Source organism: Trachypithecus francoisi, unplaced genomic scaffold (assembly GCF_009764315.1).
Source record: "Trachypithecus francoisi isolate TF-2019V2 unplaced genomic scaffold, Tfra_2.0 Lachesis_group3, whole genome shotgun sequence".
NCBI classification, from domain to species: domain Eukaryota; kingdom Metazoa; phylum Chordata; class Mammalia; order Primates; family Cercopithecidae; genus Trachypithecus; species Trachypithecus francoisi.
In genome coordinates, this window is record NW_022681468.1 from 88,839,579 (window position 1) to 88,964,037 (window position 124,459).

The following is a 124,459-nucleotide window of genomic DNA, read 5'->3' on the forward strand; positions in this document are numbered from 1 at the left end:
AAGTAAAGGAAAGGAAATATTCCTAATGCTCATTTGGAGAAACATGTAACCAAGGCACTTAATTCCATGTTCTGAAGACATTCAGGAGCCAGACAGATACTTTAGCTACATGATGTTTGACTAACTGCATCCTTCGAAGAGACTGTAAAATTGCATTTAAGTCTGACATCCTGCCAGCTAAAGTGTTGAGTTTATCAAGTAAACAAAAATAAATCAATTACATTTCCACAAAATTACTGAGTGCTTCTGGGTGGCAAGAATCAGGCTTTTTCTCCTTTTCATAGAAAATCTAAGATAATGTCAAATAAAAACTATGGACTGCAATTTTTCCAAATAATGCCTAGGAAACAAACTAGATCACATTTTTAGTGTAGGCATCCATTTTATTCATTGACATTTTTGCATGCAAGCTTACTTTGGGGTCAAAAGAAGACAGAGAAAAGAGAAAAAATAGGAACCAAAACTTAATAGGATAAATGACTCTATCTTTATGTTAGCCCTTCTCTATCCCTAAAATACTTTTCACTATGGTATCTGGCATTCATTCATTCATTCATTCATTCATTCATTCATTCTGTTGGTCACTTATTTTCTTGCAGAATTAACACTTCAGTAGTGCTGAATATAGCTCTATTGCTGCCTTCCCTTAAGAGCTTCCATCTGAAATGAATGAATATCAAGGCCAAATTTGGAACTACAGGGACAGTTTTCAGTTACTCACTTTATATATTGACTGAACCCTGAATCAAGGTTCTTAGGTCATTCCATCTAAATTTAGCTTACTTGGATGTATTTGAACTAGATGAGTTGTCATTTCTTCTGAAGACACAAGACCTTTAGTGACGCATGATATTTTATGAAAATAAAATGTTTCAAAAGTAAAGATTCAAACTGTGAAATCCTCAGTAGCCTCAAGGAGCTGTGTTTATAATTATTTTTAATTAAATTTCACAGTCAAGGTATGGAATATAAAATGCATATGAATGCAAATTGTTGCTAGGGAGGTTGGACTGTAGCAGAATGTGTTTTGTTGCTTTAATTTTTAATTTTCTCTCAGTAATTTTTCACGTGTTTGGAATGTCAGATCAAATTTTTTTTTTTACGTTGTCTCTGACTCTGATATCCTTATGTGTTGCTTTTCTTTCCTTAAAATCTTTTCAACTTGTTTTTCATGGGAACTTTATCTTCTAGATTATGAAGATTTTTGTTGCTCTGATCCCCTCTTATTTAACCCTTTTTGTTCTATGTTAGGTAACTATGAAATAATAAAAAATAAAGGCAAGTTTAACATGAATTTAGTGTTTGTTTTTAACATCTCATGTAGAACGAGTTTAAAGAAAATTTTTGATAGTAAATTTCAAAATAAATTTACACTGAACAAATTGTCATGTTAAGGGGAAACAATTTTGAATTTATCCTCTTTCTACCTGATGATTAATACCAGGAAAGACTTTAAATGCCTGTAATCCCAGCACTTTGGGAGGCTGAGACCGGTGGATCCCTGAGGTCAGGAGTTCGAGACCAACCTGACCAACATGGTGAAACCTCGTCTCTACTAAGAATACAAAAATTAGCTGGGCTTGGTGGTGGGCACCTGTAATCCCAGCTACTTTGTGTGAGACTCTGTCTCAAGCAAACAAACAAACAACAACAACAGAAAACCTTTAACCTCAAATGTAGACTATTCCAGAGTTGTGACACTGTATCTATTTAGTACTATCTAGTAATAGACACAATTATTATCATCCAAGAGATTTTCTTGTATCGGTGTTTACAAAACAATAAACATTTTCATTGTAAGTTGTTGACAATTATTTAGTGTAGTTGTAGACTCAGATGTTAAATGTTTGATACAACAGACATGTTTCTTGACCTTACCGCTTATAATATAATGATATATACAGACTTATAGGCAGATGATTATAATACTGTGCGGTGAGTGCAATTATTAGGTAAATATGCACCTGAACTATATTTAGGGAACCAGGAAAGGCTTTTGCAGGAAGGGATGCCTATGCTAAAATTTGAAGACTTGGCAGGGGTTAGCTAAAGAAATGGGAAAAGTCAGCTTGAAGATAGAAGAGGGGGAAGGGAAAGGGTATTCTAAATAGAAGGAAGAGCCTGACAAAGGCCTTGATTTTAAAGAAAGCATGTGTTTGAGGAGCTGAACACAGTTCAAGGCAAGATGTCAAGCAGGATACACTAAAGGATGAGTGTGCAGAGATTTGTAGGGTGTGGAAAATGAAGGGGCTGATAATGAAGCCGTATTAATGAGTTTGGAGTTTATCCTGCTGACAGAGTAGAACTACTGATGGTGGTCGGGGACCCTTACTAAACAGGATAATGGCATAAGGATGACTCTGGCTTCCTTGCTGATAAGGGGTTGAAGGACAAAATAGGGAGAGCAAGAAGACCAGTTAGGAAGTAATAAGTTGTCCATGAAAGGAGCATTCACTAACGGAGAATTTTCCTCGATTAAGAGAGAGGGTTAAATTAAGACTTTTTTTTTTGTAAAAAAATTTATTCTGGTAAAATATACACAACAGAAAACTTGCCTTATTAAGGGTACAATTCAGTGTCATTGATTACATTTGTAATGTACAATAATTGCCACTATTTCCAAAAGGTTTTAATCATCCCAAACAAGAAACATTTAAGAGATATTTAACATAGGACTTGGTGACTTACAGGAGATAGAGTGGCAGAAGCAGTAAAAAGTGATGTTGAAGGCTACTTGTTATAACTGTTGCTATCATAGCTTTCAATTCTTTTATTTAATATTTTCTTGAACCTTCTGTGCTGTCACTGTCAACATTTCAAATTCATGCATTTTTCAAGTGTCTTTGTAAATCTCCTGTAGATGGATTTGCTTTTTTTCTCCAACAATACAACCGTAGCATGTAGTCCATTCATATTTAGGGAAGTATGGGTATATTTGAATATATTTCATCATCTTGTATGTGCTTTGATCTTATTTTTGGTTTCTGGATATTTTGTAGGTTTTTTTTAACTTTCTTACTGGCACAGCAATTTATTGGAAGTTTTTTCTCCCATTTTATGTCTTATTTCTGGAGCCTTTTAAAGAGAATATTATTTAGCATATATCTAGCAAGATTCTGCCAGTAAAGAAAGTATTCCCATATGTGGGGTTTTTTTCAGTTTGTTTGTTTATTTACTTACTTATTTATTCTTTGAGACAGAATTTCGCTCTTGTTGCCCAGGCGACTTTATTTATTTGAAAATAAAGTAATATGAAAAGAAATGTAAAGCTCTCCTTCCCATTTTACCCTACTCTTCCCCAAGACCAACTTAATTACTTTTAATGATTGTGGTCTGGAGAAGAGCAACATATTCAGGCTCGTTAGTGGCACCTACAATTCTGATTACAATGGCTTGCATTAGAGAAACAATAATTTTTATTTAGGAAAAGACTTTTGTTTAACATATTGCCTATATTCTCATCTCCCTAAGAGAATGGAAAAGGACAGAAAAAAAAAATTAAAATATCAGACATAAAAATAAGAACAGACATTTTTTCTCCTTCTCTTTCTAATAGAAGAGATTGATAATAAGGCAGGAGATTTTCAATTCCAGTCCACCATGGTAGAGCCTCAAATTGTCTGTAAGATTGTGTACAGTTATTTAAATTAATTAAAGTAGTTATCCATTTTAATTGACAAAATTATATATATTGTGTACATTATGTTTTCAAAAATGTATACATTGTGGAATGGCTAAATTGAGCTGATTTAACATATGCATGACATCACATACTTACTATTTTTTGTGGTGACAACACTTACAATGTACTTTTTTAGCAATTTTCAAGAATGTAGTTGACCCTTGAACAACATGGGTTTGAATTGTGCAGGTGCTTTACACACAGATTCTCTTCCACCTCTGCCTGCCCTGAGACATCAAGACCAACACCTCTTCTTCCTCTTCTCTTCAGCCTAATCAACATGAAGATAATGAAGATGAAGACCTTTATGATGATCTACTTCCACTTAATAAATAGTAAACATATTTTGTTTTCCTTATGATTTTCTTAATATTTTCTTTTTCTCTAGCTTACTTTATTGTAAGAATACTGTACATAATACATACAACATTCAAAATATGTGTTCATTGACCACTTATGGTATTGGAAAGGCTTCTTGTCAACAGTAGGCAATTAGTAGTTAAGTTTGGAGAGAGTCAAAAATTATATTTGGATTTTCAGCTGCGTGGATGGCTAGCACCTCCAACTCTTACATTGTTTGAATGCCAACTGTACAGTAATTGTGCACAGTCCTTTCCAAGAGCTGTGAAACTTTACTTATCTAAAAACACTTAGCCATGTATTTGACCAACTGAGCTTAGAATATGCTACTTCTTCCCCCACCCATTGCTCTTATCTAGGAGTACTTTATTGTCTATAAAACAGTATCTGATAATGGAGGGCAATTCTCAGACATAGTTCTAGCCATATTGGTTTAAAATCTTAAATTGTCTCCCTTTGTCTAGAGAAAATTTTTAAATTTAAATGCATACAAAGGGAAAACTTGTAATATAAATGGATTATTTTGGACCAGATATAATAGGGAGTGGAAGAACTGTACAATATAAAGAAAGAATGATCCAATTAATATTCAAATTCATATTAAAGTAGAAAAGCACTCACGTATCCCTGTGCATGTACATGTTTGCATGTGCTGAAACTGAGCTTAGTAACTCCGCATGACTCCATTTGTGAAGATGATGTATAAAAACAAACAAATCACTCATTTGTTTGTTATACACAATCGTCATGATCTTCTTGACTTAGCTCTGTGCACTCTGCCTAGACTATTTTTTTCCATTCTTTTCTGTGCTCCAACCACAATGTATAGGGGACAATTGTGCTATTCTAAATAATTTATGCCTCTGTGAATTTGCTTCTGAATTCTCTTCGTCATGAATATCCTTTCTTGCCTTGTCTTTTTTTCCTGTCTTGAAAAACTGTTATTATTTTACTTATATGGCAAAGTCTCCTATATGCAGTTTTCCCCAATTCTTCCACCCCAACCCTCAAAATGTTACCTATTTGCTCCTCTTTGCAGGGATTCAGTGCATGAATCTGTGTTATCATACTACATTCTAGCTTATGGTTTGTATTTGAATATTGGTATCTTCCAGCAACTTGAGTACGAAGGAATGTGCCAAATCTTTGAAACCCTAGGAACAATAAAAATGCTTAGCATATAGTAGGTATTTAATAAGTGTATCAGGATGAGGGAATAAAGGAAAAAAGAAGAGAGAGTGAGTGAGAGGGGGTTGGTTGGGGAATACATAGGTGATGACACTTACTACCTTAGATAAGTTATTACCTCCTTTCTTTTCAGTTTTTTGGAGGAAAAATAATACCTGTCTGGCAGATTTTTTCTAAGATTTGAAAGAAAATAAAAGGAAAACACTGGAAATGGCCAGATAGTTTACTTCACTAGATAAAACTTTATGTAACCTTCATTTACTATTCAATGTGTAAGCAAAAACATAGAGTGCTTTGTGATGAGGCCAGTTAATGTAATGGACCTGAACCAGTGCCAGTGATGAGTCTTATGCTCCTGCTGTGTTGACCAGCTTTCATGCATGAAAACCTTATGAGGCACAAGCAGCTAATCTTAAAATGCATTTTACTGATGCTTTTAAGTAAGAAAAACATAAGATTCATGCTAATTATATACCAAGACCCAAGTGGTATTAAAATTGAAGTTCAGGCCAGCATGTTGGTTCACGCCTGTAATCCCAGCACTTTGGGAGGCCGAGGTGGGCGGATCACAAGGTCAGGAGTTTGAGATCAGCCTGGCCAATATAGTGAAATCCCGTCTCTACTAAAAATACAAAAATTAGCCAGGCATGGTGGCATGTGCCTGTAATCCCACCTCCTCTGGAGGCTGAGGCAGGCTGGAACTCGGGAGGTGGAGGTTGTGGTGAGCTGAGAGCATGCCACTGCACTCCAGTCTGGGCAACAGAGTGAGACTGAATATCAAAAAAAAAAAAAAAATGAAGTTCAATGTACACAGTTTTAACATTTCCTTAAAGTTGAATTTTGTGTTCAAAGATTTTTTTTTGAAAAGAGAGATTTCTACTGAACTTTGAATTGACTATAATAAATAGCAGGTAAAGTAAACACTTTCTGGGTTCATCATTATTATGGATATTTGATTATCTAGAGAACAACTATTTTGTGAATGGAAATAAATAAGAATATTTTATTTTATCCTAGTAGAGTTAATCTAGAGAGTTCATTCATTGCTTCGGAACAGTTTCATAAACTTAATTTATCATATATCTCACAATTTTCCTAATGACATATTGATAATGTTTATAAATGTTCTAATTTCAGCTAGGAGGAGCATCAAAGAAATGTACTCCAGTCAGCTTTTAAAACATCTTGATGACACTTCCAAGGTACCATATAGTACCTCAGTTTCTTTAGTCTCGCGGAAGGAAAGCAGTGCACTGAGGCAGCTTATGCACACTTCACTTTCACAAATCTAGAAACAGCATTCAGCATTTCTGAAAGGAAAAATTAAGATTAATCTCTTTATTAGTCTGTTTTCATACTGCTATAAAGAACCGCCTGAGAATAGGCAATTTAGAAAGGAAAGATGTTTCATTGACTCATGGCTCAGCATGGCTGGGGAAGTCTCAGGAAACTTACAATCATAGTGGAAGGTGAAGGGGAAGCAGGCACTTTCCTCACAGGGTGGCAGAAAGCAGAATTGCCAAGTGAAGGAGGAAGAGCACCTTATAAAACCATCAGATATCATGGGAACTCACTCACTATCACCTCCATGATTCGGTTGCCTCCACCTAGTCTCTCCCTTGACACATGGGGAAAAATATGGGGATTACAATTCCAGATGATATCTGAGTAGGGACAAAAAAGCTAACCATATCAATCTCAATGCATTTTTTTGCTTAATCTAGGTAGATTTCTCTGCTAAGTTATCATCTACAATAAGTCCTATGTAGTATATTATGATCATGAAAGTTCCTGGGCAGTTCAGATATATAAGAGGTATGAGAATATCTAAAATAATTTTATGACCATAATAAAATCACATTTGACTTCTGAAGCAATAACTGTGATATGGCAAATAGGTTTAATTCTTGTAAACCAGGTATATTTAAAATATAACCAGTGAATAGAATGTAACTAATATAATCAATTGCAGCAGACTTATCTCAGTAAGAGGTACAAAGAAAAAGAGGACTTTTACTTCCATGGACGTAGGCGGTAATCCCAAAACTGGATGATTCTGAGAATCAGGCATCTTCCATACTTGTTTTCTCTTTCTCTGAAAATGACTGCTGAGATTCCACTTGGAAACCAACATCTTTCCCATCACCATCTCAGAAAATGGATCCCCAAGACTAAAAGATAATCCAGGCTTAAATTCCAGTAACATAATGTATTCAAAGTATTTTCTTTGATGAAAATTCACCTTCAAAAATCTATAGTTTTGTTCTCAAATGTCTATAAAATAGAATCTGCTAGTAGTCCTCAAGATTTTTTTTTCATATTTATCAGTCCACTTGCCTTTCCCTTTGCAAACGACTGTTTAAGGCTCAGGACTATGTCCTAGTTACAGGATGTATTCCAAACACTTATTTAATGAATTTTGAAGTGAACATTTTAATTGTTATTAAAATACTAAAATTATTCCCACTTTTCTTTTAAAAAGATTTCTCTTTCTCTCAGGCAATTGAACTAAGAAAATATTTCTAGTACAGAAAGACATGGTTTTGGTGAATATTTTATAGCAGTGTATAAAACAGGATGTTCCTACTATTTTTACTGCTGTATGATTCCAAATATTTTAGAGCTTAAGTTTTACAAAAGTTTCAAAGAATCAACCATGAAAATTGCATGGTAGGCTTATTTGCATTGCTGTACCAGGGAGAATATTTTTAGCTTAGAGCTATTTTAGACATGACTGGGTAAAAATGAGCTCTCTTACTACCCCAAGAGTATGCATACATTTCTACAATAAATAATGAAGAATGAAAAGGTATGAAAAATATTACTGCATTTGGAATTAGGTCTTTTCTCCAAGTTCTTTGAAGGAAGGTTAATGTGTAAAAGGGCATACCTATTCATGGCAATCTGAATGCTGATAAATAATACATAATGTGATTGTCACCTAATTTCAATATTTATTGAAAACTGCCATTTCAGAGCAATCAAAGCACATCATGAATTGTGCTGTTATCTACATTTGTGTAAATTTTCCATACATATTGAGTTTCAGTCATTATCATTAGTATAATTTATTATTAACTTATTGGAGACTTGAATCCATATGGAAAATGATTCGAATCTTACACTATTTTCTTTTGTCTCTATTATATTCTTTATACATATGATACAAATAAAGGAATAAGTTATTCAATGAGGCCAGTAAAATGTATTTTATGGAGAGGGCTATTTCTTAGAAAAACTATAAAGTCACGAAACTTGTTTTTGACACCAACACATTTCCATAGTTAGTGTTGTTTCTTGGCAACTTTTGCATCAAAGACAAACACAACTTCCTTTGGAATTTCAGGACTCTTATGTTGTTCTCATAGTGCTCACATTGCACTATAGAGACCTGGTAGACAAAAGGTGCATTCATTCTCCCAACAGAATTCACCTTTCTAATCAGTGAAAAAACAATATTGCCTGCTCTGTGTCAGACAGTATGATAGGAACAGAGTTATATTACACAAATGATAATCACTTAAATAAGATGTTTGTAACATTCTTTGCCCTATAATAGTTCATAGTCTCATGGAAAAGATGGACATGTAATTAAAGCATACTGTAACAAAAATAACAAATAACGTTTATTTTTCAGGAACCCTTTTAAACACTTCACATGTATTAATCCTTATAACACTCCTAGTAGGCACTGTCAATATCCCCGTTTTGTAAATGAAGAAACTACGATGCAAAGCAATTAAGTGCAAATGGATTATTGCCAAGGAAGAGGACATCTAACTTTACCTAAATGATTCAGACATTGATTAAGGAAGGCTTTATAGAAGCAATAAGCCGGAATTAAATTTCCAAAATGATTATATTTGCAATTATAAGGAAAAAATAATCAAACAGGAACTGTGTTCACAATATATGAAGTATGGAAAAATAGCAAGATATCATCTCTACATTTTATATATATATATAGAAGCAGGTTATGGTGGTACCTGCCTATAGAACCAGCTACTCAGAAGGCTGAAGCAGGACGATCACTTGAGCACAGGAGGTCAAGGCTGCAGTGAGCTAGGATGGTGCCACTGCACTCCCACCTGGGTAAAAGAGTGAGACCCTGTCTCTAAAAAATTCTTTTAAAATAAAAAATAAATAATAAACGAAAACAAAAACCAAAACCAAAAAGTGAAAAAGTCACACAGATGTGAGACTATATGCCAGATTTGGAAAGCACCAAGTCAGTATTCAGTTTGCCTAGAATTTAAGACTGAATGGGAAGGAAAGGAATGAAGCCGGAGAATTATCAGCTTACGAAGGGTTCTGTGTGCTCTGCTAAGAAGCTTGATTTTATGCAGGAATTTTAAAGATATTCAGCAAAAGAATGAATCTCCACCCTATCAACTCTCACTCATCAAATATAATTTATTATTATCCCTTTTTTGTTTTTTGCTATGGCTCTCCTTGCCTGTCTAATACCATTAAAAATAATTGGATGTAAATGATTATATCTTAATGAAGTTGAACTATCTTTGAAAAATAATACTTCAGTATATTTGAAGATAACAAAGCCTTTAAGTTTCTAAGACAGATGTTTCTAGACTTACAATGTGGTTATGTCCCAATAAATCCACTGGAAATCAAAAATACCCTAAGTTGAAAATGCATTTAATACCCTGAAAAACCCATTGTAAAACTGAAAACTTGTAAGTTGAACCATTTTAAGTCCAGATGCTCCTCCACTGAGGATGGAATTATGTCCTGATAAATCCATCATATAAGTAAAGAAATCCTAATTCAAACCAGGGTAAGTTGGATATCATCTGTATTGACATTTCAGGTCACTTGACAGAGTTGTGAGTTGCTTTTGGGCAGAGAAGCCATCCTCTTACTACAGTGAATAATTCAAATGGTTGGTTACAAGAAAGTTAGGAGAGTAGCAAATTGAGGGCCTCTGGATTCAATATCCATGTCTGTCACTCACTTGTTGCAAGTAATTTAGCTTCTCTTAGCTTCTCTAGTCAACCATTTTCTCAACAATGAAATGGGTAGGAAGAGAGATACTGAGAAGCAAGGTTATTTCAAATTCCTTTTCACATTCTTACATCTTCATTCTATGATACTAATCTTGACCTATTCAAAAAGCAAGTTCTAATTGCAGATCTAGATTTCTCCAGAAACATCTTTTCCAAAATAGTGTTAACTCTCCAGAAGGACAGCATATTGAAGTGAGCAGTTAAAACTTCTGTATAACCTCCAAACATTTAACAGGAGATATGTTGTTAAATACAGAAAGCAAAATGGCAAAACAGTAATGCTTTTCTCCTGAAAAGGGCCATATAATTAAATCTGTAAGAATAGTCTTATGCATATGATTACCTCCATTTCACATTTAAGGAAGCAGAGCCACATAATTGAAATGACTTTTCAAACATCACGTATTTCAGCAGTGGTGGAGCCAGACGCTAAGTCTCTGTTTTCTGATTTGAAGTCCACTGCTTCCTTTATCAGAACAGTTGTTCTTATGTTGACAATTAAGGCTTAGCGTTATAGACAATTTCAGAAGCAATGGTAATATTGTTTTTCAAATAGTGCTAGAAAGATAATAGACATAAAATCAAATGTGTTAATCACTTGAACCACAAAAAGAGAAGCTTGCATTTCCAGCAGTGTGTGAAGTATAAGGTGGAAAATGCAAACCTGTCAATGTGCCCCCATTTCTATAGAACATGTGGTTTAGCAGAATCACTGGGAGGGAACACATACAGCGACCACAGAAGGAGCTTGACCTTGGAATATTCCTGTTTATTTGAATTTACAACAAAAGTTGATCTCTCATTGGCATTAAGAAGTTATATAGCCTTCCTGAACCTGCTTTTTAAAATAAATACATCTAGAGTAAAATGACCAAATTGTATTCTTTAGATGTTAAAAAATATTGCAAAGCCAGTAAAATAGACTTCCTATGGTCTTAAATATGCCAATTAATATTTAGTTTAAGTCTCCAAGACGGGGTATAAAGGCTATGAGCAATGCAACATTTCCCAAACTTTTTTGACCAATAAAGCTTCCCCTACCAACATCATCTACACCCAAAAAGCATGTAAAGCAAATGAAAAGGCTGATAAAAATAAGAATTCATATTTTTTCCCCAGTAAAATAGGATAATCTAGAGGGATAGTGAGATAAAATTTACGTTTTCTAAAGAAGACTTAATATGTTGATACCTCTAGGGCATTTTAATATCAAAATTTATGTTTGTGCTTCCACTATAGAAATACATAGAGAGTTTTCAATATTTTAGTCTTTTGCCAATGTATAGTAATCAGAAGTGGCATCTTGAAATCAAATATGCTTATTTAATAAGACTATAGCATACCTTGGAGGTATGTAATAAAGTGTAGAAAAGTCTGGACGTGTAGAGAAGTTATGGAGGACATAACTGGTAAATGTGAAACAAATTGTACAGCGATTTATGAACACTACAAAATATTTCTGGTATCCAAATACTGAATAAAATTAGCAAGGAAGTGTTATATAACATTGTTCTTCCTACATTACTACAATATATTTTAGGAACCGTGTTGTTACACTACCACAATCTGGATACATCCAATTGCTGATAATATTGGACATATTTATACAAAGGATTACAATATTTTATTGCCCAAATGTCCAACTTTAATGATGGGCATTTTATGAGAAACACAACGTAAAAGGAAAAAAGTATAACATAGGATTATCTCTTGTGAAACTTCGTGTGTGAAATAATACATCTTCAAAATGAGTAAAGCAAGAACTGCATTAACTGTAGAAACGACAAACAGGAAAGGATAGACCCAAAATGATGCTAAAGACTTTCTTAAACCCTCTCTAAGGCCATGAAAGATAAAATGCACAAAATATTCATAAAGATAAGGAAAAAATTAAAAAATTGAATATAATACATACATATAAACATATACACTGATATGTTTCATTATATTAAAGAGACCATTACTTCAAATGTTGAGATATTTAAATAAATCAGACAATAAATCCGAAAATAGAAAAAGAACACTGTAGTGCTGTTGGGCTTAGAAAATGATACCCAATGCATGGTGATTTGGCTTGCTGAGTACTTTGCCCTGAAGGACTTTGGAACATTTCTGAAGCAGCCTCAGAACCAAGTTACTCCTTCCTCAAAGATTCTATCAGAGGTCATCTGCTGTAACTTCTTCTACCTGATCCCCTCACACCAAGTATTGCCACCTAGAAATCATGCTCCGCATAGAAGTCAGTGGTATCATCATAAACAGCAATCAACAATCCAGCAATCAGTTCCTTTAGCTCTTCTTTTCATTCTAAATCTCCTTTTATTCATCAAAACACCCACATTTTACTATAGATTTCTGCTCTACTAGCTATCAGTTTAATCTTTCTCCCTTCTGCTATTTTCCAGGGTTTTTATTCCTCACATTTGCTTACTTCTTTTTTCACCAAGAAGCTCCTAGTTCCATTTGTAACTAAATTTCTTACCTGAGTCTCTTAGCTGCCACTCTATTTCCCACCGTGTGTAACTCTCACAAAAGATTCACTTCACTTGATATGTATTTATGATTTTTTTCTCTTTCTAGGTGTCAGACATATGGTATTCACTATTGCACTAATATTAATGATAATGCAACATTTTTACTCTGTTATTTCAGGGAACTTTTTATACATTGCAATGACTGGTAGTAACATAACAATGAATATAATTACTACACTTTTCAAGGATTTACAAAATTTATACTCATACTGTAGGCGTTACGTACTTACAGTGTTTTCAATGGAAAAGACACCACCATCATTTTTGGCAAGAGCTGAAAGATAGCTAAAAGGAAATAGCAACTAATGCCTCCGTTATGTGCAGCTCTTAAGTACTCTTCCCATCGTAATTGCCATTGTGAAATTAATAAAAACTTGTCATGCGAATGGTGCACCAGTGAAACTAAGAACAGTAGCTAGACTGCATCCTTTTGTTCTGCTGTTGATTTTTACTAAGTAACCTGTAAAAAAAAATAAGTGAAATTTTCTTGAATGTCTTACGTACATACTTATTTACACAGATGAGTCTGTAAGATTTTATTGACACGTCTTTCAGGCCAAACTAACGTAGTATTCTTCTGCTACAATTGGTTGTCATAAACAATCTGATCACTGACAATCTGATATATTATTACAGGGAAAAGTAGAAAAAAAAATTATTTAGGTTAATTTGACTTCTGTCCCCCAAATGTTTAACTTTAGTCACTCTTTATGATCTAAGAATCTATAGAATATTAAAAAGTAAATATCTAACTGCTCTTAATACTAATGATGGGGAAAAGATAAGTAGATACACCAGTGATTAAAAACAGAGTAAGGTACACTATGGGTAAGGAGATATACCAGTGATTAAAAACAGGGTATTTTAATTCTTTCCTCACTTTTATTCTAAAGATTTTCACAAGAAATGTTTGCTGATTTCAACTTACATATTAATAGAGATGTTGCTGACAAGATGAATAACTCCAAATTAGGTTGTAAGAAAATGTTTAAAAAATGTAAAAAAGAAAAAAAAAAGCACTGTGACTAAATGAAGTTTAATATTCATGCTCTACTGATTAAATTGACCACTAACATGACATAACCATAGAGTGTCATGTGAAATAAAGATGGATGATATTAGGCAATGTGTACATTTTTAAAAATATTAATCTTTTATCACAATACGAGTCTCACTATCTATTAATGGTATTAAGACATTGAAGTAAAACAATTGAAGATTTATTAAAGTTAACTTTCTATATTGACTCACATGTTTAGTAACCAAAAATAAATTTAGTCACATCTATATTAAAAAGTAGTTTGCTAAATCACAACTGTCACTTTATAATAGCAAATGCAAAACTAATTGCAGAATAATGATCATTAATTCTCTCAAAACTAAATTACTCACTTTGTGTTTAAAATAATAAAGAAAATACTTAAGGGGCTTCTTTTCAAACAATTGTGTTTTAACATATCCATAAACACATTATCATTTATGCATGCAGATAATTTTCTGAGAACTAAGAGTCAAGATTAGTTCTAACAAATTAGTAATCACTACTAATGTGTTTATTTAAAAAATGGCATATTTAATTTTTATATCATATTGCATTTCTTCATAGCCTGGATAACTTCATTTTTATTATGAATGGCTTCATATTGCATACACTAAAATGCATTTATTATTTAACATAGAACAGCAAGTTTTAAAGTAACATTTGTTGTATAAGCAATTTTATGAAGTAACTCACCAATTATTTGTAGGTAAACACACTCTGCAAATATAGCATATACTTCTTTAAAATCAACTAATTTAATCAAATTCATTTAAATTCACCTAACATGCATTTTCTAAACACTGAAGAGTACAAAGATGATAAGATTCTTCTCTTCAATAATTTCAGTTTGATAGTACAGATTAACCATACTTACAAAATTCTAAAATGAAAGATAAAATATTTGCTATTAATGATAAAAGATGATTGTGAGACATCCAGATGAGATGTAGGAGAGATTCTAGACAAATAGCTGATTGATCTATCATTTGAAGTATGACCAGTTGGTAATCAGAAAAGTATGTTTAAAACAAAGAAAAACAAAAAGAAGTTTTTTTTATTTCTAGGAAAAGCAAAAGTTGTACCAAAGTGAAAAGGAAATAATATACTAACTGAAACAAACAATATTTGCTAGTTAAGATTATGCTAAAACTGATTTATTGAATCACTTGAATATTGTTTAACCATATCACGAATTTACAATCAGAGGGCAGTATGTAATGCTAAAATAAATAAGTCAAGATGTCACACCAATCAATTTTCTTTAGAAAGATGGTAATAAAGACCAGAACAATAGCTATCAGAGTTAGTATTATTATCCTTGGGAGCATAATGGTTTCGAGGATGAACAATGATCACTTTTTATTATTTATCTTTCATACCACTTGATTTTTTTATTTTTAAAATGCATGTATAATTTTATTAAAATTTTATATAACAAAGAGAACAATGGAAGAAACAAAATGATTACAGAACTAGAAACTCAAGAAGAAACTTTCAGAAAAATATCTAATACAAAGATAAGAATAAAGAAAATTAAAGAGGCAAAAAACAAAATATTTACAGGATCAATCCAGGTTGTTCATCATTTGATAAGGGGAGTTCCACAGTTATCAAATAAGTAATGCAACTGGCCTAAAAAGAAGCATCTTAGGTAACACACATCAAAGTTCTCCAGGAAGGAGACCTTCAGGAATCCCACCAGGTTTTTTGTTTCTTGTTTTACATTTTGTAATATAAAGTCACTGGTGATGCTCATACACAAGTAATTCCAAAAGTGACTTAAAGATTAAAATATTAAAACAATTAAATCAAAATAGTTTCAAAAGATAAAACTAGAAATACTACCAAAAGCTACTATTTCAAGTATTTGACAAAGCAAAGAAGCTGAAAATAATGGCTAAATGAATTACCAGTGTCAGTAGTTGGGAAGATTTTTAGAATGTGGGTAACTTAACCATGAGTGTAGACAGAGTGTGGGAAGTCAGGGAAGGGAGAATACAAATTTACAATATATTGGTGTAAATGTTACACTTTATTGAAGGAATGGGACTTGTTATAGAGGAAGTTACAAGATGGCTTTCTCTTCCCAGATCATTATCTTTAAAAAAGGTCTGTGGACTTATTCTATACCAATTCTAGATAAAATCTCAGGTAGATAGTATAGTCGTCTTTGTTGTGCTCAGGCATGAATTTATAGTGTCATTTTGAAAGACTAAATATTCCAATCCAGTCTTGTAAATCAAAACACAGTCAATGTAAAATTCTCATTTCACCATTTTGTTTTTATTGAGTCTGGGAAACCTATAGTGGGAAGCTGGGGTGAGGTCAACATCCCTTCCTCTTGCCTCTTCTTACGTCACACTCACTGGCTACTGCTTGGGCTCAGGGAGTGAAGTTGTAAGAACGAGAAAAGATAATGTTCTATGTAAGCAGAGTTGTCATCAGACAATGTTATCCTCTGGCTGAGGCAACTGTCCAAAAGCAACTCTGCCATTGGCCACGTGGGTTCCTGGGAAACCCACCCCTGATGGTACCCACCACAGCCTCCACTCCCACCCTCAGCCCCCATATCTGGCAAGATGCTTATGAATCGGCCTCAAGCTTTAGCTGCCAGAGGTCATCCCTCTGTTACAGTTATCTCCAGTCATCTCCCTGGGTAAAATTCCTTTTAGTAAAGATAAATTCAACCATATTTCTTCTGTGAGGCCAACATCTAACCCACAGAAAGTGTAACTGAACTTTTGCCCAGACTTCTGGAGATACTGAAGCATTTCACTCCTAAGGAAATATTTCTTGGCCAGGCATGGCGGCTCACACCTGTAATCCCAGCACTTTGGGAGGACAAAGTGTGGGGGATCACCTGAGGTCAAGAGTTCAAGACCAGCCTGGCCAACATGGTGGAACCCCTGTCTCTACTAAAATTCCAAAATTAGCTGGGTGTGGTGGTGGTCGCTTGTAATCCCAGCTACGCGAAGGCTGAGGCATGGGAATTGCTTGAACCCAGGATGTCGAGGTTGCAGTGAGCTGAGATCATACCATTACACTGCAGCCTGGGCAACAGAGCAAGACCCTGTCTCTAAATAAATAAATATTTCTGCACTCTCCAGCTCAAGCCAGTCTCTAGCCTTTAAGCTTTGAAAGCATGAATCAGGTCCAAGTCCCTACATATTACCCAGCAACAACAACAATAGTAGAACATACACCAAGCTCTCTGTGTATCTTCTTGAAAGCTCCCCTCAGCTGATGCTTCCAGTACCTTCTCTTTACCCCTCCATGTCCATTCTCTATCTGGCTCCAACCCTTCCTGTTTGCCCCTGGGATGGTTTGTCACAGCTTCCAGTCCTCTGGCTCTGGTTCTGTCTAGCACCATCAGGAGAAGAAAGTGTGGAGGAAATAGGAGCTGAGGCATTGGTTGTTCTGACCCTGTCCCTGCCAAGCTTTGGGTTGGTAGTGGCGCTGTTCCTGTCTTAAAGACCCAGCTCCTCCTGGAGGCCTGTCCTCAGCTATGTTGCCACAGGTCTGGGTTCTGAAACCTCCATTTCTGTTTCCCTCTTTAGGTTCAGGATGGTTACGGTTGCTCTGCTGCTCACACCAGACGCTCCATTTTTGTTTTCCCTCAACCTTCCTACAACTTTATAGTTTCTCTATTAAAATGTTGTTATTGAAACTCTGAGTATGTTATGTGTTCTCTACTAGGACCTCAAATGTTGTGCCTGGATTAACATGAGATGAGGCACCCTACTCTCTCTATGCTGCTCTCTAACATTTTGTACTATTTCATTGATTGATTTTTTGTTTTGTTTTGTTTTGTTTTTTTGAGACAGATTCTCTCTGTGTCACTCAGGCTGGAGTGCAGAGGTGCAATCCCGGCTCCACTACAGTCTTGAACTCGTGGGATCAAGCAATCCTCCTTCCTTAGTCGTCCGAGTAGCTGGGATTATAGGCATGAGTCACCATGCCTGGCCCTTACTAATTCATATTAATATGCCAACTACTCTCTTTCAAAAAAATCATCATCAGAGTCTTACCAAAATTTAATGATAAATTATAGTCTTATCTAACCTGAAAGTACATGATGGCCTAATGCTGGAAGAACCAGTTTTATAACCCTAAAAACACTTGGCAGAAGTGAGTTAGCACCTCAGTGAGAATGTGACAAAAAAGAGAAAATAATGAGGTCTGAGTGAAGAAGAAAGGAATGAAATGTTCAGGCAGGAAAATGAGCAGAAATATTTTTTCCTCTGAGATAACAGAAAAGTAAAAAGTTATATAGTTCCAACTTTTAGGGAGGCTGAGGTGAGAGGATGACTTGAGCCTGGGAGGTGGGGGTTACAGTGAGCTGAGATTTCACCAATGCACTCCAACTTGGGTGACACAGTGAGACTCTGTCTCAAAAAGAAAGAAAGAAAAAGAAAAGTTACTTGAACAGCAACAGAAAAAATGCTTAGGTAAAGAGCAAGACTGCAGAAAGACTCAATGTTGTCAGTAAAGTAGTGAAGTGGTTGCAGGGCTCAATTGCTCCACGTGACAAGGGATTGTAATGAAGACTTGGGAGAGTTAAATATTTTTGGAACATATGCTGCAAAGAACTAGGTAGGAAGTCAACTAGAGGTGAAGGAAGAAATTGCTCAACAGCTGTGAGGGCTGTAGAAGTCTCTTGCCCTACAATATCACCACTTCCAAACACCTGCACATGCTTCACAGCCTTCTCTCATACATTGCGTTTTAAAATCAAAAGTAACTTTTAGATAACAAGGAATTCTTACATTGTTAAAGTGAGAGAAAAAAGCTAGTTTATTATTAACAATTCTTGAATCAAAGTCTCCTTTGTCTGCAAGTTATGTTAGTGGATTGTTATGGCAAATCTTGAAGTTGTTTTTCTTTAGTAAGGATCAAGCTGTATTTCCAGATGTCAGATAAAACTATTGCTGAAATGAACATTGTAGGAAATGTTGTAAAACTAAACATCTAAAAATAGTTTCCAAATTAAAAGGAAAACAGTGAAATAGGAGCTTCTGAGCACTGTGAATTTTTCAGGAATGCAATAATTCTTAGTCATTTCCCTTAGAAAATCTATTGATAGTGTTTGTTTGTTTGTTTGTTTGTTTGTTTTGAGACAGAGTTTTGCTCTTATTGCCCGGGCTGAAGTGCAGTGGCATGATCTTGGCTCACTGCAACCTCTGCCTCCCGGGTTCAAGTGATTCTCCTGTCTCAGCCTCCCAAGTAGCTGGAATCACAGGTGCCTGCCACCATGATCGGCTAATTTTTTTGTATTTTTAGTAGAGACAGGGTTTCCCCATGTTGGCCAGGCTGGCAATTTTTTTTTAGATGGAGTCTTGCTCTGTTGCCCAGGGTGGAGTGCAGTGGTGCAATCTTGCCTCACTGCAACCTCCGTGTCCCGTGTTTAAGCGATCCTTCTGCCTCAGCCCCCCTAGTAGCTGAGATTACAGGTACATGCCACCATGCCCCGCTAATTTTTGTATTTTTAGTAGAGACGGTGTTTTGCCATGTTGGCCAGGCTGGTCTCAAACTCCTGATCTCAGATGATCCACCCGCCTCGGCCTCCCAAAATGCTGGTATCACAGGCTTGAGCCACTGCGCCCAGCCGGTTCAAATTTAAATTTTGTGATAAAAGTCCTTGAATCTAGGCAAACCCTTTAATGGAAACTTTTCCAAATGTTTATTTCTGCCACGTCCATTCACACATTTTTCAGTATGATGCACATATAAAAATGTGAATATTCTGAGATTTTACCCTTCTTGCAAGTTATCCAACCACAGATTTAGGAATGATGGCAGAAGATGATATGGTTCTCTCACAACAATAACAGCAGCCAGAATACCAGCATGTTTTGCATCAGTTCTCCAAGCCCACTTTATACAAGTCAGTATGAAGATGGTCAGATGGCACATGCTGACACAATGAGTTTGATTACAGGAAAGAAACCCTGAGCTTAGGGAACCCACAGCTTTTATAACAGGAGGTACACCTGCTTCTTCTCGGCAGGGTGACACTATCGCAATCTCTAAGGCTCCAAGCCAACTTGGTCTTTGTGCCAGAGAAACACACTCCACTTTCCAGGGCTTACTACACAAATATCCATGATGAAGTAGTCCAAAGGGCCGTCAGCGTCCCTACTTGTAAGATATGCAGAATTGCAAGGAACACATGAATAACTGTCTTACAATAGCATGTACTTATATTTAACATAAATTTAGATTTGCAATCCCCAGGATTTAAATCCCTGGATTTCTATCTAATCCAGAGCTTGCTTTTTATTATTGCTGTATTATATCCAGAAAATATTAACCTTCTGTTAGGAAGCTTCTATTTCTGAGATTCTGTGACAGTGTGATTTTGACAATATAATGTTGTCCTCTGTGCATTTACATTAATTTGGGTATATAATCTGTGATATTATCTTGAATACAAGGTATTTAAAATGTTCAATGATAGAAATTCACATATTAAATTAGTTTCTTTGATTTTTGTAACTCAGATTATATAGTTATATGTCCAGAAAAAGAATGCATAACACTGTAAATTTTACATTAGTTGGGATCTATGACCATTTCGGTCATTTAAAAAAATGTTGCAAAGGACCACCAGGAAACTGTTATTGACAATATAATATCTGAGTTGAAAACGGATTAATGATGAAATACTTTTAGGAAATAGCTATAACAATAAGTTGTACATTTTAACGTATAGTGTGAACTCAATAGAAGAAAGATGATACAAGTCAAAGACAGAAACTTTGGGCTATCAATGTGGAGTTCAGTGGAAAAGAACAAGTAAATTTATCCTGGTGCACTTTAACACTGAGCCTTCTGCCAACTTCCCCCTACTCAACTAACCAAGACCTTACAGGATTTGGGAGGATATTCTTAGTGAACACAATTCAGCTGCTCCTAACTTTAAGAAGCAAAACTCTACTTCCTTCCACAGTCTTTTCCTTGAAGTAATTGCTACTTGCCTGTTTTCATCCTAGGAGTAGTTAAAACCCAAAAGTCAAAATTAAGTGTAGGCATAGGACACAGTATCTAAGCTTCTGGCCCAAGGGACAGAGGCATCCTTGAGACTCAAAGGTGATGTCACCAAGTATGCCAGAGTGATGTGGCCACATGGGTCAAAGCCTTAATTATAAAAAGTGTCTCCTTGTTCATTGTGTCCTCACTATGTAACTTTTTCAGGAGCCTGTGACAGCCATAGAAACCAGATCAAGGATTCTCAAGACCCAGGACCCTGCTAATACTTTTCCATCTCATTGCAGTGAAAATGTCTTCTGCTTTAATCATAACCAACACCACTCACTTTTGTCTGTGTTTAGTACAAAGAGCAAGGGGCAGAGTACTCGTCAACTTAGGGCAAGGAGGAATCAGTAGAGAAAGCATTCATGAAAAAAGGTTTACATCTCAGCAATTTCTAGGCACAAAAGACTTATGAAATTCTAACATTCTGACACAGTTCTTTTTTAGCATTTTGTTAGATACAAATACAGATTTTGAAAAATCATTTTATAGTAATTACAATATTTGCCAACCTGTTTATACCATGTAAATTCTATCTATAAATAGGTGGAGAGGTAGTCATAATATTGGGGGGGCATGTTGCATAGTATCTTGCACCATGCTCACTATCTTTTATATGCTTTAGTATGTTCAGTAAAACATTTTTAGTAAAGGGCTCAGAAATTATGATAGAGTAATACCAGTCACAGAATCAAGAAAGGCATCTAGTCTTATCTACAAAAGATTTTAGAAATAATCTTGTAACATATCCACTAAATTGAATGAACATTAGACTACTTTTTATTCCATTATAATCTTATTTTCTCTCATAATGCTATCCATTAAAGAATAGATTCTATTGTAAAAGCTCCTAAAAAAGTATCAAATCTTCCTTTGTTCCATTCCAACTAAGCTGTATTTCCCACCTGTTCAGTGCTTGCTTAAAATATAATGAGAAAATAGAATGACTATCTAAAGTGGTTTTTAAAAAGACTGTATCATAGATCCTGTGAAATTCTTCCTGATTTAAATCCTTTGAGTGGCTGGATATCTCAAAATGGCAAATGAATTGGCCACAGAACAGTGCACACTATTCAAGGTTTGTTCATGGAGTCTTATTTATCACAGTGATCTGTGGGCATGATAACATAATCTATACAGTGTTCATTTTTCTCTTAGGTGGTCTGGTCATTCTTAAGACATTTATTCAAACATTATCTTTTCAATTCTACCTTATAATTTTTATTTCTAAAGCTAAGTGTATAGGTACAGACCAGGTACCTGTACCTGAGTAGTGGTTTTCTAGGATATAGTAAAATGCAGGAGAAATTGAAAAGCAAATGGGTACAGATGAATTGAAAACTCTTCCCTCCCCACATTGAAGCCCAGTTGAAGGTTAGCATTTGAACAGAAAACATCTTCATAGACATGAATGGGAAAAGTTAATGCTCAGAATCCAGAAGTAAAATGCAACCACTCCTACTCACTGCTTCTAGAAATTACTTTATAAGTGATCCTGAGGAATTATTTCTTTGTCTCTCTCTCTCACTCTCCCTCCTCCCTCATATCTTTCCTCTCCTAATTCTGGCTGAAATTGGCACCTAAGTCAAATGTAGCTAAGCAAACAGACTAGAGTCTCAGTATAAGACAGATATATATGTATGCACAATACACATATATATTTACATGTATATATATGTATTATTTTTCTCCTAATTCTACCCACAAAAGAAGCACTAATTCCTTAAGTGCCATAAGTGAATTTTGTGTGCAGATGGTTTTTAATACCTGTCCCTACTGAAAGGAACAAGAGCCTCTTGGAGAAACGTCTGGTTCCAGGGCTGGGACAAAGAAGGTACATGATGAAACTGGAACACCTTTTTGTGCCAGAAAGAGAGGCAGTGCTCAAGAAAACAATGGGGACATGTCAAAAAGAAATAGGCAATACCTTGAAGGGGTTCTTGCTGATCAAATCTAGGGACAATTTGAGTATCAAAATAAATGAGGATTGCAATAGATTGTAATGATTAAATAAAACAAGATGATTAAATAAAGCAGGAAATTATTCATCTACTATAATAAGCAAACAAACAGATACATGCATACATAAATGGATAAATAAGCAGAGGAGAAAAGAGAACATTTCTTTAAATTAGTGTGCCAGCTGATACCTGTGAAAGGAAGCGTCATGGAGTGGCGGTGTGGAGGGAGGTGGGGTAGGGAATATCATTTGCAACGATGGTGGTAAAGAATAATTCAGGCAAGAAATATCAGAATACTTATCTTTGGGAAGAGGTAGATGAGAAGCAGCCTGCTTGCATGTTCTCAAAGTGTCTCCTCACAGACTGCTATTCATACAAGGAGAAAAGTACTAACATTTTTACTTAGCATAAGGCATTTAAAGTAAGTCTTGTCTTTATATGTATTAGTACTTCATTACTTTTTTTTTTTTTTTTTTGGTTAAGTAGCGTTTCATTGTATGGATATGCCCCAATGAGTTTACTTATTTACCAGTTAATGGACACTATAGTTGTTTTCAGCTTGGGGTTGTCCCATATAAAATTGCTATAAATTCATGTACAGATACTGTACAGACATACATTTTCATTTTCCTTGGTCAAAACCTGGAAACAGAATTTCTCAGCCATACAATAAGTGCATGTATGAATTTATAACATAAAGTGCTAACCTGTTTTCCAAAGTGGCTATAGTAATTTACATTCTCAACAAAAACATATGAGCGTTTTGTTGTTCATCCTTACCAGAACATAGTTTTGTTACCTTATCTGTATTTTAAATGTTCCAATAAATAGTGACATTTTCTTATGGTTTAAATTTGCATTCTCCTAATGATTAATAACGTTGGTCATCTTTTTATTTGTCATCGCTATCATTGTTTTTTGGTGAAGTGTCTTTTCAAATATTTTACCTAATTTTTTTAACCCAATTATTTGACTTCTTAATATTGAGTTGTAAGAATTCTTTGTATATTCTGGATACAAATTCCTTATCTGATATATGATTTGCAAATATTTTCTCCCATTCCATGGATTATCTTTTAATTTTCTTAATGGTGATTTTTTAAGAGCAGGAGTTCTTAATTTTTATAAAGTCTAATTTTTCTATTTTTATTTTTATTATGTATCCCATTTTCTCACCTTATCTAATAAATCTTTTCCTAACCATATTCATAAAGATTTTCTCAGATATTTTCTTCTAGAAGTTCTAGAGTTTTACATGTTACATTCAGGTTTCTGATCTACTTCAACTTAATATTTTTTATAACTAGAAAGGTGAAGATCAAGACTCATCTTTTTTCATATGATCACCAAGTTAATCAAGCATCGTTTGTAAAAAGTCTCTTCTTTCACCATTGAAAATCAATCATTGTAGAATACTAGCTGGCTATATATATGTGGATGTATGTTTAGACACTATATTCTGTTCCAAATTATTCTGTAAATTTCTACACTACCTCAATGCAACCTTATATTACTATAGCTTTATAGTGTGACTTTAAATCAAACCATATGAATCCTCCACATTTGTTGTTTTAAAATATTGTTTTAGTTATTCTCAAGGTTTGCATTTTCACATAAGTTTTAGAATCAGCTTGTCAATTCAACAAAAATACCTGATGGGATTTTCATAGGGATTGAATTGAATTTATAAATCAATTTTAGGTAGAATTGAAATATAAATAATATTTAGTCTTTTATTCCATAAACATAGTGTATCTCTCCCTTGCTTTATGTTGATTTTTTTATCAATGATTTTTAATTTCCAGCACACAAACCTTGCTTATATTTTACTAGATCTATTCTGAATAATTTCATGTTTTTGATATATTGCAAATGGTATTAGGCTTTTTAATTTCAATTTTCAGTTATTTTTAGCTCATATACAAGGGTGTGATTACATAAAAACATATATTATATATGTGTATGTATATATACATACATATAATATATATATAGTATATATACATACACATATATATACACACATAATATATATATGTTGACCTGGCATTCTATGACCTTGGAAATTTCACATTTAAATCAATTTAGCATTTTTGTAGCCTTTCTGAGATTTTCTAAACAGCTAATTATAACACATCTTAATAAAGACAGTTTTGTTTTTCCCAGTCTGCATGCCTCTATCTCTTTTTCTTCCCTTATTATTTTCACTAAGACCTCAGCCTAATGTTGAATAGAAATGGTGAGAACAGATATCCTTACCTTGTTCTCAACCTTAGAGGGTATTCGTCAGTCTTTTACAATTTAGTATTATATTCACGGTAGGTTTTGTCAACTTGAAAATGTTCCTTATCTTTCTGATTTGCTAAGATCTTTATAACTACAACTAACAAATGTTGACTTTTATCAAGTGCATTTTGCATGTATTGAGATCCTCCAGGAGTTTGGATGTCAGTGCTCCTGTTGCAGAGCCAGACAATAAGATTTGTATGTGTTTTCAAGCAAAAAGCTGAATCTAAGCTGCCTACATAGGCCCAGGAATAAATGCTGTACCCTCAGTTGACAGGGACTAGAAAATTCCTCCTCTCCAGTCAGAGACATGACAAGGAATCTTGGTTCTGCTCTGATTCTGGACACTAAGCAGATAATCAAACCTCAAGTAGATTTTGAACACCAATCTGAAATACAATTATAATAATAGAGTTCTTGATTTCAGACATTAACATAAAAGTTGTTTTTGAGTTCATTATAGAATCAAAGGCTAAATATTCTGAAGAGATATTTCTGCCATACAGGCCACATGGTATCTTTAATTGAGAATAATGGAAGCTAACTCTTCTAAACTCTTCTTACTGTATTGAAATTTAAGGAGAATATATGATAGAGTACATATTGTTTTCATTCATTCAACAAATATTCATTGAATGTGTCTGTTAGGGGTCCAGGCATTTTTCAGGCTCTGATATGATGAAAGGAATATATGAAAAACCATGTCTTGTTCCAAGGGGAGACTATTATTATTATTTACATGGTACTGCAGTCAAATGTGTTCAGCTGATTAGAGTACATATTGATTGAGTATAACATGATAGCCTCTCTTAAAGTACTTTTATACCCTAAAATGTTTGTGAGACCTTTCCTAAATAATCACTAATAATCTAAAATATATACATATATGATTATATGTATATATATATCTTCATTATTATTTTCAATAAGAATATAAAAACTGGCTTTGTTCTAGAAGTTACTTTGCTTTGTGATATTTCTGCATTTATTTATCATCTATACACCTCTTATTAGATAGAATTATACTGAGTTGCTACAAACAAAATAAGCCAATTTCTATACATTATTTGTTTTGTCAAATAATGCCATGTTCAGTCTTTGAAATGTATCTATTCTTCTGCAGTTATTTTAAGATACACGCTTCAGTTTATATTGACAGCACCATACTAATCATTTTATAAAAAATATATGAAATTTAATGGCTGATATTCAATATTAGGCATATTTTTTGCTCCTATTTTATCCACCAAAGTAAAGCCTCCTCCTAGTGCAGATTTAATTATTTGAGTAACCACCATTCACCTCTGCTATCAAATATTTCCAAATTAATTACAGGTATTTCCATGTTTTTGCCCTATTTTGATTTGTCCAACTATTTAATTTCTAATTAAACTCATTTTACTTAAGTTACAAACTAAGCAGATGTCTAGATTTGTTGTTGTTTCCAGATTTATTTCAGACATTAACAAAGCAATATTCAGTCTTTAATATATTTAATAGAATAAAACTCAATTTGTTGTTTTGCTAATTATTCTCCATATAGATTAAAACATCAATCCCTGTTAAAGCATGCTATTTAGTACTAAGTTTTGTTGGATGAAGGGAGGATCAAACTAGGGCATGTCATTTTTCAACAACAGAGTTAACTGAGTGGCTCTGAATTGCTCATTAGGCATAACTTTCCTCTAACACCGTTACATGTGAGCTTCCAGTAGGAGGGCCTTCTCATGGAGGGTGGTTATTCATCAGTCAGGAGGATTTAAGTGTGTATAATCACCAGATAGAACCTTCAGTATGCAACAGGCTTCCTTCTGCCTTCGTGTGTAATAGTGGTCTTTAAAGCTGGAGCTTTTGCTGAATGTTGTTGATATACTACCACAATATGGAGAAAATGCACTCTATTTCCTCGCTAATCCAAAGCAGACAATGGCATATTTCTAAATTAATAAGAAAACTGAAAACCACAAACATTTATTTCCATAACCTTGTTGCTGACATTAGGATACATGTAAAAATTTAATCCAAGTTCAACTTAAATTCTTCCATCAGTTTTTGTTTAGTTGCTGTGGAGTTTTATAGGAAATTCAGATAGCTATAGGCTTCCCCTATAAGCTCTCTTCAATAATTTGATTCTTGCCAATAATAAATCTGTCCATCACGGTAAGTGATGCTTTTGTTATTCAAATTGCCTTATGTTTATTTAACACAAAACTCTATTTGTATATCTCCACTGAAATCCTTGGTAATTTTTGATTGTCTATTAAATTGTGTTTTAAAATTGGCACTGAGTTTCAAATCACACTGTATAAACTGCCAATGGTGTGACACTCATTGTTTATTTTAAAGCCATGATAAGTATAATTCACTTTTCTTCTAAATGGACGCAGTTCCAAGTAGAATTACAAGGGATAACAAAATGTCTTTGAAATAAATTTTGTCGTAAAGGAAAAAGCAAACAGTTCTTGATATGAATCAAGAAATTTAGATTATCCTCCTGGCCAAGCAACCACCTGCCTGCAATTTTGTAAAACAAACTTGGCTTCATTGACGTCTCTCTCCTTGTCGTAAAGTAAGACAGAAATAATTGAATTCATTATTCTCCCTATCAGTAAACCATTTATTACTTTTAAAAACTAATTTCCTTAAACTTTGAAACTATGACTTTAGTTTATGATTATTGTCTTTAATTATTGGCAATACTTTGAATAATTTAAAAATGCTAGGCTAGGCATGTTCACTGTACTCACTTTATGCCTCAAAAAAAATCACAATTGATGGATTAGTCTTATTTAGAAAAACACATAGAGCTTTAAGTATAAAAATGCAATGTTGAGACCGGGCACAGTGGCTCATGCCTGTAATCCCAGCACTTTGGGAGCCCAAGGCGGACAGATCACGAGGTCAGAAGATCGAGACCATCCTGGTGATGGTGAACACAGTGAAACCCCATCTCTACTAAAAATACAAAAAAAAAATTTGCCAGGTGTGGTGGCGGGCACCTGTAGTCCCAGCTACTTGGGAGGCTGAGGCAGGAGAATGGCATGAATCTGGGAGACACAGCTTGCAGTGAGTGGAGATTGTGCTACTGCACTCCAGTCTGGGCAACAGAGCGAGACTCTGTCTCCAAAAAAAAAAAAATTGCAATGTTGATTTGAGGGTTTTTTGTTGCCATTTCTCATTAAGTTCACCTGAAAGATTTTACTTTCAATGTAGCATAGTATCATTGATTTTACTTACGTGTGTTATTTTTCATTTTTTTTTACTGAGTATACAATATATCTGATTCTTCAGTGTTATTATTGTTTATATGTCAGGTAGAAATGCTGATCATTTAGGGTTTGGAAGTTTTCAAAGCCTATAGCATTTGAAGTCAATGCCATAGGCTTTCAGGATAACAAATGAAACACAAAAGGACTCATTTTCCATTTGATATCTTACAAATACAATTATATAAGGAAATTCCCTTCACCCACTATAGGATTCTGCTCTCAGAAATGTCTGTTTCCAGTGATTTTTGGAGCAAATGGCCTGCAAATGAAAATCTCACTTAATACAAACATGCTTTCAAATGTTTTAGACATGTTACCAATTTTAGCTCAAATTTAATAATTGTGTTATGAATACTAGTACTAAAGCATCAATTGTAAATCAGCATTAGGTTCTATGCTGAAAATACAGTGCATATACAGGCCACATATTCTTGAAAAACCACATAATAGTAGAGCTCATGCTTGAATAGTTTAAGACCTTCTGGGAAAAATAAATCTGATAAATTAAAATTTGCATACATTTATGAAAGTCCCTATGGAGGTTTTGCCCATTAATGGGCTTAAAAAAAAAGACAGTATATCTCTTGTAAGAATAATAATTGGTGGTGTACAGTGAAATTTTCCTTTTAGGGTTTCTTTTTTTAAATTTTTAAAAAAATTTTACTTTAAGCTCTGGGATACATGTGCAGAACGTGGAAGTTTGTTACATAGGTATACGTGTGCCATGGTGGTTTGCTGCATCTATTAACCCAACCTCTAAGTTTCCTCCCCTCACCTTGGTGTGTGTTGTTTCCCTCCATGTGTTCATGTGTTATTATTGTTCAACTCTCACTTATGAGTGAAAACATGCAGTGTCTGGTTTTCTGTTCCTGTGTTAGTTTGCTGAGGATGATGGCTTCCAGCTTCATCCATGTCCCTGCAAAGGACATGATCTCATTCCTTTTTATGGCTTCATAGTATTCCGTGGTGTAAATGTATCACATTTTCTTTATCTAGTCTATCATTGATGGGCATTTGGGTTGGTTCCATGACTTTGCTATTGTAAATAGTGCTATAATAAACATACGTGTGCATGTGTCTTTATAGTAGAATGATTTATATTCCTTTGGGTATATACCCAGTAATGGGATTGCTAGGTCAAATGGTATTTCTGGTTCTAGATTCCTGAGGAATCACCATACTGTCTTCCACAATAGTTGAACTAATTTACATTCCCCACCAACAGTTTAAAAGCATTCCTATTTCTCCACAACCTCGCCAGCATCTATTGTTTCTTGACTTTTTAATAACTGCAATTCTGACTGGTGTGAGATAGTATCTCACTGTGGTTTTGATTTGCATTTCTCTAATAATCAGTGATGTTGAGCTTTTTATCATGTGTTTGTTGGTCATGTAAGTATCTTCTTTTGAGAATTGTCTTACAGTGAATTTTTATTTACCTTCCTTTAATTTCCAGAAACTTTCCAAGATTACTTCCCTGTTTTGTTGATATCTTGCTTTACTGAGAGTAATATATATGTTTAGAGATATTTTTGTATGCATGTAATATTTCTTTTGATACTTAGAACATCTCTAATTTTAGGATTTACTGATATTGACTCCCTCGAGTTCAACTGTGGTTATAGCAAATTAGAGTAATTCCAATATCTTCCCATCAACATTCATCAGCTAGCTAAGGGTTATCTCATCTTAGCCTCCTTCACTTTTCCCGATGATTATTTTTCAAAGTTGATACCACCAGTTTGTTACTTTTATGTTTTTCAACCTCCAGTTCCCAGTTCCCTGGTTGTTTTGTTTGTTTTCTCTAATATTTCCACATATAAGTAAATCAAGGTCTATTTTTACTAAAACCATAACTTCTAAATTGAGGTAAATAATAACAGGAATTATTTCAGAATAATTAACTGGAATTAATATCTATAAATAATATCCCTCATCTGAATTCATAGCTTCTTAGGCGTTATGTCATCTTAAAAAGTAACTGATTCAGTAGACAACATCTACAAAAAATCCTGCATTATACTTAATGGTGAGGAACTGGAAGTATTTTTGCTAGGTTTAGAAACAAAGCCAGGATGCCCTCTCTTACAACTCCTGTTCAACATTTTACTGGAAGAAATAATTGACGTAATATCTGAAAAAGAAGGAAAATGTTAATAGATTGGAAAGGAAGGAAATAAAATGTCTTCATTTGTAGATGACATGGTTGACAATGGAGAAAATTCCAACGAAATGTTAAAAAATAAAAATACCACCAAGATCAATAAGGTCAATACGATACAAGGTTAATATATGAAATAAATTTCTTTCCTATATTCCATGAACAAACATTTCAGAATTTTAAAAAAGAATGACACAATCATAATAGCAACAAAAAACTTTTTCATTAGTACCAAAAAATGAATTACATATGTATAAATATATACAGAGTCTATATGTAGAAATCTACAAAACATGACAAAAGACTAAAAGAAGATCTAAATAAATGGAGAAATATTCCATAGTCATGGATTGGAAGATTCAATATTGTTTGATGTCAACTGAATATATAGATTCAAAATAAAAGCAATAAAAATAAAAATTATATTTAATAGCTCTTAGCAAATTGATTCTAAAGTCTATGTTGAAAAGAAAAAGACCTAAAATAGGCAAGATAATACTGAAGAGAAAATAAGTCTGAAGACTCATGCTACCTGGTTTTAATATTTAGTATAAAGCTACTATAATCAAAACAGCATGGTGTTGGTTAAAATAAGATATATAGATCAGCAGAAGAGAAGAAAGAGTCTAGAAGTAGCAAACGCAAATATAGTCAGCTATCTTTAAAAAGGGGGGAAAGACAACTCAATGGAGAAAGAATAATATTTTCAACAAATGATGCTGAAGCAGTTATACATCTGTATGCAATAAAAGAACCTAACAACAAACCTTATACATGTCACAATAATCAACTCAGAACAGATCACAGATCTAACTGTAAAATATAAAGCTATAAAAATTCTAGAATAAAAGACATGAGAAAATTCTATGTGAACTTGAGTTTGGTTATGCTTTTAGCTTTAATACCAGAAGCACACTTTGTGGAAGAAAAGTTTGATGTTGGGCTTTATTAAAACTAAAGTGCCTGTTCTGCGAAAGACAAGTTAAGAAAATGGAAACACAAGCCACAAACTGGGAAAAAATGTTTGCATAGCAAAAGTCTGATAAAGGACTAGTATTCAGGATATACAAACACTTCTTAAAAGTCAACACTAAAAAACCAAACACCCTAATTTAAAAGTGGGCAAAAGATCTGAACAGACATCTTACCCAAGATGATATACAGATGACAAGCACATGAAATACACTCTAATAATTTGTCATTAAGGAATTGCAAATTAAAACAACAACCCGATATGCACTTATTAGGATGGCTAATATCCAAAAAACCAAAAATACAAATTGCTGATGATATGGAACAACAGGAAATCTCATTCATTGCTGATAGTAATGTAAAATGATACAGTCACTTTGGAAGACCCAGCTTGGCAGTTTCTAACAAAGGTAAACATAGCATTATGATTTGACCCAGCAGTCATGCTTCTGGGTATTTACTGAACGTTTTTTAAACAATTGACCACACAAAAACCTGCAGGTAAATGTTTATAGTGGCTATATTCATAATAGCAAAATTTGGAATCAATTAAAATGTTCTTCATTAGGCAAATAAACACACTATTACACTTTGATGCAATGGAATATTATTCAACAATAAAAAGTAAGGAATTATCAAACCACGTAAGCACATAGCTAAGTCTTAAAGTACATATTGTTAAGTGAAATAAACCAGGCTGGGGCCAGGCACTCACGCCTGTAATCCCAGCACTTTGGGAGGTCAAGGTGGGCAAATCACAAGGTCAGGAGTTCGAGACCAGCCTGGCCAACATGGTGAAACCCCATCTCTACTAAAGACACAAAAAATTAGCTGGGCATGGTGGCTTGTGCCTGTAATCCCAGCTATTTAGGAGGCTAAGACAGGAGAATCGCTTGAACCTGGGAGGCAGAGGTTGCAGTGAGCCAAGATTGCGCCATTGCACTTCAGCCTGGGCAACAGGGTGAGACTCTGTCTCAAAATAAAATAAAGCAGGCTGAAAAGGCCATGGCTTCATACCGCATTATTTAGTTTACATGACATTTTGAAAAAGGCAAAATTATAGAGATTGTTAACAGATCAATAGTGTCCAGAGTTTCAAGGTGGGGTGAGAGTGGTAAAGCACAGAGCGTTGCTTAACGTACAGAAAATGTTCTATATGATACTGTAATTTTTGAAACATATTACTATGTACTTATCAAAATCAATTGAACTATAAAACATAAAAAGTGTTCCTTAGTATATGCAAATTTTTTGTAAAAGCAATTATATAGAGGTCAAGGGCATCCCTGGATAGAATGCAGAATGTGACAAAAGGATCTAACTATATTACAAGCTCTCCCGGAGGGTGGGGAAGGTGGGGGCACTGAAGTAAGGAAGTGCTAAAAGCAAAGAAAAACAAAACAAACAAAAATACCCCCAAACACTCAGTGATGGGGATATGTTCAGAGACAAAGAACCCAACTGAAGGAGCTCTCAACAAAAGCTATAGCAATTTGAGCAACAGAAAAAAACACAGTCGTATTGGATTGTAACTCAAAGTATAAATACCTATGAATTCATACTAACAATAAATGATGTGTAAAGACATAAATGGGAAAAATAGATAAATATTCTGGTCAGAAGAAGTCCCAATAGCTTATGTGGATACTCTGCCCTCAGTGAGATGGGGCATAGCTCCTTGTTTTTTAAGTGTGGGCTATGCACAGGGCCCTCTTTCCAAAGACTGCCATATGTGACAGTAGTACTGAGTGTCAACTTGATTGAATTGAAGGATGCGGGATGTTGACGCTGGGTGTGTGTATGGGGTGTTACCAAAGGAGATTAGCATTTGAGTCAGTGGGCTGGGGAGGGCAGACCCACCCTTAATCTGGTGGGCACAATCTAATCAGCTGCCAGTGACTATAAAGCAGGCAGGGAAATATGAAAGGAGAGACAGTCCTAGCATTCCAGCCTACATCTTTCTCTTGTGCTGTATGCTTCCTGGCCTCGAGCACTGGACTTCAAGTTCTTTAGTTTTGGGACTCGGACTGGCTCTCCTTGCTCCACAGCTCGCAGAGAGCCTATTGTGGGACCTTGTGATCATGTGAGCTAATACTTAATAAACTCCCCTTTACATATATGTATATCTATCCTATTAGTTCTATCCCTCTAAGAGAGACCTGACCAATACACCATATGAAAATTGAAAAAAAAGGAAAAAATAGAGTAACTTTGCAGTGGAGAAATTTGACAAACACTACCCCAGCCAGTAATCAAAGTGAAAATCAACAGCGATATGCCTTGTTGATAATATGTCATTGAAATGGTGTGATGAAAATGGCACTTTTCCACTGTGGTCTTCTCCAGAAGACATAACTTCGGTCTAATCATGAGAGAAACATCCATCAAATCCCAACTGAGGGTCATTCTACAAACTAACTAACAAGTGCTTCTCAGAACAATTACGGTCATCAATAACATGAAGACCAGCAGAACTGTCACAGCCAAGAGGAGCCTATAGAGACATGACAACCACATGTAATATATTATTGTGGTTGGGATCCTGGAACAGAAAGTGGATACTAGAGAAAAACTAAGGAAATCTGAATTAAGTGTGGGCTTTAGTTAATAATAGATCAATATTGATTCATTAATTGTAAAAAAGTACCATACTAATGAAAAATGTTAATAATAGGAGAAATTTGATGTGGGCTGTACAGAAGTCTCTGTACTATCTTAGGAATTTTTTGGTAAATCTAAAACTATTTAAAAATTAAAAGCTTATTAAACATAAATTTAAAATGTGATTGATAATTAAAGTAGTATAATTATGCAGCTGATGCTATAGTTAAACTAATAAGAATATAATTAGATTCACGGGTACTGATATGGAAGAAAGTCAAGGATACATTATGTAAAAAAACGCAAATTAGAAAAACACTGCATTGTTGTGACCCACTTTATGCAAAAATGTGAACACATATGCATAGACCCAAATATTTGAAGAGGTACACATTAAAGTGTGGTTACTTTAAAGATAGCAATAACATTGAGGGTTGTAGAAAATGGGGTGAATGTGGGCATAGACATTTTTGTCTATACATTTCTCTTATTTGAATATTACACAATAAACATGTATTTGCAGATACTTATGTTATTTATGATTTAAAATACTTTTAGATATATTTTAACTTATTTTTGCTACCAAGCCTGCCTTAATCCATTATTCCCTTTCATTAATGTAACATCAAGTGTCTTCTCCAATGCTTCTTTTTGCTAGGCATGTAAACAAGAATAAGTTTCTCCCAGATTAAAGAGGAAAATAAGAAAACAAAATAAAACAAAAAAGCTACCTCACGCCTTTGAGTTACCCCATATTTTTTCTGCCAAATTTCCTAAAGGTGGGTGTCTATCATCATTATTTCTACTTCCCTATGTAGTTTTCTCTGTCAGTTCACTGCAGGCTGTCTTCCGCCTTTACCTCTCTACTCAGTCTAGTGTATGGCAACCTTCCTGACAGTGTGGTGCAGAGGGTAAATCTCTGGGCAGATTTGGGCTCTGTGTCTGAGAATTTGCATATTTTACTTTACTTTCCTAATCTCAATTTCCTTACGTCTAAAATGAGGACAGTATCCTTCTTGCTAACTTCTAGTATAGAAACTGATACATAATATATTTTAATAAATATTGATCAGATGATCTAAAAAGCAATCTTATCATAGCATCATGGCAAAGATGTAATCCCTCATCATCTTTTCTCTGGATTCTTGCAGTGGTCTACTAGTGTCATAGATGAACTAACCTCCCTAAAGAGTCTCAGTGTGTCTGCCCTCACAACCCTTCAAATCTCTGTCAACACAATATCCAGAGTGGGCCCACTGAAGCCTAAAAAGTGTGCATGTCTCCTCTCTTTAGAACTTTCCAGAGCTTACTATTGCACAAGAATGTGAGTTTGTGTAGTGTTTGTATGGCATGTGTATGTGTGTGTGTGAGAGAGAATCTGTATTTGTGGGGGTAATCCTAGGAATCAGCAACACTGGAGTGGAAAAATACGGCAGGGAAGACAGGAAGCCAATAAAGTTTTGTTATCAAGCAGCGTACTGCTGTGGGCACCAGGTGCCTAGGCTCAGTAGGAAACTCAGAAGGTCAAGCCTGTAATCCCAGCACTTTGGGAGGCCGAGATGGGTGGATTACGAGGTCAGGAGATCGAGACCATCCTGGCTAACACAGTGAAACCTCGTCTCTACTAAAAAATACAAAAAACTAGCCGGGCGAGGTGGTGGGCGCCTGTAGTCTCAGCTATTCGGGAGGCTGAGGCAGGAGAACGGCGTAAACCCGGGAGGCGGAGCTTGCAGTGAGCTGAGATCTGGCCACTACACTCCAGCCCAGGTGACAGAGCGAGACTCCGTCTCAAAAAAAAAAAAAAGAAAAAAAAGAAACTCAGAAGGATAGGGTGAATATGACCCAGAGTCGATCCAACCAAGGTTCCAAGAAGGTGAAAATTTGGTCCACACCATTTGCCAGTTATTGGTTGATGGCTGCTTTGGGGAAGGAAATGGAATGAATGCATTCGTTTCTAGTATGCCCAATCTACTTTATCTTTAAGCCTGGCAAACTGTAGCACCCAAAGAGAGTGCTCAGTTGAAGAGCTGTCAATAGGGAGCATACCCCAAAATGGTGAAAGCCAAGGAGATATGGATGGTTTGCTGACAGCATCTGCTAAAATGTCTTTTTTCAAATATCTCATGTATTTGTATTTCCTTTCTAACCCCATGCATCATTTAAAGTTCTTTAGGAAATAGAAGGCATATTCAAAGGGGATAATTAAAGAGAATTTAACAAAACGGCTATTTACAAATATGTAAGCAGTTTTCAAGAATTTCACAAGTTAGTAAAAAGCTAGATGGACTAAAGCTATTTCCATTGTCTGAAGGAGCAAGGGTAAGGAATAGACACTTGAACCTATTAGATGTGGCCTTAAGTAACAGAAATCAGGCACTACCAATCTATGCCTCAGCAGGGAAGGATCCTGAGAAATCACACTCAGATTTCTCTCTCCTCCAACCTCTGATCTGCTCTTTGTCTTTTGTTGGTCAAACCAACACCAAGCCAGATTATAGAAAGTGAAGCAGTACTTAGGAGTCAGTGGCCAGAGCTCAAAGCTCACTGAAGTATGAGAAGTGGAGCCAGAGGAGCAGGTGGAGAATATTCAGCATGACTAGGGCAATATAAGTTGCAAGAGAACCTGATTTTTGTCCCTCTGTTTCCTGCACTATCCCCGACAAACAGAACAGTGCCTCATACATAGTCAGTACTAAATAGATATTTGTTGAAAGTTTCAGTCCATTCACAATACTTCTGCTATTCATTGTAAATTATTCCAGGATTGCACTTCGTTTAACTTTTGCCTTCCAAAAAGTGCAAATTGATATCTCAATATTGTGAATGAATACTCTTAAAATGTTTAAGTGCTTCATCATAGGGGAGTGTCACAGCTTCTAATAATCATGATGTAAAGATTGGTTTTTAAAAAAAGTCATCTTCTCTTGTAACTCAATATTTCCATTTCCTCTTCTAAATGAAGAAATAAAAATGGTTTTCCTGAGTTGCCAGATAAAGTCCTTATTCAAAAATTGTTTGAATTCCATGAGCACAAAATAATTCCATTTGATAAGGCATATTTTATTAGTATTTACCATCACTTTTAAGGAAAGGCACATGTAGGAGATTGCCTAGTGCTGATATTGGATGACCATATATCAGAAAAATATATATTAAATTACACTTGATCATTTCTGTATTTCTAATTTGAGAGAATATTTCTGTCAGTCAGTGATTCAGGATCCTGTATTTAATTAGCTGTTAAACATTTATTACAAATTTTGATTTTGTCATTTTTTATTAAAATAGTTTAGCAAACATGATTCATTGAAAATAATATTCTCATCCCATGTTAAAGATAGTTTTCTACTTTTATTTTTTATACTCAATTCTTTTTACCTTATAGTCACCAAAAAAAAGTAGAAGTGAATGTATCCCCCCAAAATTCATTTCTACCTGGGCTCTGTGAATGTGATTTTATTTGAAAATAGAACATTTTCAAATATAATAAACTTAAGATGAATTTACACTGCATTGCTAAAGATCTGAAATCCAGTATGACTGACATTCTTATAAGAGGGAAATTTGGAGATAGACACAGGCACACAGGAGAGATGCGTGTATAGATGGAGACAGAGGTTGGAGTTAGGTTGCCACTGGCAAGAGTACCAAAGATGGCTGGCAACCACTAAAAACTAGGGAAGAAGCATGAGTTAGATTTTCCCTCAGAGCCCTCAGAAGGAGTCAATCCTATTCACACCTTCATTTCAAATGTTCAAACTCCAGAACTGCAAGAGAATGAGCATCTGTTCTTTGAAGTCACCAGGTTTGTGGTCATTTGTTACAGCAGTCCAACGAAATATATACAGAATAAAATACAGTACCAGATCTGTTCTCATCCACTGGCAAACATTTTTTGGAATATTAATTCTGGAAATGAAGAGTTGATTGTCACTTTTTTTTTTTTTTGAGATGGAGTCTCGCTCTTGTCACCTAGGCTGGAGTGCAATGGCACAATCTCAGCTCACTGCAACCTCTGCCTCCTGGGTTCAAGTGATTCTCTTGCCTCAGCCTCCCGAGTAGCTGGGATTACAGGCATGCACCACCATGCCTGGCTAATTTTTGTATTTTTAGTAAAGACAGGGTTTCACCATGTTGGCCAGGATGGTCTCGAACTCCTGACCTCCGGTGATCCACCCCGCTTCGGCCTCCTAAAGTGCTGGGATTACAGGTGTGAGCCACCGCACCCAGCCGATTGCCACTTTTGGAGTATCAAGAGTCGGTCTTTATTAGCAAGTATCTCTATCTGCCAGTTTGGGTTAGAACTGACAATGGACCAGATGCTTCTATTACCAGTATTTCAACCTCCAGAGGATCTGGATAATAGTTTTCAAGTAACTCTCATAGTAGCCTAAGCTTACTTAAACTCTAAAATGCAAGAATAGAAATAGACTCAGGATGCCAAAAAGTCATATATTTATCTGATTTAAACTCATCAAACTGAAATTTAAAATAAAAATTATCTTGAAAACCTGCTACATAGCAAACACTGTGTTAGGTTCTGGGAATACAACATTGAATAAGACAATTTCCCTGACTTCAAGGAATTCGAAGTATGACTGTAATGTACAATGAAATATACAATGAAAAGGGAAACATGAGGCTACAGAAATAAACTGAGACATATCATGTTCAGCTATATGCTGAAGGCATTTGCAAGTCATTGAGGAGTTTGAAGTTGGGAAGCAACAGAATAAAATCTGTTGTTTAGAAAACAGCACGGGGTAGAGTGGAGGATAGTTCGGGCAGATACAAGCCTGGAATGACTGGGAGATCAGTCAGGCCATAATAGCTGACATTCTGAGAAAAAGGTGAGGTGGCTTCACATAGAGAGTTAGCAATGAAGAAATGAAAGTGAAAAAATGGACGGATTAAAAGGATGTTTAAATGGTTAATCAGCAAAGTTTAGGGATTTAATTGGGGGTAGAGATGCGAAGGAAAGAGAGTGGGAAGGGAGAGGCAGATTCCAGTTAGTGGAAGTTAGTGGCATTATGGTGCAGTTTTCTCCAGGCAGGAGGCCCAAGATGAAGGGCAGGGTCCAGGTACACAATGGAGAGGCGGGTGCAATGGGCTACCTTCAAGAAAACAGATTTTCTGTTATTTACATTCAAATTATTTATATACCCACCCACTCATAAACACGCTTTTTTATTCTTTCAAATGAATTAGCCTATTTCTCTCTATTTATGAATAGCATTTGGTTGATTTGGCTCATTATTTAACTAAACTAAGTTCAGTCAACTTTCAAAAATAGCAAAAACAGGCCAAAGTGGGAGGATCACTTGAGGCTAGGAGTTTGAGACCAGCCTAGGCAATATAGTGAGACCCCTGTTTCTACAAAAACAAAACAACAACAACAACAAAAAGTATCCATGTGTGGTGGCATGCATCTGTAATCCCAGCTACTCTTAAGAGGCTGAGGACAGAGGATGGCTTGAGCCCAAGTGTTCAAGGCTGCAGTGAGCTATGCTCTCGCCACTGCATTCCAGACTGGGTGACAGAGAGAGACCCCATCTCAAAAAAAAAGCAAAAGTTTTTTTGATATTACACAGCTAGATATTTTCAAAACATAATTTAAAAAAAGAAAAGAAATAATTTGAGGTGATTATAAAGGACGTAATTTTAAGTAAATTTTGAAAATCTACATGAATAGTCCTTGCTCTCGTTAGATGGTGCATATTTAACTGAACTTTGCAGTTGATGGCAGAGACACACGTTAATAATAAACATGATGACTTGAAGTAGTAACTCAATTTATTATTTTAAGATGTATTAAAGTATGATAAATTCATTTAAATGAAAAGAGAAAGTCATATTTAATTTCATGGAAATATTAAGTAAATAAAAAGTACAAACATTGTTCCAGCAATAAAACTGAAACCCTTTAGCCGGGCGAGGTGGCGGGCGCCTGTAGTCCCAGTTACTTGGGAGGCTGAGGCAGGAAAATGGCGTGAACCTGGGAGGCGGAGCTTGCAGTGAGCTGAAATCTGGCCACTGCACTCCAGCCTGGGCGACAGAGCGAGACTCCGTTTCAAAAAAAAGAAAAAAAAAACAAAAAAACTGAAACCCTTTAATGATCTGACCCAAGGCCTCAGCCTGGCTTTCAGTTCTAAAGTCTTTTCGTTCTAAGTGCTTGTTCTAACACTGGATCCCTGTGTGTTTTACTCCAAATCTGGATCCCAGGTTGCAAATTGCATATAATCAAAAGGGAAAATACCAATAACTATTACTAAATTAGAGAAACAACTGGCACGGAAGAGTGTGAGTCAGAACTACTAGTTTTTTAGAAGGCATTTTTTTTAATTCAAAAATTAAAGTACAGACAGGTGTATTCCATGAAGTAGTGGGGCAATAGTAACCTCAATGTAACCACATGCTCTGCACAATGAATAGTTCAAATTTTCCAAGATAAGTCTGCCGAAAATAGGAAATGGATTCTTCACCCTGCAATTTTTTATTTCTAAGGTTACATTCTTTTAACTTTTCAGACTGTTACTACAGTCTATATCGCATACTGTTTCCTACAAAACTAATAAAGTTGAAATCATCTAAATTGTTTTTCTATTTTTCTATTTCTTTGCACACTGGTATGAATCATACTTCTCTAAGCAAGTATGTTCCTTAATGTATTACTTTTCTTACTTTGAAAACTCTAAAACTACATACTCTAACTTATAATATCATAGAACTTTACTTTGTGTTTATTATACATATACCCCAATTCTGTTATTTTTATTCTACATTCAACCCTCATGAGGTTTTCACTGTCTTTCTTATCATCTGTGTAGGCATTAGTCACTAGAATAGAAACTTCTTGGGGTAAAAAAAATCCCAATATTCCTAATTATATCAGCGAGCTTCCAGCATCATACATGAGATAGGTATTTTACCTGTTGTTTGAAATTGACAGAGCCTTATAAAACCATATAATCACTCACTGGTTTGGCATTCTACATGGCAATATTTGTCAATCATTATGAAACGCAAGACACAATACAAAGTGTATATTCAATCTTATACAGAGCATTTGGGGACATGTATGTTGCAAAATTCAGAGTTCTATTTATTTGGATTTGAGAATGATAATGTGAAGTGTACGCCATTTTAAAGTCACACCTATTCCAGCACTGGACAGCACCACGTTTTGCCTCCTGTGTTTCCAGATCAGGTTTTGCCACCAAACGAGTTCAAGTTGTGTCAAGTTTTATTGCACAATACAATATTTAAAAATCTTCTAGTTTTAAGAGCTGGTATTCTGGTTTTATTGTTGTTGTTACTGTTGTTTCAGAATTTTAAACTGTGGAACACATTGTCAGACAAACAGTGATCCAAAGAAGGAAGAGATAGGCATTTCAGGAAAATGACATAAAGCATAAGAAAATAAAGATGAGAAAAAAAAAAAAAGAAGAAGAAGAAAAGAAATACTTCAGAAAAGACATGTAACCCAGAGAACTGGGAGTGTAGATCTTGAAAAGGGGTCAAATGCATTACAGCTGGAGCAAGGCATCAAGGTTGAATTATAAGAGATGTATGTTTTGCTCCTATTTTTTTCTGGCTTTACTGAGAAATAATCGACAAATTAAAGTTGTGTATGTTTAAGGTATACAACATAATGAGTTAATATGTTTATGTATTGTGAACTCATTACCACAATAAAACTAATTAAAACACCTATCACCTCATATAGTTACTGGATTTTTGTGTGTGGTGAGAACACTTGAGATCTACTCTTGGCAAATTTCAACTATACAACACAGTGTCATTAACTATAGTCACCACGCTGTACCTTACATCACTCGAACCTATTAATCTTATAAATGGAAGTTTATACCCTTTCACCAATTTCTCCCCATTTTCCCAACTTCCTAGCCCCTGGCAAACACCATTCTACTCTCTGCCTCTGTGAATTCGACTTCTTTACATTCCAAATATAAGTGAGACCATATAGTATTTGTCTTTCTGTGTCTACCTTATTTCACCTAGCATAATATTCTCCAGGTTCATCCACGTTGTCACAAGTGGCAAGATTTCCTTTTTTCCATAGCCAATATTGTGCTGTATATATACCACATTTTTTTCATCCATTCATCTGTTGGCATATACTTTAGTCTGTTTCCAGATCTTGGCTATTATGAATTAGACTGTGGTGAACATGGGAGTGCAGATATCTCTTCAAGATACTGGTATGTTTTCCTTGCATATATACCAAGAAGTGAGATTGCTGGATCATATGGTAGTTAACTTTTTATTTACTTATTTGTTTTTAAGGACCCTCCGTGTGGTTTTCCATGATGACCATACTGAATTAAATTCTCACCAAGAGTGTACAAAGATTCCTCTTTCTCCACGCCCTTGCCAATGCTTGTTATCTCTTGTCTCTTTTTAAATAATAGGCATCCTAACATGTGAAATGACATCTCATTATGGTTTTGATTTGAATTTCCATGGTTTGTGATGTTAAGCATTTTTTCATGTACCTATTGGCCATTTTTATGTTTTCTTTAGAAAAATGTCATTCCAGTCCTTTGCCCATTTTTAATCAGGTTTTTCTTTTGCTATTGAGTTGTAGTTTCATAGATAATTTGGATATTAACCCCTTAATAGACATCTGGTTTGCAAATATTTTCTTTCACTCCCTGGGTTGCCTTTTCATTTGGTTGACTTTTTTTGCCTCTTCCAGAGCAATTAAATACACTATTAGCTATGCTAGCCCTTATTTATTCATGACTCCCTATCTCTAGATAGAAAACTTGGAGGAACAACTAGTCCCTATATCCTGCCACTTACTAGATGTGCATGTTCTAGACACAAAATTCAAGCTGTCTAACCATATTCATCCATTAATTTAACAAGCCATTATTAGCCAATGTATAAGACATTGGAGGTTCAATGGTGAAACTTATACCAATTGCATTTTTGGTACAATTACTTCAATAATGTCAGACATTACAAAATTACAAACTGAAGCATAGTCTGATGGAAGGAATGAATGTCCTTCTCAGAAAGTAAGAAGGAAACTTTTCCACATCTGGTGGGGCTGATGTTCCCTGAGGAAGTGATAGCTGATCTGGGATATGAGAGTGAAAAGGAAAGGAAGGAAGGCTATCAGAATGGGAACAAACATGTGCAAAACCCCTGTGGCAAGGCAGAGTGGGAGGCATCAGAGAAAGTGAAAGAAACCCGTGTGGAAAGAAAGCCAAGGAACCACTGCCTGTATATGAAACCATCACTGTTAGCCCTCTAGAAGCCTTCTGTCTGCTCTTCCAGTCACAGCCCCCTTTCTTCCACTAAAGGAATAGTTACTACACTGTTCAAATATTTATGGCAATAATTCCTTATTATATTTAGTTAACACTCTTAAGAATTTCCTTTTAAGTGTATATAAATGGAACCATAAAGCATATAGTCTTCGTGTATGATTTTACCTACAGTACATTTTGTTTTTCCAATTTGTTTATGTTCTTGAGTCACATATTTCATTCATTTTGGATGCTCGATAGGATTCTTTGTATGAATATACAATAATTCATGAACCTAATGCTTTGATGATGAACATTTTTGATGTTTCTGTGTTTCTACTGATCACAAATCGTATATGATTAAACACCCAGGCACACATACGCACGTCATTTCTCTAGCATAAACAGCAAGAAATACATATATATGAATATGAACATACGCAAACACAAGTTCATGCATAAATATAAAATTATGGATTACTCTATCTCTTTTCACATATTTTCTGTTTTTGTCTCTCTTTTCATCATTATTGATGGTTTCTTCTTTCTTCTCTTCCATTGAATGATCTCTCTGCATCTGATCCATTGAATTCTTAATTTAGGCTATTTCACATATTACATTGCTTTAGTTTTAGAATTTCTATTACTTTCTTTTCTGAAAAATCTGCCTGACAGACCTCTCAGTCTATATAAACACAATCTAACACAATTTTCTATTATGATGGAAATATTCTACAAATCAGTACTGCACAATACAGTATTAACCAACCACATGTAGTTATTCAGCTCTTGAAACATGGCTAAAGAATTGAATTTTTATTTTTATGTATTTATTTATTTATTTATTTATTTATTTTTGACGGAGTCTCGCTCAGTCGCCCAGGCTGGAGTGCAGTGGCGCGATCTGGGCTCACTGCAAGCTCCGCCTCCCGAGTTTACGCCATTCTCCTGCCTCAGACTCCCGAGTAGCTGGGACTACAGGCACCTGCCACCTCGCCCGGCTAGTTTTTTGTATTTTCTAGTAGAGACGGGGTTTCACCGTGTTAGCCAGGATGGTCTCGATCTCCTGACCTCGTGATCCGCCCATCTCGGCCTCCCAAAGTGCTGGGATTACAGGCTTGAGCCACCGCGCCTGGCCTCAATATATTTTTAAGAGTGTAAAGGAGTCTTGATTCCAAAACTTTGAGAACCGCTGCCTTCTCCTCCACTTCCCTTCCTTTTCTAGAATTTCTTCATTGAAAGAAATATCCCTTTGCCATTCCATATTAACTTACAGAGTTCCATTGAGGCCAGTTTTCCTACCTCCCTCCCATCTTTCCACCTCCCTCTCTTGACACAAAACCTGACCACAGGACTCAACCAGCCCACTCATTTCCAGTGATTAGCTGCCAGGTGGGCTAAACTAAGAAAATGTGGGTTTTCCCTGAGACTAGACCTCTCCTTCTGGGAGATCTGGAATCACAGGGACAAGGTTGGCCACCTTGGGGTAGTCAGAATTTATCTTGCCTAAACGAGGAGAGGTTAGGCAAGTTTCTACAAAGACAAACTGCTTTCTAGAAAGTCAAAGATAATTATACTTTGTGCCATGACTGTGAGAATGCCCATTTTACTGCACACTTTGTAACATTTTTACCAAACTGGTAAATACAAGCTGGTACCTAGAAGAAAAAATGGCTGGGCATGGTGGCTCACGCCTGTAATCCCAGCACTTTGAAAGGCTGAGGCAGGTGGACCATCTGTGGTCAGAAGTTCGAGACCAGCCTGGCCAACATGGTGAAACCCAATCCCTACTAAAACGACAAAAATTAGCCAGCGTGGTGGCACGCACCTGTAATCCCAGCTACTTGGGAGGCTGACGCAGAAGAATCACTTGAACCCGGGAGGCGGAGATTGCCGTGAGCCAAGATCATGCCATTGCACTCCAGCCTGGGTGACAAGAGCAAGACTTCGTCTCAAAAAAACAAACAAACAAACAAACTTACCATACAAATAATTTGTTCCATCTCTAGAAACCAATTCAGCAATGAGAACTGAAAGCCACCACTTGGAAGGTTTCAAGCATTTAGCTCTACCTATTGATGTCTAAAGCATTAGTTAAGGTAGAAGCACACACACACACACACACACACCCCATGTATTCAGTACCAGGAAACATGACTGACTAGATGGTACAGTCATCCAACAGAAAGTGCACAATAACTGAAGCCACTGTAGAGGAGTAAGTTATGACACGGATCTACAATATTGTTGAGTGAATAAGCAGATTACAAAAAAAAAATCTGATTTTTCAAGGGAGAGGGAACATATACAAGCATAGGAGAAAAGAGATGAGCAGATGACTGGAAAAATACAAAATTCTGATAGTGGTACCTTCTGAGTGGTAGAATTATCGGTAATATTTTCTAGTTTTGCCTTAAGAGTTTCTAAATTTCTTCAAATAAGAAGGTCCTGTTATCCATATTATAAAATATCCACCACCCCAGGAAACTTAACCTTCAGCATAAACTCTACAACATGTTAAAAGTTTGTTCAGTTTTATACATATATATATATTTTTTTATTATACTTTAAGTTCTAGGGTACATGTGCATAACGTTTATATCATGTATAACTCCCCAATGCAATCCCTCCCTCCTCCCCCCTCCCCCTGATAGGCCCCAGTGTGTGATGTTCCCCTTCCCGAGTCCAAGTGATCTCATTGTTCAGTTCCCACCTATGAGTGAGAACATGCGGTGTTTGGTTTTCTCTTCTTGTGATAGTTTGCTAAGAATGATGGTTTCCAGCTGCATCCATGTCCCTACAAAGGACGCAAACTCATCCTTTTTGATGGCTGCATAGTATTCCATGGTGTATATGTGCCACATTTTCTTAATCCAGTCTGTCACTAATGGACATTTGGGTTGATTCCAAGTCTTTGCTATTGTAAATAGTGCCGCAATAAACATACGTGTGCATGTGTCTTTGTAGTAGAGTAATTTATAATCCTTTGGGTATATACCCAGTAGTGGGATGGCTGGGTCATATGGTACATCTAATTCTAGATCCTAGAGGAATCGCCATACTGTTTTCCATAATGGTTGAACTAGTTTACAATCCCACCAACAGTGTAAAAGTGTTCCTATTTCTCCACATCCTCTCCAACATCTATTGTTTCCTGACTTCTTAATGATTGCCATTCTAACTGGTGTGAGATGGTATCTCATTGTGGTTTTGATTTGCATTTCTCTGATGGCGAGTGATGACGAGCATTTTTTCATGTGTCTGTTGGCTGTATGGATGTCTTCTTTTGAGAAATGTCCGTTCATATCCTTTGCCCACTTTTTGATGGGGTTGTTTGTTTTATTCTTGTATATTTGTTTGAGTTCTTTGTAGATTCTGGATATTAGCCCTTTGTCAGATGAGTAGGTTGCAAAAATTTTCTCCCATTCTGTGGGTTGCCTGTTCACTCTGATGGTAGTTTCTTTTGCTGTGCAAAAGCTCTTTAGTTTAATTAGATCCCATGTGTCAATTTTGGCTTTTGCTGCCGTTGCTTTTGGTGTTTTAGACATGAAGTCCTTGCCCATGCCTATGTCCTGAATGGTACTACCTAGATTTTCTTCTAGGGTTTTTATGGTATTAGGTCTAACATTTAAGAAAACCCCATGGTCTCAGCCCAAAATCTCCTTAAGCTGATAAGCAACTTCAGCCAAGTCTCAGGATACAAAATTAATGTGCAAAAATCCCAAGCATTCTTATACACCAGTACAGACAAGCAGAGCCCAAATCAGGAATCAACTTCCATTCACAATTGCTTCAAGAGAATAAAATACCTAGGAATCCAGCTTACAAGGGATGTAAAGGACCTCTTCAAGGAGAACTACAAACCACTGCTCAGTGAAATCAAAGAGGACACAAACAAATGGAAGAACATACCATGCTCATGGATAGAAGAATCAATATCGTGAAAATGGCCATACTGCCCAAGGTGATTTATAGATTCAATGCCATCCCCATCAAGCTACCAATGACTTTCTTCACAGAATTGGAAAAAACGGCTTTAAAGTTCATATGGAACCAAAAAGAGCCCGCATTGCCAAGACAATCCTAGGTCAAAAGGACAAAGCTGGAGGCGTCACGCTACCTGACTTCAAACTATACTACAAGCTACAGTAACCAAAACAGCATGGTACTGGTACCACAACAGAGAAATAGACCAATGGAACAGAACAGAGTCCTCAGAAATAATACCACACATCTACAGCCATCTGATCTTTGACAAACCTGACAAAAACAAGAAATGGGAAAGGATTCCCTATTAATAAATGGTGCTGGGAAAATTGGCTAGCCATAAGTAGAAAGCTGAAACTGGATCCTTTCCTTACCCCTTATACGAAAATTAATTCAAGATGGATCAGTTTTATATTTAAGAGACAATCTATTTTGAAAGACATCTAAAATGATGACCAATATTTAAACCTATGCATTAATATTTTTCAATCATATGCTTCAAATTTTGTAATTTTGATAAGGTTAAGCTCCATATCAATCTTGAAAAGGTAAGTTTTCTATTTGTCTTTAAAATATGATCTGCAATATGCCAGTTTTTAAACAGTGAATGGTGCTCAAAAATCACAATATAAATTCAAGCAGTGTTCCTTACATAGAATGTTTAAGTACTTCTAACACTGCTCTTTTTCACCGGTTATGAAAACACATTACAATTATCTAAGCATCTAATCATTCAGGTCCTTTGTTTCTCCTTCATTCTATTATTTTTACAGTAATTTTAAGGCCTGTGAGGATGAAGTCATCTGTGACAGCTACCACAAAGGTTACTATAAGGGGACACATTTCAAAAAAGTTTATCACCACTACCATCCCCACCATAAAACTGTCTTAATCAAGGGTAACACATTTCAAGGTTAACCAAGACAACCTCTTTACCTGTCACTGCTTAAGAAAAGGATTTTTTGGTCTTCTTTAGAAATAACTTTCTCTATCTATTTTTCTCCAGAAATCCACTGAGCCCAATGTGTGGCTCTATCTCAAGCACCAGTCAGCAAAACTGCCTGCCAGAATGTTCAGTTTTTGTTATCTTTCCAAATGTAGGACACAGCTATCTTTTGATATCATAACTTTTTAAAAATTGATGCACGAACTTCTTGAAAGTTCAGCCAGGCATGGTGGCTCACGCCTGTAATCCTAGCACTTTAGGAGGCTGAGGCAGGTAGATCATGAGGTCGGGAGTTCAAGACCAGCCTGGCTAAGATGGTGAAACCCATTTCTACTAAAACTGCAAAAATTAGCCGGGTCGGGTGGCAGGTGCCTGTAATCCCCAGCTACTCAGGAGACTGAGGCAGGAGAATTGCTTGAACCTGGGTGGCATAGGTTGCAGTGTGACGAGATCACACCACTGCACTCCAGCCTGGGTGACAGAGTGAGACTCCATCGCAAAAAAAAAAAAAGAAAAAAAGGAAAAGAAAAGAAAGTTCAGATATACAGCAGTTGTAATTCTTCTGAAGGCTGGTTATGGGACACATTCATACTTTGCTGTTCAATAAATGTGGGGTAGAGAATAAAGTAAACCGACAGAATTATCATATAAAATAAAATTCTAAGTGCTCTGACAACAAAAGAAACCTCACACACACACACACACACACACACACACACAGTTTTCCCTGCTAATCATTTTACAACGAAAACAACCAAGTAGCTAACACAGAGCCCACAAAAACAGAGTAAAAATTCGAACACTTGGTAAAATAAAAATGCACATAAACCCCTGTGATCTAAAAAAAATGCTTAAGTATTCAACGCCAGACAGCAACTACAGCTACTGAGAACATCATTGTAAGCAAACTGAGGCAGAGAAAACAAAGGTGCCGATGAGGATTTGAACACCTAACCTGCAGAAACCCACTGGATGGTTTCCTAGGTTCCGAGCTGGCACTGTCTTTCAGAATGATCTTCTAGAAGAGGTCACATAACACTGTTACAAAGGATCTGGAGAAAGGGACCCTTGCTTTATCACTCCGGCTCTCCAGTCATGCTTCACATTTTCGCTTCTTACAGTCTTTCACATGAAGTCAATTTACAGACTTCCACCAAGCCCTTCCAGACCTTTTTGTACTATCCATGACAAGTTCTTCATGTTATCTCTGCACTTTTGACAAATTCTTAGCAGTTAACTTACAAGGCAGTTAAGATTTTTGTTCAAGCACAATATAGCTAGAATAGGGTCATATACTCAATAAAACAAATATTTACCAAGCATTTATTGAGTGAAAGATAAAAAGCACAAAGCATAATTACAAAATATTCTGCCCTGCCACCATAAAAAAAAAAATGTAAAAGGCTTACAGAATATAGCATAACATGACCAAAGCAAAAATAATAAGGACTAAGGAGGGGAAGAAGGGAAAATATCAGCATGAACTGAATATGATCCAGAAGAGCCTTGATGGTCAGACCTGTAAAGACGAATTGGGTAGGGTTAAGGGGTGGAGGTCAGGGGCACATTCTACAGGGGAAAAACAGCTGATACAGAAGCCTGAAAGGAAAAGGTCAGAGCACCTGTACAGGACTCTTACCTGCCGCATCTGTGGTACAATGCGCCTTTCCAGAACACAGCAGCGCGCAGCCAGGCCCCGGAGAGAGGGATCGCTCAAACAGCACCAGAGGCTGCATTCCAGCTTTTCTTCCATCATCGAGTCCATTTTCATTGTTAGTTTCTCCTTAAACACAAACTCAAAACCAATTGGCTGAGCACGCAGGAACAAGGAAAACCTGACTGAAGAATGAGGCCTTAAAACTTAAGGGCCTTGGGTCCTAGCGCGGTGGCTCATACCTGGAATCCCAGCACTTTGGGAGACTAGAGGTGGGTCATTTGAGATCAGGAGTTCGAGACCAGCCTGGCCAACACGGTGAAACCCCGTCTCTACTAAAAACACAAGTTAGCCAGGCGTGGTAGCGGGCGCCTGTAATCACAGCTACTCAGAAGGCTGAGGCAAGAGAATCCCTTTAACCCGCGGACTGTCAAGAGACAGGCTGCAATGAGCCGAGGTCGCGCCACTGCACTCCAGCCTCGGTGACAGAGTGAGACCCTGCCGCAAAACAAACAAAAACAAAACAACACAACTTTTTCTGTTTGAGAGAAGTCTCGCTCTTATCCCCCAAGTTTAAGCACAATGGCTCGATCTCGGCTCACTGAAACCTCTGCCTCCCGGGTTCAAATGATTCTCCTGCCTCTGCCTCCCGGGATTAAGTCTCCTGCCAACAGGCCTGGCTACTTTTTGTACATTTTAGTACAGACGGGGTTTCACCATGTTGGCCAGGCTGGTCTCCAACTCCTGACCTCAGGTGATCCGCCGCCTCGGCCTCGCAAAGTGCTGAGATTACAGGCGTGAACCACTGCGCCAGGCCAAAACACCAAACATTTTAAAAGCCTTTCCCCTTACCCGCCTGGGCTCAAAAAACGCCGGAGCCGCCCCGCACCGCCCTGTAGCGGTCTTGGGAGCAGGCCGGCTGACTGAGGGCGACCCTGGGACCCGAGAGGGCTCCGGCAGCCGCAGGCTCCCACCTCGGGGCGCAGCGACGGGGGCCGAGAGGAGCCAGCAGCCCCCAAGCCTGCCCCGCGCGAGGAGCCGGAGAGACGCGCCCTCCGCCTCCTCCCACCCAAGCCTCGCACAGTCCCGGGCGCAAGGGCCAGGCCAGTTGCGGGAGAAAGGGGCGGGGAACTGGGGCGTCTCCGGGGCAGGCACCCCTGCGTCCTGGGACTCCTGGCGCCCCCTCTCTGCCCTCGCCCTGCCCCTTCATGTTGCAGTGGAGCGTGAGCGGCCGCTGCAGCTCCTAGTTCTTGTGGAAGATAGATGCCAGCAACTTCAGTTTGGCGTTGAGCCCTGACACTCAACTCGGGCGGGCGGGGCGCGGAAGGGGAGCCTGTCCGGAACCGCTGGCATGGCGGCGACCATCGGCGGGGCCTCCTGGCAGAGCTCTTGCGGCTCTGCTTCTCCCCGCCGCCTCGACCCTCGTGGGAGCCCGGCTGGAAAATAGCAAGGGGCACGGAGGAGGCCTTGGCTGGAGCTGTGTGGCGGCCTGTGGAGCTGCTCCCATAGTAACCGACTCCACCGAAGGGAGGCGCGGCTCCTGTCAAGCCGCAACTTAAAAGGGCAACAGCACCACCGCCTGGGAAAGGGCTGCCCCCCCCCGCCCCTCACCCTTCAACCCGGCGTGTCCAGCTCGCACCGGTTTCGGCGGGTGCACGAGTCCAGAGCGTGCGCGCGCCCGCGGCTTCCCCCTCCTCCCTTGACCCAGCACATTTCTGCCTGACACATCTGGTCCCTTCCTCATACTCGCTGACTGGAGGCTCAGGGCGGCACAACCACCAACTCTGTGTGTGTGTGTGTGTGTGTGTGTGTGTGTGTGTGTGTCCCTGTCCCAAGGGAACAGAGCACTGCTGAGTTCAGGCTGCTTATTAGCTCGTGGACTGTCAGCAAAATACAGTCACAAGAAGGCTGTGTGCTGATTTGTCTTTTGCGATGACATCATGTTGCTCATGTTTTATGTTTTTCAGAGTTCATTAGTTTCTTTCTGTTCTCAGTTAATGTCCAGCTCAATAGATTGTGTAAGTAGATACCCCCAAACTGAAAGTCACCTAGGTAAAATATAGGAAAAATATGTCACCCATTTATAGTTGAAAACGTGTACACTTTAGTTTTGTGTAACCAACACTGGATAATGGGTAAGGGCATAGGATCCCAGGGCTAGACTGCCTGGGTTCAAGTTCCAACTTAGCCACTTGCTGGCTGTGAAATACTTGACAGCTTTAAGCCTCAGTTTCTTTCTTCGTATTTTTTTTTAACTTAATCCCAAATGTGACAGTAAGCCTAAGTTACTTGATCTGAAAAATAGAAATTATTCAATGAGAGTCTGTGTGAAAACTTTAAAGTTTTTAAAGCCACTGCCTGACTCAGGAAAGTCCTCAGCTTTAGCAGTTATTAGCTATGATTATTATTGTGTTGGCTACACGTGCATTAATGAGGCAGGAGAATGCTCAAGGATAACAATCAAGCATCCAAATTACCTCATCAGACCTAGAGGGGGGCATTTGTGTGCATGCTCATGTTTCAGCTCAGAGCCCTTTGTCTAGCAGGGTTTTGAACTCAGAGGCCCAGGCACTATCAAGTTGACTTTGCCATGGAGCCAGCACTTTTGTTGATCAATGAAATTGACATAATGCTTTTTTTTTTTTTTCCTACCACCAACCATGTGCCTAGAGTTAACTGTATCAAGAGGAGCATGCTTCAGATGGCTGGAGTGAGCAATTCAACTTGTGGAGGAATGAGAAATGTTAGTGCTGAGACAAGAAGCATAAACCCCCAGGGTAAGGTAGGAGTCACTGAAAGTCAGGCAAAGGAACCGGCATCCAGTAATGAGTTAGGCTTTGCCGGCCTCTGGTCCTACAGATGGCTCTTTGGAGAGGAAAAAATTAAGCCAGGCCCGAGGGCACAGATCCTAAGGGAATGTGGCAGCTCTAGGCTGTCTATGGAAGAGAAGCAGAGGGTGGCACCTGGTTGAAAGAGGGGGCTGGGGGACATAGCTTGAGCCTGTGTTTACAGATGGAGTCTCCTGATTCCTGCGACTGGGGAAGGAGATCGTGCCTGGATCAGGGGACCTCAAATCAGAACTCTTCCCACCCACACCCCTTCTTTTAAGGGCATCTTTCACTGCAAACAACAGATAAACTAGTTGAAAAGCTCAACAGATTCTCACGGTGGTGCCTAGCAGGCCAGGCCTAGCTGCCCTTTAACCTGTGACTGAGGATGATACCACTGGCCTGTAAGCACACATTGGAAAATCTTTACATCCAGGGACACACCATGTCCCACAGAGACAGCTGTGCATGGTTCTTTAGGTTTGGGGTGCTGTGCTGGCAGGTGCCTTATGAATATATAGGATTAAAATGGGATGCCCTGGGCTGGGCACTGTGGCCCACACCTGTAATCCCAGCACTTTGGCAAGCCGAGGCAGGCGGATCATGAGGTCAGTAGATCGAGACCATCCTGGCTAACACGGTGAAACCCTGTCTCTACTAAAAGTACAAAAAAATTAGCCAGGCGTGATGGCAGGCACCTGTAGTCCCAGATATTCAGGTGGGAGGTGGGAGAATGGCGTGAACCCAGGAGGTGGAACTTGCAGTGAGCCAAAATCGCACCACTGCACTCCAGCCTGGGAGACAGAACGAGACTCCATTTCAAAAACATACAAAAAGAAAAAGGGATGCCCTGAAGCTTAGCTAACCTTTATCCCCCACAACCCCCCAAAATGAAGGGGCTGCTAGTTTTGTTTGCTTTATGAAAGATGGATTCATCATTGTTTTTCGAACCTTTGGAGAAAGACTTATGGGGAGGAAGCTATCCTGAACCCCCAGAGATTTTCTCATTTACTGGCGCACCAGCTCTAGAGTCCCAGGTCTTCATCCTGGCTCAGCCACCCTCCAGCTGTGTGACCTCTGAAAAGTGGCTTGACTACACTGAGTCTCGTTGTCACCTATGAGTGGAGGTTGCTACACGGCTACTGTTTGGAGCACCTACCACCAAGCACTCTTACAGCGTGATGGTGAAGATAAAATGCAATAATAAGGCTGAAGGGGGAGGATCGCTTGAAGCCAGGAGTTCGAGACTAGCCTGGGCAATAAAGCCAGACCTCATTTCTGTGAAAATGTTTTTTAAAAAATTAGCTGGACTTGGTGGCTTACGCCTGTAGTCCCCAGATGCTCAGGAAGCTGAGATGAGACCACTTGAGGCCAGGAGTTTGAGGCTGCAGTGAGCCGTGATCGTGCCACTGCACTCCAGCCCAGGCAACAGAGAGAGACCCTATCTCAAATAAATGAACAAGTAAATATATAAAATAATAAAATAATGCATGCAATTAGTACACTAATACGTGATCAGGCACATATAAATGCTCGATAAATGGTAGCCCCAATAAACTTTGTAATGTTTTGGGAGAGGGTGTCCTTCGGACTCAGCCCAGCGACAGAAGCATTTGAAAAGGTTGATTTGTATGATGGCTATTTCCTAAAGGTACAAGCCTGTACCTCTTGGGTAGCACCGATTGCCCTAGGGCTAAGCAGGACTGCCGCCATAGAGTTTATTGCCAAGAGTATCCCCCTCACCAAGCTAGCCATGGGAAAGCCACTTGCATCACAGGACTACAGGAAATCAAAGGGAATAAAAAGCACAATTTAGTCAGCTACTCTCCAGTTGATGGGCAATAGGTTTTTGCTGTTTTGAACAGAGCTGTTAGGAACATTCCTTGTCCACATCCCCTGTTTTATATAGCCAAGAATTTCTCTTGGATGTAGAGTAGAATTGCTGGGCTGGGAGGAGTGTGAATATTCAACCTTATGAGATGGAGCCAAACTGTTTTCCAAGGTGGTCATACCAGTGTACACTCCCAGCAGCAGTTCTTAAGAAATCTCAGGATCTCTATCTTCTGGTGATGTCACAAGCAGTCAAAAAGAATGAACGCCAGCTATAAACAACAATAAGAAACTAACCAATATACTATTAAGTGAAAAAAAGAAATTCCAGAAGGATGCATACAGCATACTTTATATAACATGGAAAAGGAAATGTATATATAGGCCGGGCATGGTGGCTCATGCCTGTAATCCTGGCACTTTGGGAGGTCAAGGCAGGAGGATTGCTCGAGGCCAGGAGTTTAAGACCAACCTGGGCAACACAGCAAAACCATATCTCTACAAAAACTAGAAAAATTAGCCAGGTGTGGTGGCGCAAGCTTGTAGGCCCAGCTACTCATGAGGTCGAGGTGGGAGGATCTCTTGAATTTAGGTGTTTAAGGTTACAGTGAACCATGATTGCACCACTGCACTGCAGCCTGGGCAATAGAATGAGACCCTGTCTCTAAAGAAAAAAAAAAAAAAGTAAAAAAATTTAAAAACAAACTGTGGGCCGGGCGTGGTGTCTCATGCCTATAATCACAGCACTTTGTGGGGGTGAGGTGGGTGGCTCACGAGGTCAGGAGTTCAAGACCAGCCTGATCAACAAGGTGAAACCACGTCTCTATTAAAAATACAAAAATTAGCCAGGTGTGGTGGTGCGCACCTGTAATCCCAGCTACTCGGGAGGCTGAGGCAGGAGAATCGCTTGAACCTGAGAGGCAGAGGTTGCAGTGAGCTGAGATTACACCATTGCACTCCAGCCTGGATGACAGAGCAAGACTCTGTGTCAAAAAAATAAGAAAGTTGGTTTTTTGAAAAGATAAACAACATTGACAAAAGGAAACATGACTGCTGATACTGCAAAAACCCAAAGGATCTCTAGTGGCTATCATCACAAACTATATGCACAGAAATAGGAAAACCTACTAAAAATGGATAAATTTCCAGACACATCCAGCCTACCAAGATTAAACCATGATGAAATCCAAAACCTGAACAGACCAATAGCAAATAATGGGATTGAAGTGGTAATAAAAAGTCTCCCAGCAAAGAAAAGCCTGGGACCTGAGGATTCACTGCTGAATTCTAGCAAACATTTAAAGAAGAACTAACACCAACCTTATCCAAATGATTCCAAAACTAGAGAAGGAGGGAATACTTCCAAACTCTTTCTACAAGGCTAGTATCACCCTGATACCAAAACCAAAGATACATCCAAAAAAGAAAACTACAGGCCAATATCACCAATGAATATTGATGCAAAAATCCTCAACAAAATATTAGTTAACTGAATTCCACAAGCATTGAAGTTGGGGTGCAGTGTCCCAGGTTCACTCAACACTTCCCATTTTCCTCTCTGTGTGTGTCTACTTTGCCGTGTTCCCTGGTGGCAACGTCGGTGGCAATGTTGGTGCGTGGGCCTCCCAGGACAAGGGGAAAGTGAGTGTGCCCTTTTCTTGCCTCCTGCCAGGCGTCTGCAGCCTGGCACAACCTCTGGTCAGGTCATCAAGCCAGGGACCTGGAGATGTTCTTTTCCAATTTCTGGATAGATAACTTGAGGCAAATTCTGGGCACTAGAGTCAGAATTAAGACGAGACTGAATCAGGGGGATCTGGGGTCCTAAGAGGCAGAGGCCTGAAACTGTCAGGAGCATGTGGGAAGCTCAGTGCATGTTCAGCCCAGTTGCTTCTCTCTGTGCCTCAGTGTTCCAGGTACCCTTGGAGGGGCTGAGATCCTGGGGATTCTTGGAGCCTGGCTGCATGGCCTGGCCACCCTGATGCCCTTGTGTTCTCCATGACCGGACAGCAAGGCTGACGAGAATGGTTCTCACAGCTTCATGCACTCCATGGACTTGCTGGAGCGGCAAACGGAAACCGCCCAGAACGTGTTGGACTCCTACATGGCCATTGTCAACAAGACCATGTGGGACCTCGTGGTTGGTGTCATGCCCAAGACCATCATGCACGTCATGATCAACAACGTGCATGCACCTCCTCATGGGGGCAGGGGCTCCTGTGGCACTGGGGATGCAGGTGGCCATGTTAGTCTGGGGGAGATGCTAACCAGCCCTATGGGACCAGGTCCAGGGAGGGAGGCACGGTCTAGACCAGAGCTGTCTCATAGAAATATAATGTGGTACTGAGGACAGTAGCCCATGCCTGTAATCCCAGCACTTTGGAAGGCCAAGTCGGGAGGATAGCTTGAACCCAGGAGTTCAAGACCAGCCTGGGCAACATAGTGAGACCTGGTCTCTACACAAAAATTTTAAAAATAGCTGGGCTTGGTGGTGGCACGTGCCTATAGTCCTAGCTACTCGACAGGCTGACATTGGAGGGTCACTTTGAGCCCAAGAGATTGAGTCTGCAGTGAGCGGTGATCTCACCCCCTGTACTCCAGCCTAGTGACAGAGTGAGGTCCTATCTATCTCCAAAAAAATTTTTTTAAAACTGAGTAGATGGGCATCCTGGTGGCAAGATAGGTCCTGGGTGCCCTCCCAGACCTGTGACCTTGGCCGGGTGACTTTTCCTCTGGACCTCAGTGTCCCCATCTGAGTGAGAAAAGGGCGGTGGGGAGGCAGATCTTTGAGTCGAAGTGGTGTAGAAGCCGCGTCTGAAAAGCCATCCTCAGGGCTCCAAGCCCAGCGCACAGTCCCAGCAGGGCCCGGCAGGAGGCCAGGGCAGCACAGGCCTCAGCTCCCAACTGCCTTCCCTCTTTGCCCACTCTCAGACCAAGGAGTTCATCTTCTCAGAGCTGCTGTCCAACCTGTACTCTCGTGGGGACCAGAACACGCTGATGGAGGAGTCAGCAGAGCAGACACAGCGGTGCGATGAGATGCTGCGTATGCAACACATGCTGAAGAAGGCGCTCAGCATCATTGGCGACATCAACACGACCCCCGTCAGCACACGCACGGGGGCCCATGGACAACTCCCGACTGCAGGTGCAGAGCGTCCTTGCCAGACGCAGGTACCAGGGCTGGCACCAATGGCCCCAAAGCCCCCCATCCCCCATGGCTGAGCCTGGGGGCTCTTGGAACAGGCTCTGTGCCCAAGCTGGCAGATGGTGCTCTCTGGAACTGTCAGAGAGCTCATGGTTTATGGTGTAAGGGCTGAGAGCTGGGAGGGGGTTGTGTGTGGGGCTGTACTCTGAGGCCGCCAGAGGCCTAGGAATGTCATCCTGGGCACACTGTACCTGTTGTGCCATCTGAGTCATGCTGCCAGGGCAGGGCATCCAACTCCCAGCCTGGGAGTGCTGAGAACCAAATCCACTGCAGAGGAGGGGTGAGAGTCAGGGTCATACCTCCTCTATCTATCGGCAATCCAGTGCTGATCTAGGATAAAACCTTGAGAGTCCCATACACACAGTCAACCCACAACACACCTCATAGGCCAGGCAGGGACACACGGCCCTTCCCTTCCCTCCCAGGTACCATCATAGCTGCCAGCGTGTGACTGAAGGCAGGGTCCCTGGTTCCCGCTGAAGCACTATCGCCGGCCAGCAGGCTCACGCACCTTGGCCTGTTGCTCCTAAAGGTCGCCTGTGCTATTCAGACAAGGGGACCACAGTGCCTGCTGGCCTGGCTGAGCCCACCCACCTCCCCTGCCATGGACTCTCCCTCTTCTGCTTTTCCCAGCAGGAAGAGCCCAGCCTCACCTATGTGACCTGCAACCCCTAACAAGCTGAGGCTCCCCTATTAGACTTACAATTCTATAGCCAGTGGAATCCGGCTGCCTGCCCTCCCTGCCTCCCCCAGGGTCCCTTCAGAGGGTCCTGGGCTTATCTGACCACCCAGAGGGGGCTCCAGCGATCACTCCAGCCATCCATCCCTTTTAGCTTCATCATCCTGGTTCAAGCAGTGTTCCTTCTCTATCAGGCCTGGTGGCTGTTGTGTTGGGCTCCCCAAGGTGAGAAGTGGCCCCGGACCAGTGGGTTGGAAGACGACAGGGTAACCAGAGAAGAGGGAAGCCCGAGGAGGCTGAGCACTGGTCTGACTGGTGGGTGCACTGCCTGGGTGCCGTGGAAGAGGCCAGCATGCGTGGGGTGGGGAGGGCTGCCACAGCCCCCAGGCACTACCTGTGAAGCTCTGGCTCCTCCCTCCATCTTCCTCCCCTTTCCCTTCCAGCCCCTCTTTTCCAGGAACCTTGCCACACCCGCACCTGTGCCCTCCCCTCCCCGGCCCTCCCACAGCTGCTGTGGCACATCTGTACTTTGCACTTGCCTCACCAGCTCTCTGCTCACTTTTCTCTCTCCTGTTTTCTCTCTGCTTTCTCTCCAACTGCCAGCTGATCGGGTCCGGCAAGCCCATCCCGTCCTGAGAGCCCCAGGCCCTCCTTCGACCTCTAAATAGATCCCTCCTCTTCTCGGAGACCTCCCTTTCCAGGCCTGCCTGGGTGGCTGTTCTATGATTTGACAGTGGCTCCCTCAGCCCCAAAGCCAGCCCCCTTCATCTGTGACTTGGTCTGTTGTACTGGTGAGCTGACACCTCCAGATGTGACCGTTGCTGAAAACTTGTGCCCCTCTCTGTGGTACGCCCCTGCCCTGTTCTATAAATATCTATAAATACGCATACACATACACACACACACACACACACACACACACACTCCTAGACTTCGCTGGCCGCCTTGCCTCTAGCACTGGGAATCAGTCACTGTGCTGTCCTTTTGGAGTCTTGCGTGCCAATAAGAGAAAGCTGTCCCCTGACATGGCCCCTCCAAAGTGCAGCCCCTCCAGTGAGCCTCCCTGTCATGTCCGGCCTACGGAGAGCCAGCCCCCGCCATCCCTCCCGCCCCCCACCAAGCATGGGAGTGCTGTGCAGGCAGCTGTGTGGCCTGACAGTCTCTACCAGTCCTGCTGTCCCTCGGCTGAGAATCAAACCCATTTCTGGATGGCGGGGACATGTGTCCTCTGCTGGCTGTGTTCTCTGTGGAGCTCAGGGGAGGGGAAAGGCCAAGCCATTTCTAGGGTGCTGTTGGGAGTGGTGAAAAGGCCATACCCTTTCCAAGGTTCACTTTTCCTGGAAAGCCCCTGGAGCTTCCCTGGCTCTTATCCTGTGAAGCCGGCTCTGGCCACCAGGGGGCAGGGCCATGAACTCAGCCTGAAGGGAGCCTGCTGGGCAGCTGGCACTCTGGAGGGACAGACAGAAGAGGCCACCAGGTGCAGACAGGAGAGGGAGGCAAGGGGATGGAATGGAAGACGCCTGGGGTGGGTGGAGGTCAGTGCCCTTAGGTGCTGGTACCTGTCTTCCCGGCCACCGCTAGATCAGGCTTCTGAGCCTGTTGGCTGTCAGGGCCGGACTGCGCCCCATAGGCGCCATGGCAGTCCCAGTGGAATCCCCCAGGTGCCACCAGGCAGCATACAGGTAACAAGCCTGGAAGGTCCCCAACAGCCTCGCTGGACATGCTCAAGACACTCTGGGGCTCCTTGTTTGGTGGCACAAACTCCAGTACCCACTGAGGGAAACAGGCACACACCAGGCCGAGGAGTATGGTTAAATCTGTTTATTCCAAAATAAAAAGCAAAATAAACAGGAGTCGCATCACCAGGGAGCCACAACCCCATCCGCGCCTCCTTCCTCTGTCCTATGCTAGCAATAAATAAGTTTCCCAGCCACAGATAATTATTAGAACCTCCTCCCCACATGCCAGCTCCAACCACAGCTAGGTACGATACAGGGGTGGCCCTACCCTCTGGAATATACAAAACATCACACAGACAAAATATGTACACTGGGGAAGGGGACCCACGCCAGTGGCCCATGTCCTCGCCTGGTCCACAGTTAGCCCCACTGTCCTGCCTCAGCTACCTCTCTGAATAAGAAGGTGGGAGCCCCCCTGAGGGAAAAGTTGCTAAGCTGAGAGTAAGGAGGCTGTCAGAGTCATGCTTAAAAATTTTTAATTTTTAAGGTCTTGTCTTGCTAACCTAATTGTAAAGGGGTGACTGGGAAGGGGTGGTAGGGTCATGGTGGCGGTGCCGACTCCAGCCCCACTTCTCCAGGCTTTGCTGACACAGAACTACTTTTAATTTTTATTTTAATCCCATGACTTGTTTTTTAAATCCCATAACTTATTTTTCGTAACATTTGATAACTTCGCATAAAACTTTTTTCTACATTTTGCCACAAATTTTCACATTTTATCCCATAAATTTTTCACTCCATAACTTTTTAAATCCCATAACTTTGTAAATTTGTGTTCTTTTAATAAACACTTGCAAAGTTATATTACCATTTTGTAAAAATGAAACAGATTATCTCATGCCAAGGATGCCTGGCATTTGCACAGTATCAATACCTTTAATACTATAGTTTTCAATACTCGCAAAATAAAATTTTAAGGCAAAAACAGCACTTTGCAACCATTTAATCATTTATTACATTAGAGTAGCATCACATGAGCAGACAATAATGTCACTTTAGGGAAAAGTCTTTCAGTATTTCCATTATAAATTCTGTTTACAAGAATTCATAAATTGGTAAAATTCATTCTAAGAAAACTTGGCAAATAAAGCTTTGGGCTGCAATTGGCATTTCTTTCTCTACTTTCCTTCCCACCATTTCGTTCTTTTAAACTACAGTGTTCATATTTTAAATGTTTTAACTTATTTCAGAACATTAAGATAGCAGTTACTTTTTTTATAGTTATATTATTTTAAAATGACTCTTTAAGATAAAGTTTTAGAGAAACTATACTATGGATAGGGCTGATTTACATTTTCAAATTTTCTAAAAGTCAGCTTAGAAAAGTTTTAGAGCTGAGTTTTTTCCATTTCTGGAAAACCTATCAGGTTTAATCAAATACTTTCAAATTTATTCAGTTGAAATCACATTTTAAAATTCTATGTTTCTGATGAACTCTAACCTTCCAATGTTGCCTTCTAAGCAAGTTGAAAGCTGACTTACACTGAATGAGGAAGAGCACAAATACTTGGCTGAATGAGGTATCGCAAAAGACTATGCACTTTGAAGGCTTATGTTATTGTCATACCATTTCCATTCTTTTTAGCTTTTACTTAAATATATGACAAATACCTACACAAAGAGTGGTATTTCACTTAATATAGTAAATTTATTTTCCAGACACATTCCGCTTAAATATGCCAGTGTGTGATTTAATCCATAGGCACCTGATGAACACATTATTGTCAGATTCGGTACATATGCTAAACACTATCTGAAGGTCATTCCTAGTCACTATCAGGGTAAAAGTGAAGTGATTTCAATGATAAAAGTACCTTTGAAATAATTTATCCATGTATTAGGTAAACCCAGTTTCAGAGTGACAAAAAATGTTAGACTAAATAATGTGGCTAATTAACAGTGGTCCGATTTCTAGCCTGAGGGTTTAAAATGGACTTAAACTAAGTGTCTTTAAACTGAACTCAAACAATACAAAAGCGGCAAGTTCAGAAAATAAAAGGCAAGAACAGGACTTTAAGTCCGTTTTAAACCCACGGGCTAGAAATTGTACCCCTGTTAATTAGTCGCATTATTTGGTCTAACATTTTTTCTGTATCATTCTGAAACTGGGCTTCTCTAATACATTGCTACATTCATACAATTTGGAAGAGTCAGTTGAAGTCACAAGGACCTGATATTTGCACTTTCAGTGAATGCAGGCAAATCTGTTATTCCATCGGTAAAATCATATTGTTGCTCTCCTGTTACTGTCATATTTATAAAAGTATCATGAGGATGTCAAATGCTAAAAATGGAGGACTCGTAACCAGGAAATCCCCCCTCCAGGAAGCACATGTACATAGCTCCGTACATCCTAATAATGTGATGTGTTTTGGAACAAAACATTAGAACTTCATGAAGTTTTAACTGTTGATTCTTTCCCAAGCATCAAGTTATGATTTAGGCAATGTGTGACTGAAATTCATTCATTCATTGTGCATAGGCACAATCACATAAATATTGCACAAAATATGTCCCTAACTGAAACTGAGAGGTACAAAAACATATTTCACTCTTGGTAAAGAAGTTTGTGAGGAAATACCACTCTGTGATTGTACAGACACGTTTCCTGATAATACATTGACATTCACAAACAGTAGATTGCACTGTAGTTTGTAAACATTTTAAGTTGCATAAAATTCTCCTTGATTTTTAAAGATAGTATAATACTGTCTACTAAAACTCCTTTCTGTTTCAACTAAGTACTCTCACATATATTAGTTTATGATAATGCTTGTTATTATTTTTGAAAGTGTTTTCCATTCAAGGAAAAGAAGTAAATTCCTATGTCAGGGTAACCAAGGTGGTTGAAGAATAGGTATTAGCTAGAGAGGTCTAGATGGTAAAATCAATCTTCAAGCCTCAAAGAAGCTCCATGAACAGAGAGGAAAGCCAGGTGTCACACTGCTTCCGTTCACTCTAATCATTCTTGACTAGAGCCTGTATGCCTGTTCCAGAGACATTAAACTCTTAAGGATTTCTTATGATCCGTACTAAATACATTAAGAATGCCAGCCAGCGCCCTTTTGTGTACTGGGCGCTATAGTCACATACCTGCCAGAGCAGGCCACTGTCCTCTTCTGTGAGATTTAAAAAGCTCCCCCAAACTGTTATTACTCCCATCACCAGTACACAGAAAATGGGGGAAAGGCTGTTTCCAGTTCTCGGCCTTTAAACAACTCTAAATATCAGTACTCATGGTGGCATATATTACAAAGTAATCAACAGTGCACACTTGAGGGCAAACTGCATATTGCGCTAATGAAGAGCTCACTGTGATTAAGATTGGATCAAACATAATAGCAGAATATAAGCAAATTTTATCTGAATTCTGTAATGAACATACACGCTGCAATAACATTAAAAAAAAAGCATGGCAGGCTGGGCGCGGTGGCTCAAGCCTGTAATCCCAGCACTTTGGGAGGCCGAGACGGGTGGATCACAAGGTCAGGAGGTCGAGACCATCCTGGCTAACACGGTGAAACCCCGTCTCTACTAAAAATACAAAAACTAGCCGGGCGAGGTGGCGGGTGCCTGTAGTCCCAGCTACTCGGGAGGCTGAGGCAGGAGAATGGCGTAAACCCGGGAGGCGGAGCTTGCAGTGAGCTGAGATCCGGCCACTGCACTCCAGTCCGGGCGACAGAGCGAGACTCCGCCTCCAAAAAAAAAAAAAAAAAAAGCATGGCAGCCTATTCCAAACCAGCGAGAACAGTTTTGTGCAAACAGTGGGTTTTGGGTGTTTGAACTCCCACCACGTAAGGGCTAACTCAATACGCATGCTAATGACCTACATTATGAAATGAAAAATGAAAAATGCTAAAGGATGCCAGAGTGAACCTCAGTGAAGCCACAGAGACCCACTCTCTTTTAACTTTTTACAAATAAACTTAAAGTATAAATTAGAACACAAATAAACATGAATAGCTCTAACATTCAAATGAATAAATGAATTGTGTAGCAGATTCACCCTAGAACTTTGTTTCTTTTTAAAAAGTTTGTTGACCAGCTCTTTGATGATGGTGATGTTTATCTCCTTCTCCTCTGCAGCCAAGCCCAGCAAAAGAATGGCCCAGAGCGGTTGCTGCCCAAGCCTGGGTGCTCCTGATGGTCCTGCATGATGGGCTGTGCAGTAGGGTTGTCATGGGGAGACCCCTTCCTGGCCTCTCCTTGCCCAGTCTCGGCGCTGTCGGTGAGGCTCACCTCACAAAGATCTTTGAGGAGAGGGAGGCGGGGATCTGAGCACCGTGCAAAACCCCCTGCTCCTGCCTGCCCACCCTGCATGAGGACTCTACTCACCACCATGCTGGTCGGCAGCCCCAAGCTCCTGGGGGGTGGGGCTCCTGGACCGGGCTCATCAGCTGGGTTCTGGGCAGCGGCCAGGAATTTGCTGTGCCCTTTGTTGCCGTCAACCCAAGCCGCAACAGCATCTCCTGCAGCTCCAGGAACTCCACCTGGAGGGAGGGGTGCTCAGGTGTCACCCGCTGCCAGCGCCCACCTTCACGCCACCCCCACCCCCCCCCCGACCCTACCCCCGCAGGGATGTTGCACACCCTACCTTCATCTCATCGTCTTGGGCCAGCCTGATAATGTCCTCCTCCTGGTGTCGCCTCTTTGGCACTGCCCTCTGGTTTCGTTATAAGGTGCTTAATTTTCCTGCGGGAGGACAGGGCTCAGATGCTGGGGCCCCTGCGACGGCCCTGCAGCTCCCCCTGCCTTGCCCTGGCCTCCCACTCACTGATGGCATCTCTCCCTCCAGTACTGGATGAACTGATGTTCTAGTTTCTCCACACGCTCCCTCAGGTCCGCCTTCTCCTCCAGGAGATCCATAAGGCCGCTCTGGAGCCAAAATAATGGGGTCACCTCTCAGCAGCGACCTGCCTACCCCTGCCCTTCTTGGCCTATTCCAGGATTCACTCACATCCAGCTTCTCCATGACTTCCTGCAGGGCCCGGGGGGTCTCCCCACTCACAGACTCGCCCCCAGTCCCTGGGGCTGGGACCGCTGCCTCTGGCTCCTTGTGAATGAGACCGTGTCTCATTCACCTCACGCAGCTTCTGCTGCAGCTCTTCAACTTGCTGCTCCAAGTGCAGTGCGCTCTTGTTCTCGTTGTTCTGGACAGAGAGAAGCAATCAGCAGCCACCCACTGCAGTTGGAGACCCTAGAACTGGGTGTCTGCCTCCCATGGCACCGGGAAGGGTAGAGGCAGGTTAGAAAAATCATCTCCTCTCTCCCACAGCCACCAGAGCAGGGCTCTGGCTCACAGGTCCCTTTAGAAGTAACATTTCACGTGAGGGCTACACTGCCCCATTTTACAGGTGGGGAAACAAAGGCCTGGAGGGCTAGGGAGGAGGGCAGGCTCCCCAGGTGGGGCAACGCACCAGCTCCTCGAAGCCGCTCTGTGGCTCGGCCAGCTGCTGAAGTCTCTCCTCCTGCTTTTGAAGCCTCTCCTCCTGCTCCGAAGCCTCTCCTTTTGTGCCTGGTTCAGGATACTTACGTGCTGATGGTTTTGCACCTGGGCCTGGAGCTCTGCTGACACTCTCTCTAGTTCCTTCCTCAGGTGCTGCAGCTCTTCCTCAGGGGGCACTGCTGGGGTCTCCAGGGGCAGGGGTTCAGCTGAGAAAGGAAGCAGACAATAAGGGCCCTCTAGATTCTCAAAAAAAAAAAAAAAAAAAACAACCACCACCACCACCAAAAAACACCCTCCTCTTGGTGCACAGCTCCTCTCAGGCTCCCCAAACTTGGCCTCACTGCTAATGATTCCTCGCACCCGGATGGTAGCCAATCTTCCAAACCACTTTCAGATGGAGAGCACTGTGGGTGGCTGACAACGGGCCCTCATTTCTGATGGGACACTCAGGCTCATGGAGATAACAAGACTTCCTGTCTCCCGGCACAGACCTCTTGCCCTCTGCCTCAAAGCCCTTCCATCCACCCACCTCCCTGGGGCATTCTAAGCCCCCCCACAGCCCCTCTGATGCCAGGCCTGCTCCCAGGTCACGTCAGTCCCATCTTAACCATCTGGTTTTTGAGTTGGGACAAGCTCCTCTCCAGCTCCTCCACCCGGTGCATATTATGCTGCTTCTCCATCTTCAAGGTGCAAAGCTGCCCAAAGCACAGGGGAAAAGGGCCCTGGAGAGAGGGGCTGGTGGCTCCACAGGCTACCATCTCCCTCTCCACCCCCACCTCCACAAAGCCCAGACCCATGACCACCTCTGGCTGTACTATTTCCATGTTACAGATGCCCAGAAAGATCCAGTGCCCTATCTAAGATGGGTGGGCTGAAGGGTCAGATCTCACCTCCTGTGACATTTTCCTCATCCTCTCCTGCCACTGGGCCCTCTCTCCTTTTATATGTTCAGCATATTCATCTCTCTCTAGCTGGACTTGTTGCAGCGACTCCTTCATCTGCAAGAGTGGGAACAGAAGTTACACAGGGCTGTCACTGGTCCTCGCCTGCTCCTGGCCACCTGGGGTCACCTTCCTTCCACATCCCTCCCTCTGCAAAACCTCACCTGTGTCACGTGCGCTTTCAGCAGTGCCTGCTCCTGTAAGGACTGCTCTAACTGCGTCTTGAGAAGTGTTTTACTGCGCTCCGAGGACTGGATGAAGAGAGAGAAGTTTCTATCTGGGGAACCTGGGCCATTCCATACAGTGCCCCTTAAACAAGCTAGGGCTAGGCTGAATATACAACTCGGTCAGTACAGATCAAGGCATTTCCAAGCCCGTGGTCTGGTTTTTAAAAGGACTCAGTAAAGTTGGAAGGGACAGGGAAAGAGATCGAATTTACAGGTGGCTAACAGAGGCCCAGAGAGATCAGTTAATATTGCTCTTGTTATTACTGTTATTACTAGCACTGTTTGAACCTTTATGGAGTGCTTCATCAGGTACCATGCTAGCAATCCCATTTAATCCTCGTAACCACCACAGGAGACAGTTACTATGATTCCCTCTGTTGTGTAGATGAAAACACATGGAGTATTTGATGTTAAGTGCTTTCTAAGATCACTTAGGCAGAGCTGGGATTTGAACAGCCAGATCTATCCGATTCTCTAAAGCCCATTTTTCTTGCTGGGGTCACAGATAGGAAGGGGACAATGAATCTTTTGTTCACTGTTTGAAAGGATGATACATTCGCATAGTCCAAAACTCAGAAGGTACAGAAGGGAAGTATCTCCCAGCTACCCTCTTGCTCTCTCCTGAGTTTTTTATGAATCTTGCAGACTTATTTTATGTATATTTTCATAGTATGTACACACACACACACACACAAACACACACAGTTTCCTCTCTACAGAAATGGTAACATACTAAAGGTACTCTTCTGTACCTTCACAGTACAAGTACCCAATACGCCACCTAGGACTTGGCCAAGACCCCAGCCAGTTAAGGGCAGGGCAGGCACTTGGCCTCTAACTCTGCGTCCAGTGCTCGCTCCCCACCGCACCCCCCAACTCACCCAGCAGCTGACTCAGCCCCAGGCTGCCTCTAACAACCAGACACAAAAGCAGCGAGAAATGGCCATGATGCCTCCTGGGCAGGACACTCCATCCTGCAGAAGGACCTTTAGGCTCACTCCTCCATCTGTGAAGCCAGGCTCCCAGGGCACAGGGCGGGTGGTCGGACTCACCCTGTCCATCTTCTTCTGTGTGGTGGTGACAGCAGATAGAGCCCGCTCTAACTCTCCCGTACGCTGCGATGAACGTTGCAGGCGGCCGGCCAGATCCTTCGACTCTTCTGTAATGACAGAGTTGAGATGGGGCCCAAGGACTCTCCCTAACACCTATCGAAGTGCCAGGTTGAAGGATGACAGGGTGCCCAGATTCCCACCTTCAAAGTATCTGAGAGCGTTTCGTGTGATACAGGTCTATAGTTAGTTTCTTTTTCTGTATGTTCAATCTCTGGATCTGACCTTTGGAGAAAAGCCAAGCAAGTGCTGAAAGAGAGGAAGAAACATTCCCCGAGGACAGGAGAAAACTTCACACCCCCCACTCACCTCTAGCTTCCTTTCAGCTTTCTGTTTCTCATTGTTTGCCTTCTTTTCCTATAGGAAGAGGAAGACAGAGCTCTTACAGGGGGAGGCAGAGATGGCACAGCTAGAGACAGGCCCCCAGAATGCCACCAATGCCCCAGGACAGGCCCACCCATGGCATCAGGTTATCAGGGACTCTGTGGGGGTGGGGTGGAATCTGAAGGGTGAGCCTTCTTCCCCAGGTTGGGAGTGGGCGAGACAAGACTGGGGCCTCTACATCTGAGTGTCCCCCAAACCCAGCCGTCATGTCGTCAGCAAAGAAATCACATTACTTCTTCCAGCTGATGTTCCACTTGTTTCTTCTGTTGTTTCTGTGGGGAGAGTCAAATTAAGGTGATGGAGGGTGGCCCCGTCAACTCTATTCCCCAGGCCAGGAAGCGGTAGGCAGGGGCCAGGAATGGATTTTAAAGGCAAAGTTCTCAGACCCAGTGGGAACACGAACTGGTAAACTCTCCTCAAGCTCCCAAGGACAGAGGATTTGTGTCTTTGTTGGCTTTCACCCACAGTCACAGAACTCAAAGTCTGAATCTGGACGCTCTTGAGAGGATAGTAACATAAACCTCTAGAGATGGAGTTTGAGAAAGGTCCCCCCTTCTGCCCGCTTGTGATTTAGAAAAGTGCGTTCATTCAATAAACATTTACTGAGCACGAACCGGCCAGGTACGGTTCTTCACAGTATATATAGGATGGAAAAGGACAGACAGGCGCCCTTGGCCCTGAGGTTTCCATTCTAAGGGGCCTTTAAATCTCAGACTCTCAGAGCTAGCAGACACCTTTGATACTCACTACCTCCTCTGGAAACACGAGCCCAAAAAGGAGAGGCAGCTTGCCCAGAATCAAAAAGCAAATTAGGGACTGAGTCACAGCAGAAATACGGGGCCCCTGATAACCAGTCAGGCTCGCACTCCCCCGAGAGGCCACAACCCCAGGGCATGTATAGCAAGGACTAGAGCAGGGTGTCTGGAGAGGAGAGAGTTGGCAAAGAGGGAAGCAAAAGAACAGCCATGCTGCATGCTCTGGGGTCCCTCCAGGGGAGACCTGGGCACCCCAGCTCCCTATGTGCCCTTCACACCAGGGCGCCCAGCCCCTTTCTTCAGAGCCCCAGAGGAAACTGGAGCCCAGGATTGGCAGCCTGGAATCAGGGGACCCCACTGGACTCTTACCAAAGATTTGATGGTGTTATTCAGCCGACTGATTTTGATGGCCCTCGAGTCAAGGACTACTGCTTGTTCTTGGCACGGGCTCTGCAGAGAGGGGGAGGTGGAGGAGGAGTGGGGGGAGAGGTAGGGAGAACAATCATTAGGGCTGGGGTGTGTGTGGTCTGTCTCAGCTGGCAGAGGGGCACCGAGTCCCTGCTGTGGGAGGAGGTTGGAGGGCTGGCCTGCATGGTCACTGCACCTCCACCCAGAGCCTCCTACCTCCAGATCCTTCAGGGTAGCACATGATGTAGGGCCCGCCCTGTGGATACCTGTTGCTGACTACAAGAGAGTACACATGGAGATATTCTGTTCCCCTCAGTGTCTAAGCCCTCTGACTTCCTTTCATTCACATCAACTGGCAACATTTTCTTTTCTGCCTCTCTTCGACCCTTTGTCCCATAACTCCTTTGTGCCAACTTCTCTCATGGTTCTTATTTCCCCACATCCCACCCTGGGGCCTGAAATCAGTGACTCCTGATGGCAAGTGGCTGTTCTCATTGTCCTGGCTTCCCCTTGAGACTGGGGATGAGGAAAATCAAAGAGCAATGACCATATCCTGGGTGCCCTGAGTGTTTACAGCAGGCCATGTACTAGGGATTAACATAAAACAACAATAAGAAATCTCATTTAAACCTCACAAATGGAAGTCAAACAATAGAACCTATATTATACAGATGTGAAAAGAAAGGCCTGAAGAGCTCAAGCAACTTGCCCTAAATCATATCCCTAGCAGACGGAGAGGCAGGATTCAAACCCAGACTTCTTTTTGTTTTCTTTTTGTGATACGGAGTCTTGCTCTATCTCCCAGGCTGGAGTGCAGTGGCGAGATCTTGGCTCACTGCAAGCTCCGCCTCCTAGGTTCATGCCATTCTCCTGCCTCACCTCCCGAGCAGCTGGAATACAGGCACCCACTACTATGCCGGCTAATTTTTTTTTGTATTTTTCAGTGAAGACGGGTTTCACCATGTTAGGTAGGATGGTCTCAATTTCCTGACCTTGTGATCTGCCCCGGTTGGTCCCCAAAGTGCTGGGATTACAAACGTGAGCCACTGTGCTCGGCTAAACCCAGAATTCTTAACCAGTACCCAATGTCCATCCATAATCTTAACAATTACCCTCTACTGCCCCTTTGGTCCCCTGTCCCCAGGAGCCTGGCCACCAAGACTCACATCCCGAGGTGAGTGGCAACCAGCAGAAGTGGATGTCTCAGGGCTACTGCCATTTGTTTTCCTGTTCCTCTTTGCTTCTGCTGGAACAGCAGGGCTGTTTCTCTGCCAATATTCTTTTAACTGTAGGAAAGAAGAGCAGTAATCCTCATGAGAACTATTGGCCCCTAGAGCCACACCTCCCTTACAGTTTTTACAAAATACTCTTATACACCATCTGATTTAACGACACCAACTGCTGTATAATAAGCATTGTCACAATCTTTTAGGGACTGAGAGGGATTGATATCATAGCTAGAAAAAAAGAAAAAAGAAAAAGAAAAAGGTGATACTGAAACTTTGAAATTCAGTCTTCTGACTTCAAGCTCTGGGGTTTTGCCAAGAATCAGCAGCTGCCAGGGACCAAAACCAGAGGCAGAGGTAGAAAAGTAAACATTAAGTGGGCAGGAACTGTATGCCCTGTGGTTTAGAGTCATACATCCTCACACATCTGTTTGTGTGAAGAAGTGCACCAGTACCTCTCAAACTTCTATATCAATGTGTCCTCATGGCAGAAGGCAGCCTTTCTGTTAAATCCAGGAATTTAATCAGAAAGAGGACTACCCAAGCCTCATTTCAGAGAGAAGTCTGGTATTCTCTTAGAAACCTATGTGACTGTCATCCCTAAGTATATTCATGTTTTTTCTCTTGATCTCAAGAGAATCAAGGGAAACTGATGCTTCAGAAAGATGTCTCACATTCATCCTGTGCCACTCAAAGTACCCCAGGTCGAGATAATATGAGGAATAGTCAAGCTGTCAAGTTCAGTTTCCCAAGATCTATTCCACAGAAGATGAGCAAATCTCACTTCAGAGACGACTGACTGAGGGGCAGTCTGGTCCCAGAACCATGGAGAATTAGAATACGAGGTGGAGAACTCAGAAAAAAATGTTAAAATCTCTCTGGAAAGTAGAAGCCTGGGAGAAAACCAAACCAAACCCACTCTCCCATTGCCACATGGAGGTACAGTCAACGTTTTGCGCTCACGGGGGAAGTGGAGGCTTTTCCCCTGTCAATGTCGATGTTAAGGGAGTGAGGCAGCCTGAAACCTCTTGCTCCTAGGTCCCACAGTCTCCATTCCTCTTCCTGCTGGAAATCTGCGTTGTGACCAGAGGAACCAGAAATGGGGTGAGAACACTTAGGGGACTGGGTCATAAGATCAAAGGCCAGTCTTCCAGTAATGACAGTTCCTAGGCAGACTGTGACATCACTACATTCCACTCCTCCTGATTGGGGGGAGGGACCACATCAGTGCAACGTCCGAGTTACCAGTCCATGATGGGGGAGGGAGACACAGGGTTGGGAACCAGGTCCTTGAAGACGCCAGTGGGAAGAGCCCAGGGAAGCTGACCTTGAGGCAGCAGGAGGGGAGGGCAGAGTCTGCAGCAGGGAACCCCAGGAGTCACCAGCCCAAAGTCACCCAGGGATGACTGGCGAGGATGGGGCCTGGGGCTGGGGGACCCAGGTCCTTGGAGACACCAGCCCAAAGAGCCCAGGGAGGTCAAGCTTGGGTCGGCAGGAGGTGAGGGCCTAGTAATGGAGACGGGAACCCCAGGAGTCACCCGCCCAGAGTCACCCTGGAGTGATTGGTGAGGGCAGGGACTGGGCTGATGCTGAAGGGGCAGGGCTGACTGACAAGACTTTTGCGTGGGGAGCCCGGAGACACCTGCATTGGAGGGCCCTGTCCAGTGTGCCTCAGCAGTGATATGGGCTCTGGCAGCAGTCTTGTCGTCAGAGGGTATCTGTAGCTGGGTTGGGGGCCATGGCCTGGTGCGTTTTTACCTTTTTCTTGGCTGCGGCCAATCTGTTCTGCGGAGTTTCTTCCACCATGGCGGGGTGGGAAAGGGAGGTGGGGTTGGGGCCACAACAGCGAAATCCCAGCGAGTACTGATCAAGACCTTCAGTCACCTACCAGGCAGCTGTGCGACTGAGCCACAGGGGTGGTAACCAGGGCACCAATAGAATGTAGAATAGGGGCGTGGCCTTAATGCTCCAAGCCTATTGGTCAAGGAGAAAGATGAAAGGGAAAGGGGCGTGGCCAGGTAGCAGTGTGTCCAGAGGGACCCCTGGCTCATAAGGAAAGCTACTCATGCAACCACTGTTCCCACCCACTCTGAAAAAGCGGAGGGGCGCCCACTCTGGGAGAGGGAAGGGGCCAGCTTTTGCTTTAAAAGCTTTAAAACTAGGCCGGGCGCGGTGGCTCAAGCCTGTAATCCCAGCACTTTGGGAGGCCGAGACGGGCGGATCACGAGGTCAGGAGATCGAGACCATCCTGGCTAATACGGTGAAACCTCGTCTCTACTAAAAAATACAAAAAACTAGCCGGGCGAGGTGGCAGGCGCCTGTAGTCCCAGCTACTCGGGAGGCTGAGGCAGGAGAATGGTGTGAACCCGGGAGGCGGAGCTTGCAGTGAGCTGAGATGCGGCCACTGCACTCCAGCCTGGGCAACAGAGCGAGACTCCGTTTCAAAAAAATAAATAAATAAAAGCTTTAAAACTTTAAAAAATATATGTGTGCATACTTTATATATAAATGTGTGTCTGTATGTATGTATCTATGTGTTCCTCCAGAGCTGTCTTCATTACCTAGTTTCTCTGCAAGGTCTATGATTTTGGCCTATGTTTTTATCTTCAAATACAGTACAAAAATTACCAGTATTACCTGAACTGAGATACAGATCTTACAAAAATGGAAAATCCATAGCATGCTTGATGATTAATGAACGAGACTATATTATTCAACATTCCAATAAGATAAAACAATCACAATGATTTCTCTTTTTTGGAAAAACGTTTCTCTTATTCTCCTATGTTATTAAGTTTTGTTTTTTTTTTTTCTCAAACAAGAAGCATGTCTAATATCTGGAAAAATACAAAGGTTTTGGGCCAGGTGTAGAGGCTCAAGCCTGTAATCCCAGCACCTTGGGAACCTGAGATGGGTGGATCATCTGAGGTCAGGAGTGCGAGACCAGCCTGGCCAACATGGTGAAACCCCATCTTTACTAAAAATACAATAACTAGCCAGGTGTGGTGGTGGGTGCCGGTAATTCCCACTATTTGGGAGGCTGAGGCAGGAGAATCACTTGGACCCAGGAGATGGAGGTTGCAGTGTGCCAAGCTCACACCACTGCACTCCAGCCAGGGTGACAGAGCAAGACTCCATCTCAAAAGAAATACAATACAATAAATACAAAATAAATCTAAAAAGCTTTCAATTTAATAAGCACTCAAAGCTCTTTACCGGTTTAAAACAAACACAAGGCCCATTTTGCTAGAATCACCTGGCCTCTCTAAGCCTTGCAAACAAAACTGAATTTCTCACGTGATACTTGGCTATGACTTGCAATCATGAAAAGCAAGAATTGTGTTATGTCACTGTGTACTAATTGGTATCTGGAGTTCACACAAGGCTGGGATCAAGGGTTGAATCTTTCAAGATTTGCTCCATAACCTCGGTGCTTCTTAACTCAGACCAAACTAAACTTTTGTCTAGAGTTCTACAATTTACAGTTAGTAGACAAGAGTGGTTCTCAGTAATGTAGTCTCTGGACTAGCAGCACCAGCAGCACCTGAGAACTTTTCATAAGTGCAAATTCTCAGGCCCTACCCTGGACCTGGTGAAGCAGAAACTCTGGAGTGGGGTTCAGCAATCTGTGCTACAGTCATCCCTCCAGGTGTTCGGGAACCTCTGCCATACAGCAGGTAGAAAAATGTGTTTCCTTCTGTAGGTCAAAAGCCAGGGATACTCTATGTTGTGTCTCGATATGCAACAATGGCATGCAATTAAAACACATACCTCTCCTTCCTACTCCCACCCTCCATCCAATGTGTTTTATTTTCATGAGTTTAAAAAGAAAACAAGTGGCTATCAGAAGTTCAGTCTAAAAAGTATATGTACAAGTATTAGTTCTCATCCAGCCTTATCTCATAGAAAACCATTTACATCCTCTCACAGCTAAAGTTTTAAAAAAGTATCTTCACAATCTAAGTTTCAGGCACACTAGGAGTTCTATAATAAAACACTAAGTAGATCAGAATGTCCAAACTTACTAGAGAAGAAAAGTGGAATCATTGGCTGTATTTCCAAATTGCATTCAAAGGAAATTTAAGTTCTGAAGTTTTTTCACCTTCATACTTCCAAGTTAATAGAATTCAACCAGAACATTCCATTCCTTCAAAGCCTCTAGCCAGGCAAAATTTTCCTGTATTACTTCTTGCTTTCAATGGATATAAAGCAGAGTCCTGGTAGGCACATTACGTATACCTGCAAAGATGCAGAACTAAAAAGATGCAGAACAGTTCCGCCTGTTCCATATTAAAACAAAAGTCCTGTAAACCTTAGATGGTGAGTGTAACACTTCAGCACTAGCACCAAAACCTCAAATATGAGAAGATACCAAGAACACCAGTAACAAACAAAACTAAACTCTTGGCCGGGAGCAGTAGTTCACACCTGCAATCCCAGCACTCTGACAAGCCAAGGTGGGAGGATTACTCGAAGTCAAGAGTTCAAGACAAGCCTGGGAAGCATAGGGAATTCTCATCTCTACAAAAAAATTTTTAAAAACAGCTGGGCGTTGCGGCACAGACCTATCATGCTAGCTACTTGGCAGGCTGAGGTGGGAAAATTGCTTCTTCCCAGGAGTTCAAGGCTCTAGTAGCTATGATTATGGCACTGCACTCCAACCTGGGTGACAGAGCGAGACCTAGATAATTACATTCTCTCCTGCTCCTGTTTACACTAAAATCACTAAGTTAAAATGCTTTCAAATTTGGCAGGATAAAAATTAAGTGAAATGTGACTTTGGAGTTTGGAGGAAGAAAGAAAGAAGGAAGGGAGGGAGGAAGGTAGGGAGGGAAGGAAGGGAAGGAGGGGTGGAGGGAGGAAGGAAGGAAGAAGGGGGAAACAGAAAAGGAAAAGAAAGGAAAGGAAAGGAAGAAGGAAGGAAGGAAGGAAAAGGAAAGAAAGGAAGAAAAGAAAAAAAGGAAGGAAAGAAGGAAACGAAAGATAAAAGAAAAGAAGGAAAGGAAAAGAAAGGAAAGGAAAGGGAAGGGAAGGAAGAAGGAAAAGAAAAATAGAAAGAAATAACAAATTACTTACTGGGAGAAAGTTTCAGTAACCTCAATGACAAATAAAAGGATTGTATCTTTAGCCTGTAAAGAAATCTTTTAAATTACTCAGGAAAACAAAAACAAATGATTTTCAACAGAAAATGGGCAATGGAGAAACAGTCACTTCTCACAGAAATAAAAATGGCCAATAGGTATACAACAAAGATTCAAAAGCACTAGAAATCAAGGAAATGTCATGAAAACAATGACATTTTCTGTATAAAGGCCCAAAGATGACAAATGGAAGGGGAACCTGGAGCTCTGTTCCTGTTGGTGGGAGTATAAACTGAGACACTTTTCCTGGAGGATAATTTGAAAATTTCTATTAAAGACCCTCAAAATTATTACCCTCCAGAAATTCTACTTCTATGAATTCAGTCCAAAAATGCTTGCTCGACTCCATTAAAATGTATATATAAGAAAATTCACCTCTGTGGCGGCAATGATAAACTTAATATACATCCAGCTATTAAAAATGATGATGCTAGGATATATTTCCTGTCACAGAAGTATGCCCAAAATATAGTAAGTGGCAAAAGACTATCTAATATGATTCTACTTTAGAAAATATTTATATGTATAAAAAGTATAAAAAACAACAAACCAGAATGTTTTGAGTGGCAAATTAAAGATTTTTCTTAATATTTGTCATCCAAATTATTACAAAAAGAATGTGATTTCCTTTATAATCAGGGAGAAGTGTTATTTTCATTTATTGATATTTAAATCTCTTTTCTTTTTCTTATTTTTCCTCCTGTATGTATCCCAAGTAGGCTAGAACTCCTGCCTCTTGAGGGAAACCAGCCCATTTGTGGGAAGTGCACTACATAAAGCTGCCCATCTTCCTTTTATTTTAAGAGATCTGGAGACATTTTTATTTCAAATTGTTTTATTGTTCTCAGAATATTTGTTAATATATGAAATTGAGGAAAAGACAAAGGAAAGGCTGACTCCCTACCCTCCTAGGGTTACTCTTCCAATTTTTGCTGCTATTGTTACATATTAGTATTCACTGGGTACTAAAAAGATGGGCAGCCCCTTAGATCCTTTTTTCTTATCTCTTTTTCATAATCCTACTTCATTCCTTCATTCACTTATTTTTAAAAGGGTCATGTGTACAAATATATAGTTCAGAAAATTTCTAAATGTAACTGTCTATAAAAGTATGTGGCAAAATCCCATTCAGAGTCTTATTCTCCTTCCACAGCCAAACACTTTTAATTGGTTTCTTATATATCATTTCAGAATTTATCTTTTCAAATACACATGTATATTCTTATTCTACTCTTCTCTCTCAACACAAAAAGTAGCATACCACACATACGATGCCATTCCTTCTTCCTTTTAAAACACACACACCATCGATCCGAGTTCTTCTACGTGAGTGCAGTCTTTCTCATTCTTCTTTTCAGCTGCACAGTATGCATCATTTGGATGGACCTCAGTTTACTTAACCAGTAATATTGGCGGACACTGAAATCATCCCTATCATACTGTTACAAACAATAGTGTCAAGCACAACCACCTGCACACACCAAGTTCATTTCGAATCTGCCTTTGATGAAGCCTCTGCTTGAATCACCACAAGGTCACAAGGCTGAAAAGTGAGCCCCTTTTTTAGTTTTCATTAGGTACAGCAGGAGGTAGCAAAAGACTCTCTTGGGCAAAGCAAACGTACTCTTTGGGGACTTACTTCATAACAATAAATGGATAAACAGAACACCAAGAAGAACATGTTCTATTTAACCATGCACATGTATGCATACAATATATGAATGTGCACAGAAAGTTTAAATAAATCCATCAAAACATTAAGCATTGTCTCAGTACGGTGGATCTATGGAGTGCTTTGTAGACCGCCCTCCATGTCTATCAATTCTTTCTAATTCCACAACAGTAAATATGTATACTTCTACAATATAAAATTTCAAAAAATGCCAACTCAAATTAAGCTGCATATATTCCTTCAGTCTGTCCCACATTTGTATGGTGTCCAGAGTGCTCAAATATCACTTCGTTAAAAACATTTAATTATTTTTCAAATATAGAGATGGCAGGGTCTTGCTCTGTTGACCAGGCTGGTCTTGAACTCCTAGATCCTCCTGGATCCCCTCACTTCCATCTCCCAAAGTGCCAGTATCACAAGTGTGAGCCATCAGGCCCGGCCAGCTTCATTTCAGAAATCTTTCCCCAGCACTCCACATATTACAAGTAATTCCTTTCTTCATCTTTAGATAGCATTTTAGTCATATCTCTATTACCTCACTTGTCACATGATAATCAGTTGCTCACTCATCCATCTCCCTTCATTGCTCATGACTTCCTTGAGTCTGATTTTCAGCACCTTGAACAGAGTGCGACACATACATGCTTCATATGCAGAGAAGGAAATGATTTCACTACAGTGTAATTACTCCCAGAATTCAATACCTGTATTTCTAAATTGTTCTAGATACTCTGCCAACAACCTGAGAATGTTATGTTTTTTCCCTAAAACTTATATCCATTGCTGAGTGTCTATGGTCATAGTTAACTCAATTGTGACGTGACGTCTCGCCAAGTCCATTCATAGTTTTTTTTGGTGATTTTTAATGTTAAGTTTTGATTTTGATTGTTTCCTTTTTGTTTTCTTAATCTAGCAGTGTTTGGTAAACTTCAACATCTCTATATCCCTGTGTCTTTGCACTTGCTGGTCTCTGCTTGGAATAATGTCTCAAGATTTTAGACACCTGGAAAAAATTTCTACTCACCCTTAAAGAATCAGCTTAAATAGTCTGGGCATGGTGGCTCATGCCTGTAATGCCAGCACTTTGGGAGGCCAAGGCAGGCAGATCTCCTGAGGTCAGTAGTTCAACACCAGCCTGCAGTCTTGAACTACTTCAACATGGTGAAACCCCATCTCTACTACAAATACAAAAAATAGCTTGGTGTAATGGTGGAGGCTAGTAATCTCAGCTACTCAGGAGGCTGAGGCAGGATAATTGCTTGAACCTGGGAGGTGGAGGTTGCAGTGAGCTGAGATGCACTCCATCTTGGGTGACAGAGCGACACTTCATCAAGAAAGAAAGAAGAAAGAAAGAAAGAAGAAAGGAAGGAAGGAAGGAAGGAAGGAGAGAGAGAGAGAAAGAAGAAAGAAAGAGAGAGAGAGAGAAAGAGAGAGAGAAGAAAGAAAGAAGAAAGAAAGAAAGAAGAAAGAAAGAGAAAGAAAGAAAGAAAGAGAGAGAGAAGAAAGAAAGAAAAAGAAAGAAAGAAAGAAAGAAAGAAAGAAAGAAAGAAGAAAGAAAGAGAGAGAGAGAAAGAGAGAGAGAAGAAGAGAGAGAGAGAGAGAGAAGAAAGAAAGAAAGAAAGAAAGAAGAAAGAAAGAGAGAGAGAGAAAGAGAGAGAGAAGAAAGAAAGAAAGAAAGAAAGAGAAAGAAAGAAAGAGAGAGAGAGAAAGAGAGAGAGAAGAAAGAAAGAAAGAAAGAAAGAAAGAAAGAAAGAAAGAAAGAAAGAAAGAGAAAGAAAGAAAGAAAGAGAAAGAAAGAAAGAGAGAGAGAGGGAGGGAGGGAGGAAGGAAGGAAGGAAGAAGGAAGGAAGGAAGGAAGGAAGGAAGGAAGAAAGGAGGGAGGGAGGGAGGAGGGAGGAAAAGGAAGGGAGAGAGCTTAAATAATACCTTCTCTGAGAAGCTTTTATATCTTCCTATTCTTTCAGGAAGAGTTGAAAATTCCTCAACTTTTGAAACATTTGTGCCTCTTTAGTATGTATCAGGCACTGAACTGAGTGCCTAGGATAGAAAGATGAAACTGTAGAACCTGCCCTCATGGAGCTCATGGTCTAGTATGGAAAACAGACATATGAACAAATAACCACACTATAGTTCTTCAGAGCTCAAATCCTATCCTAAATATTGCTAAATTAATGTTCTGTGAGGTTTTGAAAGTACTAGGGCCAGCGACAATATGGCTGCTTGGATGGCTTTCCATCCAAGTTAACATTCGGCCCTCATCACCAAAGGTCATACGTGTATGCCTCTTCCTTGCAACCCACCAGGGCCTAACACATCATATCACCACCTTTGAAATTAGGAAACAGGCTCAGAAGTCCAACAGCTTGACCAAAGTAACTCAGCTGGTAGGTAGAAGAACCAGGTCTGTATGGTTCTTCTTCAATGTCCTGCTAGTTACATGGGCAAGTAGCCTCAAAATCAACAAAAGACAAGTAGAGGTTGACATGTGTCAACGAACAGAGGCTCAAAAGGAAGAGTTTATACACAAGAATAGAACAGAAATGTTCTGGAAGTATGTCTGGGGATGTGAAGTAGGAGGGCACACACCAGGTTTCACCTTGGTCAAGTGAATCTATAATTCCAACCTGGGCCTCAGCTGCTGAGCTCCAGACTTAGCTATCTGTCTTTCTTACTCTTATATAAAATCCACAGGGCAGGATCTTAATCTCCAGCTTGTTCATCACAGATTAAAGCAGAGCCTGGCTTATAGTAAGTACATAATAAATACATGAATGAATAAATAAACTATCAAAGAAGCTAAAGAAACATTGCACACTACTGGGGGAAGGGATTACCATGAAACAGACCCTAGCAATCACTCACAAATATAGTTGACCCTCATTATTTGTAAATCCCATATTTGCAAATTTGCATACTTGCTAAAATGTCTTTGTAATCCCCAAATTAAAACTTGTGGAGCTTTCAAGGTGACTCCTGGATAGACACACAGTAGTGAAAACTGTGTCACTCCTTGCACACGTCCCAAGCTAAGGTCAAATAATGTGACTCTCGATCTTCCTGTTTCAACTCTCATACAAAGATGACCTGAGGACTGAGACAGTAGAGGACAGCACAGGGTAGTGTAAGATACTGTGGCTCTGGGGCCAATTGGACAGGGTCTGAATCATAACTCTGGCACCTGTTAGCAGAATGGCTTCAGGTAAGTCACTTAACACTTCTGTACTTCCTTTATTCTTTTGGAAATAAAGAAAATTCAATCTACCAGAATGAGTTGTTTTTAAGAATTAAGATTATAACCTAAGTGAGATATGTATATATGTATATATTTACCCTGGAAACAAAGGTTTGGTGTTTGATTAATTCAGTGTTCCAACCAACTTTATAGAATATTACTACTGCAAATAATAAGAATTGATTGCAATTATTTATAAAGAAATAACAGAGATGTAGACAAATCAATTATTTGGATGAGCTAGAGGCAGGCGTCAAAAAGCTTCCAAAGAAATAGAACTTTGCCAGGCACTGAAGGTGTGGAAAAGGGTTCCAAGGAGAGAGAATGGCGCCTACAGAGAGAGGTCTGGCTAGGGTCAGGAAATGGCATTTCAGGAAGTCTAGAGCAGTAGAAGATGAGGCCAGAATATGGTGCCACAGCGCTTCTCTGCACCCTGTATACACTCTGTATTGCCAAACCTCACTCTCTGCATTTAATTCTTGGTTTCTAGTTCTCTGTTCCATTAAACTGGGAGCCCCTCAAGGTCAAGTTCTATAAGAAGAATCCATAGCTACAGTCCTCTAAATTTGAAAACAAGTTATTAAACACAGATACGCCCAAAAAGACTGTATAAAAATAACACTGGATTTCAACTGCAGTCATAGGAATTCACAACTGGTACACATTGCAATCTGTCCAGGATTTTTCTTTCTCTGATGACTGCTGTAACTCTGTCATAAATCCTTTTCATTGTTTTAGGCACCGAGACATTTGTTAGAATGCCTGGGAAAGACATTCTAAAAGAGCAAGAAAGATCTTGATGTTTTTTGTGTAACTGATTGATTGGTTGACTGACTGAGATGGGATTTCATTATGTAGCCCAGGCTGGTCTGAAACTCCTAGGTTCAAGCAATCCTCCTGCCTCAGCCTCCCAAGTGGCTGAGATTACAGGTGCATGCCACCATGCTGGGCTCTAGTGTGATGTATTTACAAGGCTTAAACATATGGTTCATTGGACAAGGCTGCCACCTCAGAGTAAAGATTGTTTTAAATCTACACTAATAGTCTTATTTATCTATATGCAAGATACAATTTTACCACAATAAAACACAAGGAAGCATACTGATATACATATACAATACAAACAGGATAAAAAAGCAATATAATTTTCTCCACAAAAACTTGCAAAATCCTGACCAAAACACAGTAAACAGGATGTTAAACTCACAGCTTACATTTCTCCACTGAAACCTAGGAAAAACAATGCCAGTTTTTGTGCAGTCACAAAACTAAGCACTGTGAGAATTTACAAGATTTGGTAAACTTGTATATTCTCCCCACCCCCATACACAAGTTTCAAAGAGCCTAGCAGTCTTACCCCTACACTTCAATCTCCTCCATCCTCCAAAATAAAACCCTCACTGTCCAATATCTGAACTTATATTTTCAAACATCTAAAATCTTAATCAAAACTAAGAGCAGTGCATTTGCTTGGCCCCATAAAATTCTTGGTATAATTTTACTTAGGCACACCACAGATCGTACTTTTACCTAAAAACATATGGGTAGAACCAACATGATAGAAACCAAACAAATATATTATGAAGGTGAAAGCGAATAGGGAATGTTGTTTTTAAACAGATTCAATGCTCCTATTCTCCACTTGTAGGTTGGGTGTGATTGAATCACATCATGCTGTATAGCTAAGCATGTCCTATATTTTATGACAAAGTAGTGTAACAAATTATTTATTGAGGACCTGTTGTGTACACAGAGGCATGCTGGAAGCTGTAAAAGACTTGATTCTTGCTCTCAAGAAACTTCCAAGGTTATAGACAGCCTGATAGAAGATAGTCGAAAGCAAATACTTCAAGCACTATCCATCACAATTACCATAGCTATTTACTCTAGCCTTCTACAAGTCTCTGAATATTTTGAGGCTCCCTTTCCCATCTCCGATGGACTCTATGGCTCAACATTCTTTACAGCCAGAGGCATTCCTGTACTTCACATTATTATTGAATCAACATCTCTCACTATCTGCCTCCTTCACCAATTAAAATTCCACTTTACTTCCAACCACCACTTTGGCTTTGAAGCCACTGCCTGATACTGATACTTCGTAGATGTAGTATGAATATTCTTATATGTCTCTGTCTACTGATGAGGATCCTACTCTTTTAGTAGAAAGAGTAGCACTGACTTCCAGTCAACTAGTTTTGATAATATCTGAAATATTGGATATTTCAATAATACTCCCAAAACAAATAATGAGTGATGTTCTCTCAAATATATGTATAATCAAATGTGAAATTGAGAAGATGTGGAGGACCTGAGACTCAGAGATTATATTCAGGCCTTTGTAGTAGCATTTATTTGACATAATTATGCATTTAAAAAATAAGTTAAATTGTCATCAGATCAGTCTGAAATTTATAGAGGCTTTTGTTGGTAAGAAACATATTTTATATGTAATCACTTACCCGGAGAAATGTTTTTGATTAATGTTATCTGTTAAAGACTTCAGTTCACAATGTTTCCCCTGTTAGTAGTATATATCATTTTGGAGCTGATCTGGAGAAGTCAAAGACTACGTGCTAATTGCTATCTGATGTTCTTCTGGGAGGACAATTGACTGGCTTTGGGTTACCAGGGTTTGGAACTTAAAGGCAAGTCTGAGTCTAGAGATCTTGCCACTGACTTTTGGCAAGTCTGTTGATTCTACCTCTGGAAGTGCCTTTAAATGCCTTATGGAAGGCCAGGCATGGTGGCTCACACCTGTAATCCCAGCACATTGCGATTATTGATTAACAAATCAATTTGGGAAATGCTTGGTAAATTCAACGGGACCCCTCAGAACAATGAATTTATATGGCCATGAGGTTTTTTTTTTCCCCAAAGAGCATTCACAAGACTTTCTAGTACACCAGTTTGGGAACTGTTGGTGGAGGAATCAGGGTAATTAGAATTTGGACTATTCCAGGCAGAGGTTGTCACTATATTCAAGGAATTGTTCTTAGTGTTTAGTCTTTGTATGTATCAGAATTACCTACAGGAAATGAACAAGCAGAAATATAGAATTGGGCCTTGGCTCAGGCCTAAAAAATGAGAACATCTGAAAAGTCTGGGTGTGGAAAAGCTTCTAGGTAATTCCACGTATTCCAGAGACTGAAAAGCACTCAATTACAATAGGCCTCCTGGCCCCTTGCTAACTGAATTGTTAATCCTAGTTGAGTATGCTTCTGTTTTGTTTTTTTGGGCCTGGTCCAGGGACTAGACTATTGCTGCAATTAAGTTCAATTTATCATTCTTCCCACAGTATCTGTATCCTGATTTTCAGATTCCTTTTCAGCAGTGGGGCAAATTTATAGGTCAGTATAGGACAAGTTTTAAACATTAATGGAAAAGAGATTATATTATATTGATATTGTCCTTCTATTCTGGCAGCCTTGAATTTCATTTAGAAAATGTCTCTATTTCTAATTTTACCTTGGTTTTGATATATTTTACTATTAGGGATCACATAAATGATTTTCCTTTTTTTCATGACTTCCTTGTCAACTAATATATTTTTGAAAGCTTCTGGTTAACTTCTAATTACAGGTAAGTTCCATTTTCCTTTTGCTTAACAGGCTCATTGAGGTTTTTAATTGAGATGAAATCTTATTCTGTCACCCAGGCTGAAGTGCAATGGTGTGATCTCAGCTCACTGCAACCTCCACCTCCCAGATTCAAGCGATTCTCATGCCTCAGCCTCCCCAGCAACTGGGATTACAGACACCTGCCACCACGCCCAGCTACTTTTTTACATTTTTAGTAGAGATGGGGTTCCACCATGTTGCCTAGGCTGGTCTCAAACTCCTGACCTCATGTAATCCACCCAACTTGGCCTCCCAAAGTGCTGGGATTACAGGTGTGAGCCACCATGCCTGGCCACTTCTCCCATTTTATACAGGGTAGCCTTTTGCAACTTCTAAGAGCTCTTTAAAATAGTAAAGCCCTGCCATAATGCAGCCAAAAAACTAAGATATAAAATGTGTAGAAACACGCTTTTCTTAACTTAATGAAAAAGCATTTTTCAATCAGTCCATATTTTCACAAAAAGGACAAAAATAAAAGATTCAGAAACAAACTGTATATACAAAGTACATATACCCTGAAGCTCCCAAATGATTGTGAAGCAGTCACTTCCAAACTCTACTGCACACCACCCAAAACATGAAGAGAAAATAAGAATATTGGCCTTTCCCATTCTCAATTATCAGTAGCAAGGTACTCAAAGCCCAGTTTAAAGAAATGTTTCTGCAGCGGCTCTACTGTACTGGGGATTTAGCCCCTTCTATTCTTCTAATTCACTGATTTCTGCTTGTATATCTTTAATAATTTCCCCATTCTGCTTTCCTTCAGGTTTTTTTATCGTTCTTCCTAAGAATGAGTTAGAGGTTTCATTCATTTTCATTCTTTTCTTAATGACATAAGGATTTTAAGGCAATGAACATTCCTCTGAGCTCTCCTCTAGTCTCTAATAAGTAATGATTGCATTATTGCTATTCTCTAGATATTCTACAGCTTTAATTTCAAATACCTGTTTGACCTAAGGGCTGTTTGCATGAATTTTAAAATTCCACAAATCAACATTTGTTTTCTGGTTTTGTTACTAACTTATAGATTTAACTACGATCAGAGAATGACATCTGTCTTGTTTCTGCTTTTCAGTATTTGAGGTGTTCTTCACTGAAAACAATTAGCTTCTTGAATGTTCCAGATAGGAAGAGGGAGGCAGAGGGCGCAAGAGAGGAGTAGATAGTAGAGAGGAGTAGATAGTAGTATTCTAACTATGGTTCAATTCTAAGCATCCTAAAATTTCACTGGATTTTTTAAACCATGAATTACAAGGGTGTTAAATTTCCAAATTCATGTAGCTTTTGGTTAATCTCTTCATTATTGCCTTCTAACCTTAATTTCTTATTTAAATTATAAATTATATGGTATAGATGGTACCAATTGTTTTTAAATATTCTGACTTGCTTTATGGATTAATATATAATTAATGTTTCTCCCACAGTCCACATATGCTCGAGAAGAGTATAGAATATCTAATTATTGGGTACAGAGGTCTATATTCATCCATTATATCATGTTCATTTATAGGTTATTCAAATCTATATATGGCCATTCTGTGTAACTTACTTATGGTAAGCAGAATATATTGAAATCTCCAAATACCATGGCAGACTTGTAAATTTCTCCCTGTGATTTTATCAGATTTTCCTCTGTATTTTGAGGCTATTTTGATAAGTACATAAAATATGAAAATTGCTACATCCTCCTAATTAACAGTCATTTAGCATCAAATTCTTACTAATGGTTTCTGTACCAAAATCCTATTTTGTTTGATACTGAACCTCCATCATTTGTTTTTGGTTAATATATACTGGCATATCTTTATCACTCTTTTTTATAAAAACTTTCAATCTTTTCACATTCTCATATTTTAAATATGATGGATTAAAACAGCTGGATATTGTTTTATTAGTTCCATCTGTCTAACTGGTAACTTTAGTCCATCTGCATTTGTTGTGACTGACTTACGTGGACTTCCTTCTATCCTTTGGAACTTCTATTTCTCTCGCTTTCTAATATAATTTTAGTATCTCCTCCTAGAATTCATCTAAGACATATTTTAGACCTCATTCTGATCTCCCTCTCCCCCTCCCCAATCCCACCATCTTCTGCCCTATCATTTATTCCCATGTCTCTCTGTGTAACATACTGACTTACTTTTTGGAGATAATCATCTAACCAATTAATTTTTTCTTCTGGTGTCTAATCCATCCACTGAGTCTCTTATTTCAACAATTACATTTTTTATTTCCTTATTTCATTCTATTCTGAGACAGAGTCTCACTCCGTCACCCAGGCTGGACTGCAGGGGCACGAACCTGCAGCCTCGGCCTCCTGGGCTCAAGTGATCCTCCCACCTCAGCCTCCTGAGTAGCTGGGACTATAGGCAGGTGCCCAATACCCAGCTTTTGTGTGTGTGTGGTGGTCGGGGGGTATTTTTTGTAGAAACGAGTTCTCACTATGTTTCCCAGGCTCATCTCCAACTCCTGAGCTCATGCCATCTTCCCACCTCAGCCTCCCAAAAAGTTCTGGGATTACAGGTGTGAGCCATCATACCCAGCTATATATTTTATTTCTGTAAGTTCTATTTCATCCATTTTCCTTTCAGGTCTTCCTCATCATTCCTGGTGGTCTTACTGCTCACTCAATTTTATAAGTCCATCTTTTTTTTTTTTTTAATAAATATTAGATTTCACAAGTAACTATTTTCTCACAATTCTAATAATTGAAGTCTGTGTTCTGTATCTGATAATTCCAAAACCTATAGTCTTTGGGAAACATATTATTCATTGTTTCTGACAATTCTAAAATATGTTGGGTTAACTACCTGAATGCTGTGATTTCACTGAATTCATAGTTGCCTGCTCTTAATCACTGGGAATCCTACAGGCTTAAGTTAGAGATGCTTTCCTACAAAAAGTATTTGTGTCTGCTTCTGATGAGAGCTGTGGAGACAACTAACATGAGACCACTTTACCGCCATGCGTAATCCTGACATTCTCTTGGATTCTCTTGGAGAATCTCAGGATTACACAAGGTTCTCAAATTTGGCTTCCCGACCTTGCTCATTTATATACAGAAGACTAGACAGCTTAGTATAGGTGGTGACTCATTTCCTCCTACCCTGGAAAAAACAAAACAGATCTCTCATCTGAATGTGATCATAGCCTAGGAAATTCTGAAGGTGAATAACTGGAGGCTATGGGCAGCAGCGAAAGACAAGTGTCTTTTCTGACCATAGAAATAGGTCAGAAGCTGCCCTAAAGGCTGTGTGCTCCAGGATTTCACTATTTAGCTCAACTACCAGTCCCTCCATAAGAATGAATGGAAGCTTCTTAGAGCACCATGTTGCCTTTAAATCACAAATTTTTGCTAAAAGTCAGGGTCATGGTAAAAAAAAAAAAAAACCTATGGCTTTGGAAGCCTTTCTCAGTAATGTCCTAGAATTAAGGTTACAGCCTGCGTTTCATGTTAAGTGAACAGAAAACCAGCCTGACCAACATCATTCTGCCCTGTGTCTTGCTCTCAGCTCCTCTTGGTTGGCTGTTGGGCAGCCAGACTGTCTGGTTTTAATCCTTGCTCTGCCACCTGTGACCTTGGACAAATTACCTACCTCCAGTTACCTCATCTACAAAATGCAGATATTAGTAATACCCTCTTTTTAAGTTGCTAAGAGAACTGAAAGAGTTAATAAGACGTGAAAAATAAAAAGACTTGGTAAGCATAGGCACAGAGGGAAAAAAAGAAAAAATTAATTAATTAGTTAATTAATTTTAAAAAACACTAGTGCCTAGCACATACAAGTTCATCAGGAATTAAGTCTATAGCATGAACTCAATTTGGCAAAACTTCAAAGTACATATAACTTTTAACTTACTAGGGTATACAGACCAATAATTAATTTACAACTGTAGACATATTTGCCTACAGTAAATATAACAAAGACTAAATAAGCAGATACTAAATCATGAGGCAATTATCTGTTAGTATCTTTAATGTTCTTATACTTTTATATTTTCTATAGATCATCTTTTCAACAAGAAGAAAACAAACCAAATGAAAATGAAATGAATTCTCTCAAAAAGAACTAAGTCAAGACAGGAGGAAGGCTCACAAAGTAATATAAAATATATCTTATGGTCTCTGTAAAATTCTTAATAAAAGTACCTTCTTTGCTCCAAGCTGCACTCTGGCTTTGCCTTTGAGTCAGGTGGCATTTCTTTGCACAATGACCGATTCTATTGAGTAGGCACTGCTTCAGTCCTACTGGAAGAACAAAACTTCTCTAGAACACAGCAGCATTCCTGATTCCCACTTGAGAAGGCCTAACAAAAAGGCATATACCTCAACAGCAGCAGATCAGTGTTAAAAAGGTCTGGAGTCAAGGGGAAAAAGTAAAATTGGACCATTTCCAGAATCTCACAAAAAACAGCAAACTAATGTTGTAAGTGCCCAACATAAGCAAATTAGAACCTTAAATAAAGGTCACTCTTAATGTCTATCCTAGCATAGACTCAACACCAAGTAAAATGTCATTTTACTGGTTTACTTTTTTCATTCTTGAAAGTAGGAGCTATGAAAAAAACACTAAAATTTCTTTAAGAGAACCTTCTACTTACAATCTAACTTACATAATCAAAACACTCTATTGAGGGTGAAAATTGAGTATTATAAGAAAATAATCACCTGTTTTGTGCAGCGTTCCATACATAATGCTCCTCCACCCAATACATACCTTAAAAAGAAAAAAGGAAACATACAAATTTATCTCAAGAATTATCCTTGCTTAAACAATTTCCATGTGCCATTACTAAGGAAGTATACACACAGTAAAGATGAGAAGAGAACATGCAAACATGAACATACTTGTTAGGGATATAGGACTATGGGTAATTTAAAAATTCTAATGGTATTACTCTCATGTAATTGCTCTGAAATTCTAGTCAATTGTTTGAAATGGCTCTTAGAACAAATACTTTGAAATTTTTAAGATGTTGAAAACTAAGAACTTAGCCCTAAATATTCCAAAGAATAGGGGCAGAAGAACCCGTTTCTTTAAATGGCATTTAAGTATTCTTTACAACTGAAACTTTCTCTCCCATCCTGTGATGGCCAAGAGTTTTTCCTCTGACAATGGCACTGACCTTCCCCTATCCAAAATACGAACATCTGCATGGTTTCATGGTTCAAATTGTTTTCGTCCATTCTGTTGTGAGAATCAAATGGTTCAGACCATGCAGCTCCTCTCTGGGACTCCTCAAGTCCTTTCTAGGTCTGAAGACTATTCTCTGAACCAAAGACAACTTCTGGGGATGTACCAAATCAACCATTAGAAAATGATTTAGATCAAGATGTTTCAACCTTTTAACTCTTTCACAAACAAAATAATTTCATTTCTCCTTTAATGTTATTTTGAATTTCAAAATACACAGATAGCATGCCTAAAATAAAATCAAGAGAATGACAGTTTTACCACACAAACTGTGGTAATTTTGAAAACACAAAAGCTAAGACCACTCATTAGGTCTATGTGGACATCAAGTCCAACACAACCTGTTCTGTCCTCCGGGGCTCTGCATGTGCCTTTCCCTTGCCTGAGATTCCTTCTGCTTCCTACCCTTTCAAATGTTGTATTTCCCCCAGAAGACTTGCCAAGACCACTCTAGCCTGCACATCTTCCATTCCAGCTAACCAAAGGCACACTTGTGTTAACTAAATCAAATTACTTTGCAGAGAAGGCGTCTAAAAACTTCTACTGTAGACCATTCACCTTAAAAATCGTTATCGTGATTTTATTCAATAATAAAATGAGGCAAAGAAGTCCTCTTCACTCCCTTATTCTGGAGAATCCAAGCAAGTGTCTTTCCCATTTGTTTTGCCCAAACCCTGGGACCTTTCAAAGTAAAAGTTTAATGGAAGGAAAGAAAATCTAAAAGATAAATTCTCCAAAAAATTAAACTTGGGTAAAGAATCATGGGATTAAAAATTTGTATTCTTTGTGTATTTGATTTCTGAAACATATAAATCTATCTCCCACTCCTTAAATCTGCCACTAGGCTAACAGAGTATTGTATAGAATATGCACTCACTGATTTAACAGAATTAGAACATCCAAGCACTCATTGAGATTTTGCTTCCACAACCGCTCAAAGTCTAGTCATTAGTTAATAAGTTAACACCACACTTGATCTTCAAATTTTGGAAATGCTAACGGTAGACAGGGACTTGTTTTAGGAAAAGGAAGTATACAGTAGACATTGTTACCCATTACCCAACCATCACCACCACCTTTCCTTTAAAGTACCCCACTCTTCCTTTACGGTTGCAGAGTCTCAGAAATTGGGAAGAAATGAAGTTTTTGTATTTTCAGGTCAAAAGAAAGTACATTTGTACAACCACATAATACCTATGCAAAGATTTGTTGAAATCTAAACCCAAAACAGAAGTAGTTCTAGCACTTACCCAAAAGTAAGTTAACTTTTCCTTAATATACACTTTCAGCAGCATCAACACCTAAAAGTGGTCGACTCTACTACTGTACTAAATTACATTCATTTTGTCAATATGTGTTCCAAATTCTTACTGCTCTTTGTCCCTAAAGGGTTCCTGCTGAATACCGAGACAGTTCAAGAATACTAGGGGAAAAAATTCTTAATAATTGAAGTAAGGGTCATCTAAGATAATATGCTACATATGCAGACACAGTAATATTTTCAACTTTAAAAAAAGTTGAGTTGTCAAAGTTGTACAGCAAACACTGTCCTAAGCTTAGCCTCTTCAGGCATTTGACTTATAATCACTGTAAAGAAAGCCAGTCACAAAATGCCACGTTTTGTATGATTCTATTTATATGAAATGTCCAGAATAGGCAAATCTACAGAGATAGAAATTAGATCAGAGGTTGCCAGGATCAACGGTGGGGAAGACAGGTACAGGGAGTGACTGCTAATGGGTATGGGGTTTCTTTTTTTTCTTTTTTTCATTTACTTTTATTATTATTATACTTTAAGTTCTAGGGTACATGTGCACAATGTGCAGGTTTGTTATATATGTATACATGTGCCATGTTGGTGTGCTGCACCCATTAACTCGTCATTTACATTAGGTATATCTCTTAATGCTATCCCTCCCCACTTCCCCCTTCTCACAATAGGCCCCGGTGTGTGATGTTCCTCTTCCCGTGTCCAAGTGAGCTCATTGTTCGATTCCCACCTATGAGTAAGAACGTGAAGTGTTTGGTTTTCTGTTCTTGTGATAGTTTGCTGAGAATGATGGTTTCCAGCTGCATCCATGTCCCTACAAAGGACATGAACTCATCCTTTTTTATGGCTGCATAGTATTCCATGGTGTATATGTGCCACATTTTCTTAATCCAGTCTGTCACAGATGGACATTTGGGTTGATTTCAAGTCTTTGCTATTGTTGCAGCAATAAACATACATGTGCATGTGTCTTTATAGCAGCATGATTTATAATTCTTTTGGTATATACCCAGTAATGGGATGGCTAGGTCAAATGATATTTCTAGTTCTAGATCCTTGAGGAATCGCCACACTGTCTTCCACAACGGTTGAACTAGTTTACAGTCCCACCAACAGTGTAAAAGTATTTCTATTTCTCCACATCCTCTCCAGCACCTGTTGTTTCCTGACTTTTTAATGATTGCCATTCTAACTGGTATGAGATGGTATCTCATTGTGGTTTTGATGTGCATTTCTCTGATGGTGAGTGATGATGAGCATTTTTCATGTGTCTGTTGGCTGTATGAATGTCTTCTTTTGAGAAGCGTCTGTTCATATCCTTTGCCAACTTTTTGATAGGGTTGTCTGTTTTTTTCTTGTAAATTTGTTTGAGTTCTTTGTAGGTTCTAGATATTAGCCCTTTGTCAGATGAGTAAATTGCAAAAATTTTCTCCCATTCTGTAGGTTGCCTGTTCACTCTGATGGTAGTTTCTTTTGCTGTGCAGAAGCTCGTTAGTTTAATTAGATCCCATTTGTCAGTTATGGCTTTTGTTGCCATTGCTTTTGGTGTTTTAGACATGAAGTCCTTATCCATGCCTATGTCCTGAATGGTATTACCTAGGTTTTCTTCTAGGGTTTTTATGGTTTTAGGTCTAACATTTAAGTCTGTAATCCATCTTGAATTAATTTTCATATAAGAAGTAAGGAAAGGATCCAGTTTCAGCTTTCTACTTATGGCTAGCCGATTTTCCCAGCACCATTTATTAAATAGGGAATCCTTTCCCCGTTCTTGTTTTTGTCAGGTTTGTCAAAAATCAGATGGCTGTAGATGTGTGGTATTATTTCTGAGGGCTCTGTTCTGTTCTATTGGTCTATACCTCTGTTTTGGTACCAGTACCATGCTGTTTTGGTTACTGTAGCCTTGCAGTATAATTTGAAGTCAGGTGGCGTGATGCCTCCAGCTTTGTTCTTTTGACTTAGGATTGTCTTGGCAATTCAGGCTCTTTTTTGGTTCCATATGAACTTTAAAGCAGTTTTTTCCAATTCTGTGAAGAAACTCATTGGTAGCTTAGTGGGGATGGCATTGAATCTATAAATTCCCTTGGGCAGTATGGCAATTTTCACAATACTGATTCTTCCTATCCATGAGCATGGTATGTTCTTCCATTTGTTTGTGTCCTCTTTTATTTCACTGAGCAGTGGTTTGTAGTTCTCCTTGAAGAGGTCCTTTACATCCCTTGTAAGTTGGATTCTTAGGTATTTTATCTCTTTGAAGCAACTGTGAATGGGAGTTCGTTCATGATTTGGCTCTGTTTGTCTGTTATTGGTGTATAAGAATGCTTGTGATTTTTGCACATTAATTTTGTATCCTGAGACTGCTGAAGTTGCTTATCAGCTTAAGGAGATTTTGGGCTGAGACGATGGGGTTTTCTAAATATACAATCATGTCATCTGCAAACAGGGATAATTTGACTTCTTCTTTTCCTAATTGAATACCCTTTATTTCTTTCTCTTGCCTGATTGCCCTAGCCAGAACTTCCAACACTATGTTGAATAGGAGTGGGGAGAGAGGGCATCCCTGTCTTGTGCCAGTTTTCAAAGGGAATGCTTCCAGTTTTTGCCCATTCAGTATGATATTGGCTGTGGGTTTGTCATAAATAGCTCCTATATTGAGATACGTTCCATCTATACTGAATTTATTGAGAGTTTTTAGCATGAAGCGCTGCTGAATTTTGTCAAAGGCCTTTTCTGCATCTATTGAGATAATTATGTGGTTTTTGTCTTTGGTTCTGTTTATATGCTGGATTACATTTATTGATTTGTGTATGTTGAACCAGCCTTGCATCCCAGGGATGAAGCCCACTTGATCATGGTGGATAAGCTTTTTGATGTGCTGCTGGATTCAGTTTGCCAGTATTTTATTGAGGATTTTTGCATTGATGTTCATCAGGGATATTGGTCTAAAATTCTCTTTTTTTGTTGTGTCTCTACCAGGCTTTGGTATCAGGATGATGTTGGTCTCATAAAATGAGTTAGGGAGGATTCCCTCTTTTTCTATGGAATGGAATAGTTTCAGAAGGAATGGTACCAGCTCCTCCTTGTACCTCTGGTAGAATTTGGCTGTGAATCTGTCTGGTCCTGGACTTTTTTTGGTTGGTAGGCTGTTAATTTGTGCCTCAATTTCAGAGCCTGCTATTGGTCTATTCAACTTCTTCCTGGTTTAGTCTTGGGAGAGTGTATGTGTCCAGGAATTTATCAATTTCTTCTAGGTTTTCTAGTTTATTTGCGTAGAGGTGTTTATAGTATTCTCTGATGGTAGTTTGTATTTCTGTGGGGTCGGTGGTGATATCCCCTTTATCATTTTTTATTGCATCTATTTGATTCTTCTCTCTTTTCTTCATTAGTCTTGCTAGCGGTCTATCAATTTTGTTGATCTTTTCAAAAAACCAGCTCCTGGATTCATTGATTTTTTGAAGGGATTTTTGTCTCTCTATCTCCTTCAGTTCTGCTCTGATCTTAGTTATTTTTTGCCTTCTGCTAGCTTTAGAATGTGTTTGCTCTTGCTTCTCTAGTTCTTTTAATTGTGATGTTAGGGTGTCAATTTTAGATCTTTCCAGCTTTCTCTTGTGGGCATTTAGTGCTATAAATTTCCCTCTACACACTGCTGTAAATGTGTCCCAGAAAGTCTGGTATGTTGTATCTTTTTCTCATTGGTTTCAAAGAACATCTTTATTTCTGCCTTCATTTCATTATGTACCCAGTAGTTATTCGGGAGCAGGTTGTTCAGTTTCCATGTAGTTGAGCGGTTTTGATTGAGTTTCTTAGTCCTGAGTTCTAGTTTGATGGCACTGTGGTCTGAGAGAGTTTGTTATAATCTCTGTTCTTTTACATTTGCTGAGGAGTGCTTTACTTCCAACTATGTGGTCAATTTTGAAATAAGTGCGATGCGGTGCTGAGAAGAATGTATATTCTGTTGATTTGGGGTGGAGAGTTCTGTAGATGTCTATTAGGTCTGCTTGGTGCAGAGTTGAGTTAAATTCCTGGATATCCTTGTTAACTTTCTGTCTCGTTGATCTGTCTAATGTTGACAGTGGGGTGTTAAAGTCTCCCATTATTATTGTATGGGAGTCTAAGTCTCTTTGTAAGTCTCTAAGGACATACTTTATGAATCTGGGTGCCTCTGTATTGGGTGCATATATATTTAGGATAGTTAGCTCTTCTTGTTGAATTGATCCCTTTACCATTATGGAATGGCCTTCTTTGTCTCTTTTGATCTTAGTTGGTTTAAAGTCTGTTTTATCAGAGACTAGGATTGCAACCCCTGCCTTTTTTTGTTTTCCATTTGCTTGATAGATCTTCCTCCATCCCTTTATTTTGAGCTTATGTGTGTCTCTGCATGTGAGATGGGTCTCCTGAATACAGCAAACTGATGGGTCTTGACTCTTTATCCAATTTGCCAGTCTGTGTCTTTTAATTGGACCATTTAGTCCATTTACATTTAAGGTTAATATTGTTATGTGTGAACTTGATCCTGTCATTTTGATATTAACTGGTTATTTTGCTCATTTGTTGATGCAGTTTCTTCCTAGCCTCGATGGTCTTTACATTTTGGCACGTTTTTGCAATGGCTGGTACCGGTTATTCCTTTCCATGTTTAGTGCTTCCATCAGGATTTCTTGTAGGGCAGGCCTGGTGGTGACAAAATCTCTAAGCATCTGCTTGTCTCTAAAGGATTTTATTTCTCCTTCACTTATGAAACTTAATTTGGCTGGATATGAAATTCTGGGTTGAAAATTCTTTTCTTTAAGAATGTTGAATATTGGCCCCCACTCTCTTCTGGCTTGGAGAGTTTGTGCCGAGAGATCTGCTGTTAGTCTGATGGGCTTCCCTTTGTGGGTAACCCGACCTTTCTCTCTGGTGGCCCTTAACATTTTTTCCTTCATTTCAACTTTAGTGAATCTGACAATTATGTGTCTTGGAGTTGCTCTTCTCGAGGAGTCTCTTTGTGGCGTTCTCTGTATTTCCTGAATTTGAATGTTGGCCTGCCTTGCTACTTTGGGGAAGTTCTCCTGGAAAATACCCTGCAGAGTATTTTCCAACTTGGTTCCATTCTCCCCATCACTTTCAGGCACACCAATCAGACGTAGATTTGGTCTTTCCACATAATCCCCTATTTCTTGGAGGCTTTGTTCATTTCTTTTTACTTTTTTCTCTAAACCTCTCTTCTCGCTTCATTTCATCCATTTGATCTTCAATCACTGATACTCTTTCTTCCAGTTGATCGAGTCGGTTACTGAAGCTTGTGCATTTGTCACGTAGTTCTCGTGTTGTGGTTTTCATCTCTATCAGTTCGTTTATGGACTTCTCTGCATTGGTTATTCTAGTTATCCATTCTCCCATTCTTTTTTCAAGGTTTTTAGTTTCTTTGCACTGGGTACGTAGTTCCTCCTTTAGCTCTGAGAAGTTTGATCGACTGAAGCCTTCTTCTCTCAACTCGTCAAAGTCCTTCGCCGTCCAGCATTGTTCCATTGCTGGCAATGAGCTGCGTTCCTTTGGAGGGGGAGATATGCTCTGATTTTTTGAATTTCCAGTTTTTCTGCACTGCTTTTTCCCATCTTTGTGGTTTTATCTGCCTTTGGTCTTTGATGATGGTGACATACTGATGGGGTTTTGGTGTGGGTGTCCTTTCTGTTTGTTAATTTTCCTTCTAACAGTCAGGACCCTCAGCCACAGGTCTGTTGGAGTTTGCGTGAGGTCCACTCCAGACACTGTTTGCCTGGGTATCAGCAGCGGAGGCTGCAGAAGATAGAATATTGCTGAACAGAAAGTGTTGCTCTCTGATTCTTGCTCTGGAAGCTTCGTCTCAGAGGTGTACCCAGCTGTGTGAGGTGTGAGGTGTCAGTCTGCACCTAGTGGGGGATGTCTCCCAGTTAGGCTACTCAGGGATCAAGGACCCACTTGAGTAGGCAGTCTGTCCGTTCTCAGATCTCAACCTCCGTGCTGGGAGAACCACTGCTGTCTTCAAAGCTGTCAGACAGGGACATTTTGGTATGGGATTTCTTTTTGGAGAGATGAAAATGTTCTGAAACTAGGTAGTGGTAATGGTTGCATAACTGAATATCCTAAAAACCACTAAACTGTACACTTGAAGGCTGAGGCTTATCACATAAAAACTGTATCACAATAAAGCTGTCAGTTTAAAAAATGTTTGCCTATGTCAAGAAATAAAGAAATAGGGTCATAGCTAGAAGATATGGGATATAAAATACATGGAACAAAACTGCTCAATAATCTATCTAGAATCACACAATGCTTAAGCTTTACCCCAACTAAAATTGCAAGCTTTGTGTCTTATCGGTATTTAACATTTTTTTCTTCTTCCTAAGCCAATAATTCCTCCTCCTCACTTAATAGTTGACTACAAAGACCAAGCCATTTTGATTCTGCCACCAATGAGCTTTCAAATTTCATTCCTCTTTCCATTCCTATGACTACCAACCATTGTAGGTTCTCCTCACTTCACTCTAAGACAACAGCATGGCCCTCAACTACTCTATACTACTATTCTAGTCTCTGTGAGGACAATGTGTCTCATATTCTCTTCTGCTGTCACCAGATTTATTCTAAAATGGTTTATTTACTGCTACTCCCCTGTTTCTCAACCAGACACATAGAAAGATGAATATCCAGGGGTAGTAGTTTACTACCAGAAAAAAAAAAGATATGTCACCAATCCACAGAACTGTTTGAGTACAAGATATTATGTCAGCACCATTTCCTACAAATCTTCTACATGAATCCTACCCTCCTTGTGTTATAGCTCAAACTGGTCTCATATACTCTGAATCCCTCATTCTCTTTCCTGATTGTGTTTACCTGATTGTGTTTATCTACCTGATTTTGTTTACCTTTCACCTACATAAATAATTTTCCTTCAACCTCCACCAGCTGACCAAACCCCACTCACATTTCACTGCCCAGCTGGGATCCCACCTACTTCATGAAGAGCAACTCTTTGCAGCTTTAAACCTCAGACAAATTAAGTCCATGCTTAGCTTTTCTTTTTCTTTCTTTTTAGATGGAGTTTATCTTTGTCACCCAGGCTGGAGTGCAGTGGCACAATCTCGACTCGCTGCAACCTCTGCCTCCCGAGTTCAAACAATTCTCCTGTCCCAGCCTCCCAAGTAGCTGGGATTACAGGTACGCACCACCACATCTGGCTAATTTTTTGTATTTTTGGTGGAGGTGGGGTTTTGCCATCTTGGCCAGGCTGGTCTTGAACTCTTGACCTCAAGTGACCTGCCTACCTCGGCCTCCCAAAGTGCTGGGATTACAGGCGTTAACCACCATGCCTGGCCCATGGTTAACATTTGATAATCAATGGAGTACTTAGAGTACTTAGTACTTTTAATCTCCTCTTATATAGCTGGCATTTGGTATAATGAAAAACACTTTATTTACTAGGAATCAGAAGATTTATTTGGGTAGGTCACATGCTGACTTATTATTCAAATTATTCATCCAAATAATAAGGACCATAACACACTGTGGCAAAAAAGAATCAATGAAGAAACCATGGAACAGATTTTAAAACTAAAAATGGCATGATTCATAACTTCATGTATTTGTCTCACTTCTAGGTGGTATACAAAGATCACGAACTTACATTCTTGGGATTCTTACAATGAAAAGGTGAAAAGCTATGCTGGCCCATTTTATAATCACATTTTTAAATGTTTTCATACATTTATCATGAATTTACAGATTTTTGTCCAAATATTTTCCTTGATCTTTTTTTTCTCTCAAATAAGATTCTGAACAAAAAATAACCTGTCTTCCTTTTCCCATCCTTATGGGAATACTGAGTCAACATACACAATTGTATAAACCACCACATAAACTAAAGCACAATACTTATGTCTTTTCTCCCCAGTCAGTAAGGGCTTCATTAAAAAGATATTTTGACATTCACCTATGAAAAACAAAAGAACTATGGCCTGGTAACAAGTAAAAGGCTGGTGTGGTGAGCAAGAGACACAAAGGTTAAACATTTAGTATTTTTCAGCCTTGTGTTTATTTTGTATACATAAATATTTGGTTGGGTTACCTAACATTCAACTTCCAAAACTGACCATGAGATTTTATGTCAAGAGAAGTACTTTTTATAGCAATTTTACTGCCTAAACCAAAACAGTCTAGAGAAGCTCTAAAGGTAACAAAATAAAACAGTACACAATTCTAAACAACTCTGCTTCACACCCAACCTGGGACTGCCACTCACTGTAATAGTATATTTGTGATCAACTTTGTAACAACCTGTCAAAAGGAGACCTGTAACATCTGCCCACTAAGAGGTCACTTCAGCATTTCCTACTCTGCGGAGGAAAACACATGGGAATCATTCAGAACTCTGGATTTCCAACAGAGCAGCATTTCCCAGAGAGTAAGCCGGAGGACACTATCCTCTGAGATGCTGTCAGGAACATTATTAAACAAATTTGGGAAAAATAGAAAATAGCATTAGGCTTCAAGAAGTCCTTTGGTAAAAGACATTTTGAACCTGGCTTCCCCTAAACCTTGAAATCCCCACAAAACAAATATATATTAACATACCACTATATTGGCACTCACAGAACATTTTGGGAGATATGGCAAAGATTAGGCTGCAGGTGTCAGGTAAGTAAACTCTTAAGAAACAATATTGAAAAAAATAGAAATTTAAAAATTAAAAGAAAAACAGAAAAGCAAAAGATAAGTAAATAAATTAAAAAATTTTAACAAACAATATTGGGCCAGGTAAAGTTGCTGAGACCTGTAATCCTAATACTTTGTGAGTCTGAGCGGGATGGATCGCTTTAGCCCAGGAATTCGAGACCAGCATGGGCAACATGGTAAAACCCTGTCTCTATCAAAAATACAAAAATTAGCTGGGCATGGTGGCATATGCCTGTGGTCTCAGCTACTCAGGAGGATGAGGTGGGAGGATGGCTTAAGCCTGGGACCTGGCAGAGGTTCCAGTGAGCTGTGATTGTACCACTCACTTCAGCCTGGGCAACACAGCAAGACTATGAATGAATGAATGAATGAATGAATGAATAAATAAATAAATAAAACAATATTACTTTACTGTGTGGTAGAACTCAAAATGAACTCAGTACATCCATATGTAATACTAAGGGTTTAAAAAAACAAAACAAAACACTTTTTGTTTCTCTGAGCTTTTACAGATGGATATCATGTCCAGATAACTATTCTGTAGTATCAACACCACAGTTAATACATATTCTGATTACACAGAAGTGATTCTTGATGTTAGCCCCCAAAACACATAAATAAGCATGTAAAGCAAACACAACTAAAAATAACTGTAGGAACAAAACTCCTCTGGAGAAAGTTCTGAAGTCTGAAATGGTCACTCATATTTTTACCATAAATGCAACTATTACTATCTCAACCACAGAAATCATCAAAGTAAGGGCTGGATATATTTAGATTTTAATCACCATAATGTAGATTATATCACATAATAGAATTAGTCAACTGAGTGTTTCAAAATCCTCAAGTTACTTTAATTGCTCATACTCTGAGGGTCTACAGAACATTTCATAACTAATCTAGCAAACTGCTATCTTTTCCCCACTTCTGTAAGACTTCCAACCACAAAAAAGAAGCAACACAAACTTCAGTAAAACTGCAAGACAATTACCATTGGATTCTACTAAACTGCAACTATCACCTCTAGAAGTAATTAGCCAGCTCCTTACATCTGTGAGATTTCCCATAATTATTCCTAGAAGTATAATTAGGATCACAGGCATGTGGGGACCACTCTGTAATCATAACATTCTCTAAACCCTCAATCACAATTTACATTTGAAAAACACTTGGTTCTTATGACAAAAAAAGTATGTGTATATATATGGGGTGTGTGTGTGTGTGTGTGTGTGTGTGTGTGTGTGTGTGTGTGTGTGTGTGTATATATATATAGAGTCACTAAAAACTCTACCTATCAGCAACATAATGCTTTATAATAGTTCCAGATGTGGGCCCCAGATCAACAGCATCAACTTCACCTGGTAACTTCTAAAAAATGTAAATGGTCAGGTCCCACCACAGACCTACTGAATCAGAAACCCTGGGACTAGCTCTCCAAATGAATTCTGGTGCACACTGTGTCAAAAAATAATAACAAATAAGCCAGACACAGCAGCTCATGCCTGTCATCCCAGCACTTTGGGAGGGCAAGGTGGGAGGATCGCTTGAGCCCAGCAGTTCAAGAACAGCCAGGGCAACATAGTGAGACCTCATCTCTATAAAAAAATAAAAATAAATAAATAAATAACAATAAATTAATCACTTACACTTACCCTCCTGAGAGAACAGGTAACACCACACAAACAAATGGAGGATCAACTGGAAAGTTATCCTAAAAAGCAAATAAGTTTAATTAATTTTAAGAACATCTTTAATGCTATACTATTTAGAAGATTTTAAAAGAATCTATAAAAGAATATGTACATTTATTATCAGATAAAGGGTAAGAGTCATAAAGGTAAACTTAGTACCAAAAACCAAATGAAATGAAAACCAAAGCAAATAAAAATGAAGTTAAAATCAGGCCCAAAGAGAATAGTGTTACGGTAAACTTATGAAACACATGAAGGGGTTCCACTTCAATAGAACTATATAAAGGAACCATTCCAATGATAGATAATTTAGATCAATCTTCTGACTGAGAACTAGAGAGGTGGACAAAACAATGATTACAGGGCTGAGAAAAGGGAACACTAGAGAACAGGGTCTTCTTTTTCCCCCTTGGGTTTTCTCCCAATGACAGATGAGACAAGGAAGAGGTTAAAAAGCTGAGCTAGAACTCACAACCTCACAGAGCTCATAGGGAGATAAACACCGAGGAGGGGCCCTGCTAAGTCTCCCACTCCTTAGGATGGGACCCTGAAGAACCAACTGCAAATTGCCCTAACAGGGAATGATGGCCAGCTTTAATCATCTCAGTCCCTGATTGGATGAGACAATCCCGGGTTGCTAATTTCCAAGCCCCTGTCAGGGGCAAATGTAAATCCTCTCTGGAGAAGAATATCATCCAAGGCTTCAAATTAGTTCTACAATTTTTCATATATAATGTCTATCACTAAAAATAAAAAGCCACATGAGACTGAAAGATGACATAACAGAAAACAAGAGAAGTAAACAACAGACACAAAACCACAAGGAATCGAGATAACAGAGTTTGCAGACACACTTTAAAATAACTCTGCTGAACGTGATCAAGGAAAGACAGGTCAAGACTGAAAACCTGGCAAAGAAATGCAAATTATAAAAATGAACCATATGAAATTCTGCAATTTAGAACTATCACAACTGAAATTAATAACTTAATGGATAAGTTTAACCAAGCAATAACCTAGCAGAAGAGAGATTCAGTAAACTGGAAAAAGGTCAAAAAGACAAAAAGGCAGAAAATGGAGAAAATAAAAGACAACATATTGAAAAGTTTATCACATACGTAGAGCCCTGGAAGAAAAAAAAAAATGGGACAGAAGCAATAGCTGAAGATACAGTTGCAGAGAATTTTCCAAAACTGATCAAAGACTTCACAAGATTTAACCACCACTTCAAGAGAAATAATGCAAGCTAGCATAAGAGAATGATATCTTCAACGTGCTGAATAAAGCAAACTGCCAACCTAGAAATGTACACTTAATGAAAATACTCTTCAATAATAAAATAAAAAATAAAGGAATTTTTCTATCTGTAGACTCACACTAAAGGAAATACTAAAGGATATTTTCAGACAGGAAAAGGAGGATCCTCAATGAAAATGTGGAGAGTAAGGAGCATGAAAAAGAGCAAATATGCATATGTATCTAAGTGAATATTGATTATACAATTATGTGTAGGTTTTAGATAAGTATAGACTTGAAATACTTGACAACAGCAGCAAATATTGGGAGAAAGGACATGAACTCACAGTGTGCTAAGGTCCTTGTACTAACAAGAAAAAGGAAAAAATATGAATTTACAAGTTTATATTAGACTGACACATCAAAGACATATTGTAACTGTAGGGTAATAAAGATGAATAAGAACTATGCTGACAGAGGTAGAAAGCTAGAGTCATCAAAAAATCTAAAAGAAAGACAAACTGGGGCAAAAAGCAAGTAAAACAAATACAAATGAATCATCAGTAAGATGGTAGACTTGAACGCAAGTATCAGCAATAACTAATTGGTCCAATTAAAAGACAAACATCATCAGACTTGATAAAAATATATGAAGAGAGGAAGATAAGATAGAAGATGAAATAAGAGGAAATCTTTTTCTAGCTTACAATAGAAATGCAAGACTATCCACAAGATACCAGCTTAATGACACGAGATACCAACTTAATGACCGTTACTATAATCTACTTTCAAATAAAGTAGCTCACCTTTTATCTATAATTTAACAGACATAATGGAAATTATAGAGGGTGATGTAAAGCTTAGTAAAGTACAATTTCATTTAACCTAATGTTATTTAGATCTTTAAATACGTGAATCCCTAAAGAGTGACTATGAACCCCTTAATCGATTATGGATGATTTAATTCATTTTAAACAGTTCAGAATAACTCTTCTATATGAAAACCTGGGGACTCTATTCCATAAACTCTGTACCCTGGAACTCAGGAATCTAGATCTTACAGAAATAAAAAGAGTTCTTCAGGGAGGGGGAAAAAAGGTTGAGGGTGACTGTTAAAATGAAGTTTGAGTTACCTTAGTATATATTAACTCTGAACCAGACTCTCAGGCTCTACAAAAATCTCATGAAGTTATCTGACTTCCCATTTAACATCTCAGCCTTCTAAGTTATTCTTAAGGATGAAGAACATTCTGTTTTTCAAAGACTACATCACCAGATGGGTCTAAATAGTTAAAAGTCACTTCCTTATATTGAGTTGAAAATCACCTCTCTGTAGTCTGACTTATTAGTTCTAGTTTTATGCCCTGTCTTCACCAAAAACAAATAAAAACTAATGCTTTCATATACATACTCCTTCAAATAGTTGAAGACAAGCTATCATGAACCTCCACGTTTTCCTCTCCAAATCCACAATTTCACCAGCTATCCTAGGACACAGAATAGAATCTCTTCCCAATCCTGGCTATTATTCTCTAAATGAATCTAAACTTATCTAAATAGACCCTTCTTAAAGTACTACCTCAGAATTCAATTCAGTAATTCTGATGTTGCCTGTAACATCAGACAACAACTTCCTTAAAAGCACAGCAAGTTGGATTTACCAAGTTGCTGACCAGGTCGTATTCCCTCCTGCCCTCATTCCCATCTTTGTGTTATATTTTATCTCAAGTTCCATTTTGCTTACTATTCATGATGCTCAAGTTGTCATTGTGGACATCAGAGGCCATAAACATATATTGTTCTGGCTCCTTCCCGTACATCTTTCCGAGTCATACCTGCTGTTCTCCAAAGTCTGTGAATCCCGATACTAATAACTTGGCAATTCAGTTTAAGGTCCTCTTCAGAAAGTCAGTTAGCTCAAGGCAATCACATTCTTCCCAGGCCTCTTAAGAAATACTCTAACCCCAGAAAAGGCCCTTCTTTCTGGTATCAGGAGCCATGGACCACAAACACAAATCCAACAGAATTTCAGCCATTTACCTCCCAAATCATCCTCTCCCTGAAGTTCTAACTAGAGCAGGAAAAAATAATGAAAACACCACCTGCAGTCATGAATCCTCCAGTTTCCTGGCCAAGATTTCATATTCCCTTCAAGATACCTCCCAAAGAGGACATGACAAGGGAGGGGTACACAAGGTACTACAGGTACCGATAAGGTTCTATTTCTTTTATACATACATTTTTTCAGAGACGGAGTTTCTCTCGTCACCAAGGCTGGAGTGCAATGATGTAATCTCGGCCCACTGCAACCTCTGCCTCCTGGGTTCAAGTGATTCTCCCACCTCAGCCTCCCAAGAAGCTGGGATTACAGGTGCCCACCACCATGCCTGGCTACTTTTTTGTATTTTTAGTAGAGATGGGGTTTCACCAAGTTGGCGAGGCTGGTCTCGAATTCCAGACCTCAGGTGATCTGCCTGCCTTGGTCTCCCAAAATGCTAGGATTACAGGCGTGAGCCACCATGCCCAGCCAAAGGTTCTATTTCTTAAGTCTGATGTTGGGCATATGGACATATGATTTAATGTTTTAAAAAAGAAAAATACCGTCCTGTTTTTGTGTGTGTGTTTTGTTTTTTGTTTTAGGCCTGCGTGCTTCATTCATTCTCCCATATGAATCCGTAAAGTAGTAGCCATTAGCAGCGACAAGCCAGTTGACAACCACAACAGTTTCTATGATAACAAAAGTAAGAGAAAATACTGACATTAGGGTAATTTCAAGAAAGTTCAATCATAAGATATATCCCCAAGCAAAAATATACACACAAAAAGCTAAGTAAGAAGCTTTTAGAAAACTACTACCATCCTTAGAGTAAGTACAACAAAGTATTCTTTTACATCTTTGTTTTTTTCATCAAAATGCCTCATATAGCCATAGGTTTTAAACCATTACATCTTGTCTAGATTCCATATTAGATTTAACATTTTTTCTAGATTCTATTGTTATTCCTTTGTAACCTTTATTTTTAGTATCTTAAAATACTTTATTAAATGTAACACATACATTCAAAAAGTATATAAAATATACCTTACGGTATATCTTAACAAGTTATTGTAAATTATTTGCCCATGTAACTACCAACCTGGTCCAGAAATATATTCCAGCCAGTATCCAAGAAGCCCACAGATGTACCTTTCAGTTCACACCTCCCTACCTCTCACCTAGATGGACTCCTTACCCTAACCTCTATGTAATCACCTCTTTGTTCTTGATAGTTTTACTGCCCAAGTATGAACCCAGAAATAAGTGTTTCTCAGTTTTCTTTTCATTTTTGTCCCCCTAAGAAGACTTCTTAGAAGTTTCCTCCCTAATTCTACCCCCATGCCCCATTGAATTTTAACACCACAGATATATTGTATGTCGGTTTATATTCCATGGCCCTTTGGAGGGTAGCAGACCATTATAATAGCTAAGATTTTCTTTTACTCTAAGGACCAATTTTCACTCCACTGCAGGTGATATTGCCTCCACTAAGAATGTATGCCCTAACCAACATCAGTTTTGCCTATTTTTGAACTCTATATAGAAGAAATTGTACAAAATAGGTTTTGGGGGTCTGGTCTCTTTTGCTTAACACAATGTTCAAGGTTCGCCCATCTTGTCCCACATAGCTATAAGCCATTTTATGAATACCACAATTCTTCATTTTCTTGGAATGAACACTTGGGTTATTTTCTGTTTGGGGCTATTATAAATGATGCTGCTCTGAACATTCCTGTATCTCCTGGCGCCTATATACTCATTTCTTGTGGAGTATATATTCACAAGATTCCTGAACCATAGTGTATGAGTATCTTCCACTCTACCAAATTGTTTTCTAAAACACTTGTACAAATATACACCCCCATTAGAAAAATATAGAGTCCTGTAACAATTTTCTTAACTTAAAATATAAGTTAAGCAAAATATCTCCTATGCCTTCTTTTTCTTTTAAGATCTGAAGATCACTGTGCAAAGGACTATCAGGGTCAACCCTAAGAATCACAAAACAAAAAACAGTTCAAACAAAAAGAGAATTTTTTTTTCAACTGACTCAAAAATGAACTAATCTGAAAGCTAAAATAGAGCACCTAAGGTAAAATCCAGAAAGAGAAGATCTTAAGCTGCTCTATATCCTCAGGAAAAATAGAGGTCATTATAGCTTCCAGCTCCTTTAGAATAAATGTCCAAAAGAGATCATAATAGCCTAAATCTAATCTAATAAGGGCGTTCAGAGTTTGCAGTCATTCTAAAGGAAAACAGTCACATGTATATAATTTTCTCAAGAATTTAAAAGAAGTTTAATATGCTTTCCTAGACTTGTATTATTAGCCAAGGGATTCAAGGAGAACAATTTCCCATGGATGGAACTATGAAAAGTTAAATCACTGTGTGATAAAGCCACACTGTGTGGTGGCTCATGCCTGTAATCCCAGTACCTGGGGAGGCCGAGGCAGGTGGATCACGAGGTCAGGAGATCGAGACCATCCTGGCTAACACGGTGAAACCTCGTCTCTTCCAAAAAAATACAAAAAAATTAGCCGGGTGTGGTGCGGGCACCTGTAGTCCCAGCTACTTGGGAGGCTAAAGCAGGAGAAGGAGCTTGCAGTGAGCCGAGATCCCGCCACTGCACTCCAGCCTGGGCGACAGAGCAAGACTCCATCTCAAAAAAAAGAAAAAAAGAAAAGTTAAATCACTAAAAAATCAGTATTTTTGTACAACTGTCCTATATATACACGTACAATATGATGCCCACCCCTCACTTCCCCCACTTTTTGTTTTGTTTTGTTTTAAGAGACAGGGTGCCTCGCTCTGTCACCCACACTGGAATATAATGGTGCAATCACAGCTTGTTGCAGCCTTGACTTCTCCAAGCTCAAAAGATCTTCTTGCCTCAGCATCCCACCACCCCAGTGGCTGGGACTACAAGTGTACTACACCTATATATTTTTAAAGTAATAACATAACTACCTCTACAATAAGAGTTGATTATGTGGCTTTCAAAACTGGGGGAAAAATCATAAAAATCAACTTGGCAATCATTCTCTGTATAATGAAATATATTACTCTTATTTACTTTCTAAGCAGTATTGCTCAAGCTTTTTGCCAGAAGATAAAAATCATGTAAGAGTTCACTCTATCAGGAAAATGACAAAAAAAATTCCGATGGACCTATAAAAACAATTTCTTTAAATCCAAAAAACAAGTAAACTCATCCTATCTTACCCCCTACATCTTCTGGAACTTGATTGCCTTTGAATTTTACAAAATAAAGCTAGTAAACATTTCCATTTTTGCCCAGTTTTAAGAAATGACACTTATAATCTGACAACAGAAAAGAGCAAAAGAACAATAAGAAGAGCAGGGTTTTAGAGATCCTTAGCTGTCTTATAATTCTGTGATCTGTATATGTCCCTGAGCTCTTTCATAAGTCTATCTGAAGCTTGCACTGACCTAGACATTGCAGCCTGAAACACAAAAGCCACTGTTTACCAGGGTCTACTGAGCCAACTAATTTAAAGATTTAAGGTATTTCAACCTGATCTAAAAGATTACAGTAGCCAGGCGTGGTGGCTCACACCTGCAATCCCAGCAGTTTGGGAGGCCGAGGAGGGTGGTTCGCTTGAGGCCAGGAGTTTGCAACCAGCCTGGCCGACAAGATGAAACCCCATCTCTACTTAAAAAATACAAAAGTTAGCCAGGCATGGTTGCACAAGCCTATAGTCCCAGCTACTCAGGAGGCTGAGGCAAGAGAATCACTTGAACCTGGGAGGTGGACATAGCAATGAGCTGAGATGGCACCACTGCACTCTGGCCTGGGCCATAGAGCAAGACTCCATCTCAAAAGAAAAAAAAGAAAAAGAAAAAGATTACAATAAAAATTGACCACCACTCAACATTTTAAGAAGAAAAAAAAAGTCCAGTTAAATGAAGCATTATGAAGTTTCAAGAGAATATAAAATTAGACACAAGTCTGGTTCATTTCCTATTTCTTATCATCTGAAAAACTCTAGCAAACATGTTCAGACCACCATGTACTCCATGATAGCATAGAATTCAGTATGAGTCAATTCCAAACCCCAGCGATTTTTGAAAATACTAGAAGACACTCAAGGTGACACATTACTAACTAAAAGAGACTTCCATTCATAAGACTACAAGCAAGAATATTACACAGATGGTCTAGTTCACACATGAAGACACTGAGAAACATGTGTGCCTACGCGCAACTGGTTTCAGTTTTTCAGTGCAGGATCTTCTCCAAAGTTGAAAATACATCAATATCTTACCCTAAGACTAAATAGAAAGGGAACTACTTTTTGGTCATGTGAAACTAACGGTTTTAAAGACTGCACTACACTTTGAAAAAGAAAAAAAGTTAAGTTTACAAAGATATTACTTCCTAGCTATGTAATCATGAGCTCATTTCATACCTATAAAATATGAGAAGTTTCTCCTATCTCTAAAATATGAAGAGCACCTGTTTCACACAGCAGCTATGAAGACTAAATGAGAAGATATATAAAGTACTTAGCATAGTATCAGTCATGCAAAAGTGTTCAAGAATTTATACTTGAAGATAAATCGGAATAGATCACAAGACACAGAAAGTACAGTAACATTAATTCAAATGCTACAAACTTAGTTTTTTAAACAATCAAGATATGGAAATTTAACTAAATTTCTTTCCTCTATGAAAAATTACTAATTAAATATATAACTAAGATTGAAGGAGGGAGAGTAATCTATCCAGTTTCAACATCTGGCATCTATTTGCCTAACAATTCATTCCCTGTTTTGGAGAATCTGTACCCAAGACAAAGTAACTTGTCCTCGGATTTTGTGGAGTTGGTAAATGGCTCTAATACAAGGCAGGAAGCAGTAAGTGTTCAGACAATCATTTGATGTTTCCCTACTCTGACTGAGCTTTTTATGTGTATACACACATCATTCTTGTTTATTTTTCATAGCAGTCATCCAAAAGGTATGTACTATCTATCCATATTTTAGAGCTGAGCAAAGTGAAACCAAAAAATGTGTGTCACCAAACTCAGTGTTCCTTTCCCATCCTGCTGCTTCACATAAAAGAGATGTAAAGTCAAAAGAGAAGAATTACTTTTGATTTGGTCAGAGCAAGATGGACCAAAGTCAGCTTCATGAAGGAGAAATAATTTCAGTTGTGTTTTGTAGGACAGAATGAATTTGAATATACAGATGCCACAGAAGGAAGGTAAGCAAAGAAAACAACATAAACAGGCTGGAAAGGGGCATATACAGGGATCAGCAGGTGGTTCCAGGATGTGAAGAGAAGATGAACAGGGTAAAAAGTGGCTATTCATAGATGAGAAAGATAACCTTGGGCAACAAAACATATGACCATGGCTAGGCATGGTGGCTCATGCCTGTAATCCCAGCACTTTGGCAGGCCAAGGCAGGAGGATCACTGGAACTCAAGTGTTTAAGACCAGCATGATTAACATAGTGAGGCCTCATCTCTACTAAAAATCAAAAAAATTAGCTTGGTGTGGTGGCACATACCTATAGTCCGAGACACTTGGGAGGCTGAGGCAGGAGGATCACTGGAGCCTGGGGAATTAAGACTACAGTGAACTATGATTGTGCCACCACACTCTAGCCCAGGTGACAGAGCAAGCCCCTGTCTCAAAACCAATAAACATATGACTAAGGCAGGAATGGAGGAGGACAGCAGCTGAGATCGGCATGTTCATGAATTGCCTGGTATTAACTGTAATTACTTAACTAAAAAGTCCGGGCTCTAGCTATTTACACACACTTACACATTTAAATGGTCTTGCCTAATTTTCTCTAATATTGCCAAATTTTCTTTTTCAATTCCTTCATCCTCCAACTTTTTCCACTAATAGGCTCTTCTTTCATCTCATAGTGATCTAAGTCTTCTATATCCTGCAAAAAGAAGAAAAATGTTAGCTTATTCAACCTATTTTTCTTCAGCAGTTTCTTATGCCAAAAGTTAAATTATTCTTGACTCAATGGGGGACAGGAAACAGAATATATCTATCCTATGGGGAGAGAGAAAAAGCCCCCACATTCCATTCAAGAGGCTCCCACCTTTTATATCTCATATTTTATTTAAAAGCTAGACTCTGGGTAAAGCAGATTTAAAAGCTTTACAAAGCCATAACTATTACGAAATAAGCCATCATTTATTTACTTCTTTAATTTTTATTTACTTTTTAAAAATAGGTCTCACTCTGCCACCCAGGCGGGAGTATAGTGCGGTGATCTCTGCTCACTGCAAACTCTGCCTCCCAGGTTCAAGTGATTCTCATGCCTCAGTCTCCTGAGTAGCTGGGATTCATACACCACCACACCCAGCTAATCTGTTTACATTTTTAGTAGAGACAGGGTTTTACCATGTTGGCCAGGCTGCTCTCAAACTTCTGACCTCAAGTGATCCACCTATCTCGGTCTCCCAAAGTGCTGGTATTATCGGCATGAGCCACCACGCCTGGACAAGCCATCTTTTAAATCTCCTCTGAAGAGGAACCTTTGAGACAGTTTAGCAGCAGGTGTCATGAACTTTAACTGTTCATAGTTTGTTCCAGAAACTCGAGTCCTAGAATTGTATTCCAAGACACTAGTCAAGATGTAAACACAAATTTAGGCATAAGGATACCTACTTCAACCTTGCTACCACAAAAATAAACACAAAATATGCATGAGCAAAAATAGCAAAACAGTTAACTCAATTCCATGAAATATTAACAGGCCACTGAAATATCAACACAGCATAATTTCTCCTGTACTAAAAAACTTTGAAATGAAAAATGGAGTACACAAAGGAATAGAAAGAATTTCAATTATGCTGAAATATGCACAGGAAAAGACCAGAAGAACTTATATTGAAATGTTAATTTCAATTAATTTTAGTTGTTATCTCTGGAGATATTTGGTGCTTTCCCCTAATTGCAGTTTATGGTTTTATGTAGTAAGCACCTATTGATGTTAATAACTAAAAAATGAGTTAGAAAAAAAATTTGATTTCAGGTGCTCGGGAGGCTGAAATAGAAGGCTCGTTTGGGCCCAGGAATTTGAGGCTGCAATAAACTATGATCATGCCACTGCACTCCAGCCTGGGTGACAGGGACCCTATCTCAAAAAATAATAATAATTTCAAAAGAATTTGAATGATACCCCCCAGAACAACATCTTTATTCACATCATTCTGCTCCCTCCCTTTCCATACTATCTGTTTTTACATATATACAAATATGCAGAATTTTTAAAACCCCAACTTTTTTCAGTTACTTTATTTTTCTACTTCAATTGCCAATATCTCTAAAGGAGTAGTTTATATTCGTCTTGGTTTTTTTTTTTTTTTTTGAGACGGAGTTTCGCTCTGTCACCCAGGCTGGAGTGCAGTGGCCGGATCTCAGCTCACTGCAAGCTCCGCCTCCCGGGTTCACGCCATTCTCCTGCCTCAGCCTCCCAAGTAGCTGGGACTACAGGCGCCCGCCAACTCGCCCGGCTAGTTTTTTTGTATTTTTTAGTAGAGACGGGGTTTCGCCGTGTTAGGTAGGGTGGTCTCGATCTCCTGACCTTGCGATCCACCTGTCTCGGCCTCCCAAAGTGCTGGGATTACAGGCTTGAGCCACCGCGCCCGGCCGATTTTTTTTTTTTCCAAGCCAGCTAATTCTCTGATTTCTAGACCAGGTTACTGACTACCTTCACTCAAACTCTGCCCATTACTCCATACTTCACGGAGCTCCCTTCTCCCAGTGTGCACCTTTCAGCCCTGATCTTCCATCCTATGCTTGTCTTCCTCACAATGCTCACAAATGCTGTTGGCCTGTATTTCCTCCTATACCTTCAACCTCAGTCGTGTTCCCATCCACAAAACTTCTCCACCTAAGTATTAGCACATCGCAAACAGAATTCAACATATCTTTGTAAAGCAACATCCTCAGCACACTATTCCCTGCTTAAGGCCTTCCTAACAATAACAACACCAAATAGAAACATGCCTGTCTCAAATTCAAGACTTTTAACCACCTGCCTTTTCTGGCCAATCTTGCTTTCCATGACTTCAACACATCAACCTTCCTTCTCAAAAGAAAGGCATCCAATGCACCCAAACACAGCATGTCCAAGATTGTTCTGGGCCTATTCCCACGTTATTTTAGGAGCCTAGAATATCTGCTTTTCACCGGTCCTAATCTGACACCTCTGAAGTCCAGTCTCTTACCTTTCTAGATTTCCCTCAAAGTTGTGGTCCCTTGTTTATTATCTTGTGAGGGGGAAAATGAAAGGGTACATGATCTTTATACAATGGCTGCCTGACCCACGGAAAAGGTTTAATGTTTTCATGCAGCTTATTCCACCTCAGCTAAACTGCATAAAAACATTAAAACAAACTCCCATTCTAACTGGACGATTTTAAGAAGTATTTTACCTCCAGACTCATAAAACAAGCCTACAGCCAGGTACAGTGGCATATACCTGCAATCCCAGCATTTTGGGAGGCCGAGGTGGTGGATCACTTGAGGCCAGGAGTTCAAAACCAGCCTGGGCAATAGAACGAAACTCAAACTACAAAAAAAAAAGAACATTAGCTGGACGTGGGGCACCTGCCTGTAGTACCAGCTACTCAGGAGGATTGCTTGAACCCAGGAGTTCAAGGTTGCAGTGAGCCGTGACCACGCTACTGCATTCCAGCCTGGGTGACAGTGAGATCCTGTTTCAAAAAAAAAAAACGAAAACCAGCCTACAACACTACTTCTTCAGTTCTGGATAACTCTAAAGTATATTTTAAATTAATAATTTCCAAACCAAGAAAATGAAAGCCTAAATTAATTATAAGACCCCAAACAGAAAAAAATCTTTTAAAACTATCAAGACCATAAAATTCACATACCTTCTATTTGGTCAACGCAGAGATATAGATCTTTGTTCTGAAGTCTCAATTTAAATGCAAAGCTTCAGAGTCTGAAAACATCTAAAATTATACCCATAACTGACAACTGGCCTAGGCTCAATGTCTTTGGAATGTGCTGTACTAAATTTGCTACCGTTTGAATGTATTCCCTCCAAAATTCAGGTGTTTCTAATGTGATGATATTAAGAGGTAGGACCTTTAAGAGGTGATTAGGCCAAGAGGGCTCCTTCCTCCTTCATAGGATTAAGGCCCTTATGAATGAGGCTTCACACATTGGACTAGCTTGCTCTCCTGCCCTTCTGCCTTCTACCATGTGAGGATGCAACAAGAAGGCCCTCAGACACCCAATGTTGGTATTTTCATCTTGGACTTCCCAGTCTCCAGAACTGTTAGAAAATAAATGTCTGTTTTTTATAAATTACCCTGTCTCTGATATTCTATTATAGCAGCATGAAACAGACAAACAAAATCCCTTGATGATTTTTCAACAAGAGACAGTTTCACTACTTCTGGTGAGTAGTCCCTAACACGTTCTCAAATTCTCCTTTTATGCAAACATAAAATTTTTTAAACTTACGAGTTTCTCTGCCTAAAAATAACCAAATACAGGGTAAGGACTGATTAGTATTAAATATAAATAAAACTTTGGTGCTAAAAGTTAAGAGCTTTTGTTTTCCAGGAAATCAAATCCAAAGAATTCAGATAAAGCAATTTGCTCAAAGGTGTCTCATAAGTTAGAGGTAAAGCCAGAGTTGAGAAATTATATTCCATTCCAAATACAATGTGCTTTCAATTATTCCACATTAATAGTAGTTTACAAAGGAGATTTAGAGAATTACTCAAACCAAAAATGATGACATTTATGAAATATCATTCTTATATAAAATACCTACTTCAGCCATCTCCTCTTTTTCCTCTTCCTCTTCATCTGAAGTCACTTCCTCTGTTGTCCCATTCTGAAATAGAGAAAGAATCTGCCAGGGCTACACAGGCTGAATATAGGCTGAGTCCATTAGAAGACTGGTGCCACAGCTTTAGTGACAAATTCTCAACCATCTGTCACTGCAGTGCTGCTATCAGCTTATTAAAATTAAATATTTATTTTTAAATCCAACTTTGACTTGACAAACAACAGTTATCAGCTTTTAAAAATGGAACAAATAAAAGAATTAGGAATAAAGAAAAGCAATCAGTCAAATATAAAGCAAAACCAAAAAAATGTTAAAATATAATCTAATTTAAAATAAGAAAACATTTTACTTACATGGCTATGTGTATAAGATCAGTGGCTTATTTTGTTTAAAATAAATGTCACAAACTATCCATTCCTTAAAATAACTACCTTTTTAACTTTGAAAAGCCTGAATCATTATATAAATTCAATTGCCTGGAGTGCAGTGGCAGGATCTCCGGCTCACTGAAAACCTCTGCCTCCCGGGTTCAAGCGATTCTCCTGCCTCAGCCTCCCCAGTAGCTGGGACTACAGGCTCGTGCCACCACGCCCAGCTAATTTTTGTATTTTTAGTAGAGACAGAGTTTCACCATATTGGCCAGGATGGTCTCGATCTCTTGACCTCATCATCCGCCCACCTCGGCCTCCCAAAGTGCTGAGGAGAATCTGTTTTTAAAAAGCTCTCTGAGGTGATTCTGACATGCATCCAAGTCTGTAACCATCAGCCCAGTTACTATCCTTCACTTTATACATGACAAAGCTGAGCCCCCACCCCTCAAAAAGGGTAAATTAATCAAAACAAAAGTGAATTAGGCTTGATCTCCGCTCACTGCAACCTCCTGCCTCTGCCTCCCAAGTAGCTGGGATTAAGTCGCCTGCCACCATGCCCAGCTAATTTTTGTATATTTTAGTAGAGACGGGGTTTCCACCATGTTGGCCATGGCTGGTCTCAAACTCCTGACCTCAGGTGATCCGCCCGCCGCGGCCTCCCAAAGTGCTGGGATTACAGGTATGAGCCACTGCACTCGGCCAAAACACCGAAAATCTCAGAGGCCTTTCCCATTCCCCGCCTGGACTCAAACAAAGCTGGAGCCGCCCTGCCCCGCCCTGTCGCGGTCGTAGGAGCAGGCCGGCTGACTGAGGGCGACCTTGGGTCCCGAGAGGGCTCTGGCTTCCGCAGGCTTCCAACTCCGGGCGCGGCGGCGGCGGGGCCAAGAGGATCCAGCAGCCCCTAAGCTAGTCCGGCGCGAGGAGCCGAGAGACGCGCCTCCGCCTCCTCCCACCCAAACCTCGCGCAGTCCCGGGGCAGGGCCGGGCCAGTTGAGGGAGAAAGGGGTGGGGAACCGGGGCCTCTCCGGGGCAGGCTCCCCTTTGTCCCGGGACTCTGGGCGCCCCCTCTCCGCCCTCGGCCTGCCTCGCGAGGCCGCCGCCGGGCGCCTCACCGTGATGTTGCAGTGGAGCATGAGCGACGGCTGGGCTCCTGGTTCTTGTGGAAGATAGACGCCAGCAACTTCAGTTTGGCCTTGAATCCTGACACAGACATCTTCCCCTCATCTCCGCGGGGAGGGGCGCAGAAGGGGAGCCCTCCTCCGGAGCCGCTGTCATGGCCGCGACCACCTGGCGGGGCCGCCCGGCGGATCTCGCGACTCGGCCTCTCCCCGCCACCTCGACCCTCGTGGGAGCCGGCCGGAACATGGCAAGGGGCACGGAGGCCTTGGCGGGAGCTGTGTGGAGGCCTGGGGGGCTGCTCCATTACCGACTCCACAGACAGGAGGTGCGGCTCCTGTCAAGCCGCAGCTTAAAAGGGCAGCAGCACCACCGTCCCCGCTACCGCCTGGGAAAGGGCTGCCCCCACCCTGCCACCGTCCCCGTCACCCCTCACTCCTCACCCCTCAACCCGGCGCCCCCGCGCGCACCCGTTTCGGCGGGTACACGAGTCCAGAGCGTGCACTCGCTCCTGGCTGCCCCCTCCTCCCCTGGACCCAGCACCTTTCTGTGCGACCCATCTGATCCCTTCCTCACACTTGCAGAGTGGAGGCCCAGGGCGGCATAACCACAAACTCGTGTGTGTGTGTGTGTGTGTGTGTGTGTGTGTGTGTGTGTGTCTCCCAAGGGTGTGTGAGTGGGTGGATGTGTCTCCCAAGGGAACAGAGCACTGCTGAGTTCAGGCTGATTATTAGTTCCTGGGCAAAATACAGTCACAAGAAGGCTATGTGCTGATTTGTCTTTTGTAGTGACATCATGTTGCTCATGTTTTATGTTTTTCAGAGTTCATTAGTTTATATTTGTTCTCAGATAATATCCAGCTGAATAAATTATGTAAGTAGAATACCCCCAAACTGAAAGTCACCTACATAAAATATAATGAAAAATATGTCACCCACTTAGAGTTGAAAATGTGCACACGTTAGTTTTGCGTAGCCAACACTGGATAATGGGTAAGGGCACGGGCACAGGATCCCGGGGCTAGACTGCCTGGGTTCAAGTTCCAACTTAGCCACTTGCTGGCTGTGAAATACTTGACAGCTTTAAGCCTCAGTTTCTTTCTTTTTTTTTTTTTTTACTTAATCCCAAATGTGATAGTAAGTCTCAGTTTCTTGATCTGAAAAACAGAAATTATTCAATGAGAGTCTATGTGAAAACTTTAAAGTTTTTAAAGCCGCTGCCTGACTCAGGAAAGTCCTCAGCTTTAGCCGTTATTAGCTAAGATTCTTATTGTGTTGGCTACACGTGCATTAATGAGGCAGGAAAACGATCAAGGATAACAACCAAGTATCCAAATTATCTCATCAGACCCAGAGAGATGCATATGTGTGCATGCTCATGTTTCAGCTCAGAGCTCTTTGTCTAGAAGGCTCTTGAACTCAGAGGCCCAGGCACTATCAACTTGACCTGGCAGTGGAGTCATCACTTTTGTTGATCAATGAAATTGACATAATGCTCTTTTTTTTTTTTCTTTTGCACCAACCATGTGCCTAGAGCTGTGTCAAGAAGAGCATGCTTCAGTTGGCTGGAGTGAGCAATTCTTGTCTCCTGCTTCCCTTGTCTGAAAATGAGAAGAAAACTCATCTAGCCAGCCTCTCTAGGTTATCATGAGATCAAATACAAAAACTTCCTGGAAGAGAACCACCCAAATGAAAGCACTGTCCTTTGTCCAGACAGTCATGGCTGTGTGCCCGTGGGTGTGACCAAGTTCATCAACTTAGAGTGTGCTAGCATGCGGCTACCAGGGAGGGGATGTTAAAGAGTTCTCTCTGTCTTAGCACCGGAAACCTCCATCAAGCCCCCTTTGCTGTGTCAGATTGCCCTAATAGAAACCCACCTCTTTGGCTTCATTCATTCATGACAATATCAGTTCTGGGGGTGAACATTAGAAACCTTGGTGACCTGCGAGAATGAAGTGTTCTACTGGGCCGGGGCCTGACGCTTTCCCAGGCTTCTCCCTCGTGGGTTCTGTTAAGGAGCTCAGCATACAGAAGGGTACACTTCAGCCCAAGCATTTCTCCCTAGTTACTAGTCAGGAAGTATCAGCTGTAAAAAGCACATCTCCCTTCCTCCCGCCTTCCTCCTATCCTTCCCTTCCTTTAATTTTTTTAAATTTCCATTTTTAACAAAGGCATATGAGCATCTGTTTTGGAGTTAAAACATTCTATAAGGCTTTTTAAAAACAATAGCAATCATCTGTCTTCCCATTTCCCTCTCCCTAGGGGCAAATCCATTCAACTCTTTCATCCGAATTTTTCCATATTTTCCTTTCTACCTCTAAGTCACTGCCTCTGCTGCTCCTCTTGATTTTTCTGGTGTCAGATACCACCTGTGGATTTCTCAGCTTAGCAGGTGAGCGGTTTAGCAGGAATGGGCATGGTCCTGTGCAATGTAGGATGCTTAGCAGCATCCACAGATACCAGCAGCACATGCGTGCACACACACGCACATATACATACAAACACACACACACACACAAAACTGCTCAGTTTTGCCCAATCATCCCATGCATTAATTTTCTGGGGCTGCCATAACAAAGTACCATAAACTGGACAGGTTAAACAGAAATGTACTGTCCCACTGTTCTGGATACTGGAAGTTCAAGATGAAGGTGGCAGCAGGATCGGTTCCTTCTAAGGCTGTGAGGGAAAGATCTGTTCCAGCCCCTCTCCTTGGCTTGTAGATGGCCATCTTCTCTGTCATCTCCCCTGTGTATATCTGTCTTTGTGTCCACATTTTATAAGGACACCAGCCACATTGAGTTAGGGCCCAATCTAATGATCTCAATGTGGTAACCTCTCTAAAGACCTTATCTCCAAATAAGGTCACACCTGAGGTACTGGGGTTTAGGACTCCAACATATCTTTTCTGAGGAGGACACTAATTCATAAAATATCATGCCCACTGGCTGCCACATAAGGCAGCTGGGGTGCCACATGTGTAATGTAGGGTCTTGCATACCCCCACCACACCATAGACACCCCTCCTTCCCACTCCCCAAATAGAGTTCAGACTGGGTTAGGTCAGCACACTCTTTACAACCAAGCCATGTAGTATAACACTCTTAAGTTTAACTTCTACACTAGGTTTTACTTTTCCTGGAGTCATAATTGTTGGATTTCTAAAAATCAGTAGTTTTCAGTTTTTATCAATAATTGAGCTAATTGGCTGGGCACGGTGGCTCGTGCCTGTAATCCCAGCACTTTGGGAGGCCGAGGTGGGCGAATCACAAGGTCAGGAGATCGAGACCATCCTGGCTAACACGGTGAAACCCCGTCTCCACTAAAAATACAAAAAATTAGTCAGGCTTGGTGGTAGGCGCCTGTAATCCCAGCTACTCAGGAGGCTGGGGCAGTAGAATGGCATGAACCCAGGTGGCAGAGGTTGCAGTGAGCAGAGATTGCACCACTGCACTCAAGCCTGGGCGACCGAGCGAGACTCTGTCTCAAAAATAAAATAAAATACAATAATTGAATTCTACACTCTCCGTCAATCTATCTGAATATATTCAGACACACTTACCTGACTTGCCTCAGTCTGGACAGGGTGCCCCCACACCTCATGCACGCCCTTCACAACCACTGTTTTTCCTGTGGGAGACTCTGTGTCCTGGATGCTTTTTGCTGTATTCCTTTGTTTTGGAGAAGCACATCCTTCAGTAGCATCCTAAGAAAAGGCATATGGAAGGCAAATTCTAGGGGATTCTGCATATCTAAAAATGCCTTTATTCCATCTTCTCATTTCATTGATAGTGTGTCTGGATCTAAAAATTCCAGATTGAAAACGAGTTCTCTTCTGAAGTTTGAAGGCATTGTCCCAATTGTCTTCTGGCTTCTGGTGTGATCCTGAGAAATCTGAAGTCATTCTTATTTCCAATTATTTGCATGTGGCCCTCCTGAAGCTTATGAAATAGTTTCTTTGTCACCAGTACTTAAAAATATCTCCATGATATGCCTGCATGTGGGTCTACTTCACCCTTTCAAAATGAATACTCATGTTCTTTTTGTGGGGATTTTCTTGATTTTTTTTTTTTCCTCTGAGATGAAGTCTCATTCTGTAGCCCAAGTTGGAGTGCAATGGCTCAATCTCGGCTCATTGTAACCTCCGCCTCCCGGATTCAAGCGATTCTCCTGTCTCAGCCTCCTGAGTAGCTGGGATTACAGACATGTGCCACCATACCCGGCTAATTTTTTTTGTATTCTTAGTAGAGCTGGGGTTTACCATGTTGGTCAGCCTGGTCTCGAACTTCTGACCTCGTGATCCACCCGCCTCAGCCTCCCAAAGTGCTGAGACTACAGGAGTGAGCCATTGCGCCCAGCCTCTTGAAATATTATCAATGATTTATCCTCCTGCATTTTCCCTGTCCTCTCTTTGTAAAACTCCTACTATTTTCTTAGGCTTTTCCCCTAATTTTCTCACACCTTCTCTTCTGTCTTCACTCTGATTTTTTGCCTTACTTTCTGGGAGATTTTTCTCAACTTTATATTCTAAGCTATTTAGTGTTTGTTATTTCTACTATCATATTTTTCATTTTTAAAAGTTCTTATTTGTCTGCTTATTTTTTGCTACTTTTCTTCTTGAGATGGCATCTTGAAAAGACCAGGCTGGTTGACGAGGCTGGTCTCAAACTCCTGGCTTCAGGCAATCCTCCCATCTCGGCCTCCCAAAGTGCTGGGATTACAGGTATGAGCCACCATGTCCAGCCCCCAGCCACTTTTTGCTACTTTTTAAATAGTCTCTTGTTCTCATTTCATGTATTTAGGTTTGCTTTTTCTGTCTCTATCTATCTCTCAAGTTTTATTCTCCTGGTATAATCTATTTCACTCAAGTTACCTTTTTTCTGTGTGTTCTGATCACTATCATTCGCGTTAGCGGCTTTCTTCCATTGTCTGCTAATTGATAATGGTCTGCACATGTTCATGGGTAAATGATTAAAAGCCTGCTTGGATAGTCAAGTGCATGGCAGGCTCATAGACATTGAATTTCACTGAAGGGCAGGTTTCTCAGCCTTAGCTCTGTTCACACTGTGGCATGGACGATTCTTTTTTGGGGTGGGATTGGGGATGTTCCTGTGCAATGTAGGATGCTTGGCAGCATCCACAGATATCAGCAGCACATGCATGCGTGCACACACACACATACACACACACACACACATACACACAGACACACATACACACACTACACACACACAAATGCACACATACACACACACTACACACATACATATACACACACTGCACACACACACACACATACATGCAAACACACATACACACACACACACACACAAACATACCTCTCCAGTCTGTGTCTTCAGACATCCTTAAATGTCCCTTTGTGAGCAAAGTCAGCCCCGTTAGGAAACACTGCTCTAACATGATCTGGCTGGGCCAATCATTAGAGAATCCCAGATATCAGTATCTTCATGTCTTTTCCTTAGAATGGCCCTTACCTCCTCCCTCGCTTCCTTCCCTTTTCAGTATAGATACTCTCTTTCTTTTAAAAACCAGCCAAGGCTAGTTCTCCACTCGTTCTGCTCTCATCTGAGTCAGTAATCTGAGATGCTGGATGTCCCTCCGGCACTATATGGGTTGCTCCGGCATGCATTAGGATAGAATCTGTTCTGGTTCAGGTTCTGATCCTACGGTGATGATGCCTTGCAAAAAGGAAAGATGGAGACAAAACCTCTACGTATCTTGGCTGGGAGCAGCTAAATACTGCTGCAAACCCAAACATGGGCACTTGTACTTAAGACGGCTCAAGAAATCAGGAAGTGTGTCCCTTATTTCTCATTTTAAAATGTGAAAGCATTGACTATGTTGAGGATATCCCCCTCAGTCATAAGCATTGCCAAGGGAGAAGGGAAGGGGTGTTGATTTCCCCTCCCCTGAATTCCAGTGGAAACCCTGGCTTTCCATCCCCATAGCTTGCTGCTCAATGCCACTGAGCCATTCACACATGAAGGAGACAAAAGCTGCATCAACTTGACACATCAAATCTAAACGAAGCCTAGAAAATATCAGTGTTCCAAATGTTTCCCTTAACACAACTACAGCCAAAAACTCATTCATCGATGTCCTGCCACTTCCCTCCTGTGGGACAAGATTCGGATGCACAGGGCCTGATGGCTTCCCTCCGTTCTGGTTTCCAACTCACCTGGCCCAGAGACCAGGATGGTGTCCCCGTTGCCCCCATTATTAATCACAATTGTAGTTAGCTCAAAAGTGAATCTGAAGAAAATTTTCATAAGGGAATGTGAACAGTGAATTTTATGGTACGTGAAACATATCTCAATAAAGCTGTAAAAAAAAGTGAATGTCAGTGGAGTGATTTAGGAATTACACTATTTGTATTCACACAAACTGGGGAGATGATTTCCAATTTCAAAGACAGTAGCCCTTAAGTATAAACTCTAAATATAAACCCAGGACCCCTGAGCCATGTGCAGGTGATATGGAAGGTCCCTGGGCCGGATCCCAAGAGGCCACTCTTCAGGAAGACCCAGGTACACAGACCTCCTCACTAGCACTGGTAGGACAGTCTGAACTGAGCACTGCCCCATGATTTTGATATTTGTCACCACGTCTGAAAGGTCCTGACAAAGCCAGCCAGACTGTCCTGAAAGGAGATGTCACAGCAACTATGGTAAAGTCTGAGGGAGATAGGTCAGGGACCTCCGTGCCCATCTCACACAAGTAGTGTGTGTGTGTGTGTGTGTGTGTGTGTGTGTGTGTGTTAGAGAGAGATCATGAAGGACATTGGCACACAGCCTTCTCTCTGTCACATCTGCCATCCTAGCCAGCAGAGGCACATCTGGGAGAGGTGGAAGGGATGCCTTTGGGCATCCGGCTGGCATTTTTATGCTGCCATCAGTGGGTTCCCTGCACTCATGGCATGGATTTTTGCTGAATTCTAACTCCACCAGCAACAGAGTCTTGGGCAGTGTTATTAGTCTGCTTGGTCTGCCATAACAAATACCACGGATTGAGTGTCTTAAACAACAGAACTTTAGTTTCTCACCGTTCTGGCAGCTGGAAGTCTAAGATCATGTCAGCAGGGTTGGTTTCTGGTGAGGCCTCTCTCTCTGGCTTGCAGGCGGCTGCCTTCTTCCTGTGTCCTCACAGAGCTTTCCCTCCATGTGCTCACATGCCTGCTGTCTCTCTGCATGGCCAAATTTTCTTTTACTTAAAAAAAATTTTTTTAGAGATGGGGTCTCAGTCTTTCACCCAGGCTGGAGGGCAGTGGTGTGATTACAGGTTGCTGCAGCCGCGAACTCCTGGTCTCAAGTGATCCTCCTATCTCAGCCTCCCAAGTAGCGGGGACTACAGATGTGCACCACAATGCCCAGCTAATTTTTTAAAATTTTTTTGTAGAGTTAGGGGTCTTGCTAAGTTGCCCAGGTTGGTCTCGAACCCCTGGTCTCAAGTGATCCCCAACCTTGGCCTTCCAAAGCAGTGGGATTATGGGCAGAAGCCATCATGCCTGATCCAAATTTCCTCTTCTTATAAGGACAACAGTCAGATTGGATTACATCCCCACCTTACAGGCCTCATTTTAATTTAATCACCTCTTCAAAGACCTTGCTTCCATTTTTGAGGTACTGGGGGTTGGTACTTCCACATATGAATTTGGGAGAAACATATATCAGCCCTTAACAGTCAGGCTGTTCATTTCCTCCAGTAGTGGCAGTCTTTCTTTTCTTCCTTCCTTCCTTTTTTTTTTTTTTTTTTTTTTTTGAGATAGAATCTCTCTCTGTCACCAGGCTGGAGTGCAGTGGTGCAATCTCAACTCACTGCAACCTCTGCCTCCTAGGTTCAAGTGATTCTCCTGCCTCAGCCTCCTGAGTAGCTGGGACTAACAGGTGCTCACCACCATGCCCAGCTAATTTTTGTATTTTTAGTAGAGACAGGGGTTTCACCATGTTGGCCAGGATGGCCTTGATCTCTTGACCTCATGATCCGCCCGCCTCGGCCTCCCAAAGTGCTGGGATTACAGGCGTGAGCCACCGCGCTCAGCCAGTGACAGCTTTTCAAAGGGTATAGTTATCCCTCAGAGGATTGATTCCAGGGCCTCTCATGAATACCAAAACGAGTACTTGATATAAAATGGTGTAGTATTTGCATATAACCTATGTCCATCTTTCCATATACTTTAAATCATCTCTAGATTATTTTGAATACCTACTACAATGTAAATGCTATGTAAATAGTTGTTAGACTGGACTGTTTAGGGAATAATGACCCCCCAAAAAAGTCTGGACGTGTTCAATACAGATTCAACTATCATAGCCTAATTAAATTTTTGATCCATAATTGGTTGACCCCACAGATGTGGAACCCTTGTATTCAGAGGGCTCACTGTAATTAGAAGCATGCCCCCTGTCCCTATCCTGGGGGACTGGGAAGAGATGGAGACCATGGAAGTGTTGAGTTAGGCCCTGCAGAGCTGGGCATAATTCCCAGGTATGCCCAGGAAGGCCAGAGCTGAGTTTAAAAGTTGGCAATAGAAAGAGCCAAGGGGGGCCTGGTGTGGTGGCTCACACCTGCAATCCCAGCACTTTGGGAG

The 124,459-nt window shown here is 40.0% G+C and overlaps 4 protein-coding genes and 1 pseudogene across 4 annotated transcripts; 1 reads left to right on the plus strand and 4 right to left on the minus strand.

Annotated features, from left to right (window-relative positions):
* Positions 1 to 49,836: 49,836 nt before the first annotated feature.
* On the minus strand, positions 49,837 to 117,580 carry LOC117071071 (putative ubiquitin-conjugating enzyme E2Q2-like protein). Its single transcript, XM_033190857.1, has 2 exons — positions 116,323 to 117,580; positions 49,837 to 50,118 (listed from the first exon to the last, which is right to left on the minus strand). Exons 1-2 carry the CDS (start codon positions 116,410 to 116,412, stop codon positions 49,837 to 49,839), a joined length of 372 nt encoding a protein of 123 aa, XP_033046748.1. The 5' UTR covers positions 116,413 to 117,580.
* Positions 50,750 to 51,721, minus strand: LOC117069543 (translation initiation factor IF-2-like). The gene is made up of 2 exons (XM_033187860.1): positions 51,589 to 51,721; positions 50,750 to 51,556 (listed from the first exon to the last, which is right to left on the minus strand). The coding sequence occupies exons 1-2, from the start codon at positions 51,719 to 51,721 to the stop codon at positions 50,826 to 50,828; spliced, it is 864 nt and encodes a 287-aa protein (XP_033043751.1). The 3' UTR covers positions 50,750 to 50,825.
* Positions 56,542 to 62,156, plus strand: LOC117070135 (putative GED domain-containing protein DNM1P34). The gene is given in 3 exon segments (XM_033188858.1): positions 56,542 to 56,817; positions 57,564 to 57,803; positions 61,915 to 62,156. Coding segments are annotated over 3 exon segments (459 nt in total). The 5' UTR covers positions 56,542 to 56,613; the 3' UTR covers positions 61,930 to 62,156.
* LOC117070137 (golgin subfamily A member 8C-like) lies at positions 63,961 to 72,878 on the minus strand. Its single transcript, XM_033188859.1, is given in 19 exon segments — positions 63,961 to 64,505; positions 64,591 to 64,626; positions 64,629 to 64,745; positions 64,850 to 64,947; positions 65,030 to 65,130; positions 65,337 to 65,405; positions 65,673 to 65,752; positions 65,755 to 65,907; positions 66,309 to 66,396; positions 66,592 to 66,699; positions 66,807 to 66,893; positions 67,922 to 68,028; positions 68,122 to 68,141; positions 68,143 to 68,203; positions 68,284 to 68,335; positions 68,596 to 68,634; positions 69,487 to 69,567; positions 70,692 to 70,811; positions 72,510 to 72,878. Coding segments are annotated over 19 exon segments (1,650 nt in total). The 5' UTR covers positions 72,558 to 72,878; the 3' UTR covers positions 63,961 to 64,320.
* Positions 106,429 to 116,355, minus strand: LOC117070136 (annotated as a pseudogene).
* Positions 117,581 to 124,459: the final 6,879 nt, after the last annotated feature.

Excerpts from the sequence above, each read along its gene's own strand:
- LOC117069543 (XM_033187860.1), bottom strand. The coding sequence starts at position 51,721 with ATGAGGAAGGGACCAGATGTGTCAGGCAGAAATGTGCTGGGTCAAGGG. Across the intron at positions 51,557-51,588 it reads TGGACACGCCGGGTTGAAGG|GCGGTGGTGCTGTTGCCCTT; the intron begins GTGAGGGGCGGG and ends GCCCTTTCCCAG.
- LOC117071071 (XM_033190857.1), bottom strand. The coding sequence starts at position 116,412 with ATGGGTCGCACAGAAAGGTGCTGGGTCCAGGGGAGGAGGGGGCAGCCA. Across the intron at positions 50,119-116,322 it reads TCGTGTACCCGCCGAAACGG|TTTGTGTTTAAGGAGAAACT; the intron begins GTGCGCGCGGGG and ends ATTGGTTTTGAG.